The 121,896-nt window shown below is 55.5% G+C and overlaps 8 protein-coding genes and 1 long non-coding RNA gene across 22 annotated transcripts in view; 5 read left to right on the forward strand and 4 right to left on the reverse strand.

The window, feature by feature from the left end:
- Positions 1–1,720, reverse strand: part of PDCD1 (programmed cell death 1) — a 4,543-nt gene extending 2,823 nt beyond the window's left edge. The window contains exon 1 of the mRNA XM_058421962.1: positions 1,612–1,720. Within this exon, the coding sequence (XP_058277945.1) occupies positions 1,612–1,720 (109 nt within the window). The remainder of the gene's footprint in view (positions 1–1,611) is intronic.
- A 4,844-nt stretch (positions 1,721–6,564) lies between these two features.
- On the forward strand, positions 6,565–11,620 carry DYNLT2B (dynein light chain Tctex-type 2B). 2 transcript variants are annotated; one of them, XM_040074308.1, is made up of 5 exons: positions 6,565–6,696; positions 7,171–7,304; positions 8,843–8,912; positions 10,483–10,546; positions 11,183–11,620. In XM_040074308.1, the coding sequence occupies exons 1-5, from the start codon at positions 6,629–6,631 to the stop codon at positions 11,228–11,230; spliced, it is 384 nt and encodes a 127-aa protein (XP_039930242.1). In that variant the 5' UTR covers positions 6,565–6,628; the 3' UTR covers positions 11,231–11,620. The 2 variants fall into 2 exon arrangements, with proteins under 2 accessions (XP_039930242.1, XP_039930241.1); XM_040074307.2 differs by lacking the exon at positions 10,483–10,546.
- A 1,144-nt stretch (positions 11,621–12,764) lies between these two features.
- Positions 12,765–34,290, forward strand: PCYT1A (phosphate cytidylyltransferase 1A, choline). 4 transcript variants are annotated; one of them, XM_040074506.1, is made up of 10 exons: positions 14,245–14,301; positions 16,879–16,929; positions 20,968–21,108; positions 23,868–23,967; positions 26,127–26,243; positions 28,119–28,270; positions 29,042–29,120; positions 29,826–29,968; positions 30,999–31,187; positions 31,770–34,290. In XM_040074506.1, exons 3-10 carry the CDS (start codon positions 20,992–20,994, stop codon positions 31,974–31,976), a joined length of 1,104 nt encoding a protein of 367 aa, XP_039930440.1. In that variant the 5' UTR covers positions 14,245–14,301; positions 16,879–16,929; positions 20,968–20,991; the 3' UTR covers positions 31,977–34,290. The 4 variants fall into 4 exon arrangements, with proteins under 4 accessions (XP_039930442.1, XP_039930439.1, XP_039930440.1 ...); XM_040074508.2 differs by lacking the exons at positions 14,245–14,301; positions 16,879–16,929 and adding an exon at positions 12,765–12,894; XM_040074505.2 differs by lacking the exon at positions 16,879–16,929 and having other exon boundaries at positions 14,240–14,301.
- Positions 34,291–35,346: 1,056 nt separating this feature from the next.
- SLC51A (solute carrier family 51 subunit alpha) lies at positions 35,347–37,888 on the reverse strand. The gene is made up of 9 exons (XM_040074524.1): positions 37,854–37,888; positions 37,573–37,667; positions 37,033–37,187; positions 36,844–36,917; positions 36,611–36,769; positions 36,370–36,481; positions 36,122–36,268; positions 35,817–35,922; positions 35,347–35,697 (listed from the first exon to the last, which is right to left on the reverse strand). The coding sequence occupies exons 1-9, from the start codon at positions 37,886–37,888 to the stop codon at positions 35,561–35,563; spliced, it is 1,020 nt and encodes a 339-aa protein (XP_039930458.1). The 3' UTR covers positions 35,347–35,560.
- A 13,940-nt stretch (positions 37,889–51,828) lies between these two features.
- TFRC (transferrin receptor) lies at positions 51,829–68,319 on the forward strand. 3 transcript variants are annotated; one of them, XM_040073718.1, is made up of 19 exons: positions 51,829–51,944; positions 53,552–53,622; positions 55,589–55,802; positions 56,379–56,598; positions 56,799–56,942; positions 57,652–57,748; positions 58,105–58,227; positions 59,448–59,543; positions 59,685–59,824; positions 60,204–60,373; positions 60,684–60,803; positions 61,397–61,482; positions 61,582–61,645; positions 61,979–62,046; positions 62,411–62,475; positions 62,849–62,930; positions 63,859–64,083; positions 64,553–64,693; positions 64,974–68,319. In XM_040073718.1, exons 2-19 carry the CDS (start codon positions 53,590–53,592, stop codon positions 65,214–65,216), a joined length of 2,331 nt encoding a protein of 776 aa, XP_039929652.1. In that variant the 5' UTR covers positions 51,829–51,944; positions 53,552–53,589; the 3' UTR covers positions 65,217–68,319. The 3 variants fall into 3 exon arrangements, with proteins under 3 accessions (XP_039929652.1, XP_039929654.1, XP_039929653.1); XM_040073720.1 differs by having other exon boundaries at positions 51,864–51,944; positions 57,655–57,748; XM_040073719.2 differs by lacking the exon at positions 51,829–51,944 and adding an exon at positions 52,485–52,504.
- LOC120756928 (uncharacterized) lies at positions 52,373–69,431 on the reverse strand. Its single transcript, XR_005702310.2, has 3 exons — positions 69,307–69,431; positions 68,325–68,509; positions 52,373–53,671 (listed from the first exon to the last, which is right to left on the reverse strand). It is a non-coding gene; the product is annotated as an uncharacterized LOC120756928 (long non-coding RNA).
- Positions 69,432–70,410: 979 nt separating this feature from the next.
- Positions 70,411–90,846, forward strand: TNK2 (tyrosine kinase non receptor 2). 8 transcript variants are annotated; one of them, XM_040074296.2, is made up of 17 exons: positions 75,445–75,817; positions 75,952–76,243; positions 79,759–79,936; positions 80,081–80,151; positions 81,329–81,541; positions 81,632–81,784; positions 81,981–82,258; positions 82,334–82,460; positions 82,550–82,696; positions 83,048–83,142; positions 85,885–86,079; positions 87,502–87,593; positions 88,112–88,156; positions 88,372–89,687; positions 90,132–90,227; positions 90,317–90,444; positions 90,551–90,846. In XM_040074296.2, the coding sequence occupies exons 1-17, from the start codon at positions 75,621–75,623 to the stop codon at positions 90,555–90,557; spliced, it is 3,630 nt and encodes a 1,209-aa protein (XP_039930230.1). In that variant the 5' UTR covers positions 75,445–75,620; the 3' UTR covers positions 90,558–90,846. The 8 variants fall into 8 exon arrangements, with proteins under 8 accessions (XP_039930237.1, XP_039930235.2, XP_039930234.1 ...); XM_040074303.2 differs by lacking the exons at positions 75,445–75,817; positions 75,952–76,243 and adding an exon at positions 70,411–70,562; XM_040074301.2 differs by lacking the exons at positions 75,445–75,817; positions 75,952–76,243 and adding an exon at positions 73,571–73,747.
- A 4,907-nt stretch (positions 90,847–95,753) lies between these two features.
- Positions 95,754–106,997, forward strand: MUC4 (mucin 4, cell surface associated). Its single transcript, XM_040074484.1, has 27 exons — positions 95,754–96,759; positions 97,082–97,221; positions 97,426–97,590; positions 97,672–97,827; positions 97,929–98,059; positions 98,292–98,380; positions 98,676–98,852; positions 98,945–99,088; positions 99,180–99,299; positions 99,494–99,696; positions 100,402–100,480; positions 100,679–100,849; positions 101,039–101,140; positions 101,345–101,581; positions 101,967–102,101; positions 102,246–102,424; positions 102,551–102,710; positions 102,790–102,888; positions 103,461–103,643; positions 103,732–103,805; positions 104,108–104,172; positions 104,461–104,660; positions 104,864–105,032; positions 105,112–105,285; positions 106,100–106,137; positions 106,221–106,318; positions 106,542–106,997. Exons 1-27 carry the CDS (start codon positions 95,979–95,981, stop codon positions 106,596–106,598), a joined length of 4,326 nt encoding a protein of 1,441 aa, XP_039930418.1. The 5' UTR covers positions 95,754–95,978; the 3' UTR covers positions 106,599–106,997.
- A 479-nt stretch (positions 106,998–107,476) lies between these two features.
- Positions 107,477–120,361, reverse strand: LOC120757262 (mucin-4-like). The gene is made up of 12 exons (XM_058421965.1): positions 120,186–120,361; positions 113,980–118,317; positions 112,506–112,645; positions 112,052–112,216; positions 111,616–111,771; positions 111,015–111,145; positions 110,091–110,179; positions 109,500–109,683; positions 108,975–109,123; positions 108,646–108,765; positions 108,298–108,339; positions 107,477–108,174 (listed from the first exon to the last, which is right to left on the reverse strand). The coding sequence occupies exons 1-12, from the start codon at positions 120,244–120,246 to the stop codon at positions 108,158–108,160; spliced, it is 5,592 nt and encodes a 1,863-aa protein (XP_058277948.1). The 5' UTR covers positions 120,247–120,361; the 3' UTR covers positions 107,477–108,157.
- Positions 120,362–121,896: the final 1,535 nt, after the last annotated feature.

The following is a 121,896-nucleotide window of genomic DNA, read 5'->3' on the forward strand; positions in this document are numbered from 1 at the left end:
AGTGCCCTGTGGTGCAGCCCATCACGTGCCTGGCTGCCTGCTGGGATGCTCTGGATCTCCCCACTACACCATGCTGGAAGAGCTCAGAGCAGGCAGAGGCTGCCCATGGCAGAGTATTTGTCATCTCCAGCCTGAGACCACCTGAGAGGGCAGAAGAGCCTGGAGCTTACAGTGCCATCCTTTCCAGGGAACTGTCCCCTCCTTACGTGTGCGTGGGCAGCCAGGCCCTGAGGTTCCAGCTGGGCTTGCCAGGCTGTTCCCAGCACAGAATCCAGTCAAACACAGCCACAGGCTCCTCTGCTTTAGCACCAGCCCTGCTGTTTCACCTCGTTTCCCTGCTCATTGTTCCAGGAGGTTCATCCATCCTGCATGGTGGGAATGCTGTGAACACGGGCCAGGCACACAATGTCCTGCTCCAGCCAGTCCCACACAGCAGAAGATGGCAGCTGTTGCATTGTTTTCTGTTCAGCGCAATGAAAAATGGGAAGAAGCATTTTTCACATACTGTATCAAGGTCTCCCGACTGAGCTATTCAAACCACCATGCCTTTGAAAAGTCCCTGTCAAAGGAAATTTACCTTCCCTTTTCAGAAATCACCACCGATAGCAGCCCCAGGGCTCGCAGGCAGAGTCAGAAAGTCCCTCCCATCCCTCCAACTCTGGCCTGAGGCCATAGGACCATAACTTCAGCATCACCAACAAGAAAAGGAACTGGGAAATTCTGTGAATTAATACAAGATCAGAAGGAAAACTGGACTGAGAAATAGGGGATGAGACCAAATAGGAGGAGGGAGGCAGAGAAGTGCCCCAGTTCCCGCAGGCAGCACTGGTTGTGGTGGTGTCCACACCAAGAGATAGAATTTTTGCCATGTTTTGGATTTCTTGTGTTTGACAGGAAATATCTGGCAGGTTCAGGGCTACAATTCCTACTAGTGCCACTGCCACCAATGAATGAAGCTTTCAGAGGACTTCTGAAAGTAGATGCTGAGTTTACATGTTTTCCTCTATCTTCTCAGAGGTAACACCTGCTCTAAGGGACACCCAGCTCTCTGCCCACCCTCAAGGCAAAAAATACATGAATCCACCAAAGAAACAGTGGGATGGAAAGAAGGGGAGACACAGAGCAGGGAAGGGAGGCTTCACCAGAGCTCTCACTCATCTTGCCCAGACTCACACCTTCCATTCAACCTCTCCTCCAGCAAAGTTCACACAGAGCAAGGACCCTGGATCCCTCAGGGTTAAGTCCAAACTAGGAGTTGCAGCCCAAGGGCACAGACTAAAGCCATGAGAGCTAAAAAGAAAACCCCACACCTCACTGGCAAACCCATAAGCTCAACACCAAACTTCAACCACCATCACTGTGTCACAACACAGCTCTGGTGTCAGCGCTGTGGGCTGGGGACCTGTCCCCTTCTCCATCCTTCAATCCCATTTCTGCCCCAAGAATCCCCAAGTCCTTTGCTTCAGCTGCACATACCCAAAAGCTTTGGGGTTTCTGCCTTATTGATGCCAGAGCTAACTTTTAACTATAAAGCTCTCAGCCCTCAGACATTTTCCACCAGCTGCAAATGACATGGCCACGTCAGTGAGCACGCCACACTCCTGTACCTACCCCTGCGGCAGCAGGTCAGCATGGGCCCACAGCAGAGCAGGATGGCACAGAGGTCAGCCAGGGCCACCTCCACGCTGCCCCATGTCTTCTTCGAGGCACCTGGAGCCATGGTGACGCTGCTGTGTCCCCTGCCCAGGCAGGCGGGAGGTGCTGTGCCGTGTGTGCTGTGCCGCTCCCTTCTCTCTCGGTGCTTCCTTCCCCGCAGCGGCAGCTTGTTCTCTGTCGTACACAGCAAGGGCTGGGTGGAAATGAAACGTGCCCATCTCTGCCCCAGAGGGAAACCCGGGCTGCCTCCCGCCCCCAGCTTCCTCCCCACGGAGGCAATGATCAGCTGAACCAGACCTGGCCCCTTCCCCTCCATGTGCACTCCTGGTGTGTTCCCGTGCAGGTACCCAGCTGCCAAGGTGGCACCTCTGAGCCTGCACCCTTTCAGGGGAAAGCTTCCAGGGATGGAGGAGGCAGGGACCACAAGGGACATGTTTTCAGCTCTGAGCCTGGCCCATAAGTAAAAGCCACCTTGGGTTCCCAGATATCCACAGGTGCTCCCACTGGGTGCCCAAGGCAGTGGGGATGTGGGACATGCAGCGCTGGGTAGATAGGGTCTGAGCAGCCATGGGGCACCTTGGTAGGCTGCTCCCACCAAGATGGGATAGGAGATGAGAAGGAGAGGAAGGAGGACAAGTTTTGCCTCCTTAAGTGTGTTTCTTCTCAGATTTGAAGAGAGCAGGGGCAGGTGCCCAGGGCCAGGATGCTGTTATTGGGGTGACATTTGCAAAAGACTTCTGTAACTTTTTGCCATCCATGGTCCCCGCTCACCACACTGACTAATACTGGCATAGGAAATAACCAGAGGTGAAAGCACGCTCCTCCGCTTCTCTAGAACACAGCCCCACAATTTTGGAAAGTGTCAGGGGAAAATTAATAACTGGGGAGGAGGATGTGATTCTAATGATGACTTCATTATTTTTCCAAGTTTTCAGAAACAAGCTGTGGGGCTGGGGCTTGCTCAACTCTCACTTTCAAACATGTCCCTGGCAGATGAGTGGGCTGGGGCAGCCATCCCATATTTCATAAAATCATGAAATCATAGAATCACTGCGATTGGAAAAGACCTCTAAGACCATCAAGTTCAGCCATTAACCCAACAGGACCAGGATGGCCAAACTGGGATGGTCAAGGAGGGGGTGCTGAGCTGGGGCAGACACGACTGACCCCAGGAGGGTGGCTCAGTCCAGCCTGTCTTGGTCCTCTTTTCCAGTCTCATCCTGGCATTGCAGCATCGCTCCTTTCTCATGAGCTGCTAGCACTGCTTGAGCTGCAGAGCAAGGCTGGGTGCCATGCCCACTTTGTCACCTCTCTATGCCACCAGAGGCCACCATGCTGCCTGGATGGGTGGCAAAAGGGAGTGCTCTCCACCATGTGCAAGGGTGCATGTGGGTTTTGACTTGGACATCACCTCTTCCTTCATAATTTCCTGGATTCCCACTTTAAAAAAAAAAAAAAAAAAAAGTGACTAAACTAAGCTAAACTGAACTCCAGGAAACAAGGAAGATGACAGCAAGGAGGCTTTTCCACCTTCAGGCTTTATGTCACTAAATGGTGACACCAGGCACTTGGGACAGGTATGAGGAAGCTTGTTTGGCACTTGACACATGTTTTGGTTTCTAGAGGTGGAAGATGTAATGGGTATCATCACCAAGACCACAGCTCAGTGAGCCAGGGATAGGCAGGAAAAGCTGGCTCATCTCCCCACCCCATGCGGCAACAGTGGAGGGCTGATTAGCATCATAGCACAAATTGCTAAAACTTTCCAATGCACACTTGAAATAGGTATAAACTGGTACCCAGGGAGGGGAGGCTGCTGTGTCCATGAGAAACCAATAACGGCATGATGCTCTTTTCTCTGAAAGAAAAAAAAAAAAAAAACAAACCACAGTGATGAAAAGAATAAAAGAAAAGATCAAGCTGCTAGGAAGCTGCTACGGAGGAAAGTGAGGTGAGCAGCAGTGCCAGCCTCAGGTGTCAGCACTGCAGAGGAGCCCAGCCCCACAGCAGCCCTGGGGCTTCAGGCAGGCTTTGAACCCTCCCTGCACCCTGCCAGACCAGCACAGCTCACCCTGGCTCCTCTACCAGGTTCTCCGGCACAAAGGAAAACAGCCTGACTCCAACCATGATGCAGCTCCCTGCTCATGCTGGTAAATCCCCCTCAGTCCAAGTGGGGTGGATGGTACATTTTGGGGTTTGCTGACATGGTCATAAAAAAGTCCTTTGATGCTTAAAAAAATAGAAATTTCTGTGAGCTGGAGCATAGCAAATTGCATAGGACAGTCCTTTTCTATTTGGCCACCAAAAGATGAAAATAAAGTGTAGAAAGGAAGGCTAAGCAGAAATAAGTGAGAAGACAGTTTGTTCCTTAAGAAACAGAAATTTCAGCAAGCACATGTCACACCAGTTCATTGGAGTACAAATGTCATGGTTTTTCTCCAACCTGAAGCTGGTGAGTTCCATCAACACTGCTGTGACCCAGTCTCCTGAGCCATCGCCATTGGGGCACACAGCTATCACCTGAACGCTCACCTCAAAGGGCTGAGCATCAGCCCCAAAATGGTTTAAAAGCATCTGGGGTATTTAAGGATCACTGAAAAATTGAAAGAAGAAAAAGAAATCTGTGATCAAACATCTCTGACGGAGCTGACTGAAGCCCAGAGCTGCATGACCTTGAAGTCCGGGGAAATCATAGCTTCCCAAGAGAAAGAGGAAACACAAACCGCCACAAAAAGATGCTGAGGAAGAGAAGCCCACATGTTCCGAAGATCCTTTCCCCAACGGTTTAACTGAATTCACATCTGTGGGTCTGACCCAGGCAAGAGCCGGGTGGCTGGGGTGAGAAGAGGAAACGGTTAATAGTGTTTGCAAATAAACAGAGAGTCTTGAGGTCTTTCAGATACTTCTCAGAAATTATGAAGGTCTCCACAACTGATTTGCATGAGCAGCCACATCTGACCCTGTGGGGACAGGCAGCGTCCTGTGGGTGTGAGTAAGCAGCGGTAAGCAGTAAGTAGAGGGATGGAACAGAGACGCAAAACTGCTCCTTTTAACAAGCAGAAACCTGCAGGGCCTGGACAGAGCAATGGTTACTGTGATGGGAAGGTGCCACATGGGCATGGCAAGGGACCAAGGTCACCTCCAGCATGGCAGTGAGTGTTCCTGCTGGCAGGTAGAGCTCACACCCAGCCCAGAGGTACTAAGAACTCTGACAGTCCATCTCTAGCAAGAGGTGCTGGTAAAGTCTGTGGAAATTAGGAGCTGCTGCTGTTCAGGATCTCAGCAACCCATCCATGCTCAGAGCAGGTTGGGGCAGGACCTGGAACCAGTGGGGACATGCCTGTGCATCCCAAGCAAAACTCTGGCAGTGGTACCCCTTTCCTCCTGGTGCAACCTCATACCTCCTGTACCCAAGGGGCACCTTCAGGCACACCCAGCCCTGTCAGAGTTCATGGCCCCCTCCACCCTCTCATCCATGCCAGCAGCAACACTCCACAGCAGCACTGGCTGTGCCCTCACACTGTTTCCACTCGGAGCTGGGTGAGGCACACAGGGACCTTTCTCAGCCGTGTCATCCGCTGCACGTGGCAAGCACAATCGATCACAAAGATCGTTGCTTCGAGATAAACTGCAGAGGAAACAGAATGTCAGCTTCTCAGCAGGGGCTGTGGCACACGCAGCCTTCCCTGGGACCCACAGCAGCTACGGGCAGGTAAAAGGGCGCAAGGGGTAGGACTTTGGGGAGGAAGAATTTTAGGCCTTTATGGAGGATCTAAGAAGTTGCTGGAGGAAAGGAGGAAGGCTGGGATCTCCTCCCTGATGTCTGGGATGTGTGGTACAGAGGCAGGAAGGGAGCTCTCCAAACCCTGGGAGAGGCTGAGTGCAGGGGCTGTGGCTGCCGGCTGGTTTGGGGCAGGAGGGGGGCACCAGGGAAACAACCAGCGAGGCCAGGCTGTCTTACCCCACTCCCTCCCCATCATACCTCCAACCACACCGCAAGCAGCAACCTCTTCAAGCCCTTTAGTTACAGAATCACAGAATCAATTAAGCTGGGGAAGACCTCTGAGATCATCACATCCAACCTATGACTGAACACCACCAAGGTAACTACAAAATGGCACTAAGTGCCACGTCCAGTCTTTCTTTAAACACCTCCAGGGACAGTGACTCCACCACCTCCCTAGACAGTCCATTCCAATATCAATCACCCTCTCTGTGATTAAGAAATTCCTCCCAATGTCCAGCCTAAAGCTGCCCTGGAATGGCTGTGCCCTCTCATGCTGTTGCTGGTTGTCTGGGAGAAGAGGCTGATCCCCACGGGGCTGCACGCTCCTTTCAGGGAGCTGTAGAGAAGGATAAGGTCCCTCCTTTCAGGGAGCTGTAGAGAAGGATAAGGTCCCTGCTTTCAGGGAGTTGTAGAGAAGGATAAGGTCCCTCCTTTCAGGGAGCTGTAGAGAAGGATAAGGTCCCTGCTTTCAGGGAGTTGTAGAGAAGGATAAGGCCCCTCCTGAGCCTCCTCTTCTCCAGACTAAACAACCCCAGAGCTCCCTCAGCTGCTCCTCACAGGATTTGTGCTCCAGACCCTTTCCCAGCCCCACCGCCCTTCTCTGGACTTGCTCCAGCACCTCAGCGTCTTCTACAAGCCATCCTAAAATTTTACAATTATTACAGTTATTAAAACAGCCTGCAACTATTACCGCAATTATTTAGCACTTATTCACCAACTACTTCACTGTGCAAGTCTTCTTAACTGCAAAAATTTGACCTTTGTTTGTTTGTTTGTTTGTTTGTTTGTTTGTTTCTACAAAAGAACACCACGGGCCATAGGAGCACAAAACACAAAGCCCGGCGCCACGAAGCCCCACAGGCCGGGGCGGGGCGGCGGTGACGCGCGGGGCGGGCGGCGGCAGCGGCGGAAGCGGCGGCAGCGGCCGCGGTTGTCCCGGTAACCAACGCCGGGGCCTGAGGGGCCATGGCCGAGCCGGGCCCGGACGAGGCCGCCGAGAACACCTACAGCCTGCGGCCCAGCCTCCAGCAGCGGTGAGGCCGCCGGGGAAAGAGGAGGGGATGCGGGCCGGCGCGATGAGGGACTTTGGATTGCGGCGTTTGGGGGCGCGGCAATGTGGGAGCTGCGGTGGGAATGTCGGGGAGGGCTCCCCTGGGCTGGAGTGAGGCACTGCGGGTCTTGGGAATGGGGAGCACCGAGAGTTTGGGGACTGGAGGGCACCGGGCTCCCTGAGCAGCTTTGACACCCGCTTAAGTGAAGGGTGCTGCTGGAGGGGCAACTTTCATTGGGGGTGGTTTCACCTCTGTTGATAGGTGTTTGGCTTTTTGCAATATCTCCATTTTAGCGGGGCATTTTTCCCCCGTGGCTTTTCATCTATATATGAAAGCTACATTTTCCTAGGTGACATTGTGTATGTTTCTACGGATTGTGTGAACTTTCTGTTGCATCCTTTTTTTTTTTTTTTTTTTTTTTTTTTTTTTTTTTTTTTTTTTTTTTTGCTATGATAGATTTAAGTCATCCACAGTAAAAGAATGCATCCATGCGATACTGAAGGAGAAGCTGGCCAACGTACAATACATCCCAGAAGAAATGCCTGAGCTTACAAAGTCTTTATCAGAGACAATAACAAACAGACTGAAAGGTAAGGCGGTTTCCTGGAGATGTAATTTCTTTTCTTGCCATGTCCTCTCCCTTTTGACAAGATCCCTCTTTCTTCCTTTATTCTTGAAACTTATTCCTTCTCCATTGACTGACTTGAGTCGCTGGTATGAAGCAATCTGTCCTATATATGTACATTCATTACCTGCAGAACTGAAGACCTCATTCAAGCCGGCAAGATTTGTTTCTGAATAGTTTGGCAGGTGTGTGATGTCAGCCTTGGAGGGTCTGCAGGGGGAAAGAAGCTGCATTAGAGAGAAGAAAGAAGCGATGCTTCATTGCTTCTTGCTTCCATAAACAGAACCAATTCTGCTCTTTTTCTGCTGTGAATTAAATCAGAGTTGGAATAGCAGTGGAGATTAGAACAAGGCTCATGGGGCACAGGGAAAGGGGAGAGAGGAGCAGTCAGCCAAGGAGAGGCGTGACTACAGCCTTACAGGACTGGAAAAAGGTTGTGCTGCTGCACAGGATGCCCTCCAACATTTCTGAGTTCAAGAAGAAAAGTGCAGGCACCAGCAGGTGTTTCCTGAGTTCCATGCTGGATAAAGTATATGGATGTGTGTGTGGGACACTTCTTTTTCCCTCCCTCCTGGGGACAGGCTGGTGCTTGGGCTGGCCTGACGTGGTGGCACAGCCGCGTGGTCACCCTCTGCAGGAGCCATGGATTTGTTCTTCTCCCAGAATTACACATCTGCTTTAGAGCCAGCAGCAGCTGTACTCCCTGCACATGTTCATGCTGAGCTCCTCTGCACCGAGCTTGGCTTCAGTGATGTGTAACCACAGTGGCAGCAGCCTGAAGCGAGGCTGGCCCGGGGTGGCCACTCTTATCAGCTGGCATCTCTGATAAGCATTGACATGTTGGATGTTACCAGAGCCAGTGTGCTGTGTTCAATCCTCTGGTGGAAACAGGGCACCGGAGTCGTCCCAGGACACTGCTTTGTGGAGACAGGCACAGGGATCTATATTTGATTTTAAGCATGCTTGTTCTGATTTGGCTTCTGGAACATTGCCATGGCCTGGTCAGATCTGGCCTGTGCCCCAGAGGTACTTCTTTACTGCTGTGAAACCATAGCACGTCTCTGAAGACACAAATAACACAGCTATTATGTGGCCTTTTATACCGCTCAGTAGCAAAGGAAACATCTGTGTGGCAGAAGAATCTCACCATAGCTTTGCATCCAAACAGTTTTAAAATAAGACAGTTTTTTTTTCAAATTGCGTTTTGTTTTATTTATGTTCTTTCCATGTGGCCAGTTCTTGAAACTTGTCAATGCAGAATGCTGACACACAGTGTGGTTGTGCCTTAGATGGATGCCAACTACCCTGTTCACCCTTCAACTCCAGCAAAACCATGGTAGTAGCAAAATGAAGCTTTGCAAGGCAGTCTGTCCACTTGGCTACTTGCATAGGTTTGTACAGCCACTTGCATTGTAGCCAGAAATCTTTAGCTTTCAGGGTTGTGTTTTGGACTCATAGTTTTAAAATGTTATTGCTCTCACTATTATTTTTTTCTCTCTCCAGAGGAGGGATTTGACAGGTACAAGATGGTGGTGCAGGTTGTCATTGGAGAGCAAAGAGGAGAGGGAGTGAGGTAAGTTTTGCATCTTACAATTGTATTTCTATTATGTTTTTTAGGTTCAGATGTGGGGTTTTCTTTCCTTTGGAAGCTGCTTCCAACTTCCCTAGCTACAAAGATCTGTCTGCAGATGATAACGTGTAAATCACTTTCTTTTCTCTTTTAGTGGCAACTTGAGTGCTTAGGTTGTGAGTGGTTGAATTAGCCAGTGATAATTGGCTCTGGTAGTTCTTAGCAAGCTGAAATGGTGAAAATCATTTTTGAGGAGTGTGGCAAAGGCATTTTGTGTTGTATTCTTGATGAATTAGGGTACACTCCCCATCCATTCCCAAGGCCCTGCTGGAGGACAAAAGCCATGGTAACTCACTTCTGTCTAAAGCCAGAAAACTTCCATAAGCACTTCATTTACATTTTCAGATGTTTCAGTTTCTATAATCCCCCTGCAATACTGTCATGGGAACCAAGCCTGGATTCCCACGTGGGTGCTGAGCACTTGCAGTCAGCTCCAGATGCCTGCAGTCAGACAAAAGAATTCCTCTTGGCTGCAATAGTGGGCTGTAGCTTTCCTTTACTAGTGGGTAGGGAGAAGACAAAAGGTTTATGTGCTTTATCTGCTGAGCTTATCTTTATTGTGTCTCGAGCAGAAGGTAAGTGTAGCAGAGCTGTAATCACATCTGCTGCCTCCCTGTTCTGGAGGTCAGAGAGGAATATCTGTACCTGCTGCTCAGGATTTTGTCAGGAATGTTTGTCTATGCTCCAGAAGCATCGTACCGGGGTGAACAGTTCAATGTTCAGGAAATCTGATCAGAAATGTGAAGTCCAGCCACACAGGCTAACAGAGCAATTGGGGAAATTTTCCAGTTTGCAACAGACAGGAGGCAAGATGAAACACAATCACTGACATCCTTAATGCAAAATACTCCTTAGGAGAGTCAGTCATACATTAGGGGTCTGTGCCCCAAAAGGAATCCTGTCAGCTGAGGCTAGGAGTGACACTTGCAGCGGAGAAAAGGGAATGTCAGTGCCTTTAGACAAGGCAGAAGCAAGTTCTCACATGCAATCTCCTGTTATGGTCTGGTTGTTTGTCCTCAGGATAGGGCTTGGGTGTAGAAGTCCATCAGGATGGTCAGGGAACAGAGGTTATAGATACGAAAAGACTTGAAGAGGTCTCGTAGCATGGCTTCTGCCAAGGAATATGATAGCTCCCTATAAATAAGTTTGGAGTAAGTACCATGAGGGTGCAGGAGGTGAAGGACAAGAACAGATAAGCTAAATTAGCCACTGATATGCATAGACCAGAAGTCAAAGATTCTTAAGCATCATAGCAAAGAGGTTTCAAGTCCTGCTGCACAGTGAAGGTGGCAGGCTTGAGAGTGATGAGTTTGAAAGTGGAACACATACAGAGGGGATTACAGCATGTGGTAGAATTCAGCAGTAGAAAACTAAGCTTGGGATTCAGGAGCACACTTTCCAGTTCCATTACCTTTAAAGCAACTCAGTTTGGTTTTCAAGGGAAGTATCTGTGATTACTTAGGTCATTAGACGTGAACTCTGGGTAACGTCCCTGTCTGGCTCCTTTGTCTAGCATGGGTGCACGATGTTTCTGGGACGCTGACACTGACAGCTGTGCTCACGATGTGTTTGTGAATGTAAGTATGGGCTGGATTCCCATGGGAAGTGCAAGGCTACTTGCTTTTGTATGAGAGGCAGAGTGACCTTTAATACGGAGCAGTAAAGAAACAACTACTAGGAAGGAATGAAGGAAGGAATCAAGATTATTGAAACAGTCTGATTTACCTTCTTATTCACAAAACAGACTTAGATATAACAGCCAACATAGTAAAAGTCCTCTCCTGAGTAGGTGACACAGTACAGTACAAAAGTCATTGTAGTCACACCATTTTACTGGTGGAGAAAGAAAGCACAAGAGACAAAGTCTTTTCTTACATACTTTGCTGAACTGCAGTCATGGAGCATGGCTGAAATCTAGGACTGAGTCAAAGTCAAGGTTTTATTAACTATTATTTTATTTTATTATAAACTGATACCTAGACACCTGTGGGTGTGTGGAGGGAGGAAATTGAGGCTTTTCTGGCATTCAGATGCACTGACCTGAGCCACACCACAAGTGAGAATAATGAGAAACTTAAATAAAAGACAGAAAATTGCGATATATTACCATACAGTTAGGCTCTGGTCTAAATGTTCCCTGAGGTTTGCCTGTTCCACTAGACTAGCAAAAAGCTTGCCTTGACTAACACAGAGCCTTTCTCTGTTTTCCTCAGGACAGCCTGTTTTGTGTGGTGGCTGCATTTGGCTGCTTCTACTATTGAAGGTGACAAACATTGCACAGAAGGATGGACATTGGGGAGAATGCTTTGGAGTATTTTTCAAGTGCACAAAAGCATCATATTCTTCCTTTAGTACATAAGACAATTAACAGATCTACGAAGCACATCCCACAGCTGTTCTACACGCTACAACATTCCCTCTTCCTTGTGGATATTGATATAGCTTTAAGCATAATATTAATATTATTATGGCCTTTATTTAAATGGCTCTTTGTTTTTTATATAGTGTTGGTTTTGTCCTAAAAGTGTATTGCCAATAGCCATTGCTTCTAAGGCAAACTCAACTTCTATCTCGAAAGGGTTGTTATTTTTATTTCTATGAAATTAATGAAACATTTTTAAGAAAAAAAAAATAAATCTATGCATTTAATATTTCTTCTCCTGTGGTATTTTCTTCCACTCTACAAGATGCACTGTCCTGGATAGCTTGTCTGCATTTCTCAGGTGGGCATTTTTACAATTCTTTGTAAATTAATCCGTAAAGCTGATTTCTGATTCGGTTTTTCAGATTTGTTCCTATGACTCCCACAACAATTGGGCTATGAATCCCAGCTGTGTCACATGAGATGGTATTAATTGATGGAAAGTCGAGGTATTTAGGACATTAGGTCAGGCCAGCAACCCACACACCCCGTGACTGCCAGAACTCCTCCCTGCAGTAACTGCTCCTTGGTTTAGTGCAATTTGGCGCTCCTGGATGCTGTGAGTGATCATTCCTCTTCAGGCTCTTCAGCAGATACTGCAGTGATTTCTCAATCTCTCTGTAACTGTTTTGGAATATGAGGGTGGACGTTTGGACTCCAACTTTGCTAGGACTCCAGCCTCGGAAAGGCTGCCGTAGATCTGCAGAGGAGTACTAAAGCTTCTCATCTCCCCAAAAGTTAGAGGAGCAGGTGGGTTCCAGAGAGAGTGGGTGCCAACAGAGTACATCTTTGTGTGCCCACTGGAAGATGGGATGCTCTGCAGTGATGCCTGTTCTCTCCCTGCTGACAGAGCAAGCACAGCTGAGCTATTCCAGTGGGATGAATGGCTTTTAGAGTGCCGAAGTGGGTTGAGGTGAACCCTGAATCCCACCCTCACCAACTGTTTCAGCAGAACACACCCTCCCCGTGCAGATCTTGGAAGCTGGGTGTCTTAGGCTGCAATGCAAGATGTAACCAAAAGTTCTATCACAATCTGTTAAAACCAGGTGGAGCAGTGTTCTTTATCTCTTCAGTGACCCATCCCTCATAACTCCAGGGGGGAATCTTCTGTTAATGGGCTGGCCATTAAAACCAAGTGGGGCAGTGTTCTTTATCTCTTCCACAACCCATCCTCCGCCCAGGGAGATATCTTCTGTTACGGGGCCATTGAGTCTCACTGCATGACAGATAAAATTACATCATCCCATTGTGAGATGCTTCACCCAGGGGGAGGAGCCAAGCATTCCTGCCTGGATAAAAATCTGAGTCAGAAAACCAGGGCAGTCACTGGATTCTCAGAGGAAGAGTGGATCCATCTCACCACCACTGGACCTTCAGAGAAAACAACAGGATCCCTTCTACAGGATCATCTCTGCTCTAACAGAACCACATCTGTCACTCCAGGAGTACTTAATTGGACTGCTACCAGTACCCTGACCAACAGTGTCAAATTATATTCTGACTGTGAGTGTTTTCTTTTTTTGTTTGCTTTTTTTGTACTACTACATTTTTAATTTTCCTAGTAAAGAACTGTTATTCCTATTCCCATATCTTTGCCTAAGAGCCCCTTAATTTCAAAATTATAATAATTCGGAGGGAGGGGGTTTACATTCTGCATTTCAAGGGAGGCTCCTGCCTTACTTAGCAGACACCTGTCTTTCCAAACCAGGACACTGGGGAAGTAAAAAAATCACGATGCATATTCTAGAATCCCTCTTTCAGTTACAGTGCTGGAGGCAACACACTGCTGATTCTCTATTATATTAGCTTGAAATATTTTGATTATGAGTCTTCCTCTCCTTTTCCTCTGGTGGTAAATAGAAGGTGATTTCCCTGATTGCTTTGTTGCTGCCTGTGGCTGTCACCCATTAAGGAACCTGCAGAGAGATGTGACAGCGCTGCTCAGTTTGTGCACAACCTGGGAGTGTGACTTTTGGGGAACAGCAAAACCCTCCACATAACATGTTCCAGGAGATGGTACATATGACCTTTTGAAGCTTTTATAAAGTCATGGCTGTTAAATCACAGTGTTTCACCTTGCACTTGCTCCGTTTTGGAGGGGTTTAATGGCTTTTTTGCAAACGTGTTGTACAAAGCAGGGGAGATTTAAGTCCATAATCACTCAGCCTCACCACCCTTGGCTGTGGCGTGGGACGGGTAAGGGATGCTGTATGTTCCCTGGAGAACGATTGAGCCACTGCTGAAGCACTGCACGTCGGTGTGGACATGCAGGGCAGCTCCTTCCCTCCAGAACCTCTGGAGTTTACACCGATACATCCATACATTGGATGGCCGGAGGAGAGACTTCATCACACTCTCACCTCGTCACGACGGGAAGCAGAGGGGCAGGCACTGATCTCTTCTCTGTGGTGACCAGTGACAGGACCCAAGGGAATGGCCTGAAGCTGTGTCGTGGGGGTTTAGGTTGGATATCAGGAAAAGGTTCTTTCCCCAGAGAGTGGTTGGGCACTGACCAGGCTCCCCAGGGAAGTGGTTATGGCACCAAGCCTGGCAGAGCTCAAAAACCGTTTGGATAAGGCTCTCAGACACTCGGTGTGAGTCTCGGGGATGGTGCTGTGCAGGGCCAGGAGTTGGACTCGATGACCCTTGTGAGTCCCTTCCAGCTCAGGACATTTCGTGACGATCCTCGCGGGGCAGGACCGTCGCGAGCCGGAACGGAGGTTGCAGGCGCGGATTCCCGGGACGCGGCTTCCCCGCGGCGGGCCGGTCCCTTCCCGTGGTTCCGGGCGGACACGCAGCGGCTCCGCCCGCGCCCCGCTGGCGTCGGCGGGAGCGGGGCGGGGCCGGGAGCGGCGGCGGGGCCGGGGCCGCACTCACCGGGCCGGGCTGCGGAGCGGCGGCGGTGCGCTGGTAGGGGGGCGTCCGGCGGGAGCGGGGCGCTGGCACTGAGGGGCTGTGGGTGCAGGGCGCAGGGAGCGGAGCGGCGCCTGTCACGGGACCGGAGGCTGTCGAGTGGGTTTAGACCGGCGGCACATGAGGGCACCGCACGCTCCCCCTGCGGAGCCGGTCAGGGCTCCCTCCCCGGGCCCCTCTCCCGGCGTGCTGGCCGCGGCACAGGCTGGGAGCTTCGGGAGGTGCTGGCCGGTCGGGAGCGCTGGCTTTGGGCAAGAGGGCAGTGTCTGCTGGGGTGGTCGTGATGTGCCGCGTCCCCTTTGTGGGGGCTTGGGCAGAGGCCGGGGCTCGGGCGTGATCCTCGCAGATGGCAGGACTGGCAGCTGACAGAAGACAGAGGCAGGTCAGCGGGAAACTTTTGTAATGCACCTTCAGTGCATGGAGCGTGGGGCTCCGGGGGACATCCCCCCACCCAGGGGACACAGTCCAGGCCTAGGGAGGACAGCGAGGAGGTGGCCCTGGCTGCGCCCAGGGGAGGTGTGACCCAGCTGTTGCGTAGGCACGTCCTCTCTAACCCGCTTTTTGTGTCCACCGAAGTCCTGGCTGCACTGATTAATGGTTTTGTAATTGGACTTAAAAGTCCTCAGAGAGAGAGAGAGAGCTGTGATGCTCCTCTGTAGACCTCACTCGCTGTGGAGGGAGGTGCAGGATGCTGCAGGTGCCCTCTCTGTCCCCACCCTGTGATGCTGCTGCGCCAGGACCCTGGCAAAGCTTAGGGTGGTCAGAAATAGGTAATATTGGGTTTCCAGCTGCAGGACTCTGGGGTCTGAGGACAGCCACTCTGTTTGGGTTTGAAATTCAGATGACAAACACCCACACGTTAGTTCCCAAAGAAATTTGCTGTATATACACAATTATTAAAATTCCTGATTTTGAAGTTTCTCGCTGCAGGGTCTGGGTTGTAACACTCTTGAAATCAGTGCCGAGGGCCACAAACAATAACTGTTGCAGTAAGGAATTGGTATTGGGGTGTAAACCTGCTAAAGGAGGTTTACATATACAGTTTCAAAAAGCTCTGTTGCTGATCTCTGAAAAGGAAACAGTGCAGAAGTCAGGTCAGGATGGCCACCTATTCTCACACTTTATTGTCCCTGACAGTATCTTTTCTGTTATTCTGCATAAACCCTGTTTCTGCTGTTTGACTCACCCGGCAGAGGCTGTCACGTGTCGAGACACTCAGTGCCTGGAGGTTACGGTGTACTCAGAAGGGCTGTGAATTCACAGAGGTCTTGACAGCAGTTTCTCTTTTTTGTGTGTGCATTACTTAGCAACACTATGTAGGTGATTGCACTGAGCTGTTTTCAGTTGTGGTTAGGCAGAGTTATCTTAAGCCGTTTGGGACTTTGTTGGTGAGAAGCAGCACCTTTCCATTGCCTGCAGGACATGGGTACCAGAGCCTGTGCATGCTCAGCTTCTGCTTGAGAAAATGTTTCCTGCCTTCCTGGAGCAGCAGGGGATGCAAGGCCTGGGGGGTGCTTTTAGCAGATATAGCAAAGGTGTGGATGCTCTTGGACCAATGTTTGGCACTGGCTGAACAGGAATCTCTATTATATGTTTTTGTGGCTTGAAACACACTGTGGGACAACTGCTTTTGTTGATCGTGATCCAAAGTTGCTGAAACAGTCTGTGTTTTAAAAGTGGACAGGGCTGTGCCAGATCCTGCAGTAACCTTTGTAAGGGGCTCAAGGGCTTGACCATCCAGGTAGAGCAGATGCTGACTGTGGGGAGTGTCACAGTCTGTCTGTCTGGAGGTGAGCAGGCTGGGTCACAGCCAGCAGCACTCTGTTTCCAGGCAGATGCTCAGAGTCTGGACACTGGGACAGAGCTGGGCTTGGCAAGCCTGGGCTGGGCATGAAGTTGCCTTGGAGATTGGGGAAGTTTTTTAAGCACTGATAAAAGAGACATCCATGATGAGTCTTCTGTCATTAACTTCTCCCAGGTCTCTGTGTCTCCACAGATCTCCACAGGGATCCACACAAGTGAGGTTAACTGGAGACTGGGGTTGCAGATGCAGGAGAACAGGGGGAAAAGGATTCTCTTCGATCTATGGTCAAGGAATGCAGAGGAATGTAGGGTCACTTTGGTACGTCATAGCCTGGCAAGTGACTTATCTGAAGTGACAGGACTTCTCTCTTTTCCCTGAGGCTCTTGCTTACATGCTGTCCATGTGTCAAGGCAATTCTCTGCAGACAGCTGGCAGAGTGCAAAGTTTAGTAGTGTTGCCTGCAGATGAGTCAGCAGAAGAGAAATATCTTGTTCCTGTAAAGTGCAATGATCTTGTAGGCAAAGCAGCACATGACAGTCACATCTGACTGTGCCAACACCTCCCAAGTTCAGAGGGGCGATAGGACAGCCGTGGAGCAGGCGGTGCCACCCAGGAAGCTGTGGGTGTCCCGGGGCCTCGCTGGTCCAGCTGCCAGTCTTGTACTTTGGGTCCCTAGTGGGAATTGCAGCAGCCTTGGGCTGGAGCATTTACTGAGTTGTTGCAGCAAGCTTGTTTTCAGTTTAAGTAGCAGCATTTGTTTTGCTTCACAGGTAAATCTGCAAGTGAAAAGCAGCAGAAGTTGCAGAAATCCTGCTACTGATGTAAGTTTGCAGTTGATATTCTCCAAGCAGTTCTTCAGGACATTAAAAAAAGGCAGATGGACTAGGTCCTCATGGCATCAGTGTTTCTAGGGTGCAGAAAGATCTGAGCTGTGTAGTGTGATGCTGGAGTTCTCTGACACCACCAAGACTAAAAAACAGCAGCACTGGTCCATAAAGATGCAGACAGTGTAGGTAAAGGTTTGGCTAAGCAGTAAGATTTCCTGGGCCTATTCTGACCTCTTCCACCTGCCAGAGGTGTGAACTTTGGTGTTGTGGTTATATTCCAGCTCTGATGATGGTGTAGTTACCTGACACTAAGGGAGAAGTCTTAAATTCCTTCCATGCCTATATATTTTTTTCCTTTCTAGTAATCAATCCTTGTCCTTTTACCCGTCCCAGAAGTGGCTCTCTTTCAGCAGGATTCAGTGATTCCCTGACAGGAAAAGCAGCTCTTTCCCCATCTGGCAGTCAACTGCTCCTCACAGAGCCCGTGCAGGTCTCTCTCTTGGTGAGTTAGCTGGCAGGTGATGCAAGGCCCTTCTTTGATACAGACTGCACCAAATAAATAAGTTTGAGAAGAAAAACCCTGAGTGTTTTATATAGTGGTGCAGAGACGGGGGTATGCCCAAGGCTTTTCCAAGCAGGGCGCTTCCAGCTTTGCTCCTTTTGAGCAGTTTCTGATATTCAGCCATGAACTCAATAATGCAGTAGGATGACACCTTAAAATAGAACAATGTTAATATTTTACAGCAAGGCTTTTTCTTCTGGTTATGCTTGGTTTCTATCTTGGAGTGTTCAGAATGAGCTTTGAGAGTTATCTTCTCTTTCGTCTTCCCCATCTGCTGCAAATGTAATTAATTTTAGAACTGGCAGTGTTTTATACATTAGGGGAAGCAAAGCTGTGTCCTCATGTGTTAAACTCAGCTACAGACGCTGGATCCCACTGTTGTTAAATAATTGTTTGGGATGTTATTTTAGTCACTTGGGTCAAAATGAAGCATTCTGAGGTTAGTAGGTTTATTGCAGTATGGTGTGGCGTGTTCCCAATTCTTTATGAAGACAAGCCTGGTGATGGGATGACTTCCCAGAAATACACTAGCCACAGGACAGAGGTTTTAAAGTTCTGAATAGCGGTAAAATTATTGTTTCATTTCTGCATTAATGTGCGTAATTAACAGAGCTGTGTTACTCATGAGGTGCCCAGCCCAGCTGTCCGGACTCTGCAGAGGCTACTTCAGCAACATCTCACCTGTAAGGTCAGAGCAGACAGAGCGTATTTATCCCACCCTTGAAGCTGGTTTCTCACTTGGTACCTTGGGTAGAGCTGCTGCTATCTCAGCACCACTGGTGCTGATTTAATGCACAGCGAATAATAGAATCTCTCAAGTTGGAATCCATTCGCTTAAGCTGTTGTTTGCCATTGGTTAACTATGTATACCCTGAGAAATGGAAAAGTTAGGGTGGAGGAGTGCAGCTGCTTGGGTGTGGGAGGAGCTGGAAGAAGCTGTTGGAGTTTTCTCCTGAGCTGGGACAATGCTGCCCTGTACTGTGACCTGCAGTTCTTTGGCTGGCCGTGAGATCTGCACCCAGCAGCAAGGGGCTGCTGATAATTCAGCAGACTGCACTTGTGTGCGGTGCAGTCTGGTTGTTCTGATGGGCCACGCTGATGTGGGAAGAGCATCACCTGGCTGTGTGTGGGGCTGCTGTCTGTGCTTCAGCGCCAAAGCCTCTGCGTTTGGTGTTTTGCTGAGCAGTGGTTCAGAATGTCTGCATTCAGCACATTAACAGACCTTTTAATTCTCTCCCAAGGGAAGGAAAGAAAGTGGTCAGAGACCAACAGATGACTTGAAGCACAGTGAAATTATTTTAACCAAATAACAAGGAAATTGGCTGCTGTTTCCTCCCAGTGTTTCCATGAATTCTGGGGTTACTTGAACCAGAGACAGATGCTTGCTGCTTTTTTTTAACTTCATGGGTTCTGCTAGGACCCCGGTGGTAAATGACTGATGCAGAGTGTGCTTGCAAGATGACACGTTGCAAAATGTAAGAATTACTTGTGTCACACCCTGTGTTTTCACAGCAGCACTCTGTGGAAGCTGCTGCATTTATAGCACAGATCTCACCTGAAAGTTAAATATTTGCTTAAATGTTTGAAGACTTGGACCTAAGGGTTCCAAACTTTTTTTGCCTGAGGTTATGTTTGCACCCTCCCATATGTTTATTCTCAGGAAACAGAAGTTTAATTACTGGAATGGGGGAAACGGCGAGCTTGACTCACAGGCACTATGGAGTGAATGCTAGATGGGTCACACAGTTCTGGAATGTCCTTGTGGCTGCTCTTCACTCTCACTTTTATCTTCTAAACAGTATTTTTTTGGCTCCCTACTGACCTAAGACTCTCTTTCCTTGTTCTTAGTGCATTGTGGCAGCTCTAGCAGAGCAGCCAGGGATACTTATATGTATGTAGCCCCAAACCAGTTCAGCTGTGTCTGACCCTAAAACTGTCCATAAGGTATCATCATGCTGATGCTCAGTGATGAGGGAGAGATATTTGCGTCTCCTTAAACTGCGTTTGACTTGTTACTGTGGAGCATTCCTTAACCTTGAGTCATGTGTGCTTGAGTAAGTCCCATCACTAAATCTGCTACTTAGCAGCTCTTTCACGAGGCACACCCCTCTTGGCTGCCAAACAGCAGAGCTTTGCCAGTGGCCCTTAGCGAGGACAGTCCCAGCTCATCCCGAGTAGAACACTCAGCAGAGCCCCTCTGCTGTGGAAAAAGGCGGTGTTCAGAGGGGCATCTGCTCTTTGTCACACCTTGCACTTGCCCCACCTAACATTCCAGCACACCCACTCCATGTGGGTGGGGAGACGTTTTAAATTCCACACCACTCTTATTATGAGGGAGTTGAGGCACGCACCTGAGGATCGTTAAGGATCGTTGCTGGGATGGGAGGAGGGGTCATGCTGCTCTGGGGAACAGCAGGCCAGAAGTGCCATGTGCTGCACGGGAGAGGTGCACGCTTCAAGTCAACAAGAGGGATAATGCTGCTTTTTAGTTTTTGCAAATCTAGCACCCATTTCTAACTCCTGCAGCAGCTGGAAAGGGAATATTCACTGTCAGCCTTCCTATAAATCCCTATTTTTGCTTCAGGTGTGTGAAGCAGGCCCTTTTGGAAAGGTACAATGACTCCAACCCAAAGCACAGATAACTTCCTTCCTTATAACTGTCACAGTTTCTGTCCCAAATTGGTGGTGTGTCCATCTGTTCATCAGAGAAGCAGTTCAGCTGCACCACCACTAATTGCAAACTGGTACATAAAGTGCCAGAAGTAAGTGTGGCCTAATGTGGTGTCAGCAGCTGCTTCACCATCTGCTGAGTCACCACTGCAGTGGGGACGTGGCACAGGAGGTGAACAGGGTGGCAGCCATCCCTGGGGGCATGTCCCCACTGGGGAGCTGCAGCTTGGTCTTACACAAATGACAAAGCAAACAGCAAGCCTGTTAAAACTCACTTAAATTATGAGCCCTTCCCTCACCTTTATCCTGCATAGACCTTCCTTCCTCTCTTCAGGACTGTACAGGGATGCAGCACACCCACCAGCTGAGCTGCCCTGGAGAGTGTAAAGAATCCAAATGAGAGCTGGATGAGAGCTGAGTGTGAACTGGGCATGCCATAGTCCTTAGGTTGCCTTTTAGATGTGAAAATAGCATTATTAACCTCATAATAATGATTTATAATTTGGATTGCAACTCTTGTTTCAATGTCTCTCCAGCCAGCTGACTGCTGCACACTTTCTCTCTGCAGAGCAGCTCTGGGTTGCATTAAATGATTCAGTATTCCCACCAGGCACTGTTTGTCAAGCCTTGGCAGCTGATGCCAAATACAACTGGCTAAGCCCCTTGTGAGGTGGCTGTGTCTTTGCACTGACCTTCTGTACACTGTGCCTGCTGTTGACTGATTCTGTTTTGGAAGAACTGAGAAATATCTCTTTCCTTTTTTTTTTTTTCTTTTTTCCCTCTCCTTCATTTTGTTCCAGTTCTTCCTGGACGTGCTTGGCAAGATGGAGCCGCCGACCTCCTCCAGGCTGAATTCCCGAAAGAGAAGAAAAGATGGATCAGGCCCTAATGGGGCAACAGAGCTGGATGGAATCCCTCCAAAAATGTCCCGACGCTCACTCGTAAGTAAGCAGAGATAAGAATTTTGGGAGCCTGTGAGATGAGGACACTGCGCTGTAACAGCAGGAAGATACAGGTGGTGGTTTATCTGTGGACAGAGAAAACAAGGGAAGGGCAGGGGATAAGAAGGAAATGACAGTAGCTCTCCTTCTTGCAAATCCAGTTGGGGATGTTTCTTTGTTCATACTAATAACATACTTACAACGTGGGCTTAATATAGGTCTGAGGCAAGCATTGCTAAGCTGCTTTTGTGGTGTGTCCGGCTTGTCACTTAAGCTGAGCCAAAGAGGCGCATTTAGAGAGCCATGGGGAAGTAGGCGTTTCTCACAGGTGGGATTTAAGTGACCCACTGGGAGCAAGAAATACTCTGGAGAAGCACATAACAAGTGCAGGAGGGTCTGAAGCCTATAAGCACCTGCAGAAGTGATCTGTTGAATCCACACTCTGATGCCCTGGGAAAATCACTGTTCATTCCATTTTCTTGGTCTGGGGAGAGACCACATTTATGTTGCTGATACTTTGGGAGTATCCAGAAAAAAACCATAACAAACAACTGAAAGGATTTATTTTCTAGATCAACCCTGGTATGGCTTTAACTAGCTAAAGCCAGTGGGTTCTTTTCTGAAGGGGGTCTGATCCAGGTAATGCCACTGAAAAGGGCTGTCTTAACTTGTCCTTGCTACAATATTGCAACAATTGGCTTTTTATAGTTCTTCTCTGCCCTCTTCCTGGAGCTGTCCTGAGCATCACCTGTGCTCTAGTTGTTCTTTTCTTATCTCTGTCAAAAGCCAGCTACCATCCCTGCCACGTCATACCAGGGTCATGGTTCTTGGCAAAACGTGGTGGTGTGTTGCAACTTTCCTCCTCGATGGCAACATTTTGCTCTTCAGGAGGGCTTCAGCCCTGTCACAGAACATTGTCAGTGGTAATGAAGTAAGAGCAGCACCAGCAGTGAGAACTGGGGAGGCAGGCACTGGGGATGGAGGCTTGAGCTGTCGTGTGACATTCCCCAGAACCTTTATGTCCCTCACTGTTGCCAAAATCCACCCTGTCCCTCTTAAAGAGCCTGTGTATTTCAGTAAGGAAAGAGAAGTGTGCAGGTTATTTATTATTCTGTGATAGTCACTTGCTTTTCGAGTTGCTGTCTGTCCTCTGTTAAAAATAAAGCATCTGTGAACAGCACAGGACAAGTAATATCTAGCCACTTTCTAAGCTTCCTGCCTGTTTTTTCAGCCACAGGGCAAACACAGTTCTCTTGATGAAAGATATCTATTTTACTTCCTTTTGCAAAAGTTTTATTTATTATAGCAAGAGTAATAGTGTTGCCTAACTGTGAGATTACCTTGAAGCTTTCTCCAATCCCAGCTAAGCAGCTGTTGGCAGAATGTTCCCCTGAAGCAGCTGGGCTCAGCAGCAGATGGTGGTAACAAACCTGCTGACACATAAGCTGTTGTATTGTACACATCGGGTTGAGTTTTGACCCTCACTGGTCCTGCAGGGGAAGGGCAAGACTCTGGCAGGACCTTTTGAGGACATGTCTCTGTGTTCCTCTGATAATTTTGATACGGCTTTTTTGTGCTTTTATTCCTAACTTCATATCAGGTAAACTTCATGTGCCAACTAAACTGCCAAGAATCTGGTTTTATAGGGAAGTCCTAGACAATGGCAGTGATGAGAGGAGAGACCTGCAGGCCTTATCTGACAGTAAGGATCCTGGTAGAGGAGGTGCCGTGTGAAATGTGGAGCCCTCTGTAACTCAAAGGAGATGTTCAGCAGTAGCAGTTTGTTTGGATGTAGTGGTCAGTGGTTGTTTTCCTGTGCATTTCACTATAAGCACTCTAATAAGGAATGACACTGGCCAGAATAGCAGTGGTTTTTCTGGTTGCAGTCGTGCTGGAGTGCCAGAATTCTGCAGTGGGACAGGAAGCCAGAGAGGAAACTGCAGATTAGCCTTTTTCAGCTTGGAGGTATTATTGTCATGATTTGCAAGCTTGTTTCCTAGTGTTCTGACTCAGGAACAAGATGTCCATTGCAGCCTTACACCTTCCAGCTAGAAGGAAATTGAGCTGTTTGTTTTGTAATGGAAAGGGCAGATGTTTCATTTCCATTCAGAGCAGACCAGAAATGATGCCTGGACTTCAGCTGTTGATTAAATGTACTGCTGTGGTCGAGCTAGCAGGCTAGAGGGGTTTTCTTGCAGCAGTTTGAGTTATTCTGCCACACGTCAAGGTCATTTTGTATGGATCAGAAATGGTGACAACACACACATTCCCTGGGAGTTAGTGCCACAGTTGGTATTGCTCTTCTGCTTGTTCATTCATTCAAATCAAGGAGCTGTTACAGTTTGTACATCACAGCACAACACTCAGGCACAGCAGAGTGGTGGCTTTGTCACAGTGGGCACAGCTGGAGCTGTGACGGTGAGGTTTAAAGCTCAGCTTATGCTGCTCTGAACTGCTGGTTGTCAAAAGTCTGGGTGTAGCAGCTGCAGCTCTGACCCTCTGATTTTCTTGGTCCAGTATAAATACTGTCTTCTAAACTCTTCTTTTCACTCTCTCTTCCTCTCTAAACTCAAGCTAATCAGCCTGCAAGGCTGTTTTGAGGTTTTACACTAATTAGTCTTTTAGTCCAGATGTCTGAATTGTGCAGAGGCACAGTGAGTCACCTGGTGACTGTCTATCATGGGTTGTGATGGCAGTGCGGCCACTATGAACTGCCCTCACTTTTGCACTCTCACAGTGAAACTTTCCTGGCTGTTTAGGGACTGAGGGAACCAGCCCCGTTCTCAGATGAAGTGGAGATTGACTACAGCAAGCCATACATCAGAGTGACATATGAAGAAGCCATGAGAGGGACCCCTTGTAAGTAAGAACACAGACTGGAAGGGGATTGTATAAATTTGGGGTTTGCGGGGGTGTGGGTATGATTGAGATATCTCTGAGACCAAACCAACCTTGTGTGTTGGACTGGGTTTACAGCCAATGACTGTGTGCTTTGGTGATTAGATAACTGTTCCCATGGGAAATTTGGCCCATCGGTACACCTGAAATTCAAGTTTGTATGTTTTGTATGTGTGAGGAAACTACAGATACTTGTTTTAAACTCTAGCTGAGCCACTCACGGCCAGAGAACTGCACACTTTCTGTACTACTTTAAGGTAGCTTAGAGTTAAGCACTTTAAAAGTCATATTTTCTGAAACTTGAAACGGGCAAGTAAAACCAATTTATATCTGTGTCCAGAATGTCCCATTCTAGCCTGGATTTGAATTAAAGTCAGTGTCATTAAACACCACAGGCCAGCCCCACAACAAGAATGAGTCCTTTTATTCTCTAAACCAGGCTGGGATAAACACTGTTCTCTTTGCAAGTTCAAAGGGGAGGCAGAGGCACAACAGACTCCTGAAGGATGACAGCCCTCTCCTGCCAAACAGAGTGTGCAGAGTGTGCTATATTACCTGTCCCCTCTGTTGTGGCTACAGAGACAATAAAAATGCTGCACTTCTATCTTCCTGACTGCTGCTGAGAGATGAGCCAGCTCAGATTGAGACCTGGCTGTGGTTTCCTGCCAGTGGTTCTGAAAATCCATTGTATATCAGAGTCTGCATTAAGTTCCCAGCTGAAAATCTCCAGAGTCTGCACAAAGGTCTCTGGTTTCAACAGTGGTGGCTCTCCTACCTGCCAGGACTAAAATAAAGTGCACTCTGCCTTAATGCTCTTTGTGTCTGTGCTGAGGAACTGTAGCTGCTGCAGGTACAGAGGAAAGATAAGGATGTCCCAGCCACTTTCCAGAATGCGCATTCATAAAGGTCTGCTAGGACCAGCCCTCTTCTGGAATACAGAAAGCTTTTGCAGTCACAAATCTCCAAATCCTTGGAGATCTCCAAATCCTAACTCTTCAGATTGAGGTCTTAGAACCAACTAAAAAATTATTGTATGAGGCTGTCCTCAAGCTGACTCCACTGCTTAGCTTGAACTTAACAACCCTGACCTTTGCATCAACTCCTCTTCTTGCTGCCTGCCAGGCTCTGCCTCTGGGTACCTCCAGGGCTCTGCCCAGAGCTGTGGGGTCTCAGCTTGCTGTTGGGTCTCTCTCTGGCCTGTCTTCACTGCAGCTTTGGTGTGCCTCTGCTCACTGCTCCTCTGAGTCTGTCTGAACTGAGCTAAGAGAGCAGCAGGCTGTTACCAAGTGTGTCACACACAGAGACTGTGGCTTTTGGTTAGCAGCAGCAAGAGGACTGTGGTCCTGTGTGGTCCCAAGACCAGAAGCCTCCCACTACTACACTGCAGTGCTAGACTATCTCACTATACCTCTGACCTCAAAGAAATGAGCTACAATTTCTCCTGGCAGAGGTGGCCTGAGGGAAGTTTTGTTCGTTGTTGTTGTTGTTGTTGTTATTATTATTATTATTATTATTATTATTATTATTATCTATGGGTTTAGCTCATAATGCCAGTGATTCAGCAGAATTGTGTCTGCTTTTCTTGGAGCAGCTCAGCTGTGTTTGAATAAAGCCATACACTGCATGTGTCTGGAGGAGCTGATGATGCTGCTCCCTCGACCAGACTGACAGCAGGCTGCAGAGGGGGATGCTGTAAAGGTCTTGAGATGCCATCCTGGCAGGCAGGAGGAAATCAGGCTCCTGTGAAACATTTGGGCCAGTTCCCCTCTGGTATCTCACTGTTGTGCAAAAAGTTAATTCTGCATTTGAATTTCCATAGAAGGGAAATGTTCCGGGTTTGCTTTTCCCTTGCTCTCCCCTTCACCTTGTTTGGGTGATGCATGGTAGGCTTTCAGTCTGCCTTTAAATGTGCTTGTATTTCAGCTCTGTGCTCAGAGGCATTTGTTTCCACATGGGAAGGCAGAGAGCCAGGCATTTATCTTCACAGTTCTGTCCTGATTATGGTGCTGCATTCTGTAACACCTCCATGACTTTCAGAAGGTTCTCAAATGTGAGCATGAGCAGCAGCTGCTTCTCCAGAAAGGCATATTCACAGCTGTCTCTCTGTCCCTTTGGCACAGTGGATCGCCCTGTCAGAGTTTATGCCGATGGAATATTTGACTTGTTCCATTCTGGACATGCCCGGGCCTTGATGCAAGCGAAGAACCTCTTCCCAAACACATACCTCATTGTTGGAGGTAAGGAGTGACCTTGTTGACTTTGGCTGCTGCAGGAGTACGGTTTAGCTCTGTCTGTGGTTGTGCCTACAGGGGTTTTGTCTTTGTGGTCTCAGTGACTCTCACTGCAGACATTTGTCCCAAATGTTGCTGGAGTCTTACTGCAAAAAGTTAAGGGTTGGATGTGTCTGCAGAAAGATACCCTGTACCAAATGAGTGCTTAAGAAAAAGATCTTTGATCATGCTGTTTTAATTTGACCCCTCTATTTTGTGACAGGTACAGGTGAGTTGCATATCTGAGTATCAAAATATGTTAGGGATAATTGAGCATCTACTTTTGACTCATAAATGAGACAGCTGAAGTATGAGTCCCTCCATGGCTGCTTCATTCACCTGTATTGCCCTGCGAGTCACTCCCCAGCTGCAGTTTCCTGCTGGAGACTGCATAGTGCCAAACAGATCACGTGGGAGCATGTAGATCACAGTAGTTTCTTGGGCATGTGTTGGGACACCTGGAAGTCAGTGAGGCCTTCCTTCTCCAAACAGAAGTTCCCATTTTATCTGTTAGGTCATAAGTTTTTGGATGATGCCAGGAATGTCCTGCTGAGTGCCTGAAGGGATCTAGCAGAGGTGTTTCAGCCAGGCTCCTTCAAGAATGTAACAGAAAAAAGATACCCCTCTTGTGGCTGCTGCAGTGCCTGGGCCTCTGTGCAGGCAGTGCCTCTGCTCCTCCCTTCCCCCACGCTAAGGACACATCAGGCTGTGCATGTTGTCCATCAGGAGCTGACCCCTGGTCAGGCTGCATAATGCTGCTGAAGCATGAGAACTTAACTAGTTTTCTCAACCCCCAGTGTCTTTGTGAAGCAAAATTAAATTCTGACCCTGCCACAGAACAATTATAACATCCTTGGGTGGTTTGTTTCCTTAGCACAGTTTCAGTCATTGCTGAGAGCATTTTAACAGTGGTGTGCTGCCTTGTGTGCTACAGTAGTGTCCAAAGGGGAAGGGACAGAGAGCTGTAACAGTTGCTCCAACCCACAAACTGCTCTGAGCTTAGAAATCTTAAAGGCTGAAAGGCATCCCCATGTACACAAACACTACAACAAACAGGAAAATAACCTCAGGTCAAGCTATTAACATGTTAAAGTAGCAAGGAGTGTGACCACATTCTGTGCCCCTAGGAGACTGGTGAGGAGGAGTGAACTGCTCCCTTTGCACCAGGACGGAGACAAGAGGCCACATCCCAAGAGAACATTAGCTCCAAGCAGGGAACAATCTCCCCCAGTCCTTATCATCTGTTTGGCTAGAACATAAATACATCCAATACCAGTGAGACTGGTAATGCCTTGTTTACTTCTGAGTCTGATAATCAAATAGAACTCCTTCCTCAATATCTTAGATTGCAGATTGTAAAGAGTTGTTAATTTACTTTCTCATAGAACATAATAATTAAGCTTGATTTCCTTTAACTCCCCTTTTGTTTTAATGTAACTTTCCAAGAACTAGATTGTGGTATGGCATTTTATGAAATCAGGATTTTGGGCAATAAGTTTTTTTCAGATTCCAAGCCTGAGATATCCATTGCTTTAAACGTAGCTTTCTGCCCAGCAGAACCCCCAGGTGCCATTTCTTATGGAAGAGTGGTTTTCCATGTCGGCTGGTTTTCTTAATAAGTGTTATAGGCCCCAGAATTGCTCAGGAGTTTAGTGCCCTGCAGCACTCCCTGTTCCTGATATTTTGTGGCTGAAAGAGCTGGGTTTGAAACACCATCCTCAGTCAGCTGCTGGCATTGCCTGGTTCAGCAGGGTGTGGACAAGGTCCTTTCACTGTAAATCATTGGGGTAAGTGCCTCAGACTCACTGCCTCAGACTCAGTGTTCTCTGTCTTTTTCTCCAGTCTGCAGCGATGAGCTGACCCACAACTTCAAGGGTTTCACGGTAATGAACGAAAACGAGCGCTACGATGCTGTGCAGCACTGCCGCTATGTGGATGAGGTGGTGAGAAATGCGCCCTGGACCCTCACACCCGAGTTCCTGGCAGAGCACAGGGTAATTTGTGACATCTGATCTGTTTGGAATTTCAATTAGCCTCTCTCTGTTTACAGCAAGAATTCATCCTTGGGGGTGACCTCTGTCTGAGCAAACTGTTTCTGTTGAAGCTCCTTAAATATAGAATGAACTGGGTTTCTTGGGAGTGTAGAAGCATTTGCTGAGCTGGCATGTAATGTTAAAATAAGGTAGAGATTGTGACATAGTGAAAAAGCCTGAGAGGGTTCTCACCGTTTCAGGAGAAGTTGGTGCTGGTTACAGATAGGTGTGAAATGCAGTAGGGAGAGGATTACGTGGGTTGGAAGCGATTTCGGGGGGTGTCTGCTCCAACTCCCTGCAGGAGCAGCTTAGATACACATCAGCCTCCCTGCTGCAGGAGACCAGACAAGCTGTCTTGAAAGCCTTTTATCAGTTGGTGAGATAAAGTGAAAGGAATCTCTTAACATCTGTTGAACAGCTTTGGGAGGTGAAGGAGTCTCCAGGGGAGCTTGCTTAGTTTACCGTTGTTGCCATTAACAAGCCATTTCTCTGTGGAGCTTAAAGCAGCTGTGTCCTTATGCCCAGCCTTTTTCTTCTCAGTCGTGTGCTTACAATTCACAGGCAATTACCGCTGACAACTCGGGACTACTCTGTGTTGTAACAGAGAAGTGTCTTGCTGTTCTCTCTCACACCCCTGAGTGGAGGTGTTGAGCTGAAAGTTACCATCTTTCGACAGCAGCAGGAGATCTGCACATTCCAAATAAAATGGTGACTTGCTTTTTTAATTTTCAGATCGACTTTGTTGCACATGATGACATCCCCTACTCTTCTGCTGGCAGTGATGATGTCTATAAGCATATAAAAGAAGCAGGTGGGTCCCCATCAAATTCTCCAGGGCTTCTTGCCAAAAATCTTCGGTAGTTTCTCCTGTAATGCAAGATTATGCCCCTCTGGGAGCAAGGTCTGCCCAGGAGGCTCTGGTGATAGGAAAAGCAGCTCTGGGCCCAGCTTCATAACACTAGGACTGTTCCATGTCCCAGCCCAAGCATGACCCAGCATTAATTCCTAATTTCAATCTAGTTATTTTAATTAAATTAACAGCAATTTCTTGAAAACATACTACAGTTTGGCTTAGAGAATTTCACAAATGGGGAGTCTCATGAACTTAGCAGAGGGGCACCTCTAGCTGTTAGCTGTAAAATTTACTGGGGGTGCAGCTTTTTTATATCTATCCAAACTCAGCCATAAGAGTGTTATATTTCCATCCAGTAAAATGCAGGACCCCATGTCCTGTTGTTGTTCCCACACTATTCTGTATGCAGTCAATATTTAAACCAGCTAAAGTGAAGACCTTTTCATTAGAATACCTGGTATTTTGACAGGGTTCTGACATGTTTGGGTCTTACTTAGGTACCCCAGAAAGGATGGCTCTGGTACTGTACATTTAAGGACAAAGATGTGAGAACAGTTAGGAAGTGAGCGCTTAATAGGAGAAATTGTTTTCTAATAGAGGTGGCAGCAGCTTTTTGCCATGTGTGTTGCTCAAGCTGTCCTGGGTCCTTTTCCCCAACTTTAGGAATGTTTGCACCAACCCAGAGGACCGAAGGCATCTCCACGTCCGACATCATCACGCGCATCGTGCGGGACTACGACGTCTATGCCAGGCGGAACCTGCAGCGGGGCTACACGGCCAAGGAGCTCAACGTCAGCTTCATAAACGTGAGTTGATCTGGGGCTCACCGCACGCTGCGGGAGCCAGAATCCTGCCAAGTGTGAAGAGAGACTTGTCTAGTGATAGCACAGTCCTGCCATGTGCCAGTGAGAGGCCTCTCTGCAGAGCTAAGCACTGGCACCAAACCAGTGTCCTTGGAGGGGAAATTCGACTTCCACCCTGAAATGGCCTCAGGGACCCACTCAGAGGAACTGGGGGGTTGCTAATGCTGCTCTCTTGTCAGAGATGTCTTCATAATGTCTTACCTATTGAAAGAGCTGGAGAGAGGGTGTGTGGCAAAATGTATGTTTTCTTGAGTGAAGAGTGAGTTGTTCTTGACAGCAGCTGCTGTCTCATCTCTCTCCTCTTCCCCCAGCCACCTCCTTAGTGTAGAATCATTTGTTAGGATAAAATCTGATGCTCTTTCCACTGTAGTGTTCCCTTCCTGGAGCTGCAGGAGCAGCAGTGCTTGGGTAGGAGAAGGATATGCCCTGATCCTGTGCTGAGCAGCTCCAGCCCTCAGACAGAATACATGACAGAAGACATTTTTGATGTTGGAAGTAAAGTCGTAAACATTTTTTTATCACTCAGATACTGTGCCTGTGAACAACAATTAAACAGGAGAGGTAACGGCTGCTTGGCCTCTCTTTGGCACATAACTCTGCCTCTGTTTAAAAACACCCAGCAGAAGGACTGGTGCTGTTGTGATATGCAGAGAGACCTACAGCAAGTCACTCGAATCTAATCTGTGTGCTGTACAAATATTTCCCTTTTCCATGCACTCCTATTAGATAGTGCTTATCTCTAGCTTTAGTCTTGCTTTGTGTACTGTGCCAGTGCCTGCCACAGAGTGTCTCACAGCCCCACTGTGTCTGCCACATAGTCTAGGAAAGAAGTGTCATGGAAGTGAAGGAGAAGTGTCACCAGACTAATGGAGATGCTGAGTCTCAGGCTGCAGTGTAGTGTAGTAACACAGAGCAGAGATGGTCTCCACTTAAATCTGGTGAGCTGTATTCTGATCCACCACTCTCTGTGCAGGAGAAAAAATATCACCTCCAGGAACGTGTGGATAAGGTGAAAAAGAGGGTGAAGGATGTAGAGGAGAAGTCAAAGGAATTTGTGCAGAAAGTGGAAGAGAAGAGTATTGATCTCATTCAGAAGTGGGAAGAGAAGTCCCGGGAGTTCATCGGCAATTTCCTGGAGATGTTTGGCCCAGAAGGCGCATTGGTAAGGCGTTGCTCTGGGAAAAGGGGAAAGGGAATTTTGGAGACACTGACAGACATTTTAGGGCTTCTACAGAGTCTGCAAAAGAAAGCTTTGGCATTTGTTGCAGTGCTCAGTGTGCTGCCAGTCTCCAGACTAGATGTCCCAGGCTTGGGCAGCCTGTTTTCAGGGAGTACTCACCATTGCCAAGGAGATAATGCCAGTTACACTGTAGAGTGAAAAGTTCCCCTGTCCCACAAGCTGGCCTGTAAATTCCAGTTTATGCCCTGCTGAGCACTGAGCTGCCAAGAGGATGGTGGTCACTTGTCACTGGCCAAAGATGAACCTCAAGCTACTTGTTTATGCCAGCCTTCCTGTACTGTTGGGTGAATATCACAGACATTTAATGTTAGAAGTGCTTGAAAATGAGTGGTGATTACACTATGTGCAGTTTCCAAAGCCCAGAGTGATGCTGGGGCTTTTTCTGCTCTTAAATAGCGTGAAGTTCTGAAGGGACACAACTCAAAATGCTGCAGAGGCTGTGAGTAGTGTGCATTTCCGTGACTGTGTGATCCATGCTAACTGTCCTCCTGCTTCTCTGACCAGAAACACATGCTGAAGGAGGGCAAGGGCCGGATGCTGCAGGCCATCAGCCCAAAGCAGAGTCCCAGCAGCAGCCCCACACACGACCGCTCCCCATCTCCCTCCTTCCGCTGGCCCTTTTCCACCAAGACTCCTCCTTCCTCACCTGCCAACCGCTCCAGGAACGAGTCTGCAGTCACCTATGACATCAGTGAGGATGAAGAGGATTAACCTACTTGCCAGGATTTGCTGCGGACCGCTAATCGCTGAATCCATAAGTCCAGACCCACTGGGGAACTCTAAATGAGCAAGAGAGCCATAGGAACAGGGCTGATGGTGAGCACAGGGCCTCGGAGGCACCCGTTGCTCTTAGCAAGGGCTGCTGCCTGGAAGCACATTCAAACCTCCTCTTCCTTCTCCTCCTTAAATCCCCTTTTTATTGTTTACGTTTTAGCGGTTTCCAGGGTGAAGATGGTTTTTATATTTTAAGAAAATATTTGTTAAAAGGGCAAAGAATAGCACTCGAGTGGCTTTTGGTTTCTTTTCCCTTGTCAAACCTCCAGGCAAGAGGGAAAGTAGGAACACCCTCTTCTTTCCTTCAGCTCCTCTGTCTTATCCCCCCCCACCCCCAGGCAGTATCTGTGCCACTGCCAAATGAAAGACCCCTCAGTTCCTCAACCAGCACGACCTCGAGAGCACACACGAAACAGTGGTGTCACGAGGCTTCTAGGAAATAGAAACATCCCTGCTGGGCTGGAGCCGATAGGAATCTATCCAGCAGTCCCTCTAGTGCTCGCATGCCTCTTAACTGAGCTTCCCAGCGTGTCGCAGTGAGGACGTGCTGGGCAGGGGTACCAGCTTGGCACGCAGGAGTTACACCCGGGAAGGACTTGCAGCACTGTAGAGTGGCACACCCCATAAAGTGCTCAGCATTCACAGCTCCAAACAATAGAGGGGCTGCAGGGGAAAGGCCTTTCCAGCTAATCTTAACAAGACTGCTAAATCCTGAGCTAAAATTGAGCCCTCAGTTGCTGTTGGAGAGAAGAGAATGAATCTTTGCTTCAGGGCACTTGCTGTCGTGCATTTCCTTGGGGGTGTGAGAGCCCAGGTAGGAAATGAATGTGTGTAGTCTTTTGAGAAGTTCCTTGTTCCAGTCTGTGGTGTGTTACACGTTTTAGTGTCTGTCCAAATGGTCCCTCAGCACTGTGCTCTCTGTGTGTTTGTGTGTGTTTCAGTTGCTGTGCTCTAGGGGCTGCAGGAGTCCTTCACACTGGTGCCGTGAAGTCGCTGCTCTAAGGGCCAGGCAGGCAGTGTGCTGCCCGTGTCACTGTGTGCAGCTGGACAGATGAAGGGCCCCAGTCCTGTGTGACAGTTACCTGGCTTGTGCAGTGCATGCACAAATCCATGCCTGCTCACTCTGCTCCATGAGGCAGGATGGAAGAAGCTTCAGAATGCTGCAGCTTTTTAAGGTTATTTAAACACATAATGCTCGTTTGAGTCTGTGGTCCAAGTTGTGCCTGCTGTCGTGTCTGTGATACACACCGAGCTTTGTGGCCTGTGGCTCCCCCAGGGGACTTGCCCTCCCTGTGGCTGAGCAGGGCAGGTCGGTGCACCCTGTCCTGCAGCCAGCACTGGAGAAATTGGCCTTGCTGTCATGTGGCTGTGGAGCTTTTCTGTCAGGGTTTGCCTCTAATACCCACTGTCTCTGGGTGGAGCTGCTGGGCTGAGTTGCCTGTATCCTGTGGTGCTGGGAACAGAGGACAGCTCAGAGCCCTGTCAGCAATGCTGCAGGGAGGTCTCCAGAGCAGGATGTGAGGCTTGGGGAGCTGCTCATGCAAGGAGGAAACTCATCAAGTGCTGCCACAAGCTCTGCATGCTGTAATGCTTCCAGAGCACGTGGTGGCCCCGTGGTAGGAATAGGCTGCAGCTTCTTTCCAGCTTCTGTCTTGACGGTCTTTTGTCAGGCTGCCCAAAGGTCATGACAGAGGTTCTGTGCTTCTCTTGAGGCCAGAACTGGTATGAGGTAGGGTATTTTGGGGATCACTAATCTGCCACTTGGACCTCTTTCAGCAGGGATGTGCACAGCTGTGAGAGCATGGCTGGCTGCTGTGGATTTTAAACTGTAAGGAGCAAATAACAGTCACATGGTAGAAGCCAGTTGTTAATCCTCTGGTTTATGAGTGGTAGAACACTTACTTTTTATCACCCACATTGTCTCTTCCCTCATCTTCCCTTCCTCACCCTTCTCTCAGTATGGATGTTGCGGTTGCTTCCCTGAGCCAGATCACAAAGGCCAGGCTGCTTTAGAGCCTTACTACTGTTTTAAACACAAGTTATGCAACAGTGTTCTGTAAGTTTGGGTAACCATGGTGTTTTGGATGGTGTCTTGTTCTGCGGAGACCTTAATAAATTTGGTCTCTCTGGGGTGCTTGGTAAGAAGCCAGCCATGGTTTTACATGTAGCTTGGAATAACAGAGCTGTTTCTTGTAACCAATAATCTCTGCTTCCTCCTTGCACTGAAATTAAATTGGACACTGAAATCCCAGTCTAGTATTTTTTTTTTTCCTTTGTTTTGTTTTGTTTTCTCCGGATTGCTGGACCAGTCTTCTCCAGCACTGTCATGTTTTATCAGGAATAGGTAAGAGCTTGATCTTTCAGCAAAACACCAAGTTCCCCAGGATCATCTCGTTCCCACAGATACATCCAGTGCTGCTGCTTCAGGGCTGTCCTGCATGCTCCAAGCCATCCCTCACTCTTCAAAAGAAGCATCCAGAAGAGACATGAAGTAAAAAGCGCAGTGGAAAAACAAAACTTTACTAGCATGCAGTGGAGTTTCTGGAGTTTGATGCTGCCAAATCTTGAGCCATCTACTCATGTAGAAACAGCCCTATTTCACTTCCTCTGTAGATCTCAGGTGTGAGCCCCTGGGAAAGGATTTTCTGATGGCAGAGAACAGCAGCAACAGGACAGAACTGAGCAGTACCAAGGATGATGGTAGAAGCAAGAGCATTGGAGAGTGCTGCAACTTTTTAACATGTGATCTGCTCATTTGAAACCATGGTCTGAGTTGTGCTCGTGGTGTGTGTAATGAACACTTGGGGTGACAAGATTACCCAGTGGTTTCTGCAAATTGTCATTGCTCCTGATGTCCATCCCCATGTCTAGAGCAGATATTGGTACTGGACCAAGGCTGGTTAAGGCAGCATTAACTAATTGCCAGTGTTACAAAGGTGCTTCAAGGCTACTTCCTTTTCCTGGCGCCTGACTGGCAGGTGTGGATGCTCCCTGTGTGCTTTCAGGAACAGCCAGTGCCATGGAGAACAGGCCCCAGGGACAGATCAGACCCATCCTGATGTTGTGGGAGTAATCACCATTACCCTGGGCTTGCCTTGGCTGTGGGACCCCAGCCAGCAGCACCCAGAGCTCAGTGTCACAGCTGGATGTTGAGCATCCTGTGACAGTCCCATGCCATGGCTGTGTTAGTCTGGGCTCCATCCTCCTCCCCCTGTATGGAGTCACCTCCCACCCAGCCTAGGCAGAGATAATATGAACCCAATCACCAATGCAAGACTCCAATAAAAGTTTATCTTTACTCAGTGCTAGACAAGAGCCTCTGGGCTGGACGTGGCTCCTTGGCTTATGGCCTTCAGGTTTCAGACCTTTTCATTCATTCATTCATTCAAGGTGCTCTTTCTCCTTCTGCCTCTTCTGCTGCCAGCAGCTCCCCAAGGTCAGGGGAGGAGGAGAAGGTTGTGCAGGGTAGACCAGTCCCTCACCCCACTCTGCCCCTTGGCACCCCAGTTTCTCCCTCCTGCTCACGCCTTGACATCGGTGCCTGCGGCTGCGAAGCCGACGGGCTGGTAGCCCGGCTTGTCATCCTGCTTGCGGTAGTACATCCGCGTCAGCACCGCCAGGATGAAGGTCTGCGGGATCAACAGCTGCACGTGCATCTCTGGAAGAGGAGAAGGGCCATTGGAAGCTGCCTTCATCCACCGTGCCCAGCTCCCATGCCACGTGATGGAGGGGCTTGGCTGGGAGCACGTGCTGCTGCTCTCTCATCTCCCGACTTACGCTGCGACCTGGCCTTGGAGGAGAAGGGCGGCGAGCAGGCGATGCTGCCGTTGTTGGCCAGGATGCTGAAGATGGCAGGCTGGAGCGCCGTCAGGAGGAGCAGGATCTGTGCCACCAACGCCCCAGTGGTGAGGGCCGTGCCGCTGCCTGGCTCCCAGCCTTCACCTTCCCCCGCTGTCCCGCAGCCGGCGGGGCTCTCGCCCAGCAGTGGCTCCTGCCCCACCACCTTCCCTCATGCTGCCTCACCCCATCTGTGCTGCAGGAGCCCCTCATCTGGAAGGGAGGTGGGCAGGACAGGGGCTCACCTGGAAACAGGTGAACTTGGCCTGCATGTTCTGCTCAGCCAGGTGCAGCCGGGCCTGCCGGAAGAGGATGCCCAGGGCCCACAGCCCAAAGAGGGTGGAGACACCGACCAAGGTGTTAATCCAGAGGGCCACGCTCTCTGCTGAAATCTGAGGGGGACGCACAGAAAACATTATCAGTCTGAAAAAGCTCAGGTGGAAGCTTCCTGTCTAGGTCATCAACCTGCCCATCCCTGTGCTCTGGCACTCACGTCAGCAGGGTTGTAATTCCCATCGGCAGCCAGGATCAGCCCCAGGAAGACAGCAACTGCCCTGAAGAAGGCGTACTGGAAAGTCCCCAGGATCATCAATTTGAGCTTTTTCCTGGCATAGCGAGAGAGACTGGTAGCACTCTGAGGTCCCTGAGTCCCTGGACAGGAACTTCTCTTTCAGCCCAGTGGAAACGGGGTGAAAGCGCTCAGGAGGCAGAGGTTTATCCCAGCTCCCACTCACCTGCTCATGGTGATTCGGGGCAGGCAGGGGCAGCAGCAGCAGCAGGGCCCAGTGCTGACCACCATGGGCACGTCCTTCAGGGTGCTGAGCAGCGCTTCCTTCCCCCCAAAGCCCTCCACCATGACCAGCATCAGCAGGTAGAAGCAGACAGCAAAGTACCTGGCGAGGAGGAGGAAGGCAGGTCAAGCCCTGTGGGTTCTGTGGTGCCCTGCCCCAGGGTGGGTGATACTCACGCCGTGGTAGCCATCTCCACCACCATCATGGAGCGCGGGAACCACAGGCCAAAGCAGCTGACCACCGACACAACCTGGGGACACGTGAGCTTGGCACACTGACGCTCCCCCCTCCTGTGGGCTGGCACCCCTTGGGTGGCCCTGGCCTGCCAGGGTGATGCCCCGCAGCAGCCCCACAGCCCAGCTCACCGTAGGGGCTGAGCTGCTCCAGCAGAGGGTCTTCATCTTGATAGGGCAGCGGATCTTGCGGAAGAGGTACAAAACCTCTTCCACGTAGATCACAACCGACAGCAGTGTCATGATGGTGCAGAGGCCCAGGATCATAAGCTGGGCCATGTCCAGCTCTGCCAGGGAGGGGTGAAAAGCTGTCTTCATCCTGTCCAGTCCCCCCTGGGGCCACTATTGCAGGGAGCTGCCCCATGACCCATCGCTCCCAGGCTTAGGAAGCTCCGTGCCACGCCCTGCACATGCCTGCCTATACCAGAGCTGGCCCTTCTGTGCCACTGCTCCCTGTCCCATGACACCTGCCCCAGTGCTGGCCCTTCCTGGGCTGTCCCCATCCCTGCAGGACTATGAGACAGGAGGTTAAGACCCTGGCAGCAGCCCAGTTTCTGACTTCCGGGGCTACTCCGTGCCTGCACTTTCCACGGCCACCCTACCGCCTTCATCCCTGTCCTGCTCCTGCCGGCCACAACAGGAGGGTCCTCCCCACCCTGTCCCCCCACCTACGGTGCAGCAGGTGCCGGGAGGTGGGCGGCAGGGAGAAGCAGGCTGCCGGCACGCTGAAATTCCTGATCAGCATCTCCACCACAGGGCGGGAGAACCTGCGGAGCGGAACGAGAGTGCTGCACGGGGACACGGGGACACCCAGCCCCGCAGGGTCCGAGCAGTCCCCTGGAGGCCACCAAGCGCCTCCCTTCCTTTACAGCGGGAATGAATTATCCAAAGTTCAGATCCAAAAAGTTGGATTTGCCCTGCCGCAAAGCGGCACGGGGGTCTCCAGCACCCACCTGGGGTCATCTGCCAGCTCCAAAGTGGGATCCATCCTGTTGGGCTCCTCGCTGGCTCCCTCCCAGTGGCTGTGGGGCTGCTCGTCACCGCCCGCCTCAGCTCCCCTCGCCGGCCCGCGGGGTCAGAGTCCCCAGGGCAGGGACCGCGGGACGACGCCGCGCCTCCTTCCAGTTTAACCAGAGCCTCCAGAGCTTCCCTCCCTCTCCCGCGGCTGCGGGCACCCATTGGCGCGGCCCCTCGCCGTCCCGGCCCACCGAGTGCTTCGGCCACCAGGTTATCGACCCGGGCTGCCGGGAAGGCACTTGTCACCCGCACCGGCACGCCCGCGTGTGCCGGGGCCTGGGGCGCAGGGCACCGGCGCTGGGGTGACACTGCCGCGCCCTCGGGGAGCCCGCACCGGCGCTGGTGGTGCCGTGGAGGCTCCGGGACGCGTCCTCATGTCCCCTCAGCAGCAGCAGCAGCAGCGTCGGGGTGGGAGGTGGGAAGGCTGTCAGCCCCTGCTCCGCTCTGCGGGCCCCGGGAGGACTTTGGGCGGCTCAGCGCCAGGGAGCCCGGGGCTGAGCGCCGCTCGGAGCATCTCCCACGGCACTAGAGGGCAGGGCTGGCCCAGCCTTCAGAGCCATGGCCTCGGCACAGCAGCAGCACCCCGGCCGGCCGAGGGGACCAGAGGGCTGGAGGGAACCCTCTGAGTGGGGAGCTGGGGGCTTAGGCAGGGGGAGCAGTGTACCCTTGTCATGGATCCCAGAATCCTCGTGGGTCCCAGGAGTGCCCACGGCTCCGGATGTTCTCCCAACCCTTCAAGGAAAATGAGTTCTGGTTTATACCGGGTCTCCTTGGAACCGCCATCCTTTTCCCCTCTGGCAGGGGGCTTCTGCTGCAGCCAGAGTGGCATCAGGACCCCAGATGGATGCTCTGCACCTTGCTGCAGGAGCTGGATGCTGCTGTTGTCGTGGGAATGGGATGGGGGAGGAGGGAGACCTGTGAGGACGGCACATATCCAAGGTGCTGTGCACACCTGTCCCTCCCCTCCTCTCATCCCCATTAACCAAGCCCCATACCCCTGTCCCTACACACTGTACATGCCCTTTCCTGCCCTATATGCTGTAGCCTAACCTGTCACACTGCATGCTGTACACCCAGCCCTCTGCACTCACACTTACCCACACCTTGCACAAGCTCCTGGCCCCACAGGGTGCATGGGACCCATGGGGGCCCCCCCACCCAGCACCCCTGTATCCCCAGCTTTGCCTACGGCAGAAACACATCAGCTCCTGTGACATCTGCTGTGCTGGCTTTTATGTGCTGGTCACTGCAGGCTATGACATGGCAGTCCTGCTGTCCTGCCCATCCACCTGGTGCTCATCCCCCTGTGGTCCATCAGCACTGGGACGATCTGCACGTATCCCTGGCCCCGGGGAAGCAAAGCCCAGCACACAGCCACACGTGCTGCACTGCCCAGACATGTGCAGCAGCCTCTTCCCCTGCCTGGCATAGCCCCAGGGCCAGCACCACCCATGGGTGCCCGCTGCATGGGGGCACATGCTGATTCCCCTGCCCACCACACCTGTGTCTGGTTGTCCCTGACTCACCGCTGCAGCACCATGCTGATCCTTCTTGCCTCTCAGGTACTACCTGAGCCTGGCTGAGCCCCGGTCCCCTGCGTTCCCCAAGCACAGCATGCCTCGAGGTGCAAGGTACAGCTATGGGGCGTGGAGCAACCTGCCAACCCATGAGGGGGATGGAGAACATGGCTGGGCCCCCAGAGCAGAGGGCAGCCCCACACATTGATGCTCTGCATGAGTGAGTCCCAGCACACATGCACACGTGCGCAAGGAAGGCTCCATTGCTGCAAACACTCCCCTCTGCATCCCCACCGGAGCTGGATGCACCAGTGACACCCACAGCACTGACCTACCTGCATCAAGCCCCAGCCCCATCTTGGTGCCCAAGACCACCCCACAAGGGGCCAGGACACACCCACACACTGTTCTGCTGTGGACAGTGTGCTGGGGGTCTGGGTGTCACCCCCCAAGCTGCCCCTGGGGACATGGAGGGCTCTTGCCCCTGCAGCCCAAGGTGCTGAGCCCTCCCTGCACCAGCAGGACAGGACGTGCCTGTGACTTGCTTGCTTCAACCTGTCCCAGGAGCTGGCGGAAATGGGTGTGGAGTGGGGGAATGCAGTAGGATGGGATAGCCCAGAGTCCCTCCACCTTATCCCTTATTCCAGCCCTGGTCTATACCTGGGATGTATGGTCCTGAAGCCATCAAGGTCCACAGCCACCCTTGTCCCCCAGTCAGCCTTCTCCACACAGGCTGCTACCATGGCCAAAAGCTGGCAGGTGAGAATCCCCTGGCATGGGCATGGGGAGCGACAGATGGGTCAAGCTCCCACCAGTTCTACCTCAGCCCCAGACCTTCAGGATGCTCCAGGGCAGAGCAGCCACAGGGACTCCCTTTCCTGCCAAAACCCCTTTCAGCAGAGGAGGGAAAAGGAGCACAGAGATGGGAGCCATAGCCTCCAGCCCAGGGCAAGGGGTGGTTTCAAGGTTTGTAGCCCACTCAGCATCAGGTTGGCTGTCTTGTCCAAGGAGCGGGCAGAGAAACCTGCAGCAGTGCTGGAAATTCTCCCCATTTGCTCATATAGCATTTTTTTTTATTTTAAACAAAACTCTTTGACCATGGAAATCCTGCCCCCTCCTCCTCCCCAAAAAAAAGCCAAGCAGACCCTCTCAGCATGCCAGCATCGCCCACACTGCTGCTGTGTCAGCGTTCCCCAATACTTGGAAAAGCCCTTAAAATGCAAATATTTGTATGGGGTTTAGACAGTTTTCCACCCATCTCTAATTCCCTGTGGCTATGGCCGGAGGGGCTGACCTCAGCAGGCTCCCAGCTGACCATCACCAGCTCCCCCATGGCCAGGACATGGCAGGGAAAAAAACTCCTCATTTATATCCTTAGTAGGAGCTGCTGGGAGACCAAAACACATTCCTTCTCATACTTTCCTTTCCTACCCAGAGCCTGAGGCCACGGTGGATGGTTGGGATTCTGGGGAGTGAGAACCCCATGCCCAGCTCAGGCTGTGGTCCAGCCAGACAAGTGGACAATAAAGATCTGCACCCTGAGCTTTTGGTGACCCATGGTCACTGCTGTCACAGGATACAGAAGGACAGACCCTGCTCAGTGGGAAAGAGCAGCCAGGATGCTCCAACTCCCAAGGGACCTCCCACACTCTGCCCAGTCTCTGTGCCAGGCAGGACCAGCCCCCTGAGATCATTGCCCCCCCACAGCATGAGGGGATCTCTGGCACTCACCTCTGGGGAAAACTACACTCCACAGGCACCTCTTCAGAGATGCATGGCCACAGATGACCCTGTTCCCCACGCTCCTGGGGTTTAGGAGAGAGTCAGCATCCCCACCCCACCAGTTTTCCAGCGGCACCCTGCCAAGCCACTGGGAACAGAAGGGTGGGCACAACTCAAGAAATATATAAAACACAGAGGGCTATCAGACTTGTGAAAGGGCAGGAAAGCCTTTTTCAGGTGCTGGCCCTTTTGAGCCCCCTCAGCCCTGCAAGCATCTCCCTGGTGAGGAAATTGCTGCTGAGAGTTTGGTGGAAGTGGATGAGGGGTGTGAATACTGCTGGCAGTAGTAACACTGCTGCCACCACCTGCCTTCAACGTTCCAACACAATCCACAACTGCTCAGCTCGATGGCCTTGGCTGGACCCCTGCAAATCTGTCAGTGTCACAGCAACACTGGCCACCAGGCTGGAGAGGGGTCCCAGAACTTTGAGTATCCCCCTGCAATGGTCAGTGTGGGGCAGTGAAAATGTCCCCAGCCCTGGCCCCAGCACAGCAGGCTGCCCTGGCTCCCCTCAACCCCAGGACTGGAGCCACCCCACCAATAGGGATGGCAGGGAGCCCTTCCCACAGCTGGCTCACAGATAAGGCCCATGTGTTCCCCACTGATTGCCCCAGAAGGCAGCTGGAGGGGCGTGAGCCACCATCCCTGGGAGATACGGCCAGAAGAGAGCAGTGGATGATGAGGGCAGAGGGGTACTGCAGGGTGTGGGGCACTGGGCCCCTCTGGATCCCTTCTCTGGGCAGGTGAAGGTGCCCTGGCTGCCCTGACAACACAGCTGGGGTGGGAGAAAGTGTGTGTCCCTTGCAGAGCAACAGCCCTCCACAAATCCTCCTCTTTCCAGTCCTCTGCCACTGGAAAACACTTCTCAGTGCCCTGCAAACCCACAGGGCCACATCACTAGCTTGCTGCAAGGCAGTGTCAGGGACCCCTCCATACCTCAGTTTCCTCAACTGTAAAATGGGCATGAATCCTGCAACATGAGGGTATAGAGGGCTCAGCCTCTCATTGCTCTGGTGCCTGGAGAAAGATCCATGACAGGTGTTATTTATAGACCATGCTGGCCTTTCAGATGGGGGGATACTGCTGGGAGCCAGCTGGCTGCCTCCAGTCTCTGCCTCAAGGTCACCAGGAAAAATGCTGGCCTAGGAGGGATTTGGGGTTGGAGTCCTTCCGGCCACAGCTTCCCCTTCTGGGCAGGGGAAATCTTCTTTTTTCCAGCACGAGGCAATAAGGATCATTCCTGTTAGAGACCCCAGCCCCCAAGTCTCCTGCCCGGCCATGGGTGATGGGACAATCCCAGGAGGTGGCCGTGGGACAGCGATGGTGAGGTGAGAGCAGCAGGGTGTGGTACATGGGGGAGTACAGGGCAGAGCTGGGGATTTTTGCTAACCAGAACAGCTCATTGTTTCACAGAAAAGCCAGCCCCGGATGTCTAACCTTCTCGGGAAGCAGAAGTGCTGCAGAGGGTGTGTGGGCAAAATCTCCCCATGCTCCAGCTCTCAGAAACACTGCTCAGCCATAGCTGGGGGACCAGCTCCTGTGCACAGCCCTGGTGACACCCCAGGGAATCTCCTGTCCCTTCCTGTACAGGTCGGGGTGCCGCCCTGACTGGGCTCCCATGCTGCCAGGCTGGGAAGGGAAGTGAGACATTGGCACAACCAGGATGTCACTGTGTCTGTCCCACAGCACCCAAAGGGGTCACCCCACAAGGAACTGGCTTGTGAGTCCTCAGCAGCCCAGCTGCAGTTCAGGTCAGCAAGACACCTCTTCCCAAACCTGCTGAGATCATTTGCCCTTGTGCATATATTCACAGAAAAGCCACACACAACATATACACACACATCTATAAATATGTATGTGACGTTCTACACTATCTAGGATCTTGTATAATGCTTAAAAACTGTGATGAGCTGGGATGGGTGTGCCCCCAAGAGTGGAACTGATCTTCTCCACAGATTGGTTTATCCGCCATGCCATAGCCTCAGTCACACTTCCAAACCATTCCTGGGGTACTGGTCCACCCAAGGGTCCACTGGCCCCACAGATGACCACAGGGGCTCCCCAGGGCAGGGGGCTGCCCTTTGCAATGCCCAGAATTCTGCAGGTCATCCACCAGACAGAGATGAGGAAGAGGATGGCAGTGCCTGTCCCTGGTTTGGGAGGAAAGGGAGCCCACCATGAGATGAAAGAAACCCAACAGAAGCTGGATGAAACCTTTCTCTGACCTGGATCGAGGCCATCAGAGCAGCTTTGATGGCCCCAGCCTTCTCCTCCCATTTCAACAGGACCTCACAGATGGGGTACCTGATAACACCCCCACCTTCTGTCCAGCTCTTCTGGCTCCCTTTCTGTTTGCTTTTCCACCCAGCAGCTCCACGTCCGATGGCGCTGCACCGGGCCAGAAGGGAAGTGACCAAGCTGTGGGGCTCAGCATGGTGAGGGCTTTGTGTCCTTCAAAGGGGACGAACAAACGGCCAGCGGTCCCAGCCCGGCCGGGGGGATCCTGCGGAAATACCACGGTCAACACTCCTGGGAGCTGCTTCCTGCCTGCTCCATGGCTTTGGATGCAAAAAAGCATTTTCCTGCCGTAAGGTAACATCTGCATTTCCAGTGGCTGTCCCAGTGACATGCCACTGGTTTCTTGGAGCCGCCCCCAACCTCTGAATGAAAAGACACCTTGTTTGAAAAACAGAGGGGCCTTTTTCTGCCACAGCTACCTAAAATAGCCACGTCACTGCTGATGTTTGCTTTTGGTGAATGACGAGGTTAACACACCCTCTGAGTGGGCCGTGAGCGTTTGCTTTGGTCAGGAGCTTTATTTTCATACTCGTCTGGGTTGCAAGAAGCTCGCAGGTGAAAATGCTGAGGCTTTAAAAAGTCAGATGGACAAATATTTTCCCAGAGAGCCAGTAAAGACACGGTGTGTTTGTGGAAGGGAGGTGCTGCTCCCCTGATGACCCTGACCCTTCCCAGCTCCGTGACACACACCCAGCAGCCCCGGCCACCCCATGGGGTCACCCACAACCACTTGAGTCAGGCATACAGAGTAGTCCCATCTGCTTGGGGAAAGCCTTCAGTCCTTGGTGGGGCTTCTTCAGCTGTCCCTGAGTGATTCTGCCTCCCAATGCAGGTGGGAAAGCATCCCAAGTGCAGCTCAATGGGAACCAAGTAAAACACCTTCCCTTCTTGTCACCTCTACCAGTGCCACCAGGGCGCTGGGCAAGCATCCCCACCCGCTGCCTGCTTTGGGATGGGATGGGATGGGATGGGATGGGATGGGATGGGATGGGATGGGATGGGATGGGATGGGATGGACATCCTTGGAGAGGTGTGGGCACACTCGTGTTGGGTGCATGCGTGGGTAGGGGGGGACATGTGCATGCACACCTGTGTGTGCCCAAACTTGTGATGTACATGTGTGGGACACGTGGGTTTGTCCACCTGGCTGGCATCCACACCTGTGAGCACAGCACCCTATGGGGTGCAGGGAGCCGAGGCAGAAGGTGGTGGGGTCCCAGCATCACCAGTTCTTGCTGACAGCCAAGCAATACTCAGCCCTGGACAAAACTCTCTCCTGGGTGGACTTCTTCCCCAAGTCCCTGATGTGGGATAAAGCAAAGAGAACAAGGCCCTTCAGCCCCAGTTTCCAATGATGAGGAAGAGAAGGGAGGGCTGGAGCAGCACTAGGAGAGGTGCACATCGCCCTGGGCCCCTTTGCCATTTTTGCATCACTGAGTAATAAATAAAACCTCCAAATTCACATCATGTTACTGGGACATGCACAGGCAAAGAAAGGTGCTTTCTCCAGAGGGGGGAAATGACACCAAGCAAATTCTGCGACAGCATGAAGGTGAGGAGGGAGCCACAGAGGGTGGCTGCACTGGCACAGAGGGCCCAGCAGCCCCCGGGGCAGTTCTCGTGGACATACCGAGCCAAGCAGAGCTAAAGGAGAAGCTGGTGCTGGAAACAGTCCCTGCTGACCATTCCTTTACAGACCACAGATGACTAAAAGTCAGGAGCTAAAACAAAATACAGCCCACTATTCACTGGAGGAGTGGGGAAGAGAGCAAGGGAAGTTGTTTTCATTAGTTGGACCAGAGTTTTTCTAGCTGCAGGAAAGACTTTGACTCTCAGGCCACATCAAGACAAAAATACAAACTGAATTTTTTTTCCCCTAGGGTAAAACTAGCTTTTCCCACTGAGAAAAAACAGAGGGGGACAGGCAAAGTTTTCCCTCCTCATAGCCCACCATGGAAATTTGCCCTTGAAGGGGACCTGGGGGAACAGTGCCTGCCAGGGACAGGAGGTTGTTGCAGGGCAGACCAGCAGTTTGGCTGAGGCATGGAGCTGCTTATCTCGTTCCAGAGCTGGGAGTGTCACAAGCACCTCCCCGGGGGATTTGCCCTTGAGGAACTGATCTGCTTCTCCTCTCCCAGGGAAAACAATTCCAGACTCATATTTATATGGACCATGTCTATTGCCTGCCCGTGCCTGGCAGTGGGGGCTGGCTGCATAGGTTTCAGCCCTGGGTTCCCACAACGACCCAAGAGAAAGGCATATGAGCCCCCCAGAGCACCTGAGTGATGAAAGCATCTCATTCCTGGCTGCCAGAGACAAATTAAGGTACCCGGGCTGGAGCACCGCATCTCACCCTCTGCTCCATATGGCATCTCCTGGGTCCCCACGGCACAAAGCTGGCACACAGCAGCTGGGGGCAGGGGTTGCAGCTGCCACCAGTGCAGAGAACAGGCAATTAGCAAGTAGTGAGAAAGCTCCTGCTCTCCCTATTCAGCCCCATTGTGCTAATCCCACCCCAATTAAAGCCCCCTCGTTGCTTTCAGATATTGCTATGAAAGATTAATCCACCCTAACACAAGGTATTTCCAGCAGGTCAACAAGACAAAGCCAGCTCTCAGTTTGCAAAAGGCTCTGACACCTGCCTGGGAGAATTTAATCACCCTGACAATGGCATCGAGAGAAGAAGGGCCACGAGATCCCTTCAATCACAAATCTACAGAGGCACCACTTTGCCTGCTGCTCCCACATGTCTGGGGCCAGCACCTGCAGGCTGCAGCCTCTTCCCAAGAGCAAAACTATGATCCAGCCCTCTTAGGGACACATTTTTCCCCTCAGCCTGCAATGCTGCACAGGGTACTGGCTTTTTAATGTCATGCTTTTCCTTTGTCCTTTGCACTGCTCTTATGCCAATAAGTGCACATTATAAAAAAACAAAGCAGTGGACAGTTCTAATCTCTAAGTCAACATGTGCTCTTATCACAGAGGGTGGTTCTCACTGAGCAGGCTCAGGCTTTTATCCAAAAACACAGAGCAAATCAGAGGCAAAAACTTTCTCGGGCTTTCCAGGCCCTTTTGGGAGCACAGGAGTGAGCAGCCCGGGACTCTTGCAGGACCAGATCCTGCTAGAGAGTACAGCAGGTACTGCAGGACCCAGCCGGGCAGCTCAGCATATACGCAGATCACTCCCACCCTATCTTCATGTCCTTTCATGGCTCTGTCCAGGCATTGCATGGAGCTGTTTCCAAGGCTGTTAGGTAACAGTAACTTTCCTTCTGGCCACATATGCTTCTTGAGCAAAACACCACAAATTGTGGATGTATGCACGCCTGGCTTTCTAGGATTCTAACCACCAAGTCTGGAAGGGAAAACCTCCAACAGCCCTCGGCTGTGGCAAATGCTGATTCAAAAGAAGTGCTTGCAAAATTGCACATGAAGCACTTCAAGTGACCTGGAATGCCTGCGTGGAGGTGCGCTGAAGAAGGGGAAAGAGGGGCTGTGTGCTGCACTCCGGATACAGACCAGCAAGAGCCAGAACAAAGCGCACCAAGCGAATCCATGAGAGGCTGGCGTTTTTGAGGAAGAGACCCACATGAATGTGTCCCTGTGTTCTCTCCCCGCTGCTTTCTTTTCCCTTTCCAGTTCCCCTCACTCAAACCCTTGGCCCCTTGTGCCGGGGCCAGTCCATGGGTAGCCAGCAAACACACGGGCTTTTTCTTTCGGCACTGCAGCTCCACAGACCTTTGATGTGCCCCAGGGCGGCCACGCTGCATCCCCTTACTTTTCAAAGGCAGGTCCTTGGCCATTGTGTTCACATCCTGAGCTTGTTTGTACACTTGCTGGGGAGCCCCAGCCCCGCAGCCCCCCTGCCACAGCGGCGGCCGCAGCCGCCCTGACCCCCAGATAAACGCAGGCAGGCTCAGGGGCCAGAGCTGCTATCAGAGCAGGGGCAAACGGCACCATCCGAGGCGCAGCCACCAAGATAACGGGAGCTCTGCAGGGGTGAAGGCTCCAGGTCAACAACAGCCCCAGAGATGTGCACCGGCTGCTGCTGCTGCTGCCGTGGGGCTGCCGGGGCACTCGGGCTGTTGGCAGGAGCGGTATCAGTGCCACGCACGCCAAGGGATGTCCTTGTGCTGCTGCTCTCCCCCTCAGCCGCATCTGGGGACAGCCAGCATCTTGCCAAAGGAGGTAACTGCCATGCGGGGAGCAATGCTAAAGTGTTGCTCTTCGATCATGGTCTCATCTCTCCGTGGATGACCGTCCACCCTCCTCCCTGTAGGTAAGGTAGGGTCATGCAAGGAGCACAGAGGGGCCCCCACGACTCGGTGGTTAAAATCCCAGTGAAATCCGGTCTTTGCAAGCAAGGAAGCCCCGTTAAAAGAACAGACTGTTTTAGTCCCACTGGGGCAGTGTCTAAGCAGAAGTCTCTCTGCTGGGCCTCCATGACAGCCCCTGGCAAGAAGAGCAGCAGTAATGAGCACCACTGCATCCACATTCCTCCTTGTGTGGTGGGAGAGATGGGGAGATGAGCCTCCACATTGCAGGACAGCAAAAAAAAGTCCCAGAGGACTTTGAGGGGGTGGTCCATGGGATACCCCAGGTCAGCGTCTTTCCAGGAGCAAGAGCCCACACTGTCCCCAGCCCCACATCTCTCCTCCAGGTGCTTGGTGCTCTGTCTCCTCTCCAGCTAACTGGCCGGAGTTCCAGGCCAGCTGTGGAAAATGTGGAGAGCCAGGCCAGCCCCAGGTGCTTCCGCAGGAAGGATGCAAAAATGGGTGTTATTTTGAAGGGACAACAAAGCCGTGGCCACCTCCTCCACAGCCTCCTTGCTACAGGACAAGAGGCAGCAGATCCTCTCCCAGATGCCAGTGCCTGTCCCAATCCCTCTCCCTCCTCAGCCTGCATGGCAGCACATGTCAGTGCTGCGGCCAAGGAACAGCAGCTCTCGAGCATGGCTGTGTGTGCCTGGATTGCTGGGACAGAGCAGGATGGACCGACATCCTCCAAGGCAGCACGATGGCTTTCCCTGAAAGGGTCATACCCAACTACTTCACCCACTTTTTGTCACGGCAATTGAAAAATGCAGCAGCAAAGGCCAAAACACGTGGTCTTCTGGAGGATGGGGGTACTTGTGGTGTTGTGAAATTCTTGGCTATTGCACTCTTGGCTTGGTGATACAGGAGCAGAGAGGATAGGCTCTCCTGGGAGCCATGTCTGCCAGCCCTAACCTGGAAGGGTAGGGTAGGGTAGGGTAGTAGAGGGGTTGCAATATGATTTTGACACTGAAAAAAAATAAATTTCTCAGCTTCCTGGGACCTGTAATAGCTGACTGTACTCATGAGGTGCAACCCATGAGGTGACCAAGGAGCACAGACAGTGTATTCCTCAAACCTGCTCCCAGGAAGGCAGGAGCTAGCACTGCCACTTCTCTGAGTGGCTGGGATCATGAGGAAGCAGTTGTCAACCAGGGCAGAAGATCAAAGTCTTTCTTTTGTCCCCAGATGCCTGTAACGTCTATGGCCCTGCACCCTGGGGTGCCTGGAGTGCCCCACAGCCCCTGTTCCACGGAGTGCACAGCTAATGGGAGCCCTATAACCACCTCCCACCCCACAGACCACTGCATGTCGCACAACCCTTGGCCTCAGCCCAACAGCAGATTCAATTTAGCACCCCACTCCAGAACTTGGTTCTAGGCTTCTCCACCCCTTCCAGAATGAAGAGCCTTGTTAGTCACAGTATTTCTTGCCATAGAAGTGTTCAAGCCACCTCACAACATGGTTTGTGATAAGCTGTAGGAAAAGCAACTTTTCACAAGATATTCTGAGCTGGAGGAGACCAACAAGGATCACCAAATCCAACCCTTAAGTGAATGGCCCATGCAGGGATTAAACTCAAACCTTGGCATTACTAGCACCATGCTCTAAGCAGCTAACCTCAGAGCTGCATGTGTTTTTTAAAAAACAGAGGAAGGACACTGGCACATCATGAGATATTGTACAGAAGCATGTGGAGTCATTTGAGTCGAGTCAGAGGACTCACAAGCCCCCCAGGACTTCAGAGGACACAAAACATCTCCTAAAATAGCCAAGCCACAATGAGAAGGAACACCCTGATGCTGGGAAGACAGATCAGAAGTCAGCAGTAACCAATCCTACATCCTCTTTTCTCTTCATCTATTTCCCAGTTTTTGCTCTCTGCTCCTTGGAAAGATTTTTGGTTGGGCTGGGCAGCCTGAGCACCTGGGCTCAGGGTGTCTCTGTCCACTCAGATCTAAAAAGGCAGCCCTGAACATGTGTGACTTCCTGGGACCTGAGGACACTGAGAGCTGCCAACACCCTGCCAAGGTGCAAAAAACGTCCGAGCTTCTAGAATGTCGGCTTTCTTCTCTTTTTCGTAGCACATGTAGAAATGGGGAACTGACTGCTCAGCACACGCATGTTGCGATTGGGAACGGAAAACACCTGCAGCAAGTCTCTGCCAGGGCAGGTCAGGGCTGGCACGGCATGGTGCAGCACCTCCCCTGCTATAGCCAGAAGGGAGGCACAGCGAACAGGGGCCACGGGGAGGAATAAATCCCATTGCCGCCTTCCTTGCTTGCCTTGCGGCATCGCTCCAGGGAACGCCCAGAACCTGAGCTCTCCTGCAGGTGTCCCTCCTTTGGCGGGACCTGGATGTGGAATTGCTGCCCTGCACCTGGCACGGTGTGCACAGGTGAAGAAAGGTGAGGGCTTGGCAGGGGGAGCCCAGGAGGAACATAAAAAACAGGGCAGAGCTGTGACTGCTTTCCTCAGGTTACATTTTCCTGAGCAGCAGGCTGCACCCAGGCTGTTGTGGTGAGAAACGATCAGAGCACCCAGCCTGCAGGGCTGATCTAAACTGTTCCTAAACCCTCTTACACTTTGTACTTCCACCAAGGCACCAGCCAGCACCACGTCCCACGGGTCAGTCACACGCCAAGTGACAACAGTTTTCCCTCCCATGACTGGCATCACCACAGCCAGTGAGGACCAAATCTGGAGGAGAGAGAGCCAGGGCACTGGAGCATGGCTCAGACCTCCTCTGGTAAACAGAATGGGCAGGTCCACCAGCACATCTGGCCTGAAAGACGCTTTACAGACTTGTGTCCAGACGTCCGTGCTAAATTTCAGGTCTAGTTAATCCCCCTTTTATCAGCACAGGAATGTATTGCTTTTCACCAAACATAATCCTCTTTTGCAATCATGTGTTTTGCCAAACTACAAACTTTCTGCTCCCATCCTTCTTTCCTGGGAGAGGATTTGAGGCAATAATCCAGGCCTACTGATTTATTTTTCTAATGAGCAAGGGACAAATGAGCACAGTACTGCAGAACACGTGCGCACACGATCCTTGAAGCATTCCCTGAGCTGAAGAACTGAGGCTGGAAGCAGTGACCTTCTCTCATGGTGGGCCACAGGCAGTCTGTGTCCTGATGTGGGTTGTCCATACTTCTTGTGTTTAGGGGCTGGAAGTCATAATACTTGCCACACTTCCTATCATACAAATAAAACAGCAATCTGTGCAGCACAACACAAAAGAAAGGTACCTCAGGTGTCTCTGCACATTCAGATCTAAAAAGACAGCCCTGAGCACGTGTGGCTTCCTGGGACCTGAGGATGCTGAGAGCTAGAGCAAGTCCTTTGTCTGGTTTGTATCACCCACGGAAGAAAATATTTTTCCTGCCCTCATCCCTCAAAATGCTGAGAGGGTGGGAATGCTGAATTTGTGACCCACTCCTACTGTGGTACAGGCATGCCTTCCCACAAAGAGCTGTAAACCTCATCTCCCTTCCCACTTCCCCCTTCCTGTGGGGAAGCTGGGACTAGGTGTGCACCCAGTGAAACACATGCCACTTGGCAAGTGGCTCCTCCATCGTACCAAGGGCACCTAAAGGCAACTCGTAAAGCATGCAGCTTCATTCTTTATAAAGGAAGTAGGACTAGTGAGGAGGGGACCAGTCTTCAATCATGCCTACAGTGAGAGGATTATAGGAAATGGCCTTTAGCTGAGCTGGAAGATGCAGATGAGGTCTTAGAAAGGTGCTTTTCACTGTTAGGGTGGTCAGGCACTGGAGCAGGTTTCATAGAGAGGCGATGGAGTCATGATCCGTGGAAGTGCTTAAAAGGCGCCCGGATCTGGTGCTGGATCACAAGGTTTAGTGGTTACAGCGGTGGGGCTGGGTTGATGGATGGGCCGGATGACCTTGGTGGTCTCTTCTATGATTCTGTGCTTCCTTAGGCTCCCTCTCCGCAGCAAGGCCAGGTAGGACCCTCAGCAGCGCCCAGCCCCAGGGACGTGCCCAGCAGATCAGGGAGGCGGGGCCGGGCTGGGCGGAGATGGGCCGGGCCAAAGGGATCCCCCGCGGAGGCACTAGGCGGTGGAGCTTAGCGCGGCGGCGGAGCGGCTGCCGGGTGAGCAGAGCGGGGCCGCGGCACGGGCGGGAGCGGAAGGCCGGAGGCAGGGAGGGAGGGAAAGTCGGAGGGAGGGAGGCAGGGAGGGAGGGAAGGCCGGAGGGAGGGAGGCGCGGCGGCGGCGCCGGAGGAGCGGCGGCGGGCTCAGGGGCCCTGGCGGCGCGCTCAGGGGCCCTGGCGGCGCACGCGGCTTCTGCTCATGCCGCAGCGGCTCTGACCTTGATGGGAGCGCGGCCTCGCCGCCGCCCGGCCCTGCACGTCTCCCAGGGCGGGCACGGGCCTCACGGGGCTCACGGAGCTCACGGGGCTCACGGGCCTCACGGGGCTCACGGAGCTCACGGAGCTCACGGGGCTCATGGGGCCGACGTGCCCGCGGCCCGCACCCTATCGCCCGCGCCGCTTATCTGGCGGTCCGCAGCTGGGCCCTGGTGGAGATACCGCGGCCGCCCAGCCCCGCTCGCTTTTCTGTCTTTTCTTCTCTTCGCCTTGTTTCTGAAAGATTGGGGCTTGGCTGGAGGGGCTCGGGGAGGCATCGCGCACCCGGTCAGCATCCCTACCAGGTGCGATGCCCGCAGGCCCTTTGTGTTTTCCCTGCGTCTTTCCGGGTTTCCTTTTAGCGGAGCCTCCACGTGCTCAGTCCACTCGTGCCTCCGGTGGGAGCCCGCGGCCTCAGGCTGTCACTTGGGAAAGGCTTCTCGCATGTGTCGGGGTTTCGTCCCCAGGTGTTCTTGCCCAGAATGAAAGGTGAAATAAGCAGTGGCCGCTGTTGACCTTTGGTCTCCAAACAGAACCTTGCAGAGCTCCCAGGTGTAGAGCTGATCTACGTGCACCTGAAGGCCAGAGCCAATTCTTAGTAAGCGCTGCTTAAGGGCATACTCAGGTTGCTTGCTCCCAACCTCAGCACCGGTCTAGTCACTCACTAAATGGCAAACCTTTTTCAAGAAGAAATGGAGAAGTAAATCAGTTACAATTTACCTTTCAGATATGTTTGCTGTTTACAGAGAACTTAGAATTTTAAAAGTTGCTGCAATGATTTTGGAGAGATACTCTTAGTGATTTTCAGAGGCTTTTCAAAACAGAAATTGCCTTCATCAAGTTGTAGAGAACATAACCATCTAGGAGGGATGTTCCTCTTAGAAGTGTTTTGTTGGGGTTGGAGTGTGTGCTGCTTTGCCTTATGGCCTTGTGACTCTTCTCTCTTCCAGCTGGACTATTCCTGTCATTGAGACAGACCCCAGGAACCTTAGATATCTAGAGTCCATTGTCACAGCTGAGTAAATGCCTTTTGCCAGCACTCCCTGAATGGAGATGTCCCCACCATTAATGAGACCCTTGGCTGAGCTTAGCCATTGGAGACTGTATTCTTCATTTATACACCTGTCACTGAGCCCAGAGTTGAGCAGAAAGACTCGATGTGTTCACTGGAGGTTATAATTGCCATGGGAACTTTTAGATTGTGTTCAGGATTCATGCAGATTCGCTAATGTAGTGACTTACATTGAAGTACGCACAGAAGATTCACGGGCAAGCAGTGCACTGATGCTCAGGTGTGTAATGTCGCAGCAAAGGAACAGTCTAACCTGACTTGTTACATTCTGAACTTATAGGGCTTTGGTGAAGTTGGTTTGCGTTTGTCCAGAAGGAAATGGACCATGCCAGAGCAGCAATCTCTAACTTGGTAAGACACAGTATCCCAGTGCTGTTTGTCTCTTGGTGGGCTGATAATACTGCAGAAGAAATACACAGATGTTATTGAACATGGGACTGTATCATATTTGTTTTATATTTTTTCATGTAGTTCGTTATCTTATTTGAACATACATGGATTGCAGAATTGAGTATAGCTATCCTGTGTAACAGGTGGATGTGTGGCGCAGGATGGAACTGTGTGAAAGACATTTGATGACTTGTGAGCTACGTTTATTTAAAAAAGTATTGCTGCTTATCAGTATTTGAGAAAATGATGAATCCAAAGCAGCGTTAGGTGCTGCTGTGTGGGTGGTGAGCCAAATGTCCCTGGAAGTAGCTGCCCATGATAAGGGAGTATCTCAAGCGGTTCGGTGCTGGTGGGGTTGTCATTAACTGCTATCGTGTTTTGGATCTCTGAGAGCTGGTAAAAAGGGGGGCCGGGCAGTTGCAGAAGAAAGTTCTGCTGAGGAAGCCGTTCAGACGCCTACCGGGACAATCAACATGTGTTCTATTGTTACTTGGGGGGGAGGGGAATTCAGCCACAAGTCCAGCTTTAGAAAGCAACCTGTGCTTGAAACTAATGTGCAGGAGGAGATACTTCTGAACTTGCTCAGCCAAGCCTGCCGGTCCTAGAGAGTTTAGATTGTGAAATGACCTGAGGCTAGGACTGCAAGTCTGGTGGTTTGGTCTCTGAACAAGAATGGAGGATATGTGGGGTTGGGGCATGTCCTCTGTTAGGACATGCCTCAAGTGTGAGGGAAGCCAAGCTGTGGAGCAGCTGAGCAGTGTTAGGACAGACTGCAGTGTTGCCCTTTCTGAAATATGAGCAGGCAGCCACTTCATTGTGGGTAGGGTCAGAGTGAAACTGCAGGTCTGAAGTCACATTGGTTTCTTTTGCCCAAGCAAGCAGATATCTGGTCTCTTCACTTCTAGCTCTGACATGTAGTTTGAGAGTGAGCTGAGAGCTGTGGATGAGCTGCTGAGGTTGTAGCAAGGCTTAGGTGCTTGGTACCAGCTGTTTCTCCAGTACAGAGGAGAGTGCTGCTCCCAAAGCTATTCCTTAGGCCTTTTAGCCAGTCTCACTCTACTCCCCAGCACAACCATGGCTGCAGGTAATTTCAGCATCTCTAATGGAAGCTGAGTGGTTCAGCCAGTGCCTGGCTATGCCTGGAATTGAGTTAATCTGAGCAGCTGCCTTGTGCATGGGCTGCTGTTCTGTGGGGGGGCTGGGCTGTGCCTTGCATCTGTTTAGAAAAGTGGGCTCCAGACTGGAAACTCTGCTTGTGCACTGGTAAAATCCTGTTAAACAGTGCCAGTTGTTTGTGGGTGCAAGAGGTGTAGCCTCAGCTTTCATGTTAGTTGAGGCAGCATAATGCCCATGGGTCAACTCTCTTCAACCTAGCTGCTTTGTAATACTACCATATGTGTAATAGTGTAATTTAAGGGTAGCCTTAAGGCAGTTTAATACAAAATTATCCGGGTGCTGCATGAGAGTATTTACATCAAAGTGGATGTAGCTCAAAGGCACAGCCATGGACAGTTGCTTTCCCTTTCCTCTGTCTTCATCAAAGTGTAAACTGTACACGTTCAAGTCCGATCTGTGCTCTGCTGATTAAGACCAGGAGTTTCTGCTTGAATCAGTCTCAGCCGCGGGGTCACGTGGGAAATGCCGATGCCATTGGCTCCTTCATATCTGTAACAGACTCCAGGCTAGACTCAGCTCAGTGTGGCTCCAAACCTGTGCAGGGTAAATGGAATCTAAATAGACTCTGGAGACCCTGAGTGGGTCTGAGTCTTAACTGTGTTTAAAGCATCCAGCTTGGCTTACTGACAGACCAAATGCTCGCTGCACTGGAGCAGCTAGAGATGGACCAGCAGTGTTTGGGTTGGAGCACAGGTGCAGCTGGCTGCATGGACTGTAGGCTCTTCCTTCACATGACTGCCTTTCCACACAGTTTGGTGGTGAGCCAGCATCATACACACGCTTCAGCATTGCCCGGCAAACGGATGGAGACAACAGCCACGTGGAGATGAAGCTGGCTGCTGATGAGGATGAAGGAGGGGAAATTGGGAGACCAGAGCACCTGCATGCCAGCATGCCTCCTCCACGGAGGAATGGCAAGAACCTCTGCTTCATAATCATGGCAGCTGTCCTCCTCCTTTTGATTGGTAAGGAAGGGTGGGAGGCAGCTGCTTGAAGTGGACTCCAGTATTGAATGTGATGCGAGGTTGTTAAATTTGAATCTATATTGTTTTGGGAGATAATTCAACAACTGGGATCCAGGCCACAGCCTCTTGTCACTAAGTATGTCTAGCTCATCATTAGCACAAAGAACTGTGGAGTTTGACAGTGTAACTGTGACAGCCAAAGGGGAAACTGGTTCATGTCGAAGTTTTGGTTTTCCCTCCATTAAATCCTAACACTTCTGTTGAGATGTGGGTCAACAGATGAGTAAAGTCTTTGGTACTTGTCTCTTGGGGTTTTAACAATGCCATTGGCCTAAAGTGAGCATGCTCCTTCCCAAAGTGGTGCTGAAGGAACTCTGCCAAGCGCAAGATCAGATTTACAGTGCCCCTTAAAACATGCCAGCTCAGGCAAAATGTCAGGCTGTGTATTTCTGCCTGTCCTTGGGTAAGCCAGCTCATCAAAAATGGTGAGAGCAGAGATGCATCTCAAGTCTGAAGCCATGTGGTGGGGTTCAGTCATCTTTCTGCAGTACAAAGAAACACCTGTTCTGTCCACAGGGTTCCTGATCGGCTACTTGAGTTATCGTGGACGAATGCAGAGGGTTAACAGGTGTCTGGAGGGAAGTGGCAACTGTGAGATGACTCCTACTGCGTCCTACTTCTCAGATGATGGAACGGAGGAAGAAGAGGTTCCCGGACCACGTATCTTAAACTGGCCTGACCTCAGAAACATGTTGTCAGCTAGACTGTCAACTACACGTCTTGAGACCAACCTGAGGTAACAGGTCCAGAAAGTTTAGTTTATCTAGAGCTTTGAGAGAGGCACAGCCTGTGAGCGGAACTTGAGCTCCTTTGGAGAATAAGGGCCTCACAGGTGATATAGGGTGGCGTGTTTTAAACTCAGGCTTAAATGGCTTTGCAGGCTGCAGTGCAACCTGGTGCTGTACCCTAAGCTGTGTGTATACCTGTTACCTACAGGCAAAGAGAAGGTAAGGATTCTTTTGAAGCTGGCAAGGCTGAAGATGTGAACACTGCCAACTACATTCATGACCAGTTCATCAGCTTCCGCTTGGATGACGTGTGGAACGACGAGCACTACGTTAGGCTGCAGGATAAAGGCAGGTACGTTAATGAAGGGATGCACATCTCGTCCATACAGCGTGGATACCTGTAATCTTGAGGAAATCCGTAATAGCCACTTAAAATGATGTGAAAACTGTGAGCCAGTTACCAGTCTCCAAAGTCAACCTAGCCAAGCAATAGCTGTTCCTGCCTCTTCTCAGGCTTGCTAAAACCGGAGGGTCTGGTAGCAGCATTCTGGATCATTCCTGGGGCAGCTGTTTCTTCTAAGTATGCTTAGGAAGTGGAGAGAGAAAAAACGTGAGTGAAAACTGGGCTGAAAGGCGGATTCCCTGTGTCTAAAGCTGCTGGCACAGGCAACTCTGTCTTGTCACCCAGACAGGGCTGCACACCTGGCAGTGGCTCCTCCACTAGCTCAGGAAGGTGCCAACAGGTATTGTGTTGTCTGACAGCTCACACCTTTGTGTCTTACTTGCCCCTTTTTGTCAGAGTAAATGAGTTTGCTTAGCTTCTCTTAGGAGGTGACTGCTTTCTGCTACTTGTCCTAGAAATCAGCTTTCGTTAATGTCTCTGACCAGCTCCAAGATTTTTTGCACTGAAGTACTGGGATGAGTCTGCCTGTTTCAGGCTCCTTTGACTTGATCAGAATTGTTAGAGCACAGACTGAATACAGTCAATACTAACTCCAAATACTGAGGTAGTTAAATTCCTGTGTGAAAGAGTATAAATGCTGTCTCTCCGTGTTTAACAGTAGCAAGAACCAAGTGTTCATTATGGAAGACAGTCAAGAAGATTTGGTGGAGAGTCCTGATGCATATGTGGCATACAGCAAGAGCGGCACAGTTACTGTAAGTGACTCCAGGAGGATCCTGTAAATGTGTCTGAACATGTCAAAAATAAGTCCCTTTAAGATATAGAGTGTATAAAGTCCTCCCCAGTTAAGAGAGCTGGGCAGGGTGATCCGAGTGGGGAGAGGAATGGGCCCATGCAGTATTCTTATTGCAGCAAGATGCAATTCCTGCTGGAATCCAGACAGGAACCTTGGCAGAAGTGCTGCTCCAACAGGCATCGCACTGGATCAGTTTACATTGCTGAGTTCAGCTCCCTGCTGTTAACAGAAGTCACTGTTACCGTGACTCTAGGCTGGTTCGGGTATCTTACTCACTTAGGACTGCTGCACTCCTAACCAGTGTTTCTACTGTAGGGCAAACCCATCTATGTGAACTATGGACGGAAAGAGGATTTTCAGAAGATACGAAATATGCGCATTCCAATGAATGACTCTATCATCATCTTCAGAGCTGGAAAAATAACCCTTGCTGAGAAGGTAAGCAGTGTCTGTCCCAAAGCCTGGCTAGACTTGGCAACAGGAAGCTATGCTTCCTTCTCTTTGAGGCATAGAGGTATGTCTTTCTTCAGGTCTGTAGAACTCATGCGTAGGATCGTTGTGCAGGCCTGGTCTTGCTTGTTTGCACTAAGGCTCCACGTGCAGGTCTGGACACTGAGGCTGAGCAGAGCTTGTTACTGTTCATGGTGCCATTCTTCTTGGCCTCGGGCAGTTTGCTGGAACAACCAGGCCTCTGGAGTGGTGGGGCTGGGAGGCAGCCTGGGAGCAGAGCTGGCTAATATCACTAGATACAGCCATAAGGCTGCTAGGAGCTGGACAGTCCTGCCTCCAGGACACCTCTTGCTGCTGTAGTACTTTTACCTCTTGCTGTTTTGTACTTTTCAAAGCTTGGCTGCAGCGTGTCACTTGGGCCCTTGCTGACTGTTCCCTTGGACCACGTGGCAGTGCTGGCACCGTGTGTCTTGCTGGTGGCCTCGCTTGCTGCTGTAGAGTTCCCTCTGTAGAGAATAGAACCAAATAGCCAAGCAGCCTAAAAGATCCAAGTGTTTCTCTAAGCAAGCCTGTTCCATATCTGCCCCAGAGCTGCACTCAGATGGGTGCTCCTGGCGGGGCTGGGGCACAGGACCCTTTGGAGTTGGACTCAGCCTGTCTGCAGGCATCTGACACAGGCAGTGCTGCAGAGTGCTTCCAAAAAAACGTGGTCACTGGTTCTCCAATCCCATTCCCACTTTTCGAAAAGGTGTCTAGCCTTACGAGAGTGTACCAGTGGCATCCCAGAGCTAGGTTGTAGATGTGTTAAACAGGGACCTGGCTGGTCCACTCTGCTCCATTTTCTGTGTGAAGATGAGCCTCCAGTCTTGAGATTAACCTCATCTTGGGAAGACAGATGGAGCATAATCAAAATTAAATAATACTAAATTTTAAGCTGCTCCAAGGAGCAAGTATGAGCTGAAAGAATCATGGACTGAGGCACTGCAGTGTGTCCTAACTGCTCAAAAGGATGTTAGACTCAGTTTGCCCGGAGTAGGGCTCAGCTGCTGGGATTTAGCTGCTTCGTGTATCTCTCAGGTAAGCTGTTAAAATCTGTTGTGGAGTTGGACACCGAGAAGCACAACCCTTTACACCATTACTCCGTGTTCTTGCCTGGACTGTCCTTGCTTGCAGTGCAGATGTGCAGTTAATGTTTCTCTTTGCTGTAGGTTGCAAATGCCAGAAAGGAAGGAGCAGTTGGTGCCCTGATGTTCCCGAGCCCCTCAAATGACAAGAAGGCAGATTCATACGTCCCCTTTGGACATGTGAGTATGTAACTGGTTCCCCTGTGTGCTCTTGGGAGCCTCTCTGGCTGTGGGCTGCAGCCTGGGGCAGTCCTACAGGCTTCTGCCTCAGCAGTGCCCTTGTGTAGATGAAAACTGTTGGACTCCTCTTGCTTTTCACAGGCCCACCTTGGAACTGGAGACCCTTTCACCCCAGGCTTCCCTTCTTTCAACCACACCCAGTTCCCACCAGTGGAATCTTCTGGATTACCTTACATCCCTGTTCAAACCATCTCCAGAGAAGCAGCAGCCAGACTGTTTGGGTAAGTGTTTCCCCTGTCTTGCAGGCTGAGGTGCTGCGGCCTCTTGAAGGAGCGAGGATGGTGTGAGGTGCTGTGAGACAGAGCTCTCTGCTGCTCTCTGCTGTGTGTGGCAGGGAGCATGCTGTGGAGCTGGCTGCAGAAGAGTCACTTGTGTCCATGTCTCATGTCGTAAAGATTGAACTTAATCTAGTGCTGGATTCCTCTTGGCCTCTGCATTCTACCCCTTCCTGCATAATTAGTGGTACAGAACTGCAAACTCTCTCCTAGGCAGGCCCTGAAAAAAGTTGCACCTGCAGTTGCAGATATGCATTTTTCACACAATAGCTAAACGAGGTCAGAGCTGGATAATGAGTTCAAAGGCTCTTCCTTTTTCTCACAGAAAAATGGATGGAGCAAAATGCCTTGAGGAGTGGGAATCTCGTATCATGGGATGTAAGGTGGCAGTGAGCAGCAACAGCAAGATGACAGTGAAACTGACTGTGAACAATGTTATGGTGGATAGGAAGATTCTGAACATCTTTGGTGTTATCAAGGGATTTGAAGAACCAGGTAATAGCAGCTGCATTGTGGCTCAGTCTTGAGAGGAACCCTTCCTCTTCTGTGGTCATTGGAATGTGACAGCTGCTCCCAGACAGATGCCAGTTCCTTCTCAGCAGAGCCAAGGCCTTCCCCTGAGGATCAAAGAGAAATCTGAACCGTGCTGCCAGAGGAAGGCTAAATGAAAGCACTCGGTGTGCCAGATTCAGAGATCAGACTGCAGACTCTCTTCCTAGTACAGAAGCTGAAAACTGCTCTTTTCATAAATGGTATTTGCAATCTGAAGCTTGCAACCCAGGTCTTGGTCTTGTCTCCTTTGCAGATCGGTATGTTGTGCTCGGAGCCCAGAGAGACTCCTGGGGGCCAGGAGCAGCCAAGGCTGGTGTTGGCACTGCCATCTTGTTGGAACTCGCCCACGTGATCTCAGACATGGTGAAAAATGGTAAATATTTGTGAACAGAAGCACGAGGGTGCGGGGTGATGCAGGTCCAGCTCCCTGTGTGTTAACACTGGAGAGCCCAGTTGCAAAGCAGTCCTTTAGAAGGTGTAGGGAATCTGACAAAGCTTCCTGAGAAGCTGTTACTTGTCCAGTACAACTTGTCTGCAATGAGCATTCATTTCCAAGGGACTGCCTGCCTGTGTCTGCTATGGCTCAAATGCAGGAGTGTCCTTGGATAACACAGGATGCAAACCTTAAACTTGAGCTGTCTGTTGGACAGCCAGGCCCGAAGTGGGAGAACTCTGAAGTGTCTGGAGCCCTGGGGACTGCATGGTGGCAGATACTGTGAGAACACTTGTCTCCAGGGTTAATTTTGGGCTCAGGCAGCTAAACAAAACAGAGGGGAAATGCAGACAGCATTGTTCTCCCGCACAGTGCTGCAGCATGTGGGGGCAGGGTACGGTGTCTGTGCAATGTGCACATTTCTCTGCAGCAGCGCTGTCTGAGGAGCGGGCAATTCATCATCCCAGGCCCGCAGTGCTAATCTGCATCTCCATGGGGGAAGGGCAGAGATCTCAGTCCCTCTCTATTTACAGATGACTACAGACCACGGCGCAGCATTATCTTTGCTAGCTGGAGTGCGGGAGAGTACGGAGCTGTGGGTGCTACCGAGTGGCTGGAGGTACTGGTTAATTAATAGAGTTCTGCAGGATGACTGTGGATTAAACATCCTGGTGTGGGACTGCTACTGCTCATTATTAAAATACTTGTTCTGTTCTAGGGGTACTCCACCACGCTGCATACCAAAGCCTTCACTTACATCAACCTGGATACTGCAGTCCTGGGTAACCTTCTGCTCTTTGAGTTTCTTGAAATTGGGTGGGACTAGAACAGCTTGAACAGGCATCCCTTAACCTCTAGGAATGGGAGCTGTGCCAACGGTGGCTGGTGGGTGTTTGGCTGAAGATTGGCATGACTCCATTTATTCTCCTGCTGTCATTGAAACTGGGAGGCTGATACAGACTAAGCCACGAGGAGTCAGCCCTGCTAAATCCCAGCAGACTGTCTTGTGTCTCTTGAAGGTCCTTTGGCAACTGTAGCTGTAGATCAGGGGAGGGCAGCTCTAGCAGTAGTGGTTGATTGTGCCAGTATGTCAAATACCCTTTCATTTTCTGCAGGCTCCAAACACATGAAGATTTCTGCGAGCCCATTGCTGTACTCATTGCTGGAGACAATTATGAAGAGGGTGAGTTGAAGCGCCTTGGCTGATCAAAGGTGACTGTGGTTGTAAAGAGGAACTGAGAGCAGACAGAGCTGTGCTGGGTCATTTTGCCCCCTTGACCCCTTCTGAGGAGAAAGTCTTATTTAGGAGAGAAACCTGGGATATTCTGAAAGGCCCTGTCTGAAATCATCTGGGCTCTGGGAATTGCAGTTCACACATGCAGAATCTAAAATCAGCAAATGCCACAGTTCAGTGGCAGATGTGCCAGTGTGGAGGAAGGTCGGGGAGCACCTGACTCTGGCATGTGCACAGCAGTGTAAGCTCCAGGATGAGCCTGGAAGCCAAAGCAGAGGTCAGAACAAGTGCAGTGACTGTCATCTCTGTGCAGGTAAAGGACCCCACAAAGGATTCAAACCTGTACAGAAGAGCTGGCACTGACTGGATAAAGAGAGTGTAAGTATTGTCATCCACCTCTTTGGGAAAGTAGATCTCCATAAAGGAGCAAACAGTATGGATTCTGCCGGGGTGTCATGCTGCTGTCTGTGGTGGGCTCTGCCTTCTGATGTGGGGTCAGGCAAAGGTTAGGACAGCACTAACTGTGCTGCCCCAAGCTGGCTTAGGCAGCCCAACACCTTCCTGCAGGACAGGAACAGCCTTGTACCAAGTCCAGTGGCAGGGAATGGACAAGTAGGACCAGGGATTTGTTTGGGATTCCTTCAGTCTTGTCCAGAGTTCTGCTGGCTCAGAGCTTCAATTGTAGAGCTTGTAGCTTTTCTCCTGGGGTGCCCAAACCAGTTGGTAACTACTCGGTGCTTATCTTCTGCAGCATTCCCCTTGACCTGGATAATGCAGCGTTCCCTTTTCTGGCCTACTCAGGGATCCCAGTGGTTTCCTTTGGTTTCTACGATGTAAGTACTGTGTGCTTGCCTGGTGTGCTCATTCCATGCAGAGTGCTGTAAGGATTTCTGCTCTCCAGGATGGCAGAGCAAAAGGTGCTGTCCAAGCTCAAGGTCTTTGCAAGAGCTTCTCAGAGGGAGGAGGTGCAGCCTCTGCACCTGGTAGTTGTGGCAGTACTTGATGTCAAGACTGCTCCAGGGACAAGGCTGGCCTACAGTTTCTGTTCCAAACTAGTGAATTCTTCCAGGTTTTTGGGGAGAGGGGTCACTTGCTTTTTTGGCAACTCAAATGTCAATGAATCAGAAGCTAAAAGCAATAGAAAGATGTCAAGCTGTTGCTGCATCAGTGAAAGGCTCTTCTGCAGCCTGCTGGTCAGCAAGCAGAGGGCATTGTGGAAGTCATATCATTGAACAGAGCAAGTACTTACCTCAAACTGTTCTGGTCTGCTGCTACAGCTTGGGGTAACATCAGCCCAACAGCCTGCCCTGTTACTACAAGTGTGCAGCTGGGAACCTTAGTGATAGCAGCTCCCTCTCCTAGGAGTGCTTGGGGTTTGTTAGTGTCAAACTTGTTTCACAAAAACACTTGAGTTATCCAGACAGGAAGGGTTGAAGGGTGCTGCAAGCACATACCAGACCAGGTGGTGAGATTTGCCCACCTGCACTTCTGCAGTGACCTCTGAGAGGATAAAGGTCTCTATGTCTTTGGGTTTAAATAACAAGCAGAACATCCTGCTGGTCACTGGAAGCTGTCAGGGATGACATACAAGAGCTCCATTCCCTTCCCAGTGCTTTGGAGTTTTTGCCACTTGAGTCTTCGCTCCTTAGCAGCACAGGGAGATGGGATGTGGTGGAGGTAACAAGTAACCTGCGGTGGGGGCTGACAAAAATCTAACTGGAAAAGCATTCTTGGCTAATTTCAACACTTCCTTTCCTGCAGGAAGATGATGAATATTCCTCTTTGGGCACTACTGAGGATACTTTGGCTAACCTGAAAGAGAGGACTAGCATGTTGTATCCTCTCATGCATACTGTTGCAGAAGTTGCTGGACAAGTAGCTCTCAGGCTGACCCATGACCATGAGCTCTTCCTGGACTTAGATGGATACACTGAGGAACTGTTATCATTCCAGGAGAAACTCTGGCGCTTCGACTCCAGTGTGAAGGTTAGAAGGACTCTGATTTCACCAAACCCCTGATGCGCATGGGGCCATGTGCTAATAAGGCCCCGTGCCGGTTGGTACAGCAGGATGGACACCTTTCCCCTTTAGACATAAAAAGGGTCGCAAAGTGCGACCAGAATCGATTTTCCTTATGGAGCACTGCAGGCAGAGTAGCTGTGGCAGACAGATTTAGCTGATCTGGAGGTTGTGAGCTCTTGAGGAAATGGATGTGAACAGTTTCATTTCTGGTTATCATTCACAGTGTAGTGCAGTTTTGCATCTCATTTAAACCTCTGCTGAAAATCGACAAGAAACTTGTGGGTAGGGAGTGAACTCAGAAGAGCCTGCCAGGAACTTGTTCTGCTACTTGGCTAAACTGCCAGAAAAAAAAACACAAAAAACCAACACTTTCTTTTGGTAAGAGAGCAGCAAAAGAAGAAAATCAGGTTTGCTAACAGCTCTTCCCTTGCAGGCATTGGGGCTGACCTTGAACTGGCTGTATTTTGCCCGTGGAGACTTCCAGCGAGCTGCAGATGCACTGAGAAGAGACATTGCAAACAGTGACAGGGAAAACAGGATTGTCCGCAGAGCCCTGAATGACAGAATGATGAAGGTGGGTATCTTCAACTGGTTTTTCTTCCTTCACAAAGGAAAAGAGTTCTGGCTGGGATGGGCCTTTCCCTAAGGGGCCACAGGCACTGTGCAGACTGGTGTCTCTTCCACTTGCTTAGTGGCAACATGATGGCTTGCTCACGAGAGAGGGTCTGGCCCTTGCAGAGCTGCTGTGGGAAAGGGCTGAGCGGGGATCAGAGGTTGACAGATGTGTTGGAACAGGTAAGGAAAGAAAAACCTGGGAGGTGAGAGTATAACCCTCAATTTGCACCTCTGCTCAGGTGGAATACGACTTCCTCTCCCCATACCTCTCGCCAAAAGATATTCCCTTCCGCCACATCTTCTTCGGCAAAGGCAGCCACACCCTGCAGAGTCTGCTGGAGAACCTGGAGCAGCTGGGAGCCAACAGGACCAGCGTGGATGTGAAGGACCTGAAAGAGCAGCTGGCCCTGGCGACCTGGACCATTAAAGGGGCTGCCAATGCTTTAGTGGGTGATATCTGGAATACAGACAATGAAATCTAGACACAGCAAACACCTGGATTACCCATCTAAGGTACAGGAGAGCCGTGTGCTCTCACGGGGAGCACAGCTTCCTTCCTGGCCCCAGCCCCAACAGAGGGCCTTGCTGTGTAGATCTAGTTCCACCTGTAGCAACACACACAAACTCCCTGTACCTCAGATTAGGCACTGGCATGATTTTTAAATGGCAGCTTCTTGCAGACTTTCAGTACCTTATATATTGTGAAACCTAACCAAAACCCCCTGAAACCTTAGTGAAACCCACTCCCTAACATGGCATTACTTTCCTGTAGATATTCTGGCAACAAAACGTTTTTGACCAAAGTTGAGCATAAAATTTAAATCTCACCTTGACAAATTCACAGGAGGCAGTTTTAAAGCAGTACTAAGATTACCATGAAGTCTCTTCTGACCAGGCTCCCTCCTAACTACAGTCCAAACTGGTCATGTACAGCTGCTTATGGGGTTTCCTGCCTCCAGTGTACTTAAAAACTAAGAGCTCAGGTGTTTCCTGAACTGGTACCTTGAGTGGGGAGGTACCTCATCTATTCAGGCTTTTAATTGTTGGCCACCTAAACCTAATGACAAAACAGGGAATGGATTCCTCTGAACACTTGTAATGAGGATCCCTTTTCTGGCAGGAAACCGCAAAGAGCTGCAGTTCAAAAATTAAACAATGTAGTAATAGCCCCCAAGTGCTGGATTATGAGCAAGCTCTGAAGTGCCCGGCCTGCCTTTACTCAACAGCAGGGTCCCAGTGACATCTTGCAGCCTTGCTTCTGCCGAGGCAGGTATCAATACCCACAGAAAATGACCCAAAGATTATCCAAAGTCCCCTCAATATCCTCAGCTGGCACCTCAGCGAGTCCTGCAGCACTGAGAAATGGCTTTAGACTGGCACTTCAGACCTTGCTGCTCAGGGGCCTTGTGTGAAATCAAGTCTCTTGCTGGCCAAACCCTGTTTGACTGATGTCACTTTGCAGGTTGGCTTTTGTTTGGCACTGAGATATTTATTTCTTTATTTATTTATCAGTGACAGTGTTCACTATAAATGGTGTGTTTTTTTATAGAAGATAATTATCGGAAGCAGTGCCTTCCATAATTATGACAGTTATACTGTCGTTTTTGAATAAAGCAGCATCTGCTATTACAATCAAACATGATACTGGAACTTTGCATTTAAAATAATCAGAACAAGCCCCTCAAAAAGTTTTGGAAAACTAGCAGTTAAGCTTTCTGTGGCAAAAACACCCCTCTGGAAGAAACTGGCAAACCTGGTAATGAGTCTCCAGGTTGCACTCCAAAATAATCCTTGAAATGCTGAAAACCTGGGTGGAAATTTCAATACTAGAGATTTGTCTTCCTTGCAGGGTCTGTGCCCCTCTGAGGGCTTTCAGACTTCTTCCTGCTCCCCTTTCTGGATGCTGTGTGCTCTCACAGGGAGCACAGCTTCCTTCCTGGCCCTGGTCCCAGCAAGAGGGCCTTGCTGTGTAGCCCTAGTTCCACGTGTGGCAACACACATAAACTCCCTGCGCCTCAGATTAGGCATTGGCACGATTTTTAAATGGCAGCTTCCTGCAAACTTCCAGTACCTTATGTATCATGAAACCTAACTGACATTATCGGGGGCAGTGTCTCCCATAATGTGTAAAGAACAAGGTAGTTTTTGCCTACCACAGTGTTATATCGGAGGCAGTGACCTCCATATGTTGCACTATGGGTGTACTTAATTATCGGGGACAGTGTTTCCCATAATTGTTCTATGCTTATCACGCAACGTCATCTGCGAAGCTTGATGGTTAGTATCTAACATGGATTAATTTCCTGCAGTTCTATTTTTTCACTCTCCCGTGGTGATGCAGATACAAACTTCAGTCTGTTATGTACATCCTTACTCTCCCTTCTCCATAGGCTGAACTGTTTCAAATAGCTGTGCTGTCTTGAATTGGCTTCCTGCCTCCAGTCATGGGAGCGGTGCTTGAGTGTTTAGTGGTAACTAGGCTAGTTAGACTGTGTGTTCTGTGGTGTAGTAAGCTTTATTCAAATCAGTAAAGATTTGAGACAAAGACTTGAGGAGTTAAAGCTGAATGTAGGGCTTGGGGCTGACGGCTGTCCGGAGGGCTCTGGTCACTGCTCTGGGTGGGTGTGTGTAACACTTTGAGAGGCTGGCCTGCCGTTGCACTGGGAGGGTGCTGCTTTGTGTGCATGGGCTGCTCACTCTCCAGTTCTCATTGGAAATTCCAATCCTGCCCCCTTGGGTGTTGCATGGAGGGAGGAAAATCGGTGGCAGTTTTCTAATGGTGCCGCTCTGCTGTGTGACCTGAAGCTGAGCACTGCTGATGTGTGACACCTGCTAAACTGTGCTGCCTGTTCCCAGCCCTGTACTTTGTGTGACACCTGCTAAACTGTGCTGCCTGTTCCCAGCCCTGTACTTTGCAGTTTGATCTGGCATTTAAACCTAACCTGCACCTTAGTTTTAACCTAAACTCTGCAGTTTGATCTGGCATTTAAACCTCACCTGAGCGAGTGACCTGAGCCCCAGGAGTAATCCTTGGGGGAAAGAACACTGTTCAGCTGGAGCTCCACAAGGAGTGGGCAGGGACTGGCCCCCAGCCTAGTTCTGAGCTCAGTGCTCACTAGTTTGGAGGGCTGGATTTTCATCTGTCTCTAGAAACCTGATGCCCAGGCTTGTGCAACTTTTTGCTGTTCCTTAACTTCTCTTAACTCTTTAACTTCCTACAGCCCCATCTGTGTTAGTGTTTCCTAGTGACATTTCTCTGGATGGCATCTAAGAGTTGCTGTCTGGGAGTCCACACTGTGGTGTTTGCATGCATCTTGATGTCAGACTTAATCTTGTGCTTTATATCCAGCAGAGAGAGACAAAAGACAAAGCTTGTCTCCTGGCTAGGCAGCACAGCTGTGACTACTGGGATGTTGGGATGCCTTGCTCAGTGCTGGCATCTGACTGCTGTGGGGTACTAAACTGTTTCTGGATTATCTGCTGTTTGCTGGAATAAAGTATTTTTGAAGCTTGAACACTCAGCTTCTCACGTGGAGTTTGGGATTACCTGTTGTCTGTTTTAATAAAGATTTTGAAGCTTGAATACTCACCTTCCCTTGTGACTTCTTGCAAAGCCATGATGCTGTTGTGGCGTTGTGGCCATGGCTGAGCTTGGGCAGCTGGAGGGAGGCTGTTGTCCTGTTTCCATCAGGGCTGGTATGTAGCAGCTCCAGAACCACTTATTTGACGTGCAGAATCAACTCTGAAGAACTTCACAGTGCTGCTCAGCTGGGTCCTGCCTCATCACAGACAACTGGAATAAGGACTCTGGTAATGAGGTGGAGGAGCACAACTGTATGCAAGCCCCCAGACCTCCCTCCTTTCATGTCCTGCTTCCCCCCCTCCATCACAGCATTGACTCTGAAAAGCCTGTGCTGTACCGGTGAACGATGGGAGCAGGATGGAAGGTCAGGTTTCCCCTGGCCGTGGCCTTGCAGGTCTCTGCTGTTGAGAAGGTGGCTGGTTGGGCCTGTGGGTGGCTGTGTCCCAGGAAGCCAGCTGCCTTGTCCCTGCCTTGTCCCTGCCCCTCATCATCCTGGAGGTCCCGTGGGCCAAGGTAGAGATGCAGATGTGGATACTGCTTAGAAGAGCTCTGGGAGGGCAGGGGCTTTCTCCTCAGCCTGCTCACGTGAGACTGCACCTGGATTTGGGGCTCCGCATTTAAATATGTTCAGTTTCTCTCTGCTGTCCTCCCCCCTCCCTCATGTCGGTCTCATCTTCTGCTTTACTAACACCACATCCCCAGAAGTGGCATTATTTGGATGAGTGGCAGGTTCTCCAGGATCCCAGCTCGCACTTTATGGGCTGTCCCGGCATAGCTCTGGTCCCTCCTCTTCCCCCGGGGATGATTTACTTGTTGGAAAGACGTCGTTTCCCGCAGCTCCTGCCCGCGCCTGGCAGGGCTCTCTTCCTGCCCTAACTGTGCGAAGTGTCCCGAGAGGCCGGGCCGGGGCCGCGGGAGCCTTGCTGCGGCCGGGCAGCGCCAGTCCCGCCGGGGCAGAGGGTACGGGGAGCAGCCCCTTTCCAACTCACCCGGGAGCAGGGATTTTGGCAGCGCAGGGCAGCGGATCGGTCCCGGGGCCCGGCGCTGCTCCGCGGTGAGTCCGTCCGTCCCCCGTGCTCATCCATCCGCTCGTCCGTCTGTCCGTCCTCACCCCCGCCGTTACGTAAAGCGGCGGGGCGGCGCCTTTAAGAGCGGGGCCGGGGGCGGGTCGGGGGCCGTCCGGGCTCCCGGCGGCGGCGGCGGGAGGAGGAGGCCGGGGGGGGGGACAGGAGGGGAGGAAGGGGCGGCGGAGCCGGAGCTCCGGAGCTCCAGGGACGCGGCGCGGGGGGGCTTCCCCAGCGTGCGGGGCCGGGGCGGGGCCCGCACCGCGTGCACCATCCGGGGGCAGGGGGCGAGCGGGGCGCCGGGGGTGCCGGAGGGCGGGGGGTTGAGCCCGGCGGTGCCGGAGGGCGGCGGGGTGGCCCCGGGGGTGCAGGAGCAGGGCGGCTTCGCCCGCGGCGTGCAGGAGGCGGGGCTGGGGGCGCTGCCCCGCGGCCAGGAGCTGGTGGCCGGCGGCGGGGAACCGAGGGGCGGCGGGGGGCCGGGCCGGTGGCACTGGGTGCCGCTGGGCGAGCGGACGAGCCTGCAGGAGTGGGGCGAGCGGCCCGGGCCCGTCACCGCCCTCGGCGGCCCCAAGCCGGGCGCGGAGCCGCGGCGGCCCCGGGAGCGGGGGGCGGCGCGGGCGCGGCGGCGGGCGCGGGGCGCGGAGGAGGCGGCGGCGGGCGGCAGCCCCGGGGCGCGGCGGGCGCGGGGCGCGGTGCGGGGGGTGCAGGAGCACGGCCCCAAGGTCCGGCAGGAGCAGGGCCTGGCCCGGCGGGCGCAGCAGGAGCGCGGCGGGGGGCGGCGGGACGCGGCGAGCCCCCCGGCCCGCGCCCGCTGGTGGGTGCGGCGGGGCCGGCAGGAGGAGGGAGAGGCCCGGGGCGGAGTGCAGGAGGAGGGCGAGCTCTACCCGGGGGAGCAGGAGCACCCCGGCGGCAACCCCGGCGGGCGGACCCCGGCGCACCGGCCGAGCCGCAGGAGGTCCGCCCGGGTGTGAGGCCGCGCCCCGTGCCCGGTACCCGCTGCCCCGGGAGCGATCCCGGCCGCGTCCCGGACGTCCGCGGCGTCGATCGTCGCAGCCCGGCCCGGCAGGTGTGCGGGCTCGTCCCGCCCGGTATGCCGGCTGTCCGGAGTACCGCCGTGCCCGTCCTCGCCCTCCGGTGACGGTGCAGACCCGGCGCAGGATGCAGCGGCGGTGAGCGCAGAGGTAAGGAACGAGGCGCGACCCCGTGGTTGGGGGTGCTGCGAGGGGCAGCGGGGTTCGGGGCATGGGCGCTGTGTTGCTGCCCGGTTGACATCTGAGTGTGCCGGTGTGTTGGCACCGTGCCCCGCAGTACTGCGAGCTGCGGTGCTGCCCTCGTGCCCAGGCACTGCGGGACTGCTCAGTCCAGGCCGGCAGCATGCCCGACCTCTTGTTCCAGCTGCCAGGGCAGAGCAGGCAGCAGGGTCTGGTGTGAGTGGGTGCCTGGTGCCCTTGAACTCTCCTAAACCACAGCGGAAGCTGGGGGAAGGTTTTTTGTTGGGTGTTGTTTTTGTTGGGTTTTTTTTTTTTTTTTTTTTTTTTCTTGGAGAAAAGGCAGTTTGCTCTTCCTCTTCCCTGGGCTCGTGGGAGCTGTGGCACTGAACAGAGGATCCTTGTCCTCCGGGGCCAGCCCTGCGCCTCGGGGTGTTGTACTGCGGCCGAAACCTCGAGCAGCAGTGAGGTGCAGGGAGCCTCTAAGCACCGGCCCAGCATGCAGCACCGTGGCTGTGTCCAGCTGTGATGTGGCAATTTTTCTCTGAACAGTCCAGGACCGTTGGGTACTTTTGGTCTTTGTTGGTTTTGCCTTTTTAAATAAAAGTTTCAAGTTAAACTTTGTAAGGTGGTTCTGACAGTCCAGCCAAGGATCCCGCCAGGCAAATCCTGCTCAGCTTCTCCCAGCATGGTCAGACCCCTTGCCCATTCTGAAGCAGCAGCTGGAGAGGAGGTTTGGAGGTGGCCAGGGAAGCCCAGGCAGGGACAGTGTCTCTGGCGGCAGTGCTGGGGCTGGGCTGTCTGGGCAGGACAGGCTGGGGCAGAGCCTGGCGCTGGCACTTCCCCACACCCTCACCTCCCTGGGGCCGCTTGGTGCAGCGGGAGCACCTGGGTGTCCCGGTGCTGCTGGGCTCCGGCACCGGGTCTACACCCTGCAAAGGTGTTCCTCTTGCCAGGTGCTGTGGGCTCTGGAGGCTGTGCATTCCCCCCTCTTACTCTTACTCAGCCGTTCATTGAGCTGGCTCAAGGCAAAGCTTTGAAAAAAGTTTTTTGGTGCTGGGCTTTGCAAAAGTCTCCTAAAAACGGGACCTGCCTCGTGGTGTGTCTTTGAGCAGGACAGTGCTACCAGGAACCTCTTTAGGGAGAGGGTCCAGGACGGACCCCCATCCTCAGCTGCGGCCCTGCTCCCGCTGCCAGCCCGCAGCCCACTGGTCCCCGCAGGGAGTGGGGCGGTGGAAGCAGCTTCCGCATCCCCCGCCGGGCCGCGCCGAGGCCCGGGGGTGCAGGGTGGGGGCTGTGCAGGCTGTGCAACCTGTTACCAACCCCTGGAGCTACCGGAGCCTCGTTAGCCAGGTATTTGTTAGTGCAGGGTGCGGTGTAGTGGGTATGGCTGGGGGGGCGGGGGCTGGCGATGCCTTCCTCCTCCTGGGGCAGCTGCCAGCCTGCTGTCCCACTGGGACTCGGCCTCCCCGGGGCAAGGGGGGACTTCATAAGCAGAGGAGCAGCCCCCACGGGACTATGAACTACTATGAGCTTGTGGCCGAGCCCTGTCTTAACCAACTGCAGGCTAGACTTGACACCGTGCCTCAGTTTCCCCCCGAGAGGTCCCATTCTGCCCCTGGAGCCACCTGGGTTTTGACTTCAGTTGTGTCCATGAAGGGATGGTAGCTGTCACAGGCAAAGTATCCTGGGGGGCACTGCCACTTTTATGGATTTTGGAGGACGGGAAGAGGCTCTGCTTCATGCACAGCCCCTGCCAGGACAGGAAGACTTAGGAGAAAGTCTTGTTCCATCCCTTTGCTGAGCAGCCCTGGGGGAGGGCCACTGCTCCCGCTGCAGCCTAGCTAATTAGGGTGCTGTCAGTTAGTGCTAATGACTGGCAAAGATTGCATGGTCTGGTCAGGATGCTGTGCTGCTCTGGTGCTGGGGAACTGCAGGGATTGAGCCTTCATTCCCCCCTTCCAGCTCTAGGGGTCCCAACTCTCCTGCTCCCAGCCCAGAGATGCTGCTGTGTGGATGTGGCTTTATGCCAGTCTGGCCTGGGACCTGACAAACTCGTTTTGTGCCAGCTGCAGCCTGGCCCTTGTACTGGGGTGGAGATGGGGGTACTGCTGACAGCACCCCCGGGGTGCAGGGGCCGCTTGGACCCAGGGCTCAGGGTGCATCCTGGTGCCCCCCTTCCCTGGCAGGACTGGAGGCAAAGCTCACCTGGGGGGCAGGTCCACAAAGGCTCTTCCAACTGCCTTGGCAGAGTGGGTCATGACTCTGGATGCAGAGATACTTGCTTAACCTTTACCTTAACCCCCAGGAAGTCTGGAGCGCCTGGGGTGGACAGATGGGGGTGCCAGGCAGGGAGGCCCATTCTGAGCTCTCTCCCATTGCCCCAGGGGCACCCTGTGACTGGTGTCACCTGAGCTCTGACGGTTTGCCGCCTCACACGCTGCCCATTTCGCTGTGACACTGGGGCTGGCACTGCTAAGGGACCCCCGCAGCGCTGTCCTTGTGGCCCAGATGAGATCAGTGGAGGGGGCCAGCAGGCACAAACCAGCCTTGCACTGGGGCAGGGTGGCAGGGTCCCTGCTGTGGCAGTGACACCAAGGCTCAGTGATGCCAAGCCTGCTGCCCTCTCTACCTCCCCAGCAATGAGGGTGCCAGGGACTGCTGCTTTGCGTGTTTGTCCCCCAAAACACTGCACTGTGACCCTGCCTTGGTGGGAGAGCTTGTGGCCGAGGTGAGGATCAGTTATGGGGTCAGCAATTGCTGCCCATGCCGGCGAGCTGGGAGGTGCAAGACAAGCTAAGCCCGCCCCGGCTCGACCTGTGGAGCGGATTTAGCAGAGGAAAGAGGCTTAGGGAGGGGATTGGGCTGTGCTGGGATGGGGGGTGCCCCCCCCCCCCCCACATGCCTGTGTCTTTCCTTCCCTAGCAGCCACTGCTGCAGGCAGGGGCTCAGAGCAGGGGATGCTCCGTGCTGGGCAGCAGGATCAGGCCATGGAGCCAGGCTCTGGGAGCCCAGAGATGGCAGCGAGAAGGAACCTGGCACCTCGGCCTCCCCGGCCACCCCTGCCACGGGGGTCACCAGTCCTCCGTGCTGGCCCCCCGAGACCTGCTTGCTCCATCCAGCCAACCAAGCAGCATCAGGTGCCAGCACCGAGGGAGGTAAAGCACCCAGCGGTATGGGGGTACGTGGGGTGGCACAGTCCAGGGAGGGTCTGGGGACGGTCCCCTGGGTGGCAGCAGCATCCCACAGGCGGGCAGGATGCAGGCGGCAGGCCTGCCTCCGGTGGCAGCGGGGTGTGTTTGTACGCGTGGATATGTGCGTGTCTGCACACCTGCGCCGTGGCAGCCGGGCCGGGGAGTGTGTCACCACAATTTGGGGCCGCCCTCGGGGCCCTGCCAGCGCCGAACAAGCCAGCCCCGGGTGACGGTGCGGCTGCCCTGCCGCCGCCGCAGCCAGTGAGATCACTTCCAGGCGACACAGCTGCCAGGAAGGTGGCAGGAAGGTGGCAGGCGGGCCGCGACAGTGAGCAGGGTGATGTGATGGAGGTGAGTGGGGGACCCCATCCCCCTCTGGGAGCTTGTTTCGGGGATCCACCACTTTCTGGGGCCCTCTGTGTGGGGTGGTGGGCGTGGTGGATGCTGTGGCACTGGCCCCGGGGATGTGGGGCCGAGTGTGGTGTCCCAGAGGGCTGGGGAGCGCCAGTGTGCCCGCAGAGGGGAAGGAACCCTTGTGGTCAGTGTGACTGTCACACCCTGGAGGGTAGAAGACGGTGCTCCTCACCCCATGTCATTGTGGTGGGACCCTCCGCAGGGTGGGAATTGCGGGCAGGTGAGTCAAGGCTGGCAGGCACGACACCATTCTTCCCCTTGTAGGGTACGTAATCATTTTGGTGTCAGCTAAGCCTGGGCAGGCCAGAAGGACCCGACGTGCCGGGGTGTGACCCAAATCCGTGCCCAGGGCTGTGGGGACAGCGGCTGTCCCTACTCGTCCCCGCAGCAATCTCCTTCACTGGGCAGGCCGGGGAGGGTTTTGGGGTAGCACAGGGCCCGGTTCCGGAGGGAAGGTGGCATAGCACGTGCATCAGTCACGGTCCCGTGGCGTGCCAGCGCGGTGACGCCGGCGGGCCGTGCGCGGGGGCGGCTCGCTGCTCCCACGCCGCGGGCTCGGCCCGCCTCGGCTCCGCGGCTGAGCTCACCTCCGTGGTATGGCAGGAGGAGTCGCCAAGGGGCTGTCCCCGCCCGGCCCCTCGGCCGGGGGAGATGCCCACCGCCATTGGGCGTGGTTGTTTCTCTGGAGCAGGGAGAGGGGAAGGGGAGGCGGGGCACGCTCTTGCCCCCCTGCCTTGGCGCGTTGGCAGCCTGGTTTCGCTCCTTGGGCTACACCAGGTTCTCAGGGCTGTGTGGGGGGAGCAGTGATGGATCGTGAGGGGGGGTCAGAACGGGGCATCGCGCCCTGTGGCGTTGGCGTGAAGAGCAAATTGGTCCCTGGGGACTCTGCTGTGCCCCAAAGGACAGGCAGGTCACAGGGGTCTTTGAGGGGGCTGCAGCCGCTGCACCCCGCCTCCCGATCTCAGCCTGCTTGCAGCTGTGGTCCGGAGGCTGGGAGAGGCACTGCAGCTGGTCAGGGTTGGGGTACAGGCCAGTCCCGGTGTGCACGTGTGGGGGTTCCCCATCCAAGGGGGCGGCTGCCTGCCGGGGGCTGTGCCAGCTGCAGCAGCGCCTGGCACGGGTCTAGGAGACCGCCAGCGCCCTGCGAGGGGGTGGGGGAAGAGGATTGATCCTGGCGTGGCCTTCGGACCCCCATCCCAGCGGCATCCCCCGGGGCCTGGCTGCTGTCCCAGCCCTGCCGTGCTTGCGCCAACGCTGCCGGTCGCTGCGGAGCAGCCATCTTCCCGGTGCATCCCATCCCCCTCTGCCTGCGCAGGGAAACGGGAGGGATGCTGGGGATCCTGCCGGCGCCAGAGCCCCCCCCATCCCTCTGCAGGTGCCTCCCTACCCATCCCGCCTGCCACAGAGCCCCGGCTGCTTGACGATGGTCCCCCCTCATCCTCCTCCGCCTGGCTGCCTGGTGCACCGTGCCGGGGTGCGGGAAGAAGGGGGCAGCGAGCGCGGCGCCGGCGCTGGTGGCGATGCCACCACCTCTGCACTCAGGAGCCGGAGCAGGGACAGAAGGTGGGCGGTTGGGCTGCCGCGCCGGGAGGAAGACAGTGGTGCCAGGCTGGGATTGGGGTGAGGACAAGCGCTCGAGGGGCTTCTCTTTTCCCTTTTCGTCTGCATCCTTCCATCCATCTTTCCCCCCCCCCCAACCCCCACCATTGCCGTCGCGGTCACCTTCACCCTCTCGCTGTTTTCCGGAACTGCAGCAACTTTCTGCCATGTGATCCCAAACCCGGCTCCAGCCCTCGCCGCCCCCAGGCAAACGCGGGCGTCTCCGCAGAGCCCCCCGCTCGCCGCTGCGCCGCAGCCGCCGCCTCAGCCATGGGCGAGAGATGCGACTACCAGCGCTTGAGCAGCGCCGAGGAGGAGGAGGAAATGCACGGGCCCCTGCCCCACAGCTTCTCGGACAGCACCGGGCAGCGGGCCCTGCGCCTGGGCACCAGGGGCCCCACGCCACCCCCCCGGCAGGACATCGCCCCGGGCATGCCGTGCCGGAGGGTCAGTGGGGGGAATCGGTGAAGGGGAGCAGCGGGGGGCACCTGGCTGAGCTTGATGGCCCCAGCATGGGCACGGGTTGGCAGCTGACACGGAGCACGGGGGGGTCCCTGCATGGCATCTCCCCTCTGGAATGTGCTATGCCCCACAGCATCCGGGGCAGCATGACACCCCGCCTTGCTCGGCTGTGCTTCCATCCTGACCCGCGGGAGGGGGCCTGCCTGCTGCTTCTTGACGGGGAAACTGAGGCATGGGGGAATGGCGTGAGGCAGCCAGGCTCAGCCAAGCCTGCCGCAGCTCATGGAGGTGGGAGGGGGGGAGTTGGAAGGCACGGTGCCCGGCACAGGATGCCGTCCCCCAGCTGCAGCGCTGCAACCAGACGGTGGCCCCGCAGGCTGCCCATCCGCACATGGCGGTGTCCCCGGGGGGTGTCGGGCTTTGCAGGGACGCGGGGGACGTGTAGGTGCGGCGGGCTTGAGGCGTAGCACGAGTATTGCGGTGTCATTAGGGATGGATGTAATGGGGGGGGGGAGGAGGGAAGGGGGGCAAGGTGGGAGCACTGACCCCCCACGTGCCAGCTCGGACGGGTGTGCGCGCTGCCCGGCCAGCCACAGCGGGGGTGGGCAGCCGTGGGCGCGCAGGGGGCCGGCGGCTCCAGGTGCGCGGCGGGCGGAGGCGGCGGCGGGACGGTGCCGGCGGCGCCGCGGTGTTTGCGCACGTGCGGCCGGGCAGGGCGGCAGCGGAGGGGACGCGCCTGGGGGGCGGCTGCGGTCGTGCAGGTGGCGGGAGGCACGGGGGGGATTGCTCCTGTGTGGTCCTGGGGGTGCACGTGAGCGTCCTCACCGCGCACCGTGCATGAGCCCGGGTGCACGTAGGGCGCAGCCCCGGCGCTGCAGGGATGGGTGTGCGCGGCAGGGGCGTGCGGGGCACCCAGGGCCGGGCGGCACCTGTGAAGCGGGTCTAAGGGGTTTGTGACTTCCCGCCTCAGGATGGGAGTTTGCTGGCCGGACTCCTTGCCCAGCTCAGAGTCGAGGTTGCAGGAGCGCTCCCCGTGCCCGTGGGTTCATTGCAGAGAGGGAAACTGAGGCACGGAACCTCCCCTGGCATGGCCGGCTTTTGGAAACCTGTACTCCCGATGTGAGCGCTGAACTGGGCAGCCTCACCTGGGATTTGGGGTTGCAGGAGGCAGTGCAGTCGGTGCCAGTCCCAGTGGGGGCCATTTTTGCGCGATGAGGGTGATGCTCTGTCACGGCAGGGTACCCCCCACCCCCGGTGTCCCCTGAGCTGGGACGGGGGAAGCTGGCGCGTGGCAGAGGTTGGTGCCGAGGGCACCGTGCCCAGTTGTCCCCAGTCAATGGGCTTCTTGTGCCCGGTGTTTCTGCTGCCGGGTGCCAGCTGGGATCCCTGGAGCAGTGGAAGCCCCAGTGGAGACTCCTCTTGGGGATGCACTTAACTGGCTCTTAGCTGCCCCCGTGGCACAGCAATGGCCACGGTTTGGGGGGCCAGGCAGGCGGGAGGCTGTGGCAAGAGGTTGCTGTGGGTCTTTTCCTCTCCCACGCTGTGGCTGCCGGCATGTCCAGCTGTTCTCCCTGGGGAGCCCGCGGGCGGACAGCACTGCCGGGGTTGGGTGCCAGCCCCAGCAGGGAAGGGGAGCGAGCCCCAGGGTGCTGGTGGTGACCCACGGCAGAGCCTCATGGGGGCTGGCAGCTGGGCAGCGGATATATTTGCCGAGCCAGAAACTCCCCCCGCAGTGCCCATCGCCCTGGCATCATGCCTGTGGCCTCGGTTGGGGAGCAGAGAGCCGGATGTCTCTTCTGCCTCCCTCCCTCCCTGCTTCCTGGGGGGAAACTGAGGCCTGGGAGCGTTTCCCAAGGCCGGGGCGAGTTTCCATGGCAATGGGAGCGGGGGTCCGGGCTCCCAGCTGCCGGCGACCGCCGAACAAGGGAGAAAGCGGGACATTGATGGGAGCCCGGCCCCTTGGGCGCGCGTCCCAGCCCGGCTGAAAATAACCCTCCTGGGCAGCGCTGCGGGCAGGCGGCCGGGACCGAGCCCCGCTGCCAGCGAGGGGTCCCCAGGAAGCGGCTCCGGCCGGGGGAGTGACCCCCAGCCCTGCCCGCCGCCACCCCCCGCCCCGGCCCCGTTGCGTTGGGGAAGGGGAGGGCCGGCCGGCCAGAGGATCGAGAGCCGGATGGAAGGAGGGGCAGAGCCGCAGCCCGCGTCCGGCCGACGGACAGCGCGAACCCCCTGCCCGCTCCAGGGGGGTCTGTGGGGCGGTCGAGCCCAGGCGACATCCCTGTAGCGCGAACGGAGGGACTGCCGGTGCCCCGGCTGCGGTGAGCGGGCTCCGCCGTGGGACGCCGGCACCGGGGAAGGGACATCGGCGGTGCCAGGGGCTGGCAGCCAGGCAGGATGCGACGCTTCCAGGCTTTGCACCGATCCTTCCCCTTCCTCACCCGCTTCCGCCTCTACCGAGTAAGTGCCGACCCTCGCCCCGGGCAGACCCTGTCCCCGTGGCCGGCGGGCAGGGGAGCCGCAGCTCCCTTCGCCCCGGCTGGCCCTGCGTGCCCCCATGCGCCCCCGTGCCCAGCTGCTCGCCGCGCCCGCCGTATTTTTAGCCCGGTGCCGAGGACTGTAATTGCGGTGACGCGGCCGAGGGAGCCGAGCACAGCGGGTGAAGACGCCCATGTCGTCTCCCGAGGAAGAGGAGAGGATGGAGGGGGCTGTGGAGCTGGGATGGCGAGTCCCAACCTCCTGCCCGCTCTCAGCAGCAGGAGGCAGAGCCATATCCCTTTGCAGAAAGGTGGTGGTTGAGGTGGGGGAGAGCAGGGACAACAGGCAGGGATGGGGAGTGGGGGGGAGCGTGGGGCTCCAGCCCTTCCTCTCTGTGTCCTGGCACGGCTGGGGGCTGATGTCAGCGGCACTGGGGTGCTCTGTACCTCAGTGCTGGAGCAACAGGACCCTCCAGAGGCCCAGATGTTCCTGTCTGCCCCCTCCGTGTATCTTCCCAATGAGGTGCCAGCACCCACGGCAGAGGGGACCCACTGTGAGTCTGTACTACAACCCAGCCAAGTGTGCGGGCATGCCAGGGGGTCAAGGTGGCTGTCCCAGCTGGGGACAGCTGTCACCTCCCTGCTCAGCCCTTCCAGCTGAGCAGAAGGAATCGGGCAGACACATCTCTCCTGAGCTTCTGCTTCCCGTGTCCTTGGCACTCCTGACCAGGGGATAGTCTGTGCTGAAATGCAGGAGTGGGCTGGTATTTCTGTGGGCAGGACAGGGCAGACTACGGGGCTCTTCCTATCTCTGGGGATCCCTTCTATCTCTGGGGGTCCTGCTGATTGATGTGCCTCTCCTGGCCTCCCGCAGAGAGGTGGTGTCAGGCTCAGGAGATGACTCCACTAGTATCCCTCACAGCAGCCCCCCAGCCTTGGTCCTGAGCTCCTCTGGGTGACTGCCCAGTGGGGATAGGGCAGAGGGGAGCAGAGCAGGGTTGCCCCTAACCCAGTGTTGTGTCCCAGCAGAGGCTGAGCTGTAGCATGCAGGCAGAGGAGGGCACGGACTGGCTGCTGGAGCTGCTCACCGAGCTGCAGCTGCAGCAGTACTTCCTGCGCATCCGAGACGAGCTCAACGTCACACGCCTCTCCCACTTCGAGTACGTCAAAAATGAGGATCTGGAGAAGATCGGCATGGGACGCCCCGGTGTGTACATCCCTCCCAAACCTCTTCCCTTACACCTGGCTGGATGTGCAGCATCTTTTGGGAAGCCCACAGGAGTGTATGGGGCTGGAGGGGACCCCTACCCCGACTGGCTTGTGACAGTCACCGTGTCCCTGTGTTCTGCAGGCCAGCGGCGGCTGTGGGAGGCAGTGAAGCGGAGGAAAGCCATGTGCAAGAGGAAATCCTGGATGAGCAAGGTAGGGATGAGAGAGGGGCAGGTGTGGCAGAGAAACTGAGGCAGACAGGAAGAGCTGGACCCCTCCCTGTCCCCTTTCAGGGTGCCTGGCTCCCCCACGTCCCTGGAGGCTGACTGGGAAATGGGCAGAAGCCCCTGCCATCCATGCCCCACCTGTGGTGTGACCCTGCCACTGTGCACCCAAATCCCCCTCAGGCTCCTGGGTCACTTGGAAAATTCATTCCCCTCATGTTATTTGCCTCTTTGTCGGGAAACTTGTTTGCAGCGAGTGAAGCAGAGAGCCTTGCTCCAGACAGCTCTGTGGGCAGCAGTGGTGACCAGGGCACTGCCCACCCTGCTGCCTCAACAGCAAGGGGGCAAAGCCTTGTACCTGCAGGCTGGGACACACTGTGACAAGGGACCTTGGGATGCTCACATATGCCCTGATACCATCCCATCCAAAGCTGGTACTGCTGATACCCTCTGGCACCTGGCATCCCAGAAGAGCAGAGTTTGGCAGAGCCCAGTTTGCCAGCTGGGCACTGGGCCATGTTCTCTCCCCTGAATGACTTGTCTATGCTGGGACATGATGAGGATGGGCTTTTAATAGAAGGCTACTTCTGTTAAAGAACTAATAGCAGAAATGCCACCTCCCACCCCAGTGACATGCTGGGCCCGGCCCCCGCGCACCCTGCATCAAGGCTGGGGTGGACCCTGTCCCATGGGGCACATCATCCGTCCCAGCTGAGGGAGGTGGAAGGAGAGCCCATCCCTTCTGAGCGGTGCTAGCCAGCACGCATTGCAAAGCCCACGTCGCTGCAGGGATGTGTCACCACACTCAGCCCAAGCTGGAGGTTTCCCTTGGCTTTGTGCCCAGGCACATTGTGTGGCCTCAGCCTGGCCAAGGAGTGCCCAGGGCCCTCTGGCTACAGGCCTGGTTTGCTGTGTCTGCTGGGGAACTGCTGCAGAGCCGCTGCAAGAGGAACAGCCCTTTCCCTCCACGGGAATCACAGCTCAGTGTGCCGGCAGCAGGAGGAACGGAGCTTTCTCCCACAACCAGTTTTCTCTGGGTCGTCACCAGTTAGGGGTCATCACTAAGTTCCAGTGTGTACAGCCAAGGCAAAGGGTTGTGCCAGCACTTCTCACTTACAGGTGGGGTGTTTCCATGCCCACATTTCACCTTCCTCCACGTCCCACAGGTGTTCAGTGGGAAGCGCCCGGAGTCAGAGCTGCCGCCCCAGCCCCAGAGCACCTTCCGCAAGCCTCCCACACCACCACCCCCTGAAGCTGGGGGCCAACACTCCCTCACCTGCCTCGTGCGGGAGCGGGACCTCTCAATCTTTGAGAAGCTGGGCGACGGCTCCTTTGGTGTCGTGCGTCGCGGCGAGTGGTGCACACCTGCTGGCAAGACGGTGAGGGGCTGCTCTGGGGGGTGGGAAGCCAGGCAGTGGGACCATGCGCAGGGGAAGACACCTCGGAGCTCATCCCTGCTTTGGCCATAGCTGAATGTGGCAGTGAAGTGCCTCAAGACAGATGTGCTGAGCCAGCCGGAGGCACTGGACGACTTCATCCGGGAGGTGAATGCCATGCACTCCCTGGACCACAGGAACCTCATCCGCCTGTATGGTGTGGTGCTCTCCCACCCCATGAAGATGGTGAGTGTGGGGGGTGGAGCCCGCCCCAGTGACACCCCCATGGGGGGGTCTCACATGGTGGCATGAGTAAAGCCAGGCTGGATCTGTACCCCAGGTCCTCTGCTGGCATCCCCATTGGGGCATAAGAAGGCTGGAAGCCAGCCCAGCCAGGGTGGCTCTGGACTGACCTGCTTGCTGTCCTCATCCCATGGCCCAGGTGACAGAGCTGGCCCCGCTGGGCTCCCTCCTGGACCGCCTGCGGAAGAACCAGGGCCATTTCCTCATCTCCACCCTGTGCCAGTATGCCATCCAAGTGGCCAAGGGCATGGCCTACCTGGAGTCCAAGCGCTTCATTCACCGCGACCTGGCTGCCCGCAACATCCTGCTGGCCTCCAATGAGCTCGTCAAGATTGGGGACTTCGGACTGATGCGGGCGCTGCCCAAAAATGATGATCACTACGTGATGCAGGAGCACCGCAAGGTCCCCTTTGCCTGGTGAGCTTTAGGGAGGGGGAGACCTGGAGGTGCACCACCCGTGGCCCTCTGATGCTCACGTCCTTCCCCCTGCAGGTGTGCTCCTGAGAGCCTGAAGACACGCACCTTCTCCCACGCCAGTGACACCTGGATGTTCGGAGTGACCCTCTGGGAGATGTTCACCTATGGTCAGGAGCCTTGGATTGGCCTCAATGGCAGCCAGGTAGGTGTACAGCAGGGACCTGCCCTCGCCTCACCCTGCTGGTGCTGAGGGGCATCTGGGACACCCTGACAGCACACCCTGTCCAACAGATCCTGCACAAGATAGACAAGGAGGGTGAGCGGCTGCCGCGGCCTGAGGACTGTCCCCAGGACATCTACAACGTCATGCTGCAGTGCTGGGCGCACAAGCCCGAGGACCGACCCACCTTCGTGGCCTTGCGGGACTTCTTGGTGGAGGTGGGTGAACGGGGAGGGGACAGGAGCCCCAGCACCCTGTCCTGCCAGCTCTGCTCGGGCATGGATAGAGCTAAGAATATTGCTGAGGTGGGAGATGGCATGGGAGAGCTCAGGCCGGGCAGCCCTGCAGGCTGGGAGGCGGAGGGTGGTGACACGATCACAGCGGAAAGCACCTGGCTGCTGCCTTGCCATCACACACCCCAGGGATGTGACAGCTGAGGAGGGGCTAGTGGTGATGCTGTCTCTCGTCCATTTTTGGGGCCTCCCCGCCTTCCTTGGGGCTGGGCCTGGCCCCAAAAGTGGATAGACATGGGGGGCTCCATCCGCTATCATCACTCACCTCTCCCCTAGGCTCAGCCCACCGACATGAGAGCGCTGCAGGACTTTGAGGAACCGGACAAGCTGCACATCCAGATGAACGACATCATCACGGTCATTGAGGGCAGGTACTGCACGGGAGGGTGGCAGGTATTGTAGAGGGGGGAATGCCCTGCCTGCCAGCCCGCATCGGGACAGGGAACAGGCAGACCACGGGCACTGGCAGAGCTGTGGGAAGCAGGGAGGGGAAGGGCTGGCTCTGCCCCCAGCACACCCGGCCTTGTAGCCCGCCGGTGGGCAGAGCTGGGATGTTCGTGTTCCCCCAGGCAGCACAGCATCGTGGGGCCACCCGGGTGTGAGGGGCACAGCCCTGCCCACGCTGCCCACAGCCCTGCCCGCACCATCCCTGCTGACTCACCCCACTGTGCCCGTGGGTTTGCCCCGGGAAACTGCACGCCCCAGGGCCGCTCCCTGCTGATAGTGGTGGGGACGTGCCGCCAGCGCCCGGAGACGTGCTGCTGTCACCGGGCTGGGAGAGGCGCCCTGGGACTCGGAACCATGCTGGCAGAACTCGCTGGGCTTGGGCTCCTTGGTCCCTGCCGACCGCACCAGGGCACAGCCGCCCTCTCCACCGCCCCAGGGACCTGGGACTGGAGTAGGGGGCCCTTCTGCCCCTGCATCCCTATCACAGGATGTGCCTGTCACCCTCCAGCTGAGGGGCAGTGCGGACCTCCCAAAGAAGTTCAGTGTGCCCGCACTAGAGCCGACCTCCCAACCCCGAGGGGAGGAGGAGGAGGAGGGCTCTGTCCCCGTCCCTCCCTGTCCCCCCGCCCCGGGCTGGCTCCCCGCGGTTAGTCACAACGCGGGGTGAATCAGGCCGGGTTTGTGTGTCTGCAGGGACCGGCTGCTCCCGGTCCGCCGCCGCGGGGATGACTCTTGCCCAGGGTCTGGCGGTTTAATTGCAGGGAGGGGAGGGGAGGGGAAGCAGCGTCGGCGGAGGGAGGGAGGGAAGGAGCGGCGGAGGGCGGTGCGGCCGCGCCAGAGCGCCTACATCGTCCCTGCCGCCGCATCGCGGCCGGGCTGCGGGTCCGCGCCCCCCGCCCCACCGGCGGCCCCAGGTGAGCCGCGGGGGGAAGGACGGAGCGGGAGGAGGGGATGGAGGTTGCCCGTCGGTCGGGAGTTGCCGGGAGTGGAGTAGAGCCGGGGCGCAGCCTCCCCTGCCTCCGTTTCCCCGAGGGACGCCGGTCCTTGGTGACCCTCGGTGGCTGGGTTTTGGGGTTGCGGACTCGGGGCACACGCGGTGGGTTCAACACCTGGGGAGGGGAGGATGGCAGAAGCCCCACCGACTGCCGGTACTCCCGGAGGGGAGCCCCCTCCCCGTGCCTCAGTTTCCCCGGCAGCAGCCGCCCCTCACCGCGCTGATGTGGGGATGCCCGGGCAGAGCCGGCGGGGGAAGAGGGGGGGGCTCCTGCCGGGGGCCGCATCCGGCCCTGCCGAGGCCGCCCGGGGCACCGTAAACACCCCCCCACCTCTTTTCAAGCCCCTGCCTGTCGTTCGGCGGGCGCCGGGCGTGCGTACGTGTGTGTGGGCAGGGGCAGGGACCTCCCTGAAAGCCCCCCGGGGACACAGCCGCTCGTGGGAGGGGGCTGTCGCGGGGAGAGGAGCCAGGGCAGCACCGGAGCCGGTTTGCGCCGGGCGTCCGAGCTCGAGTTCGGTGAGACCGAGGCTGGGAGCAGCGAGAGTGGAGGGATGGCCCGGCTGCAGCATCCCTTCGTCGGGATGTGGCGGTGAGGGGCGCAGGGAGGGCGGGTGGAGGGGCCGTCCCGCGGAGGGGAGCTGTTCCCCCACCTCCCCCAGCCTGCCGCGGGTGAGGGAGGATGCTCGGTACCGGCATCGGGGCTCTGCCGAGGGGTCCCGACGCTGAGTAAGGCGGCTGGCTGGCGGGAGCGGGAAGGTAAACAGGAAAAGGGCTGAGCTGGTGGCCGGGGGTGACTCACAGGTGACTCCAGGAAACTGTGGGGCCCGTGCCAGCCTCGCCAGGCTGGCACCCACACCGCCACTGCCCCCTGCCCACAGCACACCCTGCTCATGGGGAGTGGAGGGCCCTGACAGGAAGCGGGGGTAGCTTAGGGTTGGAGCCCCCCAGCCGTTTATTTTGCACAGTGCTGGGTGGGGTACACCACTTGGGATGCCTTTGCCTGCCCCATCCCTATTCCCCCCGCCAGTCCCTCTGGGTTGGGTGACCACCTCATCTCCCCCAGAAGTGGGTGCATCCTGGGCAACTCCTCGGGGACACACTGGGGACCTGTACTCCAGGGTGGCTTGAGCCACTCAGGTGGCTCCAGGAAAACTGACAGCCTAAGTCTCCCTCAGCCATCTCCCCCTGCCCTCAGGAGCCTGCACAGGGCTCATTGATAATGTAGGAAGGGAGTGAGGAAGACCCCACAGATGACTGTCCGCCACATGGGCCCCCATCAGATGCCAGGCGTGTTCCCTGTGCCATCCTTTAGTGCATGGGGCACAAAGGGATTGGTGACAAAGGGCTTGGCACAGGCATCACCCCAAGGCCCCTGTGTCACTTTAGGCAGCAAGGAGGAGGAAGGGGCATCTCTTTTGGGACACGAGCATGGAGCTTTGTTCCCCACTACTTGCATTCCCAGCACCACCGGGTGCAGGGACCAGGTGGGGTGGGAGCCAAAGCGTACTGCCGGTGTAGGGTTGGGATCCTGGGCACCCAGGGTCCCCTCCTGGTTGTCACCGCATGCCTCCGTGCACTCGGACAAGTCACCTTGCCTCCTTCCCATCACTGGGGCAGGCGTGTGTCAACCTCCCATCCCCTCATCAGTAACGAGGTCCTTTTTATTCCTTAGGGCCGAGAATTACTGGTGGCGGGGTCAGAATAAACGGACCCTAAAAGTGGGCCAATTCCCCCGAAACACGGTGACCTCGGTGGCGGGGCTGTCAGCCCACGACATCAGCCAGCCGCTTAAAAACAGCTTCATCCACACAGGCCATGGAGACACCAACCCGCAGCACTGCTGGGGGTTTCCCGATAAAATTGATGAGTAAGAAACTTTTCATCTTCTCTGCACCCTCTGCCTGCTCCCTCCCTTCCCCGCTGCCCACTGGGCTCGGGAGCAAGACGCGGCTTGGCTACTGCCCCCCTTTCCCCCACGAAGCCTCTCTTTCCGCCCCCGCTGTATTGGGAATGGTGGCTCTGGGTAGGGTCCCTGCAGCTGGACTAATTTCCTTGCCTCTTCCTACTAATGGTTTAGGGATGTGGGGGGGCTGCTGTGCTTGTGGCTGTCCCGGAAGGAGACCTTTGTGGCTGTCCTGGGGCAGGGAGACATCAGTAAGCACCACTCCAGGGGTGGTCACATTACCCCAAAACGCTTTTTGGGGTGTCCCAGGGCTGCTAAATGTGCGCGGCTTGCAGCCTGTCCCCACACTTCTAACAGCATGAGTCGTTTTGAAAAGCAAAACATGAAAAAAATCCACCAAAACGATTTTTTTCTCTACCCTGCTCTATCAGAAGACACCTGGCTGGACTGTGATGGGGGGGAAAGGGGCTGGGTGCTTGTGCTCCAGTGTCCCACATACTCTCTGCCAGGTGGGATTGGTTGTGTGACAGTGAGCAGGAGCACCCTGGCAGGGAGCATGTGGGGGCCTCTACCGGCACTGGTCTGGAGGAATGTGGGAAGTCAGCGTGGTGGGGGACAAAATAGGATTTTAACATCTGGAAAGCTCTGATGGGTAGGGCCAGCTCCTGCACTAGGCTCAATCCATCCCCTGGGATCATAATCCCGACCGCTGTTTGTTATCCCAGGCCTGGGACAGCTCTGCCGGTGCCCTCAGTCCCAGCCTGACCCCTCCGCAGCGCCCCGTGTCGTGGGCTGTGCCGGGGGCCCTCGGAGGGCTGAACCGAGGCGCCGTGCACGCGGATCTGGCTCGTGCCCCGGCAGGCCTCCCCGCGCCCCGCTGCGTGGGCACGGGCGCTGGGTACGTGCTGCCCGGGCTGCCGAGAACCGAGCTCGGCACACGCCCAGGCCTTCGGGCTGCGCCGGCTCCCGCCGGCTCCCCGGCTTGCGATGGCTCGCCCGGGCCTCCCGGCACCGCCGGCACGCGGTACCGGGGCATCCTGCCTTGGGCGCAGCATCGCCCCGGTGCTGGAGGGGTGTCCTGGGCACCACAGGCTGCGCCAGGACCCTGGACACGGTGCCCTGCTCGCGGTCCCCCGGGCACGGCGCGGGCAGCCGCAGATGCACGCGGAGCTGGGGATGGGTGGGATGATACTGGGATGGCAGCAGGCTCTGTGCCCTAGCGCTGGAAACCTCTGGGGTGTGTTGCCCCAGCACTGGCAGGAACGGTACTCGCCAGGCGTGGTTGTGTGGTGGAGGAGCTGTGAGTGTCCCAAGGCGCAAGCCTGAGGAGCGAGGGGTCCCACGTGGCCCCGGCTGACTCCCAGGCACTCTCCTCTCTCCCCACAGGCTGTACCTGGGAAATCCCATGGACCCTCCTGACATTTTAGGTGTGGACCCGAGTGCTGCCAGACCTACACAGCTTCCAGGGAGGGCTAAAAGTGAGTGGCTTTTCTCCTTCCTCCTGCCCATCAGCTGCACAAAGCCTCCATCCCTGTACACTGCTGCCGGGGTGATGGGCTGGACCCTCTCCTTTCTGTCTCTCTGCTGGCACTTGCTTTTTGCAGAGCGGGGGGAGCTGGGGTGATGCGGCACGTTGTCACCTGGCTATACGCCACTGCCAGCAGCGTGGGTGGCTGGTGGCTCTGCCTGGCTGGACTCTGCCCTGCTGCCCTTCGTCCGAGTCCCTTGTCCCCTCCCAGCCTCCCACAGCTGGGCTCCCCAGTGTGGGGGATCTCAGCGGAGCTGCCATGGAGAGGGAAATCGGATGCTGTGCATGTGCCCCAATCCCCATAAACCTACAGGTTTTCCTTGGGGGGGCTTCCCACCAGCATCCGCTCCATGCCCCACCGGTGAAGTGGGACACAACAAAGCATGCACCCCGTTAAATCAAGCACACTGGCTGCCGCTTCTGTGTTCACCCTATGCTTCCCCTTCTCTTGGGTTCTCTCTTCTGCAGGGCAGCCTCCTCCACGCCCACCTCAGCCTACCGTCCTGCTCACCAGTAAGTTGGGCTTCTTTGCATGCTGCTCTCCCTTCTCCACACCCCCTTTCTTTCCTCTCTTACGTGGGTGGCCTGGGGTAGTTGTCCTGGTATGCCTCGGGAGCAAAGAGGGCTGAAACTATGGGGAGTTTGGGGGCTTGGAGATGCAGATGCCCCTTCTCGCACCCTAGGGATGGGTGCTGGGACCCTCACCATCCCTCTTTGTCCCCTTCTAGAGCCTTGCTACGACCCAGTTAGTGAGGAGGAGGAGGGTCTGCCAGGGGGTCTGCGGAAGCTCTGCCTGAAGAAGCCAGGCACAGGGAAGGGTCTGCGCCCAGTCAAGCCATCAGCACGAGTGCCGGGCACCAAGGTGGGCGAGCGGCAGCCCGGACGGCTGGCAAGCGAGGGGCCGGCCAGCAGCGAGGTGACCCTCATTGACTTTGGGGAGGAAGTGTCCCAGGGTAGCCCCTCTCCAGTGGGGGAGCTGACAGCCCCATCATTAGCCAAGCTGGCCATGGAGGCCTGCTCTTTGCTGGACAAGACCCCACCGCAGAGCCCCACACGGGCTCTCCCTCGGCCTCTCCACCCCACGCCGGTGGTGGACTGGGATGCCCGGCCCTTGCCCCCACCGCCCGCCTACGATGACGTGGCACAGGATGAGGACGATATCGAGGTCTGCTCTATCACCAGCCCCCCGAGCCGACGGGGCAAGACCAACTATGGCTTTGTGGATGAGGGTGAACGGGGACCAGCACTGGAGGACAACCTCTTCCTGCCCCCCAAGGAGACCAAACAGCCCAGCATGACGCAGACCACCGAGCTCTTCGAGGAGCTGCAGCAGGAGTGCATGAAGAGGCTCAACGTCCCTCTGGGACCGGCTGTGCCAGCTGACGACAAGCCCCAGATCCCTCCCCGTGTCCCGATCCCGCCCCGGCCCCTTCGCCGCAATGAGCCTGGGCGCTGGTCAGGGGACCTTTCCCCAGCTTCAGGGGGCGAGGAAGACCGGCCGCCCCAGATCCCCCCACGGGACCCGCTGTCCCAGCCCACTTCCAGGACACCCAGCCCCATGGCTTTGCAGGTGGGCTCCCCCCAGCAACGTGCTGCCCTCTGCTCCTGCCTCTCCACCTCGCCAGGGAAGCCCATGCCCACCACTCAGAGCTTCGCCCTCGACCCTAAGTACGCCACCCCCAAGGTCATCCAGGCACAGGGCAAGGACTGCTCCAAGGGACCCTGCATCCTGCCCATCGTGAAGGACGGGCAGAAGGTCAGCAGCACCCACTACTACCTGCTGCCCGAGCGCCCTGCCTACCTGGACAAGTATGAGAAGTTTTTCAAGGAGGCTAAAAGCCCCGAGGAGGTGGCAACGTCCCGCCAGGTCACCACAGCCACCGTCCGTCCCATGGTGCAGCAGCCACTGCCAGACTGCAAGGCCAACTTTTCCTCCAACAACAGCAACCCTGGGCCCAAGTGCCTGGTGAAAGCCTCCTGCAGCCTCCAGAAGATCGTTTACGATGGGCCAGATGTTTGCCGTCCTGCTGACAAGATCCAGCTGGTAAGTGTCATCCCACAGCATCCATGAGGAGCGGGCTCACATGGGCAAGAGTAGCCATTGCTCACTTGGGCAAGAGCTCTCCCCACCCTGTGCCTCAGTTTCCACAAGTTGGACCCCAGGGGACTGGCTAAAAGAAAGCCCCACATGTGCAGGGTAACACAAATGTCACTGCAACGCCAAAATGGGAATTGGAGGCCCTGGGGAGAGGGAAGGTGGCTGCTGCTATGGTCCCCTTGGTCTCTCTAGGCTGGGGATACTGTGGCCCACCCAAGCCCAGGAGAGATGTAAGATCCCAGGGGTGAGAATGATCCCAGCTCCAGGTGGATAGTGCTTCCTGAAGACAGAACCAGGGATGGGGGGCAGCCCCGGTGGTCCCCTGCTTCAGTCACAGGCTTCTTGCTGCCAAGGGGTGGCAGTAGACAGTGACCACAAGCTCCCCCCCAGGTGCAGGACACGGTGCATGGTGTGACCACCGAGGAGTGCCAGGCAGCCCTGCAGAAGCATGGCTGGAGCATCCAGCGGGCTATCCAGTACCTGAAGGTACAGCACACCCCTCTTCCCTTGTCCTGGCTCCAGCAAGAGTGGTGGCACCCCTGTCACCCCTCTGGCCACGCCCTGTCCCCTTGCAGGTGGAGCAGCTCTTCTGCCTGGGGCTGAAGTCCCGTGGTGAGTGCCAGCGGGTGCTGGAGATGTTCGACTGGAACTTGGCACAGGCCAGCTCCCACCTCCTCGATCCCTACAGTGCCACCCGCCAGAAGTAGGGACATGGCTGTTTTTTGGGGGGCAGTTGTCTATGCCACGCTGCTATGGGCAGACTGGCACTATCACCCTTCCTGAGTTCATGTCCTGTCCTCTCCTTACAGGTGGTGACAGTGGGGACGGGGCGAGCTGCGTCGGATCCGGAGCAGGCATCTCGCCACGGGGCCAGTCCTGCTGCCTCCACCCACACGACCTGCTGCAGGACTCTGGACTGAGCCCCCACTTGAGGGTGGAGACGCCCCAAAAGAGACCTTGCCTAGTGCCAGACTTTTCAGGGTGCTTGTGCCCTGGCCTTGGCAATGGGCTCCTTCCCCTGGCCCCTTGTTGAATTGTTTTTGTAAAGAGAAATGTAATTTTAATATATATATTATGTATATATATAAAAATATTCTATGGAGAGGAGGAGGGTGCCTATGGCCGTTTCCCAGGTTTATCCCTGCCAATGCACAGGGACAGGCCACGTCTCCATGGGTGCTGGTTCTTCCCTGCAGGCAGCTGGGACTATGACCCTTGGGATCCGCTGTGGGATGAAGCTCGGGAGGGGATGCGCAGACTCTGGGGATCCCCAGAAAGCTGAGTGACATGAGCCCCCATAAAACCTCCTGCTGAGTGCTCCCCGGCTGCTTTAGGGTGCAAAGTTCTCCCCATCCAGGGCTGCTGGGGTTAGTCACAGCGTATCCCACCCCCAGGCCCAACGCTCCAAGGCTGGGCACGGTGTTCCGCCCTCTCTGAGTGGGCAGTGCTTGCCTGCAGCGGAGCCCCCCGCAGCCGGGCCCCCCTCGCCCGGTGCCCCGCGGCTCCCGGCTGCCGCCTGACTCATGCCCGGGCAGGGAGTGGCGGGACCGGCGTCGCCCCCACCCACGCCACGGGTGTTGTGCAACCGGGTGCCTCCGCCGCAGACGGAGCCGGGAGCAGGTGCGGGAGCGGAGGGGCGGCTCCTGTGGGGTCAGAGCCGGTGTCAGTGCTCGCTCCCCCTTCCATGTGGCTACCAGAGCCCCTTAGCTGGGTTTCCTGCGGTGCTACCTTCTAGCAGCATTGGAAAGGGATCTTGGGATCAGGTGGAGGAGGATCTTGGTGCCCAAACCCACCAGCTCCGTTGATAGTGGTGGTACCTGCTCCCCAGGATATTCTGCTCCAGGGCTGGTGGCTCCAGGGGAGAAACCCTGCCATACTCAGTGAGAAAGGGCTGCCTTGGCATGACCATGGGTCCATCCCTGCACATCCTGTGCACCCACAGCTCCCTCAGCTCTGGTTCCCTGGCCCTCCCTGAGTGTGGGGACCGGGAGCTGGTGCTGCTGCGAGCGCGGTCACACATCGCTGCTTGGGACTCTGTGCTTCTGTTTTCCTTTGTGAGGTGCAGCCACCGTGGCAGGGCTGTCAGTGAAGCGAGGAAGGCACAACACCATTGCTGACTTACTTCCCCCTCCCTAAGTGATCCTGGAGCTGGGTGAGACCCTGTGAAGAAGAAAACACCTTTGCTGCAGTGGCCTCGCTGGGTCCGTTCATGCAGCTGGGTCCATCCAGCCTTTGTCCCTGGTGGAAGGTGACCTGCAACCCAGGGCAATGCCTGGCCCTGCCACCTCTGCGGGAACCAACGTCCCCACGCCATCCGGGTTTGTGTGGGCGTTTGCCGCGATGTGCAGATAACGCCTGGGACCGGCAGTGCCCAAGGGCAGGGTCAATACTGGGACCCCAAGGCACCAGTGGTAGCCTGCTCCTTCCTTCTTCCTCCTTGGTGACGGGCCAAGCCCTGCCAGGGGTTATCGGCCATGCAGCCAAGCGTGGAGGGACCTGACAGCAAGCAGGAGGGCGGATGGGGGTGCAGAGCCCCGGACTGACCCACCCCTCGCAGAGATGTTTGGGACCCCTGTCCCCATCTGCCATCCCAGTGCCTTTAGGCCAAGTGACTGCGAACCCCACGGCTTGCTCCGCAGGGCTTGGGGACCCCAGCCGTGGGCTGCCAGCAGCAGGGTCAGCCTGGGAAGGACCTTAAAGCTTCCCATGGCAGAATGGGTGTGGCTCCCAGCATCGGTGGGTCCTCGGAATTGGGACGCTGCCACCTCAGCGCAGGCTGCGAGGACACAGAGACGTCAGTGCCCCAGGCAGGGCACGTGGTGTCCCTGTCCACACCTGGGGGAGTGCTCACCGGTGGAGCCACCCGCTCCGCGCTCCCCTGAGCGAGTGAGAGCTGCAGCCCTGTCGCCTTCCTCCCTGACGCCGAAGAAGCGCCATGGGGTGCCGGGGCCCGTGGCCGCTCTGGAGCTGGGTGCTGTGGGGGTTCTGGGTGCTGCCGGGTAAGTGCCAAGGTCTCTCGCACAGCTGCCGGGCTGGGCTGATCGGCTGGCTGACCCCGTGCGGGTGATGGGCTGCGAACACCCCTCCAGCTGCTACCAGGCTGCGAGCCCGAGAGCCCGGCCGGGCTTTGCCCTGTCTCTGTCCGCGGGTGCCAAAGCTTTGTCACGGTCCCCAGTCGCAGCAGGGGAAGGTGGCGGGAATTGTGGATCAAATGGAGAGACTCACCCTGGGGGAAGGTGCCTGTCCTGTTCTTGGTGTTGGTACTCCCGCAGATGGGAGGAGGGGTGGGGGTGATGGCGACTCCGGGCTGGTTTTTCGCTCATCCCGCCCTCACCCACTTTCTGCACAAGCCGGAGAGGTTAAGGGGCAGCTCCTTGTCCCCACGCTGGACACATCCGAGTCGGGCAGCATCTCCCATGTGGCCGACAGCATCAGCTCCGAGCTGCCTTCAGACCTGGGCATGTGCCAGGGGCTCCCCGCAGCCGCAGCCGCCCGGGCAGAGCTCCCCTCTCCCTCCGGCCCGACCACCGCCTCCGCGGGCAGCCGGAGCTCAGGTAAGGCCGGCGGGCAGCTGGCCGCGGGCAGGTTCCTGCCTGCTGGGGCCGCGGTGGGGCTGATCCAGCTGGAGCTGCCTTGTCTCGCTCCACAGGCATCCTGGTGCCACAGGCAGCAGCGAGAGGGCCGGTCCCAGCTGGAAGTAGTGCTGAGCAGGAGGGGCCTCCCAGCCCGGCAGCTCTCCCCGGGGCTCCAGCAATGCAAGGCAGCCCCCAGGCAGGGTCAGGGGCTGGGGTCGCCTCTCCAGGTGTTGCCAGCCGCCCAACCAGCGTCCCTCCAGCTCCCACCACCACTTGGCACGTGCAGCCTCTGTCCTTCAAGCCAACGGGGCACACAGTGGGTCTTGTCCTGAGTGCTGTCACCGTGGAGCCGATGCCAGTGACAGCAGGGACCACAGAGCCATTGCTCCCCCAGGATCAGCACAGCACAGCGACATCGTCCCCCAGCATAAGCAGGAGCTCTGCTGAGCCACACAGTGCTGCCACGCTCGTGTCCCAGGAGGTCATACTGGGGCTGCATGAGGCCACCTCACCTCTGGCCACAGCTGCCAGCATCTCTCAGGACAGGGCCAGCCCCGTGAAGATGGCAGCAGCCGCAGCCAGTCCCCCCAGCACAGCCGCAGAGGGAGCCAGCGTGGCAGCCCCACCGTCTGCAGACCCCCCAGGTGCATCCTTGGCAAAGGTCACCTTTTCTTCTACCGGCAAGGCTACAGAGCCAGGGACACGGACCTCACCCAGTGCTGACCACAGTGTTGCACAGGACACTCCTGAGCCTCCCTCTCAGCTGCCTCCAGCTCTTTTCCCCCAGCCTGCTGATGATGCTGTGCTGGGCACAGGGGAGACTCTTCCCCCCGGCTGCAGTGCAGCCCCAGGCTCTGCTGGACATGGGCTGCCCGGAGACAATGCTGTCATCCAGCCCCCGGCCACCTCACAAGCTGCAGGCACGCTGGCTGCAGTGATGGATGTTAGAGCTGGAGAGCACATCCCACCTCTTGGAAGCACCAGTGCTGAGCTGGTGTCCATCAGGAATGAGGCCAGCACCAAAGCCACAGCAGGCACTGCCATCCCAGAGACCAAGGACGCACCAGGGGAGCTCAGCGTGAGTCTGTCCCCGCAAGCAGCTCTCAATGACCCTGATGGTCCCTCTCCAAGACCCTTTCCACGCTCCATGGGCTCTCTGCTCCCTCAGTCCCTCTCAACCGGCCTTGGGACCGCCACAGCAGAGGCAGCTGCAGGCAGATCTCCTCCAGCCACTCCCAGCATGGCCATGCCTTTGTCCCCCACAGGCACCAGTGGAGCAAAGCCAGACAGGGCCCCTCGAGCTGCTGCTGCTGCACCACCACTTCCCATCACTGCGTTTGGCCTCGGGACTGTGCCAGCTACCCATCCATCCTCCTTTGTTAGCAACACTCCAGTTAGTGAAGCTGGGATGGGATCAGCATCGCTGGCCGGTGGCAGTGCCACCACAGTGCCGGGGGACACTGAAGCCACCTTGCCTGTGCCTGATGCACAGTCCAGCCACAGCCAGCCAGGTCCTGCTGCAGGCTCCACAACCCCAGGAACTGATGTCACACCCGGATCTGAACTAGCCCCAGTGCTCTGGGCTGGGCCCCGAGTTGTGGAAGTTCCAGGGACAGAGATGCCATCACCCAACACTGCACCAGGCACTGGCAGAGCTGTATCAGATACCTCTGAGGGACCCAGAGCAGTCACGATCCCCATGGCATCACAAGCAGGCGTCCCCCCTCTTCTGGAAGGCAGAGCCAATGCAGGGATGGCTCTGGAGGTGTCCCCATCCAGCATCCCCCAAGAGATGGCAACAGTCATGTCCCCACCATCCCTGGCTGCCCCATTGCAAGCAATGGGGGCTTCAGGTGACCCTCAGCCCTATGGCAGCACCACAGGGCGAGCAATGGGGGTAGGGTTCCTGGAGGTGAGCACGGAGGAGAACCCAGGTGCCAGTGCAGTGGGGCCAGCTCCCAGCCATGTGATTGTCACTGCCAGGCCATCACCAGAGCCACCTGCCACTGGGGACAAGCCCACAGCTGGAATCACCTCACTGGCTGTTGGCGACACAAATGTGCAGGAGGCTTCAGCTGCATCCAGGACAGGTGCCACAGGTACCACTGCCCATATGGACACCACCCACTCTGAGAGTGCCACCGAGGGTGCAACACCTTCAGCCACCACCAGCAACACCCATGTCCCGGACTCCAACGCCACTGGCACAAGCCTGGCCACCATGCTGGCCACCACACCGTCCACCAGCACATTCCCCAGCAACGCTAACCTGCCAACCAGTTCGACAGCCTGGGAGGCTTTTGTGACCAGTGTCACCACAGCCGTGCCACCTGCCACAGCACCGGCCACCAGCACCAGCAGTGCCCCATCCCTTGCTGTAACACACAGCGAGACAAGCGGAGGTGGGCAGCCTGTCCCATCCCCAGCAGCACGTACCTCCTTGGTGGAGACAACTCTTGGATCCTGGGGCATCCTCGGTCCCAGCACTGCTGTTGCAGCATCTGGTTCTCCTCTCCCCAGCCTGCACAGTCCAACAGAGGAGGCAACAACAGCTCCCTTGTCCCTGCTGGGTGTTGGTGCAGCTGGGGTGACTGCAGCTGGACCGACTCCCACCGAGCCAGCAACAGGCACCACTTCTCCTATACCCATCAGCTACCATGACATGGGACAAGCGGTGAGCACGTCACCTCCTGCCTTCCAGACACCTCCAGGGACACCTGCCTGGAAGGAGAAAACAGCCATCAGCACTGGCAGCACCACTGCCACCACTGCAGGGAATACCATGGCCAGCACCACAGGCAGCATCACGGCCATCACTGCAGAGAGCGCCACTGCCACCACTGCCACCACTGCCACCACTGCTGGGAACACCACTGCCACCACTGCTGGGAACATCACTGCCACCACTGCTACAACTGCCACCACTGCTGGGAACACCACTGCCACCACTGAAGGAAACACCACTGCCACCACTGCAGGGAACATCACTGCCACCACTGCTACAACTGCCACCACTGCTGGGCACACCACTGCCACCACTGAAGGAAACACCACTGCCACCACTGCAGGGAACACCACTGCAGGGAACACCATTGCAGAGAACATCACTACCACCACTGCCACCACTGCAGGCGGCACCACTGCCACCATTGCAGGGAATATCACTGCCACCACTGCAGGCAGCACCAAAGCCATCACTGCAGGAGGCACCACAGCTATTGCATCCACAGCCTCAGTGAGCCCAGCCAAGGAGGTGGGAATTCTGCCAGCCCCAGGCACCACGGCACCAGTGAGACCACCAGCCACCACCGGCCCTGCCACCACCCTGTCTCATGCCTTTGGGACACAGAGAGCGCCATCCACCGAACTGAGCACATCTGCCCACACCACCACTGAGCACAGAACTCCTGCACCTGAGCCCAAACCCACCCATGAGCTTATCAGTAAGTAGATTTTTTTTTTTTCTTTTCCCCAAAAACAAGAGTTGAAAGGGGGTTTCAGCCAGTCAAGCACTGGGGTAGATGAGGGTACGGCTGGTCCAGGGTATCTCATCTGCCTTGCACACTGGGCTGCCTGATTCATGGGAAAAGGCAAAATAAGACATTTGAGAGGATCCCAAAAGTGGGTTGAAAATTGGGTTGCAATCCGTCAGAGCACAGGCACAGCATCCTGGCAGCAAGCAGGTTGGTTTGTTCTGGCTGCAGGATAGATAAAGCAGACATTAATGATTTTACACCTTTTTCATTGATCTCCTGCCCACGGCAGAGCCAGCGACCTCACTCTACCCCTTTGGCGTGGAAGGAGGGGACCAAGAGTATGTCCAGAGGACGGTGGATTTTAACTCACCCCTGTTCAAGCCAGAAATTGGATTTCCTTTTGGGAAGTCACTGCGAGATGCTCTCTATGTGAGTGCCCCCCTTGGTGAGCACATAATGGATGTGCTGCCTTTTTGGTTAAAAAAAAAACCAAAACCCACAAACATGGAAATGGAGCAGAAACCAAAATTCATCTGAATATCTTTTTTTTTAACATTTAAAATGGCTGGTTTCTGCTCACCCATGGAGGCTAAAAGCTATCCCAGTCAGCAAATAACAAGTTCTTTTGGTTAGTTTACAGATAACGGACAGATCATTTTTCCGCCCACGGATAACTACGTCCCATCCAACCCCAACCCCCCTCCCCGGGGCTTCACTGGCCGGGAGAGCTTGCCAATGGTGGCTGCCTTTTGGGATGATGCTGACTTTTCCAAGGGTGTTGGCACCACCTGGTACCAGGTGAGGGCCACCAGAGGTGTTCTTCTGGGAGAATCCAGTTCCCAGCTCACTCATTTAATTCTCTCTCTTGCCATCTGGCAGGAGTACTCTACACTCAGCTCTACCCAAGACTCCGTTGTCCAAGACGTGGAAGCAAAGATTGAGAAATACCTGAAAATCCCCTATGTAGCAAAATGGACCTTGAAGGTGACGTGGGAGAAAGCTCCAGCATACCCAGCCCGGAGGGATGACACTCAGGTGACAGAGTGGACTCTTGATGGCTGTTTCAGTCTCACTGCCTCAGTCTGCGCTGCAGGGAGAGCAGGGGAGTGCTAAGGGGGTGCCGTGGGTTTCTCCAGACGAGCACCTACCAGGCAGTGCTCACCACCGATGGGATCCGCTCCTTCGCCCTGCTGCTCTACCAGGACAGGGGGATGCGCTGGGACTACACCAAGCTGGCTGCAGCCAACGTGCTGATGGGCTTCACCAGGTGCTGCACGCGTGTCACCGGGTTTTGGGACACCAGAGATTTGTTCCAGCACTGTGTTGAGACTGTCAGAGGCATTACCCCCAGGAGAGCCCAGCTTCCACTCCTGGAGCAGCCCTGCCCCGTTTAAACCCTTTCTGCTGCAAACTGCGGCAGTTCTCACCCCAGCTGCTCTGTGGGGAGAGGAGTAGGGTTGTGTTGGAAGGATGACCTCAAACCTCCTCTCTCCACACAGCGGCAATGGCTATGCCCAAAACAACAAGCTGACTCAGAAGCCGCCAGCTGTCAAGTACCGACCGGACCAGCACAGCAGCACCGGCTCTGGTATGGCACCGGGGGGGTCTTTGGGGCGGGTGGGCATGGCAGGAGCTGTGTGCTCTGTGCCAGGAGCATGTCCCCAGCACCCGTCCCTGGGAGGGCAGCGAAGCCACTGGGCGAGAGCTGGCCGCCAATAGCAGACTGTGGGTGTCCCATGTCCTCCTGTGGACAGCCCCGCTGGCTCTAGAGGGAGCCTGGAGACCTCCTGTGAGGTCAGTGGCCAGGGACAGCTGTCCCACGGGATCCCTGGGCACAAGGCAGACCCCGGCTGAGCGGTGCCGTTCTCTGGTTGCCCCCCCAGACGTGCGCGGGCTGTGGATTTACAGACTGGACAGTCGCTCCCGGGTGAATTACAGGCTGCAGTGCCTGGCGTGGCTGGACACGGAGCCAGCGCCGGCCACCTGGAACAGCCAGCTGCCACCATGCCCCTGCTCCCGGCCCCAGGCAGAGCTGGATCCCCGCTACCACTGGAGCAGAGGTGCCAAGGACAGCCCCCCAGGACCAGCTGCAGGGTGCGGGGATGGTCTCCCCCTGCTCTGGGGGCGGCCGTGATCCCCCCCACTCTTTCAGGCCCAGCGGACACGTCCGTGAGGATGCTGCGCACTGCGTCCCCCAGCCCGGCTGGAGCTGGGGTACGATGTCTGTACCAAGGTGGGAGCTTGCTCGAAGGCTGGCAGGAGAGAGCATGGAGCCCCCCCTTCCACGCTGCCGCTGGTAAGTGGTAACTGGCGTTCCCTAAAATACCCCAAGCATCAAGCACAGGCAGAGAGAGGGTCCTGACACGCCCCATCACATTCCTCCACAGACAGGGAGCTGGAAGCATTCAGCTGGTGCTGCCGGCGTGTGGGGAAGCCCCTGTTCTGTGCCAGGTTTGCTGAGAAGAGACCGAGGGTTGGCTGTGAAGGATACGTGCCACCCACCCCCGGTGAGTGCCCAGGCTCTGCCTGTGCTGTGCCAGGCTGTGCACGGACCCCACGCATTGGCCACACTTTGCAATGTGCCGGTGGGGACTGCTGAGCCACCACTGAGCAGCTCTGGGGATGCTCTCCTCCCTGAAATGACACCAGCGTTTGCTCTTCTTCCTCTGCCCAAAACGTCTCCATCTCCTTTGGACCGCAGCTGGTGCCTTCGGGGACCCTCACATCACCACCCTGGATGGACTCACCTACACCTTCAATGGGCTCGGGGACTTTGTCCTGCTGCTGGCCAGTGATGCCCGGTCCAGCTTCGTTTTGCAGGGGCGCACGGCACAGACTGGCACGGCCCAGGCCACCAACTTTGTGGCCTTTGCTGCCCGATACATCTCCAACACCACCACAACAGTGAGTAAGAGTGCCCTGGGTGTGAGTTTGAGCCTCTAATGGGAGAGACCTCTCTGGCAAGTTGGGCATCACCTCTGCATCACCTACAAGTGGGTGGGACCCAAGAGGTTCTCCTGCTCTTCTTTTCCTGCCACCTCCCAGCACTTCAGCATGTATTCTTAGTGGTGGGATGGATTAATATTCACCAGGCACAGGTCTAACATCTCCTGCAAACAGGCCAGCAAGGGCTGGAGATCCTGGAGGAACATGTTCTGGGCTCACTTTTTCATTGCACGTTCTTTGTCCTGACACTTTAGCACAAGTCACTACTGCTCCTGACTTTGCAGAATTGCTCTCCATACCCATTAACTTCATTAAGCAGAATGTCCTGGTGTCACCAGGAACAGGCATGGAATAGCATGAGGAGGGAGCTCAGAGCTGGGAGCCCTCCAGCACAGCTCTCCATGCTGTCAAGGTCAGCTGAGCAGTGGTGGTGGCCTGGGTGTGGCCCTTGCCAGCGGTGACAGGCAGCTGGCTGTCCTCTGTGCAAACATCAAAGCTGCTGTATTGTGTGTCTGCCGAGATGAAGAACACACCAACACAGGCTCCAGGGCTGAGCCTCTCATCCTGGGCTGGAGGACAGAGTTAGCAATTGTCCCCAGCATGGAGAGACAGCAAGAAGGGACAAACAGAGGGGCTGATGGGGACATTCACCTCAATTTTCAGGTTGAGTGGACCTTGGGGAGCCAGGATGACATCCAAGTCCTCCTGAACAATGAAACCATCCCATTTTCCTTTTCCCAAGGTGAGCAGGATCTGCTGTTAAATGCTAAATGTATGTGGGGGGGACAGAGACATCCTGAGACCCATTAAATGTCTCACCTGCACCTGTCTCTGATTTGGGTCGGGTGGATGGGGAGCACTCCCCTCCAGGAATCCATGGTTGTCATTTCAGATCCCAGCCTTGCATGGACTTTTCCTCTGAGCTGTCCTTCTCTTGCAGACCTGGGTGATGAGGTCTACTACAGCCCTGGTGTCCTGCTAGTCAACGCCTCCTCTGTCACGGCTGTCTTTGAGGGGACCATCGCTGTCTCTGTCTCGGCCACCTCTGGGATCCTCAGCGTGGTCTGCAGCCTGCCCGACTCGTACTGCAACAGCACCAGGGGCCTCCTGGGTGAGGGCTTCTGGCACCGCCGCAGAGCCGGGGTGCAAATTCTCTTCCCACTCTAAATTAGATGGGAAAACTGGGGAATCGTGCTTGTGAGGACAGGGACACCTGGGTATAAACTAAACACTGGCCAGCACCAGAGGGGAGGTCAACCCTGGCATGGGGGATTCCAGCACTCTGGTGATGCTCCACCAGGTGTGTGGGACCATGACCCTGCAGATGACTTCCAGATGCCAAATGGTACCAGCATCTCTGTGAACAGCAGTGAGGAGGAGATCTACAGCTATGGGATGACCTGTAAGTCCAGGCTTAGGATCCCCCTTGACGATCCTCTCCTTCCTGCACCTTCTGGCCATGCTTTGGCTTGAGATATTTAAACATTTGCCTGAGCAAAAGCAAGGCCAAGGGAAGGTGTTTGGTGTCCTCACCGCTTTGTGAAAAGGAACTCTAAAATACAACAAGCCTTAAAATGGCCGGTACCCATGGTGTGCTCTCTTGCAGGGGCTGTTGGGGAGCACCGCCTGTTCACTCAGCCTCTGGACTCACAGGCACTGAACTTCACACCCTTCTTCTTGTCTCGGCTGCGGCAGGAGAATGAAAGCCAGTACCAGCTGGCAGCCTTGCAGTGTCACAGCAGCAAGGAGTGCATCTACGATTCGCTGAGCACAGGGAACTTGGCCCTGGGCCTGGCCACCCAGAGCCTTGCAGCCAACTTTCAGCAGAGGAAGACAGCACTCAGTAAGTGGAGTACATCCTCACCTCTGAGAGGGCTTGGATGTAGCTGGGCAGTGCCCTTCTCCTTCCCTGTTCTCTCTTGCTTCATATGAGACAGAAAAGAAGTCACCAAGGTCTTTGATTTGCACTGCCCAGCGGGCTTGTCTCCAGTCCTGGGGGATGCCACCAGCAGGACAGTTGCCACCAAGGTTTTGGAATTGTATTTCCTGGAACTGCATTTCTGGCTATGCTCCTAACCTGGGAGGTGCCACCATGCTGTGTAACATAAGGGCCTTGTTGGTGGGCAGCCGTGGCAGCATCTGCCCGGGGTCCCATCCTCACCAGGAGGGACTCACAGCCAAGGAGTGACAAGGCCACATGTGTGAGAGCTGGGCTGCTCTCTCCTCAGATGCCTTCCCTCCCGTCATCACCGGTGACGCATCAATCACAGCCTTCGGGACAGAGAGGGTCAGAAGGCAGTACCACGCCTTGGGAGTGGGTGCACGCTTCACTCCCCATCTCTCACCAGAGCTCAACATATCGGGTAAGGAAGGAGAGATGGAGGGAATGGGATGGGATGGGATGGGATGGGATGGGATGGGATGGGATGGGATGGGATGGGATGGGATGGGATGGGATGGGATTCGATTCTTCTGCCACCTCTAACTGCCACCTCTCCTCCCGGCAGAGAATGGCACCCTGATATGGGAGCCCCGTGGGATAGCCCCATTCACCATCAACCTGGAGGCTGTTGGGTCCAACAACATCTCTGCGCTCCTCCAGCTCCGCTTCACCCTTTGCAGATGCAGCAGGAGCCAGGAGTGTGACTACAGCAACACTGTCACTCTCAGGGAGTCTTCCTTGCAGGTAGCATGCCAGAAAGCTCCTCTGGCGACACACTGTGCCTGTCCCCATGCCAGCTGTGCTGGCTGTCTTCTGTGTCCACCTATCCTCCTCACCTTCCCTAAGCCAGTGTCACTGTCCCCTTCCCAGCTGGCAGCCTGCAGATGCGAGAGCGGCTACTCAGGTGCCTTCTGCCAGGACCCTCCGGACCCCTGCTCCCAGGGATGCTTCCCTGGAGTGGGATGTGACTCTTTCAGTGGCTGTGGCCCCTGCCCAGCAGGCCTGACAGGGGATGGACAGCACTGCTCAGGTGACAGGGGCTCACACCACGGCCACCGGGACCCCAGCCAAGGTGTTTGTGCCGGTGCCATGGTGCATTGTCCCAGCAGATATCGATGAGTGTGCCCAGGGGACGGAGTGCCCGGGGAACAGCACCTGCACCAACACAGTGGGCAGCTACGTCTGCTCCTGCCTGGCCAGTGAGCAGGGTGAGTATGGGGTCCCTGGCAGGCATGGTCCTCATCCTCATCACCCCTGGGCTCTGTGGAAGAGAATTCCTGAGGCACCCAGGCTGGCTGGAGAGGAGAGAAGGGGGAGCTAGCTGAGCTCTGTGCCCAAGCCCTTGCTGTCATTAGCAGAAGGGACCAGAGCCCAGCCACTGCTCGTGTTCCCAGGCTGTCGATCTCACTAAACCGCTGGGAAGGGAAAATTTTCCCATGCAATTTTTCTCCTTGAGAAAAAAAATTCTCATCCCAGCAAAGTTCAAATGTACATGCGGAGGTTGGGGGCTAAATCAAGCCCTGTTTTCAGATTGCTTTGGTGGGGTTGTGTTGATGGCTTTTGCCCTTTTTCTAATGCTGGGATTTAAGAAGGGCAAATGGCTCCAGCTGGAAGGAGGGGGAGTGGCGCTTTTCCGTGAATTTATACTAAAACCTCTAACACATAAAAGAAAAACAAAACTTGGAAGAAAGGCCTTATGGAGCAGCTGAGCGTGGCTCAGAGAGCTGGGGCTCTGCCCTGCAGCCAGGCCCATGCCTCTGCCGTGCTCTCCATTGCACAGGTGAGAGCCCAGGCTGTGGCTCAGCTTGCAGCCACCACTCCTGCCCTGAGGGCTACTGCAGCAATGGGGGACGCTGCCACCTTCACCCCATCACCTGTGCCCCCACCTGCACCTGCCCCCCGGCTTTCACTGACCGGCGCTGCCTGGTGGCAGGGGGGGATTTTCAGCCTCTGCCCAGCACAGGTGGGTACCCGTGCCCAGTGTGGGGTGAAACCCAGCCCCACGCACCCTTGTCCAGAACAGAGCCACCACTGTGGCTTTCCCCCAGCAGGTCTCCCTCGGAGAAGCATCCAGATGAGGATCAAGACACTGCGAAACACCACTGTTGAGGAAGTCAACAGCACTGTATGTCATCGGAGGGGGTGGGCTCAGAGCAGGGGACACACTGGGCAGCACGGCAGCTGGGGGTGCCCATGCCTCTCTATGCCCTCCCATGGGATCTCAGGGATCCACAAGCCCAGAGGGAAGAAGCACCAGTTGCATGATGATGGCTGCAGCCCTGGCCCTGTGCCAAATCCCCAGCAAACCAACCAAAGGCCAGAGCAGCCCTTGGGGCTTGGCCACAATGCCTGCATCGTTCTTCAACCTTTCCCCGTGCTGGCGTCATTCTGCCTTCCTCTAATGCCTTCCTGCTCTCCCTGCTGCAGGTCTCGGCCATCCTGGATTCCCTGGAGGTAAAGGCTTTCCAGAGCAACACCAACATCACCCAGACGTGAGTCAGATGTGAAGCAGCCCATGACCATTCCAAGGATCTGGTGGGGCAGGGCTGAGTGTGGGGCCAGAGTGTTTGGTGCACAAAGGGAATTTTCCCCCAGCTCAGAGTCTGTTTTTCCAGCCCTGATGCTGGTAAACCCTCGGAGACACAAGCCAGTTGGCACCTTCCCCTCCTGCCTCATCCCTTCTTTACCATGGCCCAAGTGGGAATACTGAGGCAAGGCAAGGCTCGGTCGCTCTGGGAGGCAGCAGCAGCTCCGCCAGCAGCCGTCTCTTCTCCCTGCAGGACAGACAGCGATGGCTTCACCTTCGTGGTGGTGTCCGAGTTTGCCTACGACAGCCGTGGCACCGTCATCCGCTTCCTGAACGAGGAGCTGCCCACAGCCATCACCGGTGCCTTCAATGGGCGGCGGGGGCGGCGAGAGGCGGGCACGGGGCTCCTCTTCCAGCGCCTGCACCAGGACAACATCACTGACCTGGTGAAGCGTGAGTGGTCCTGGCGCTGAGCTGGGGAGTGTGAGAGGAGTACCTCCCTGTCCCCATTGCCCCGTGACCCTGCGTGCCCCAGGGATGGGTTCACACCCGTGGGGGAGGTGTTCACACCCAGGCATAGATCCAGCTTGGGGAGGCTTGGGGAAGCATCGAGGGATGTTGCTGCAAGGCTGGACCCGTGTGCATTCCCTCCCCAGTGACGGTGGATGAGCTGAGGGACTATTTCCCCTGCTCTCTCTACGGCTACAAAGGCTACCAGCTCCGCTACACGGGAACCATCGGCTTCGTCTGCATCTCCCCTTGCAAGACGGGCTACTGCCAGCACGGTGGCCAGTGCCAGCACCTGCCCGAGGGGCCCACGTGCAGGTAGCAGCAGCCCCGGGTGAACAAAACCACCCCGCACAGCTGCTTCTCCCTCGGCATCACGGCTCCTCCCCATCCACAGCTGCCTGCCCTTCTCCATCTACGCCCCGGCCGGAGCCCAGTGCGAGTGGCTGGCCATCAGCCTGGCTGCCTTCCTCGGCATCCTGCTGGGAGCCCTGGCTCTGCTCTGCCTGCTCTTTGCCACCGCCTGCCTGGCCCTGCACCTCTGCCGCCAGCGCCGCCGCCAGCGCCGGGGGTGAGCATGGGCTGCACCTGCGCAGGGGTGGGTGCTGGGCATGTGGCAGCTCGGGTGTCAGAGAGAGAAACTGATCAAAAACCCACATTTGAAAGATCCACCACTGGTAGAACTCTGGTTTGGGCAGGGGAACCCTGTTGGGTGAACTTCTAATGTCTTCCAGCTCTTTTTCCAGACATCTGCTGCTCAGGGGTGCGGTAGCATCAGTGGGTTGAATGTTAGCTTTCCTTTCCCCCCATGGTAGGGAGTGTTTGCATCTCTTCCTCATCCCACCCAATATTTGGTTACAGATGGGCTTTCTAGTTAATTTTAATTTGCATACTACCTAAATTATTTCCACTGCAATTCACATGGGTCTGGAAAGAGCTGGTCTGAGGTGAGGAAAAGCGGTTTAAGAATTGGACCTTGCTTTTCTGCAGAGCAGTGAGTTAACAGAAAAATGCAAAGTGCGAGGCTGGGGTGGAAGAACCAGCACTTCCTTCCCCCCTGCCCTGCCCTTGGTCCTGTGGTGGCATCCACACTCAGCAGATCTGCCAAGCCCCTGGCTCTGGTCGGAGCTGTGTCCTGCCCCTGCTCCCAGCGCCCTGCCAGCCCTGGAGCCAGGGATATCTGGGAAGTTCCTCTGTTCATTTGCACTTGTGGGAAGGCAAGAAGTTGTGTGTGCACAAGGGGGCTTTTCCTCTGCTTACAGCCCCATCTCACCCCTACAGTCAGTCACTGCTCCCCTTTGCCATCTGAGCCAGACGCCAGCATCAGGCAGGGGCTCTCCCATCCTCTGCTGACAGGTTCTCCCTGTTCTGTTCCCCTCTCTCAGGGCCAAGGAGACCTTGTGGAGGACACGGCCCTTCTCCTGTGAGTACGTGCCTGTAAAACTCCCCCCACTAAGGCTCTGCTTCATCCCAGCCCTCAAGTTCTGCTCATCTTCCCTGCTCCAGCTTTAACAATGGCAGGAGAACAAGCAGAGCCCACCATCTCCCACTCCCTGGAAAGGCATTGGAAACTGCAGCTCCAGGACATCGACCCCTCCGTCCAGGTCTGCCCTGGGGTGACTGTTTCCATGGGGTGTTGAGGTGGGGAACTTTGGGCTGGGCTCTGAGTCCTGGCCCTGAGGTGCCTCAGAGGTGCTCAGGAGCTGTGCCTCATCCTGAAGCATCCCTGGTACCGTGGCCAGCACTGGGATCCGCGCCCTTGTCTGAGCTCGTCGCAAAGCGCAGAGCCAATGCCACGTTGACACGTGGCCTGTTCCTCCTTTACAGATAAGAATCCAGAGACCCCACGTTATGCCTCCAAGCCAGTCCCCCCAGCAGCCCTAACCTGCCCCGGTCCTTTTCTGGCACCTCCAGGCTCACGGAGGAGCCAGACACCGCTGCCTGCTCTGCCGCTTGCTCTCAAGGTCTCCAGCAGCAGCAGCCCATGGAAGCAGGAGACAGGCAGCTGCCTTTTGGCTTCTGGGAGGATTCACTCTGGAGGAGGTGCTTTTTTTGAACGTGTGTTTATGTTGGGTGACCAAAGCAGGAGGATTTCACCTTCCCCTGAGGACCTGCAGAGACACCTGGGATCAGCTTTGAATGTGTCTGCACCAGAGCATGTGCTACTGCAATATGACCAGACCCTGCAGAGCCCCTGAGAGCAGGGTCAGGTGGGCCGATGCAGTGATTGTAATCCCTTAGGACCCAAATAGAATAAAACAAAAATGCTGCCTTGCTGTTAAATTGTCTGCACCTCAAGGGTCCCTACGCCAGCCCTGCCTCGCTGTCATTGAGCCCTCAAGTCCCTGCTTCCTGCTGCTCCCATCCACAGAGCCAAAGTAAATATGGATGGAAATTTTCTGGTGGCTTCATCCCCTCATTTTCCCTACACACCTGAAAGTCTCCTCACAATGCTTTCATGGACACTGCTTACAGCGGCTCAGATCACGCAGGTCAGGCTTTGGTCCCCACAAACATCCCACAGCCCTGGTGAGTGGGAGATGCTGATCCAAGGAGGGTATATCAGACCCCATCAGGCCCCCAGTTCCCACCACATTCACTGCCCTAGACCCTGGCTTAGCTGTATCTCCAGCACTAAAGCTGAGAACAGAAATATCCTGTAATCCTGCTGCTCCAAGCCTGCCCTGTCACTGCTTCCCACCCCAGTTTGGCAGATGACACGGCTGCTGCAGGATCAGTGATACTCAAACCCTTCCAAGGTCTTATTGAACAAACAAGATTTGACAATGATTTAATTTTTTTTTAAGAAAGGAAGATGCTCTCTTACGCACGAAAAGATTTTTTTTCTTCCAACATTTCTGATCATGGGGTTACATTTTGCCCTCACACACCCAGCAGATGTATTAATCTGATTCTGGCTTGATCTGGAGAATTGTCCCTTCTGCTGAGCACAGGGCCCAGGGACCACTCAGGGAGGGATGGCTGGGAAACAGAAGTGGGGGACAAGACAGGACTCCTCACAGGACAAGCCTGGTGCACCCTGGTATTTAAGGGCTTGGCCACACTCGACCCGTATGTGGTGTTTAACCCTTTGCGTGGGTGCCAGGGATCCAGCCTCACCCTGCAGCACGGGAGCACAGTGGGATGTAGGAAGGACGAGGGTGGTGCGTGCAGTGGGGGGTACCTGCCCACCTCCCCACCAGTTCTGCCCCCCAGCTGCAACTGGGAAGGGGCAACTAAAGCAACTGAATCGTTGTGACGAGTCTGGGTTAGAAAAGTGAACCCGTGCCAGGGCAGGCAACTGCAGGCACTGGCCAAGTGAGCTGCCCTGCGTGGTGGGCAGGGGTGATGGGTGCCATGGGGGGACACAGGGGAAGAGCAGATCAAAGGACTTGGGGGGTCAGCCATGGCCCAGAATGTGCTGCGGGTGTCCAACCTCCCAGTTACTTGTCCTCTCCATCTGCAAAGAAGAAATGAGATTTGCTCAGCCACCTTCTCCCCGTGGGGCAAGCTGGGAGCCCCAGGGCGTTTTCTTGCAGGGGCACAGGGACAGAGGGACAGGAGACCCCACAACCCTGCTCACCTATCTGCTCATCTGAGTCATTCTCTGCCTCCTCCGAGGAATCTGTTGAGGGTTGCAAGAAAGCCCCACATCAGCTCACACCACAACCGCATTTGCTGTGGTCCTCCTCACCTCCCAGCACCATTACCTCCAGACTCTGCTGGCCATTACATGCCGAGGGAGATGTCCCCATAACCCGGCACAGCCCAGGGCAGGGCACAACCCGCACATGAGCACCCCAAAACCCTTCCCCCACCTGCTCAGGGCTCCTGCTGCCTTAACCACAGGGAGGCTGGGACATTCCCACTCCCCTCCCAGCCCTGGGCACCAAGACAGCATCACCCCGGCCCAGACGAGCTGCAAACCCACCCATGCTGGGTGACTGGTATCCATCGCAGCCGATCTTCGGCCTCTTCTCAGTGTAGCGGGCGCAGAGCTGGGCACTGCCCGCCCGGTTACAGCACCAGTCGTACAGCTTCAGCTCCTGGTCTGGAGGCAAGAACGAGAGTAAGGGGCTGAAGGGAAGAGGAGGGAGATTGGCCGGTTCCAGGCAAGGCTTTCCTTGGCTTTGGGCAGCTCCACACTCCCTCCAAGGGAAACAGCACGTCAGGAAACAGGTTGGCACAGAGATAAAAATTATTTATAGGCCACAACAATGCCAGCCTCAGCCAGGGGATGGCAAGGCTGGCTGTGCTTACCACGGTAGGGTGACGCCTGCCTGGAGGGCCTCCAGTAGCGCTCCTGCCGCCCCTCGATGAGCTGGCTCTGGCTGTCGTACAGGCAGCGGACGCCGGCGCCGTGCTGGTTGGGAGAGGCCGAGTGCAGCATGGAGACACGGGCACCCCACCTGCCTGAAACGGGGCAGCAGTGAGCCTGGACAGAACACCTGCCTCGGGGCAAGGATGGGCCCAGAGCCGGCTCCTCATCCACCACTCCCACCACACCCCCCAGGGTGCTATAGCGGCTTGGAGGAACTGATGGAGGCCATCCAAGTGGTCCCCCAGGCGAGACCCTGGTCCCCAGCATCCCCGTTGCACAACAGGCCAGCTCTGGCCAGCCTGATCAGAGGAGGTCAGCCCTCAATCCTCCTTGCTTTTCCTGTCTCTGAAGGGCAGACCAGCCCTGTTCTCCTTTTCCTTAGGGGTCTCCTGGCCACCCTGCCAGCTGGGAAGGCAGGGAAGGACAGCTCGGGGATGAGGAGAGTGAGGAAGCAGCACGTCCACTTGCCTCCACGGCTGCTCTTGAAGCGTGGGTCCTGCTGCCCTTGCTGCAGGGAGCAGGGGCAGGTGGGCAGGCCCTGGCTCCATGCCCTGGGCTCCTGCTGCTGCCCCGTCCACGCCAGGCACTTCAGCCGGTAGTTGTTGCCCACGCGGCTCTCCAGCTTGTAAATCCACAACCCACGGAGATCTGAGCAGGGAGAGAAACCATGAGCTGTCACCTTTGGCCAAGGGGACCACAGGGGCTGTTTTGTCTCATGGTGAGAGTCAGGTGGTGCTGATGTTGGAACCTAAGCCCACATTGACCTCCAGCCATGGGACCCCATGTTCAACAGCCACTCAACAGAAGGGAAACAGGGGGACAGGCTCCTGTCAAAGAAGAAAGCCTTGGGACAGAGCCATGGGCACAAAAAGTGACCATGGGCACAGCAGGGATGTTTCAGTCTTAGGGCATAGCTGGTACCCAGGGGAAGTGTTCTTGAGGGGGAAAGCCTGACCTTGAGAACTCAGTGAGAGCCTGACCACAGTGGCAGGCTGGATTTCATTCCCTGGGAATATTCCCCTCCTTGTGAACCCACCCCAGCTGTGTGGCTCTACCTGTGTTGTAGCCCCTGAACTGGTCAGGGCGATATTTAGCAGCAGGAGGTCTCCTAGTCAGGTCATCGTTGTAGTAAAAGCCGTCCCCACTGAGTGAAGAGGAAAGAGGAAAAATCAGGGGTTGCTCTTCCTGGGTGGGATTATCCTAGCCCCAGCCCCAGCTCGGCCTCCAGCCATCCTGATCCCGTGCCAGTGGAAATGCAGCACGCACATGGCAGCTCTGGGGACAGGAGGGCAAAGGCAGGAGCTTCCCCAGCCTGCTTCCTCCTCTATGTAGGGTACAGTTCTTTTTGGGTGCTGCAAGCACTCCAGCTGTGTCAGAGGCTGAGCCCACAGGCATCTGAAGACCCCCACGAACAGCTTCCATGGTTTCCAGCATTCTGCCAGGCAATTTGGAGCAGAAACCCACAAGTGGTCACACACACACGCCTGTGCCGCCCACATTTCCCATCCAGGCCACCTTTTCCTTACCCAGCTGCAGCAAGCAGCTAATGAGAAAACCCTGGAGACGGCGTGTACAGGGCAAGACGTAATGTGAGGAGGCAGGAAGCAACTGCTCCGGCCAAGCACGGAAATCCCTTCCCTCGGCTGGTGCAAAGTTCAGCAAACATCCCCTATTTCCCACTCCTTCCACCCAAACGGCCAGGATGCTGGGGGCCCAGGACTCCAGAGGGATTTGTGGATCTTACAGCAAGCACGGCCCAGCAAGACAGCGTGCTGCAGCATGATCCAGTCCCTAACGGGGCAAATTTGTTTGTGAGGCCCCTACATGCCCTATATGGGCATGCAGACCTCATCTGGGCTGTCCTCATCCTTGTAGGGCACTCCCTGGGACATGGGGGAAGGATTCCACCAGCAGGAGCTGTGGGTGGGATGCATCCCAGTGCTCAGAGGAGGCAGGGACAGGGTGCTGAGCTGCTGTACCTGGTGTAGCCGATGAGGACATTGGTGGAAGGGAGCCTGGTGTAGTCCCACTGCATGCCTCCGTCCTGGTACAGCATCAGGATGTAGGACCTGAAGCCATCAGTGGTCAGGACAGCCTGGTATGTGATTGTCTGAGGAGAAGCATTGCAGAGAGGTGAGAAAGTGAAGTGAAGATGTGGGGCAGTGCTTGCTGGGGAATTGCCGGACTGAGGTCTGGAGGGGAACAAGGCAAACACAGCCAGGCCTGGTTCACATTTCACATGGAAAATGTGATGGTTTTACTTTGAAACGGTTCCATGACAAGCTTCAAATTCACCCAATTTTACGTCTCTGTAAAACAGCGTTTCTGGAGCGCAATAAACTCCCACCACCTTAAAGAGAAAGGTTTTATGGAACGGGGGAAGTTCAACTAAAGGCGTCCCTCAAAAAACCCGAAAACCACCAAAACATGGGCACAGCCCAGTCCTTTTTGGCAAAATTCTTCAAGACTGGCTTTTGTCCCAAAACTGGTTCTTATTTTCAGGCACAGAGAAGGTCATTGCCTGTGGCTCTTGGGGTTTTTTGACAACTCAACCGCGCCCGTGTTCCGTCAGCCCCGTACCTTCCGGGTGTCAGTCCGTGCTGCGTAGACTGGTGCCTTCTCCCAGGTGATTTTCAGGGTCCAGGCTGCAGAGTAGGAGGACCTCAGGTACCGCCGGACCTTTGCTTCCACGTCCCGGACGAACGGCGGCTTGGCCGTGTTGAGGGTGGAGAACTCCTGTGGGTTGGGAACACACACAGCTGCGTTAGCTCCAGAGGGACAAAACAGGCCTGGACTGGGGTCACGCACACACCCCTGTAACCAAAGTGCTGGATGGGATTGGGGTGGCTCGAGAGGTGACACAGTATCAAAAGCTCACAGATTTGGCTCAGAAAAGGGAAAAACCATTCATGGGCTCCATTAATTACACACCTCAAGAGGCACCCACAGAATAGATGATGAGTTTATAATCAGAAAGGTGTTTTGTGTAGTCATGCTGCCAGGCGGCTTCACTCACCTGGTAAAAGGTGGTGCCAACACCTCTGGAGAAGTCGGCGTTGTCCCAAAACACAGCGATCATGGGGACCTCTTCATGGCCATTGAAGCCATTGGGAGGAGGGTTGGGGTACGTGAGGGCACTGCTGTCCGAGGCTGGGAAAATGATCTGTCCATTGTCTGTAAACTGAGCAGAGGGATCCCTCCATCAGCTGAGATCAGGACCAGCAGCACTCCCTGGCGTGGGGTGGCAGCCCTCCCATTTCTAAATCCATTCTGAGCAATGCCCAAAGAAAGTCACCACCTGCCACTGCTGAAATGGCCACAAAGTCACCTCCTGCTGCAAACAGACCACAGCAGCGTGCCAAGAGCTTTGGCCCACAACAGTCCCATCCCAGGCACCTGGTCCACGGTGCCTCTCCCAGGCTTTTGAGTGATGGCTGCTCACCCAACGAGGCAAGCCCAAGTAGACTCACGTAGAGAGAGCTGCGCAGGCTTTTCCCAAATGGGAATCCGATCTCGGGCTTGAAAAGTGGAGAATTAAAATCCACTCTCCTTTCCACGTACTCCTGATCATTTTCCCTTGCTCCATACCCATAGAGGGGCACAGATGGAACTGGAAAAGAAAAGAAACAAACAAACAAACAAACAATAAAACCAAACCCCATTTACAGCAAAGCCTTTGGTCTGTTTCAAAAATTTTAAAGGGCTGAAATTATCTTGCTTTTACTGGGACAGAGCCTGGGCAGCAGAAGGATGGGGGGAACACTGCCTAAAGCCTCCAGGGACACTCTGCATGTCACCTTCCCTTGCAGGAGCTTGTTCCCCTCCCTTTCACAAACACAGCTGTCCTAAACGTGCTATGACGGCCTTTGTGGTCACTGTCCCCTGCTTCAGCCAGCCCTGTAGGACACTGCGCTGAATGACTGCCATCAGGAGGGGAAGAACATTGTACAAGGATTGCGGCAGGGAACAGCGCAGAATTAAACACCCACAGCGCTTTCTAGAGACTTTTACAGCCTCCAGGTCCCTATTTGTGTCTGTTAAAACAAGTATTTGGAGGGGATGGGTTTTGCAGCTGATGGGTCTGTATTGAGGGCAGGCTCTGCCTGCCAACAGTGCAAGCTCATGTACAGGGGATCCTCGTGCTGAATCTCCCCCAGGATCCTGCCTTCAGATAGATCCCATGTTTTCTGGGCACTGCACGTCCCTGAGGACGGTCCGTCAGGAAACTGGATGAGTTATTCCCACCCAGGCTGCTCTGCGAGCATCACGTACCTGCGGGACTGGGCAGCAGGGCTGGGGCAGCTGCTGGCACTCCTGGCGGAGCTGGAACCACGGGGGACGATGCGCGGGAGGTGACAGTGGCTGCTCCTGGCCTGGGCAGCACCTCCTCGCCCCTGGGCAGGGGTGCTGGTGGGGCTGGGCCGGCGAGGGCCGGGCTGCAGGACGTGGCTGGGCGAGCAGTGGTTGGGGACCCGCCCTGAGATCCCCCCCGGCCTGGGAAGGCTCCAGGAATGCTCGACCCGGAGGTGTCAGGGGCTCTGTTCGCCAGGCCGGTGCTCAGCTCCCGGCCCGGGAAAGGCTGCAGGGCAGCGGGTGCTGAGCCCCCGGCAGGTCCTGGCCCCGGGTTTTTTGCTCCGGGACTGCCAGCAGTGATCCCAGCGGGAGGAAGGTCAAGGAGCCCTGGGCTCCCCCCAGGTGGGGACTGGGTCTCCTTATGTGCCCCGGATCCAGCGGCACTGGGAAGGAGATGGGTTACGTCCCCTTGCCCTGTCACGGTTCCCTGGAGCACAGCGCTCCCTTCTCCAGGAGCGGGGCTGTCGGCATCCCCAGAGGGGGCTCCGGGACTTGCCGGCCGGCTGGGAGGCTGGAGCAAGGCAGCCCCCCCCGGCACAGCAGCCCCCAGCTCCCCCTTTCCCCCTGCAGAGGACCCCACTATCGACTCACTTGCCGAAAGCCCCGGGCTGGCAGACACCCCCTCGGCAGAATTTCCTCTCTGGAGAGCAGAAGGCAGCACCGGGGCAGCGTTGGGGGATACGGGAGCGTGGGGGAACGCTTCTCCCAAAGGTGCCGGCATGCCCGAGGCCACCTCATCTTCGACAGACCACGACTGAGCACCTCCAGCTTCTTCTGGCAGCCCACCTGATGACCCTGGCAGCAGGGGGCTGCTCCCACTCTGGGTGCTTGGTACAGAGTCAGGGCCCCCACTGGGTGCCAGCCCCGAGCTCAGCCCGTGTCCAGGGAGAAGCAGAGAAGCAGCCGCCGAGGTGGCCATGCCGTTGGAAACGCCGCTGTTGTCTGGAGCCACTGGGACCAGGCTGGCACCAGGGGAAGCTCCTGCATTCACCGAGTCTCCTCCAGGCACCTCCGCCACAGGGACTTGGCTCAGCTTTCCATCAGAAAGTTCAGTATTGGCACCACTTTGGGTGCCAGGGACAGGCCCGGAGGTTTCTTGAGAGCCAGCAGCCTCCAAGCCTGTGTTCAAGCCACCAGCAGCTGCAGCAGCTCCGGGAAGGCTGGTTTCACCAGCAGCCTCGCCCGTCCTCCCAGGTAATGAAGATCCTTCTGCAGACAAGGAAGAAGATGCAGACTGCAACACACCTCCCGTTTCTCCATCAGGAGTTTCTGAACCAGCTGGTCCCATTCCAGCAGGAGCCTGGGGCTGCCCTGTGGACCCTCCATCACCAGCCCCTTCACTTGCTCCTTGTCCCCCAGTGCCAGCACCCAGGGAGGGCTGAAGGCCTTCAGCAGCACTGTCTGCTCCTTTGAGTGCACCCAGGCTGGATGGATCTGAAACAGAGGGTGCTGCAAAATCACCGCTGGGAGAGGCTGAACCAGATGAGGAACCTGCACCAGGCAGTTCACCCTGCTGAGGGCTGACAGCTGAAGGACTTGTCTCCATGTTGAGATTTTCACTCTCTGGGTTTCCTGCCTGTGCCACATTCCCTGCACTCTCAGCCCCCTGCACCACACCAAACCCCGGGCCAGTTTCACCCTCTGGAGAGGCCGGGGACAGACTGTCGGGGCCAGGGACTGCAGATGAGATGGGTCCTGCTTCATCACCCCTTGACACAGGAGGTGCCACCACATCACTGGGAGAGGCAATATCAGATGGGGAACCAGCACTGGGCAGTTGATCCACCCCAGCTGCTATTCCATTCCCTTCAGTGGAGCTCAGGGATGGCTCAGACTCAATCCCGCTGCCTGCTCCCTCCAGTGCTGGCTCTGCCGTGCTGGCTCCTTGTCCCTCTGCTGCTGGCAGCCCCACATTTGTGCCAGGCTGGTCCCCAAGGCCAGGTGATGGGGATCCTATCGGTTCATCAGCTGCTGAGCTGGGGGTGTCCCAAGCTGAAGTCGAGTCTGTTCCTTCAGCCCCAGGGAGACCTGCTCCCGTGGGAGCACCAGCTGCTGTTCCCCATGGCTGGGACCCATCAGGGGATGGAGACCCAGGTGCTCCCTGGGCAGCACTGAGCTCAGGGCTCACTGGTGTCTCTGCCTCAGACACAGGGCCGGCCACAGATCCCAGGGGTGGGGAAACAGCCCCTGGAGCACTGGCAGATTCACTGGGCAGATCTCCTGGTTCTTCAGGCCCCGAGAGATCAGGCTTCATTCCAGCATTGCTGGGAGGTGCAGGACTAGGCAAGGACACTTGTCCCAGTGCTGGGGCTCCTCCTGTTCCTGTTCCATCCCCAAGTGCTGATGGAGGGGAAAGTTCAGCATTTGCCATAGTCCCTGTTTCTTCTGCTTGCAGCTCTCCGGTGTTAGTGAGGTCCTGCTGAGGGCTGACAGCTGAAGGACTTGTCTCCATGTTGGGATTTTCACTCTCTGGGTTTCCTGCCTGTGCCACATTCCCTGCACTCTCAGCCCCCTGCACCACACCAAACCCCGGGCCAGTTTCACCCTCTGGAGAGGCCGGGGACAGACTGTCGGGGCCAGGGACTGCAGATGAGATGGGTCCTGCTTCATCACCCCTTGACACAGGAGGTGCCACCACATCACTGGGAGAGGCAATATCAGATGGGGAACCAGCACTGGGCAGTTGATCCACCCCAGCTGCTATTCCATTCCCTGCAGTGGAGCTCAGGGATGGCTCAGACTCAATCCCGCTGCCTGCTCCTTCCACTGCTGGCTCTGCCGTGCTGGCTCCTTGTCCCTCTGCTGCTGGCAGCCCCACATTTGTGCCAGGCTGGTCCCCAAGGCCAGGTGATGGGGGTCCTATCGGTTCATCAGCTGCTGAGCTGGGGGTGTCCCAAGCTGAAGCTGTGTCTGACCCTTCGGCCCCAGGGAGACCTGCTCCCGTGGGAGCACCAGCTGCTGTTCCCCATGGCTGGGACCCATCAGGCGATGGAGACCCAGGTGCTCCCTGGGCAGCACTGAGCTCAGGGCTCACTGGTGTCTCTGCCTCAGACACAGGGCCGGCCACAGATCCCAGGGGTGGGGAAATAGCCCCTGGAGCACTGGCAGATTCACTGGGCAGCTCTCCTGGTCCTTCAGGCCCCGAGAGATCAGGCTTCATTCCAGCATTGCTGGGAGGTGCAGGACTAGGTGAGAATACTTGTCCCAGTGCTGGGGCTCCTCCTTCTGTTCCATCCCCAAGTGCTGGTGGAGGGGACAGTTCAGCATCTGCCAAGTCTTCTGTTCCTCCAGTCAGCAGCTCTCCATTATCTCCACCTGGAGATACTGAGGGCTGAAGGGCTGGAGGACTCATGTCACTCTGGGTATCTTCATAGGGACTGGCATCCCCTGGACCTCCTGCCTGTGCCGTGTCCCCTACCCCCTCAGCTCCCTGACCCTGGATCCCAGCAGTGGGCCACGCCAGTCCATCGGGTACAAAAGGTGCTGGGCCGGGAGCATCTGGATCTGAACTCGAGCCAGCGCCAAGTCCATCGGCTTCCTGGGGAGCTCCAGCCGGGATCCCCGCTGGCTGTGACTCCCCGAGAGATGGAGACACAGCTGCTTCCGGGCCAGTGGTGAGGTCAGGGCTTGCTGGTGTCTCTGCTGCACCATCAGCTTCGGGCAGGGTGCTGGCTCCAGCCTCTGGGGCTGGGAAAGCAGCCCTGGGAGCACTGGAGGTGTCTGTGGGGGATGTCAGAGCATCAGGACGCAGCAGTGTCTGTTCTTCGGTGGGGGTCTGCCATGGAGTAGGCTGGAGGGATGGGCTGGCCAAATCCACGGCTCCCACATCCCCTGCAGGCAGCGCAGTGGCTGAGACCGGCAGATTCGTGTCACTCTGTGCCTCAGTGTGGACCCCTGGGGCCGGCAGTGAGGTGGCAGTGTCCTCTGTTTCCTCAGGTGCTGCTGGTGCCTCGCTGGCTGCAGCTGACAAGTCTGAAGCAGAAGCCTCTGATGACACCCCGGGAACTCCCTGCCCATCCCCATCCCCACCGTTGGATGGTGTCAGTGAAATGTCTGGGCTCAGTGCCTGGCCAGGGAGGAGGGAGGACTTCTCAGGGTTTTCCACTGTTCCTGACATCACTGGGCTCTCCAGAGGTAGATGGGATGAACTGGCTGTGCTGAATTCATCGTTTATTGCATCTCCAGATCCCGCAGCCAAAGGACTTTCCTCAACAGCTGGGGCCATTTCTCCTGCTGGCTCTGGGTTAATTCCCTCAGCCCCACTCACTGCTCCACCCTGGGTTGGAAACAGCTCCCCGGCATCAGGACTGGGGCCCGAGGAGCTGGCACTGGCTTCACTCTGAGTAGCTTCAGGCAGGATTACACCTTCCTCCACTGCTCCCTTGGCTGTGGTCAGCCCTTGGCTCAGCAGCACAGTGACCCCAGCAGTTGGCTCTGGCACCCAGGTGACAGCCAGCGCAGGGGTGGTGTGGAAGGATGGAGGGCCAGTACTGAGGTCTGTGTCTTCTCTGTTTGCAAGGACATCCTCCCTGACATCCTCAAGGACAGGCGTGGTCCCCAGAGGGACATCAGGAGCGACCTCTAGTTCATCGTGCACTGCTTCTGGGGTGACAGCGGGGTGCTGTGCGGTGATGGCAGCAGCAGCCGTGGCTGTGTTGGGAGCAGCTGAATTTCCCTCAGTACTGTGAGCTGTGTTAGGGGCCTTGGTCCCATTCACCGAGGCTGGCACTGAGGAGCCGTTTCCGCTCGTGGCTGTCACTGGCTCCATCTCAGCCCAGGGAGGGAAGGTCTCAGCGTCAGCTGCTGTGGTGCTCATCTCTGTAGTGAGGGTAGTAAGGGGCCACTCGTCCTCTGCTGTGGTGGGGAAAGCTGTCCCCACAGTGAGGGACCCATCGGTAGCGACGGGGACAGCAGCAACAGCCCCAAGCCCTGCGGAGAAGAACAAAGGGGAGTGTCAGGGTGGGGGCTGGAAGCCTGCCAGGCTCAGACACCTCTCAGTGAGAGTCACAAAGCTCTCACCACTTCTTAAACCCCTCCTGCCTCATCCCACAGCCTTACAAGGCCCTGATTTAAAAGCCAAGGAGTGCAGTCTGGGCTGCATTGGCTACAACAATGCACAGCACTGCTTGCATCCTCAGCATCAGCAGCTGGCAGCTGAGACAGGACACAACCCATCAGAGGTCAGAGCGAGACACTGGTGCAAGCATGGAGGCAAAAGCAGCAGCTGAAACCCAGTCCAGTCATGCTGGGGATGGTACTGGGAAGCCTGGCCACGAGGTAGAGCCCAGTAAGTCTAGTTCATGGTCCTGAGGGTGTCTGTGGAGCTCTGCCACCTCAGGGCAACCCTCAGACCTCTTTCCATCTCTGCAGGGACAGCCCTGAGCACAGTCGCTTCTGCAGAGCCTGGGGGGTTCTGTGTTGTTTTCACCTCTCAGGTGTCTGAGGGACATTTTAATAACTTTACCCAAAGCCCTTTGTCAGACAGGAAAGCCAAGGCTTAGGAAAGCCTTCCCTGACTGCAGATGGGTTCTGATCTGCTGCACTTAAAGCAGGTTCAATAAAACTCTCCTTGGCTGGACACCTGCTTGTTTCTACCCCAATCTCAGTTGCCTCCAGCCGACTGAAGGCACCAGGAGTTCCCTGCCCGTGGAGGGAATATTTGCAAGCTCCCAGGACCAAACCCTGCTTACAGTTCTCTCCTCTTGCTGCCAAAATCCTAACCCACATCCAGGAGCTCTGCTGAAAGGAGGAGACAGCTGCCCACATCCCAGACGTGGCTCCCAGAACCTACTGGCACCCATGGGTGACGTTTCACACGGTCTTATTTTTAGGACAGAGATGCAGGCTCTGGGGCGACCAAGCTGCCGCCGTTGGAGCCGGGTGGATCTGCTGACGCTTGGCTTTGGGGAGCTTCAATTAGGGGAGACAAAGAGCACCCTGATGGCAAGATCCAGCAGGGCTCTGCCGCAGCCCGACAGCCCCAGCCTGTTCCCAATCCCGGTGCTCCTGTTCGTCAGGTTCCCCCTGACAGACAGCCAGACCTCCCTGCAGCTGAGGTGCCTCCAGCCTCACCGCCGGCTCAGCTCGTTAGCTCCCAGCTAGCTTGTGCAGGGTCATTAAGGAATATGAGCTCCTGTGCCAGACCAGTCCTCGAGGGGTCCATCCTCTGCTAGACCCACATTCCCCTTCCTGGCAGGCTACTTCAGTGTCATCCTCCCTGGATGGAAAAGGCTCTTTATACCAGATGCCTCAGCCAAAGGAGCTCAACATCTTCCATCCCCATCTCAGGGAAAACAAAGTACATCAGCCAAGTCACCCTAGTTTAGTATGGCCCACTGACCCTGGTAAATCCCTATTTTATCTTAATTCTTCAGTGTGGAGCAGGGAACACCATCTACCCCACACATCCATTCATGGGAAGTTTGTGCAAGAGGGGGCCCAGCACGGAGCCCCAGCGTTTGCCCTTCCCTGGCATGTGGGAGGGATGGGAGCATCCCTGGGTCCTGCTCTGCCAGCTGGCTTCCCCTGGCTCCTTTGCTGGAGGGGCACACAGCTGCCTGCAGGCTCCCGAGCTGGGCTCTCCTCTCTCCCACGGCTCCACGCCTGCAACCAGCCCCTCGGGGTGATGCTTGCCCTGTAAAATGCTTTTCCAGCTCTTTGGCCGCGATGCCTTGCGAGGACTGGTCTTAAGAGGAGTTTCCAGTACAGCCAGGAGTGAAAAGCATCTCACAGCATACCTGCTGCACCCTGACGGGGCTGGGGCTGCACGTGGGCTAGCAGAAAAATATAGGACATACCGTGCAGAATCCAGGCGCAGCATCCCAGGAAGGCGGAGAGCGCCCATCGCCCGGTCCCCATGCCTCAGGCCTCCACACAGGCAGAGCGCTAGGAAGCTCAAAGGGAGGAGAGAGCAGCGAGGAGCAGCTCCCTCCGTCCCTCCCTGCCTGCCTCTCCTGCGGAGCTGGAGTCCCACAGGTGCTCCTGCTCCTGCTCCCTCCTATTTATAGGGATGGCAGAAGGAGGCAGGTTGCCGACGTCCTCTCCCGCCCCCGGTCCCTTCCCTCCAATGTCCCTGTCACCCTTCCCTTCCGGTCGAGCCCTCCCCTTCCCAAGGGCTGGATGCCCTCTTCAGCTGGGGCATGGGCTGGGGTGTGCCCAAAGCCCACCCTGCGGGGACCCACGTTCTCCCCAGGGACCCGGGCTCAGCCTGGTGCAGCTCCCTGGGCTGCCAGCGCAGAGGATTGTGTGGCACTGCCAACAGCGGCACGGCAGTCCCCCCACAGACCCCACAGGACCTGCTCCACGTGCAGGGTATGGGGCCACAGAGCAGCGTGTGGTGGTGACAGGGCAATGCCAGCTGCTGTCACCAGCTGGTGTCACCTGTGAGGACACCGTGGACACTGAAATCACCAGCTGAACCATGTCTCAGCCCAGAGCAAGACAGGACACAGGTGCCCACTTGGGTGCTCAGGAGCAGAGGCAGGTTATAAAGCAGGGAGAAGCATGGCTGGGGTCAGGCCCAGGGGTGTCAGCTGAGCTCCACAGTGCTCAGCTGTGACCTGAAGCACTGGGGATCCTCTTCAGAGCCCCAGCACACTGCAGTGGGGTTTGAAACCTGCAGATCAGCCTGGGCGCAGCAGTGCTGGGGTGCTGGGAGGGGGTAAATGGTCCAGGGAAGTTTCTCTGTAAGGTTGGACCGGCATCCCTAGAGCAGGAAAAGGAGCAGATCCAGATCCCCTTCCCTGCTGTGAGGATCCCCTGAGTCTCTTCCCCCCTACGCCTTGCCCCTCTCCTTCTGCTGGAGCAGCAATTCCTGCACACCCCCTTGAAAACTCTTGCCAGCTCCCCTGTGAACAGCATTATGCAAACTCCCACCGCTCCACGGTTTTGTAGTCAATTAAACACTCCTTAACCAGAAATGCCCGCGGGCAACTCCTGCAAAGTGTTGTGAGGGGTGTTAGGCAGTACACAGTGTCCCGCTGGAGCCGGGCAGGCAGCACATCAAGTGACACCCCGACCCAGCAGCGGGCAGTGTGGATGGGGAAACGCCAGGGGAGGCCAAGTCACGGCTGACCAAACAGCATCCTGTAAAACCCACGCATTTCCCGGGGCACTGGGAACAGGGCACAGACGATAACCCGGGGCAGGGGGGAGCATCGCTCACCTGGAACTAAACACCTGCCCACCGAAAATGCCACTGTGGGTGTAAAGCTGAGGGGGAACAGCACATTGGGGGTCTTGCAGCCAGCACTGCGGATCGTGGGGTGACTGACCCATCAGTGACCACTTGGGCACTGACCACACCAGGGCTGATGGGGATTTGAGAGACGTGAACCTGCCGTGGGAGAGTGGTTCCTCTCCGTGCTGACGATGCTGTATCACTTTGGAAAGCAAACCCAACAGGGAATACATGCTGACGCTGGGGAGTGTTGCTCCAGATGGTGTTTGAGGTGCAAAATGTGGTGGGAACCACAGGGATTGTTGCAAACATGCTGCTCAGTGTAGAGG

This window comes from Hirundo rustica, chromosome 10 (genome assembly GCF_015227805.2).
Source record: "Hirundo rustica isolate bHirRus1 chromosome 10, bHirRus1.pri.v3, whole genome shotgun sequence".
Classification (NCBI taxonomy): Eukaryota; Metazoa; Chordata; class Aves; order Passeriformes; family Hirundinidae; genus Hirundo; species Hirundo rustica.

Bases quoted from the DNA above. Each gene is read 5' to 3' on its own strand.
- LOC120757262 (XM_058421965.1), bottom strand. From the start codon at position 120,246: ATGGGGACCGGGCGATGGGCGCTCTCCGCCTTCCTGGGATGCTGCGCC. The intron at 112,646-113,979 runs GTGAGTCGATAG...TTTCTTTTCCAG, and splicing joins CAGCCCGGGGCTTTCGGCAA to TTCCATCTGTGCCCCTCTAT. The intron at 112,217-112,505 runs GTGAGTCTACTT...CCCTCTGCTCAG, and splicing joins GCCTGCGCAGCTCTCTCTAC to TTTACAGACAATGGACAGAT.
- MUC4 (XM_040074484.1), top strand. From the start codon at position 95,979: ATGGGACAAGCGGTGAGCACGTCACCTCCTGCCTTCCAGACACCTCCA. The intron at 98,853-98,944 runs GTGCCAAGGACA...CCACTCTTTCAG, and splicing joins CCGCTACCACTGGAGCAGAG to GCCCAGCGGACACGTCCGTG. The intron at 105,033-105,111 runs GTAGCAGCAGCC...CCCCATCCACAG, and splicing joins CCCGAGGGGCCCACGTGCAG to CTGCCTGCCCTTCTCCATCT.
- SLC51A (XM_040074524.1), bottom strand. From the start codon at position 37,888: ATGGATCCCACTTTGGAGCTGGCAGATGACCCCAG. The intron at 37,668-37,853 runs GTGGGTGCTGGA...TCCGCTCCGCAG, and splicing joins GAGCTGGCAGATGACCCCAG to GTTCTCCCGCCCTGTGGTGG. The intron at 36,269-36,369 runs GTGAGTGCCAGA...CGTCCCCCTCAG, and splicing joins GGAATTACAACCCTGCTGAC to ATTTCAGCAGAGAGCGTGGC.
- DYNLT2B (XM_040074307.2), top strand. From the start codon at position 6,629: ATGGCCGAGCCGGGCCCGGACGAGGCCGCCGAGAACACCTACAGCCTG. The intron at 7,305-8,842 runs GTAAGGCGGTTT...TTCTCTCTCCAG, and splicing joins AATAACAAACAGACTGAAAG to AGGAGGGATTTGACAGGTAC. The intron at 8,913-11,182 runs GTAAGTTTTGCA...TGTTTTCCTCAG, and splicing joins CAAAGAGGAGAGGGAGTGAG to GACAGCCTGTTTTGTGTGGT.
- TFRC (XM_040073718.1), top strand. From the start codon at position 53,590: ATGGACCATGCCAGAGCAGCAATCTCTAACTTG. The intron at 61,483-61,581 runs GTACTGGTTAAT...GTTCTGTTCTAG, and splicing joins GTGCTACCGAGTGGCTGGAG to GGGTACTCCACCACGCTGCA. The intron at 64,084-64,552 runs GTTAGAAGGACT...CTTCCCTTGCAG, and splicing joins GCTTCGACTCCAGTGTGAAG to GCATTGGGGCTGACCTTGAA.
- PCYT1A (XM_040074508.2), top strand. From the start codon at position 20,992: ATGGAGCCGCCGACCTCCTCCAGGCTGAATTCCCGAAAGAGAAGAAAA. The intron at 21,109-23,867 runs GTAAGTAAGCAG...CTGGCTGTTTAG, and splicing joins AAATGTCCCGACGCTCACTC to GGACTGAGGGAACCAGCCCC. The intron at 23,968-26,126 runs GTAAGTAAGAAC...CCTTTGGCACAG, and splicing joins AGCCATGAGAGGGACCCCTT to TGGATCGCCCTGTCAGAGTT.
- TNK2 (XM_040074296.2), top strand. From the start codon at position 75,621: ATGGTCCCCCCTCATCCTCCTCCGCCTGGCTGCCTGGTGCACCGTGCC. The intron at 82,461-82,549 runs GTAGGTGTACAG...CCTGTCCAACAG, and splicing joins TTGGCCTCAATGGCAGCCAG to ATCCTGCACAAGATAGACAA. The intron at 90,228-90,316 runs GTACAGCACACC...GTCCCCTTGCAG, and splicing joins GGGCTATCCAGTACCTGAAG to GTGGAGCAGCTCTTCTGCCT.